This window comes from Phocoena phocoena, chromosome 13 (assembly GCF_963924675.1).
Source record: "Phocoena phocoena chromosome 13, mPhoPho1.1, whole genome shotgun sequence".
NCBI lineage: Eukaryota > Metazoa > Chordata > Mammalia > Artiodactyla > Phocoenidae > Phocoena > Phocoena phocoena.
In genome coordinates this window covers 43,789,648-43,933,826 of record NC_089231.1, presented here as the reverse complement: position 1 = coordinate 43,933,826, position 144,179 = coordinate 43,789,648, and the positions used below count along the sequence as shown (strand labels likewise).

The following is a 144,179-nucleotide window of genomic DNA, read 5'->3' as shown; positions in this document are numbered from 1 at the left end:
TCAAAGTAAATTATAGCCATAAGTACACTTCCCCCTAAACTTCTCAGCATGCGTATCTTTAGAGTTCAAGATTTGTTTACATTTTGTTCCCTCTGAGTTAAAATTACAGACAATGTAATGTACCAATTTTAAGTGTGCATTTGCTAAGTTTTGACAAATGCCTACACCTGTGCAACTCAAACCCCTTTCAAGATGTAGAAATTATCACAACGAAAATACTAATGCCTCTTCCTCCCGAGGCCCCACTCCCAACCCAGAGGCAACAACTTTTTTTATTATTTTTAAAATTTTTTTAGTTTTGCCTCTTTATAACTTCATGTAAATTGGAGTCGTATATTTTGTACTTTGGGGGTAAGTCTTTTTTCATTCAGAATAATGTTTTTGAGATTCACCTGTGTTGTGTGTATCAGTAATACATTTCTTTTTGTCGGCAGTAGTGGTCTATCATATAATCATGTCAAAGTTGGTTATCCATTCTCATTTTGATGGACACCTGGGCTGTTTTCCAATTTTGTGTTATCAGGAATAAAGTTACTATGAACATTCTTGTTCAGGTGTTTGCAGCCGTATGTTTTCATTTCTCTGGGGCAAATAACTAGGATTGCAATTGCCGGTCACGGGGTAAATGTTTAGATATTTTCAGGAGCTCCTTTTTACAAAATGCTTGGCAATTCTCCCCCCTGGTTTGACAACCTAAGAGAAACCTTGAGTAAGAGCACCCATACAAGCTCACTGAATGCTATACACCTCACTCAAAACTCCAGAACATCAGAGGGGTCTTTCCACTCCATGTGATACACACCAGCTATAGACCAAATGTTTGTGTCCTCCCAAAATTCAAACTAACTCCCAATGTAATGGTTTTAGGAGGTGGGGGCTTTGGGCGGTGATTAGGTCATGAGGACGAAGCCCTCATGTATGGGATTATTGCCCTTGAGACCCCAGAGAGCTCCCTCAACCCTTCCACCATGTGAAGACTCAGTCTGTGAACCAGCATATTCACCAGACACTGAATATGCTGGCACCTTGATCTTGGACTTCCAAGCCTCCAGATCTGTGAGAAATTAATTTGTTCTTATAATTTGTTTATAAGCCTCCCAGTCTATGGTGTTCTGTTATAGCAGCTCAAATAGACTGTCAATACACACACACACACACACACACACACACACACACAGAACTGAAAGCTGATTCGATGATAGAGGGATGCTTAGCCCGAGAGTAGCCATCTATAGGGTGTCTAGAAGCAGAAAAGATAAGATGGATTCAAAGATCTGCTCACAAAGCCATGATGGTGAGTAACTGGTCCAGTTAATTCCTTTCTCTGCGAATTTGAAATGGAGACACTGGAAAGAAGCATTTAGTTAAAAGTGGACACAGAAGGAAAAAGAGACAAACAAAGCACTCTTCCAATTCTTTGAAAGCAGCTAAATCGGTGGTTAAAGAGATAAATGGGGATTCTTGCTTTTCTAAGATATGAGCTTTTTCATCCGGGAGTTTCCCTTGCAAATGAGCAGGAATAATCTAGAGAATTCTCAGAAAGGGTAGTATTGATATAGTCCACCTCATTATTGCTAAAGCAGGATTTAAATTCTTAAAAATTAGGAAAACTGGCTTAGGGATCCACCTACCCTAGCCACAGACAATAGCTCAGTTGGAAAGGAAATAAAGGCAATGATCAAGAGGAATATTCTCTCTCTCTCACTTCTGTCTCTCTGTCTCTGTCTTTTTTTCTTTCTCTCTCTCTCTCTCTCTCTCTCTCTCTCTCTCTCTCTCTCTCTCTCTCTGTGTCTCCAGTAATGTTTGGTCATAAGTACAAATCAGGGGGTTAGAAAAAAGCAGCAGAGAAATATAAAAGAAGGAACGCAGAGAGAAACAAATTCTCCAGGTCTTCCCCCCTCCATCTCTAACACCCTGGTAACGGGGATGAGCAACCTCTGCTACCAGGCGCTTCCTGTGACACTGCCAGTGACCCATCAAAAGATAATCGGATTCAGCAGCTAAGTTTCTGAGATTTCACCTCAGGAGATAATCTTACAATGAGGCCCAGATGTGTGTAGAAGGATGTTCATCACAGTGTTGTTTATCATGCAAACATTATAAATTAAAAGTCAGCTCTGTGCAGTGCCACCTGTAGATCAATGACATACTTTAAAGTTACAAAATGATGATATTTCTAAATTACTTTCAGTAATTGCAAGAATACAAGGGAACATGGAATCGGTATTTCCACGGCTCCATCCAAACTTCGTGACAGTGTGTGTCAGCTACAGCAGGCTTAATGGCCCACTTTTCATATGAGCAAACCAAAGGGTGTGGCCCCGTGTACAGGCTGCTGGGCAAAGCTTTCACATGCGGTGACATTCGCCCCCGGGTTGGTGACCTTCGCCCCTGGGTGGTCCTCACTCCATCAAAACTTGTAACTGCAGTCAGTCTTTAAGAGAAGAAAATAAATGCGCATTTCACTTTGGAATAATAGTACTCTGAAGCCACAGAGAGACACTGATACATGACAATGGCGGTGGTAGTAATAACAGTATCCAGTATTTACTGGGTACTTTCTTTGGGCAGACACGATGTTAATTAAGCATTTCTCATACTAATCTATTTTTATCCTCTCAACAATCCTAGAGATACATCCTATTCTCCCATTTTATGGATGAGTAAGCTGATGGTTAGTGCAGTTACACAATATGTAAAGCTAGATGGTCCGTCTCCTGCTTTCTGCATCATCAGAGGTTTAGCCCAAGCTAAAGAAATGATGACAGGAAGAAGAGAAAGTCAAGTGTAAGGGGCACTTCAGGACTGCAGAAATCTGTTTATTGCACCTTCCCATCTTTGGGTTTTTTGGGACAGAGAGGGGCTCTTTAAAAACAATTCAAGAGCCAAAGACGCAGGAAAGGGTTTTTTTTCCTCAAATACTCTATTTTTCATCATTGCAAACAAAAGCACAAGGCAGAAATTTCCATGCATCTGTGATCTATGAGGGTTAATCCTCTTTAGCTATCACTTAGCAACAGGGTAACAAATGGAGGTTGGCATCCCCAGGCTGATCAGCATTTTTTTTTTTAAGTCAAAAAAGATCAGAGTTATTACAAAATACAGCCAACAACCCTGAGGCTTACAGGGGTTTTAAAGGTCAGGCAAAATTGTTGTCGGTTTGCTTTGAGTTTTTTTCCTTCACTGCAAAATAAGTTTTCTTTGTTTGTTTGGCTTATAAAATGCATATAGTCTTTGAAAGAGACCAGAGTCTGGGCTGTGGGGAGAGTCCCCAGCTCGCTTAGTCACTGAACCGCTGGGAGGTCTTGTGCCCATTACTCAGCCTCTGCAACGTCTCAGCTTTCTACATCCACAGAAATCCCCACCAGCCCACGATAGTTAAGATCAGGGGTGAAATGCTCTGAAGCCTCCAAAAAAACTGTCAAGACTCGATTTCAGCAATGAAGAAAAGAGCAATGATTTGCAATAAGTGAGGAAAACACATTCACAGTCTCAGGGCTGAAATGAGCTTGGAAGGTCAGCTAGACCTAGCCTCCCATTCAGAGGCACCTCCTGACCAATGAAAGTAGGAAAGTGGGTGTGGGTGGGCTCCATTGTTCTTTGTTATCCACTCCCATTCACAGCTTCTGTGTCAGGAAGTTCTTCCCTGAGTCTCACTGGAATCCCTCATGGAACTGTTTCAAGCTAATCCCTTCTTATACTCTTTATAATGGAAGGATCTATTTTTCTTCTGATTTTCCTTAGTCTTTTATTAATTTGACAGGCATCATGAATTCACATGGACCTGTCTCTTCTCCAGGTTCAATTTTTCAATCATTCATTAGAAAGACATTTACCGGGCCTGGCACTAGACTAAGTCCTGGATATACAAAGATCCTTACAACACGGTCCTCGCTGGCGAGGAGCTTATGGTCTCCTGCGGTGACGCGGATACTTAATGAAATAATGGCAGCAGACTCTGCTGTGTGAACTTCGGGAGTGTTCTGTTTTTGAAACTTTGCATTTTAATGAGCGACCATTCAAAACCACCTTAACTTTTCCATGTCAAAGTTTCAGCTCTACTCTTTTTTTGGCGGTACGCGGGCCTCTCACCGTCGTGGCCTCTCCCGTTGCGGAGCACAGGCTCCGGACGCGCAGGCTCAGAGGCCATGGCTCACGGGCCCAGCCGGTCCGCGGCACGTGAGATCTTCCCGGACTGGGGCACGGACCCGTGTCTCCTGCATCGGCAGGCGGACTCTCAACCACTGCGCCACCAGGGAAGCCCCCCATTTCTATTTTTATCACTAAAATCCAATTATTTCTTAATTTCCACTGGGAGAGGGAGGGGCGGGGCCGCCATAGCAGATGGGCACGCCCTCTAGGGGCAAAATGAGATAAAAGGAACGTCAAACTGTGTCCAGTTCCGTCGTAAGTGCATGGAGTGGCAGTAAATTAATCTCTCTCCTGGATTTAAGGTACCATAAATTATAAGATGGACTCTTTGCTTTAATAAGAGAACAAAGAGTCCAGAAATGGGAATGAGTACGACAACATATACACCCTCTGGATTCTAGAAACCCAGGGGGAGTGCAAGGAGATACAGTGGTGCATTTTCACTGTTTTCCTTTCTGGCTGTTGCCGGTTAATGATGCGTCATGAATGTAGCTAATGATGGATTGCAGAGCACCAAGTACCTGCTATTTCACAAGTCCTCCTGCGGAAGGGACGTCATGGCCCCCATTTAACACCTGGGGAAAGAGAGGCTCAAAGAAAGAATCTACCTCGATCTTAGACCCAGGATTTAAACTCAGGAGGTTAACTTACAAAGTCCACGATTGTTCCACTCTCCTGAGCTTCTTTCTGCTCTCCCCCAAAATCCTGGGGCTTCCTGCCTGCTCTCCTTGAAGCCTCTCCCCAGCATGAGCACGAGTTAAGTTTCCTGTGGGCTCCGTTTCAGGGTCATTTCACTCCATCCCCACTCCTGGGGAATGTCCTCGAGTCTGTCAGCTCCAGGAACCTACCTCAGAAACCTGTGTCTCAAGTCCCCGCTTTCCCAGGCATGTCTCCATCCCCACTGCATGTCTCCACTGCATGTCTCCATCCCCACTCTTCAACATTCTGGAGACTGGAAACCTCCTCCCTGCTAGTGGATTCTCCCTAAACTTCTAGACACTCCCTAAATGACAGTGCCCTGATTCCCGCACAGCCTGGGCATGGAATTCAGGAAACCAGGAGTGTCCAAGTGGGGGCATGTGGAGATGCTAAGAGCATGGATGAGCCAGTGGAGAGCTGGGGTCAGAGAGGCCAGGAGACAAGGACAGAGAGGCCAGGCAAATGTCAGGGGCCTTGGGGGACTTCCCTGGCAGTCCAGTGGTTAAGACTCCACGCTTCCAATGCAGGGGGCGTGGGTTCAATCCCTGGCTGGGGAACTAGCATCCCACAGGCTACATGTTGCAGCCAAAAAAAAACAAAAAACAGCCACAATGTCAGGGGCCTTGGAATCCAGCAGAAGATTCCAGCACATTGGCCCGAAGGACCATATGGAATTAGCCACATCTCAAGGGAGAGCAGTACAGGCCCTCCAGGGACAGCCTGGCTATACCACCGTGGAGATCAACATGCCGGGAGAGGGCCGTCCCACCAGGAGTATGGGTGTTTTCCCTCGTGCCCAGGGACAGGGCACCCAGGAGAAAGAGGAGGGAAGGAGATGCAAAACAGTTTAAGTTAACCCAGAAAATGAGTGTTTTAAACTATAAGAGACAGGATTTCCTTAATTTGGCAAGTTTAAGTAGTATCCCACATCCTCTTATCCTGGGGAGAGATGGGGGCACCAAACATGGCTTAGAGAAAAATAAATGAAGGCCAGCTTTGTGCACATTTGAGTAGCATGTGTCTCATCCAGGCTGTGTTATGAGAGGAGAGTTGCCATGGGTGCTGCGGGATAAGATTTAGTCTAGGGAGTGGACCTGACCCTACTGTGGGAGGAGCTCAGAAACCAAGAAACTGGAAGGAAAAGTGAGACAATCAGAGAAAACGCCCTGTCCAGGCCTCGTGAAGCGCTGGCTGGGTGGGCTGACCAGAGCTGGCCAAGTGCTGGTCAGTCAGTGAGGAGAACAGCAGTAGGGTTGCTTGTGTGGTGAAGCGGGGCACTGCAGATCCCCAGCCACGTGGCTGGTGCTAGACTGTCGTTCAGCTGGGCCAACAATCAGGAAAAAGAGCTGCACACCGGAGGGATGCAGCAAGGACAGGCTGAAGCCACTGGACACCACCCATCCGTCTGCCACCATATCAGCCTGCAAAGAGCCTCAGAGCAAACCAGCCACTACTCCCCGGCTGCATCTCAAATCTCATGCAGGTGTCTCTGTTGACGAACTCTCACTCAGACCATAGAGGGAAGGGGACGCTGGAACACATAGGGGATTCTGTTCCTCAAGCAAAAATGTGGCCATTGAACAATCCAGTACACTGTGTCTACATTTCCATCCTGCTACGGAATAGCTTGAAGCTTACTAGACACATGCGCACAGAGCAGTTGTCAAATGAAATCGGTGGAATTCAGAGAAAGCCAGGACAAAAGCTGACACTGAGGGCGGATCTGATACTAAAAATCATGTTGTAGATGGAATATCTGTCACGTGGTAGCTGGCGTGTGACAGATTCTCTGACGAGCAATATAGTTCATGACCCACACGTGTTCCATTCCTGATACCAACACTTCCGCAAAAACCTTCACTCTTCCTTAGCAGAGAGTTCTCGACCTGGTCCTGCTGTCTCCAATTACTCCACAAACAGCAGCAGGATATGGGAAACAAGAGGATAGGAAACACTGGCTTCCTGTATGGCTCACATTTAGGCTTCTCAAGAATAATTTGGGTGCATCTATAACTCCTCTCTCAACCAGGATGGAGCACAATCAAATGGGTTGGCTGAGATGTGAATTAGCCATGTGGTTGAACTTTATATCTTCTGAACGAGACCTAAAAGACCCCAGGGCGTGAAAACGCTGCAGCCGGCACTGTCTGCAGAATTACAATTGCCACTCGTTGGACCGTCTTCTTTCCTGGCTGATAAAAGCCGAAAATGCCAGACACCAGCTTTACTGCCCTGCCTTGTGGCCAGGTCCTGAGCGTGTGGCTCCATCCTGGCCAACAGGCTCAGAGGGAAAGTCATGGGAAGGCTTTTCCTCCCAATCAGCAGAAATGCCCTTCTTCTGCTCAGGTTTCTGTTATCTGAAGACACAATGGGGACAGCCAGTGGGTGGGTGACAGCCCTCAGGGAAAGCCAAGCAAGTGGCAGAGAAGCTGGGCCCAGAGCGGTGTTGAGACAACCTGCATTCACCTACGTCTGACCCCTTGTAGGTGAGCAGAGAAGCATGTGTGCTCCGGCCACCCTTGCTCAGGTGTCCCATTCCACACAGATTCACCCTCAAGCTTGATACCATCTGAACATGCCCAGTTTTGCAAGGAATCCACTGCCCTTCACAGACTGAACTAGGACATCTGAACAAGCCTACGAGGGGCCGCACACAAAGACCCCAGTGGCCTGCTCTGGGCCTCCAGGCTTTCCTCTCATTCTTCTGGTCAGATTCTGCTGACTCCTGGCTTTGCTGCTTTCTCTTGCCAAAGATTTGCTGGCCAGCTAGTCTTTTACATCGGTCATAGGCCTTAGGGGTGTTAACACATGTTGACCTTTGTTCTCCTTCTGAATACTTCCAGCTCTTGCCCAGAGAATCCTTGCCCCCCAGGTAACCTCATGCCCCGGGCCTGATACTTCCAGGCTGGGCCACCCCACGCCCACTGAACCTGTCTCACTCCTCCATCCACAGGCAGCAAAAGGGTAAATGGAGACCATGGGGTTTGGCCCAGAGGATTGTGTGTGGGAAAGCCTTGTGGGATTTTTCTAGATTTACAATATACTTTCCCCTATGTGATTCCTTAGAGTTGAATGTATGTCCACCAGAAAAGAAGGAACTTTGAAGATCAGGTATAGTACCAAGAAGAAATCAATGCCCCGAGAGGAATAATATCAAATTCATTAGAGTCTTAGACATTCTTCTGTATCAACTCTAATCAAGTATTTGTTTGCATGGCGGTCTTCTGCAGTAATGCAGCAATACTGATACCTATCAATGGATACTGCATTCAATAAATAATTCTTATCCTACTTTGTGCTAGAGGCTGTCGTTATCGATATAGAGAATGTAATCAAATTTTCACTGTAGGCACAGGTGAGAATTTCACTGCCACCTATTGCAAAGCTAAACACTAATTTCAGCCATTATTTATAAATTATAAGTAAGGCATCCAATTGGCCTTGAGTTTGCGCATACATGTACTTGACAATACAAAGTAAACAGGATCTTGAGGCATGAATTTTGTTAATCACCCTTCTTGGTTGAGGACCTCAGTCTTGGCTTCAGCTCTGACATTAAATACATTTGGACACTCACTATTCTGACGTCCTTATCTATGCAGAGAACAGGCCCAGGCCATCAAGCATTTTCCCGTCACCTGTATTGAACCTGTTCCTGACATAGGGTGGCAGCTTGGGCAGGTAGGTTTGCCAAGGGTTATATGTGGCCTCTCGGCCCCAGGAATCAGTATCAGGCCATTCTGAGTGCTGCCCCTTCACCTGGGCCCACTTCCCACTGGCCACAACCCCATCCTCTCCCTCTACTCCACCTCTAAGTGGGGTCCTTTATGTATTTATTTCCAAGTGTTAAGCTGTACCTGGACACCCAGGCTTATAAATGTGGACACATATATGAGTGCACTTTCACATGTGGTTTATTAGAAAATATGTATGTCCCCAGGGCTCTTTTATCAGTAACACTAGAAAGAGTCTGCCTCGGTGCTGTTTACAACAGCCAAGACACGGAAGAAACCTAAATGTCCATCGACAGAGGAATGGATAAAGAAGATGTGATACATATATACAATGGAATATTACTCAGCCATGAAAAAGCATGAGATAATGCCATTTGCAACAACAGGGATGGACCTAGAGATTATCCTACTAAGTGAAGTAAGTCAGACAGAGAAAGACAAATATCATATTATATCACTTATATGTGGAATCTTTAAAAAAAATGATACAAATGAACTTATTTATGAAACAGAAACAGTCTCACGGATCTCAAAATCAAACTTACGGTTACCAAAGGAGAAACGTGGGGGGAAGTGATAAATTACGAGATTGAGATTAACATGTACACACTACTATAAATAAAATAGATTACTAGACCTACTGTAGAGCACAGGGAACGTTACTCAATATTCTGTAATAACCTATATGGGAAAAGAATCTGAAAAAGAATGGATATATATATGTATAACTGATTCACTCTGCTGTACGCCTGAAACTAACACAACATTGTAAGTCAACTAAATGCCAATAAAAATTAAAAAAAGAAAAATAAGGCATCTTTGATATGAAAAAACAGGGTCTACCTCATTTTATTTTTCCCTCCTCTCACCTCAATCCCTTCCTTATTTCCAACGTTAGCAACTAAAGAAAGGGGTATTTTAATTCCATCACCCAAAAAATTCATTCCCAAATGACTGCAGGAACATATTTTTATTTTCATTTAAAGTTTTGACTAAGGTTACCAAAAAGAATGGAAAGTAATAATAAAATGAAAAGCCTAATGGCTTGAAACAAAACGCAGTGCCGTCATCACTAGCATGGCTATCCAGAGGATTTTCTACAGGGCTCTTTCTTACGGAAGCAAATAAAGGTGAGAGGGAAAGAAATGGGTGTGTAAAAATAGAAGCAAACAGAACATGAGAATTTTGCAAGTCTCAGTCCACAAGTAAAAGGAAGGGACGGGGCTGAGTCAGCAGGGTGATTGGGAAACGTGTGACAGTCTCCACAGCCCCTTTGCCTAAATAGTAACAGGACAACATTAAAATTCGGGTATTTCCCCCTTGGTCTACGTGTGGTCTAATGGTTCTCACATCTGCTCTCCTAAACCTGAGTTATACTCTGGAGAGCATTAGCTGTTGAGAAACTGTTCTTTCCTGAGCCAACTTTAGAAGAAGGAACAATAGGATTGTTAAGTCCCGAAGAATCATGCCTGTGACCAAGCTTAGACCCCAGTTTAGTCATGAATTGACTGCAACATTCCAGAATCCTCTATGTGAACCTTGTATTGGTTAAGACTCCATGGTTGCTGATTGCTTCTGAGAGTGATAAGTTCCCGTAAGTCTAATCAAATCTGGGGGCCCCGGGGACATTGTGTGAACTTAGGGTGTGAGAGGTTCCCAGGCTTCAGAGTTCTGTTAGTTATATGATATGAATTGTTCCTCTTTAAATAAGAAAACATGTGCTTGGGGAACTGAGGAATCCCTGCGTGTATTAGATGAAATAAACCAGATTAAAATAAATAAGTGTAATTGGAGAAGTTGAGATTATTCTTAAAGCTCAGCCAATCATTCTAGCTGCCAATCAGAAGCCATTTCTACCACACAAAATCCTGCACACGGATGTGTATAGCAGCTTTATTCATAATTGCCAAAATGCGGAAGCAACCAGGATGTCCTCCAGTAGGTGAATGGATAAACCAACTGTGGTACATCCAGACAAAGGAACGTCATTCAGCCATAAAGCGAAATGAACTATCAAGTCGTGAAAAGACATGGAGGAAATTTAAACACATATTACTAAGTGAAAGAAGCCAATCTGAAAAGCTATGTATCGTATGGTTCCCGCTATATGGCATTCAGGAGAACGCAAAACTATGGAGACAGTTAAAAGATCAGGGGTTACTCAGGCCTGGGGGAAGAGGGATGAATAGGCAGAGCACAGAGGAGTTTTAGAGCAGTGAAACTATTCTGTGTGACACTACAGTGGTGGATACATGTCGCTGCATTTGTCCAAACCATAGAATGTACAACACAAAGAGTGACTCCTAATGTAAACAATTAGTTCATAATAATGTATCAGATTTTACCCATCAATTGTAACAAATGTGCCCTGCTAATGCAAGATGTTATTAATAGGGGAAATTGTGGGGTGGGGAGTTTGAGGGGCATGTGTGGGATTCTCTGTACTCTGTACTCATTCTCTGTACTCATTTTTTTGTAAACCTAAAACTGCTCTAAAAATACTCTATTTTTTTAAAAAAACATTTAAAAAACATTCCTAGGTGTTTCCCTATAGATAATGCTCTTGTGGATTTAGTTAAAAGCCTTTCTTGATCTCAGAGAACACATCGTAACCTTGAGGTAGACCGTCCCATTCAGGGTGTTGGAAAGGCATCCTTGCGCAGGAAAAAGGTGGAGCCTATTTTAGTATCAGCTCTAGTTTCCTCACTGAAGATTTGTGTGGCCTTGAGTGATCTGGTATAGGTCAACTGCCCCAATTTTTCTCCATTTCTCATCTATAAAATGTAGATTAAAAAAAGTAACTCTCGGGCTTCCCTGGTGGCGCAGTGGTTGAGAGTCCGCCTGCCGATGCAGGGGATTCAGGTTCGTGCCCCGGTCTGGGAAGATCCCACATGCCGCAGAGCGGCTGGGCCCGTGAGCCATGGCCGCTGAGCCTTCGCGTCCAGAGCCTGTGCTGCCCGCATACTGCAAAAAAAAAAAAAAAAAAAAAAAAAAAGTAACTCTCTCACAAGGCTGTCATAAGGATTTGCCGCGCATTGCCTAGCTCACCACAAGCCCTCCATAGATGCCTGCTGGATGTTACTCTATGCACCCTGCCACAAGCATCTCATTGAACCTCCATTGTTTAATCTGTAAAGTGGGAATTTTTACTGGGGACTACAAAGGTGCCTTCCAGGCCAGGAAGTCTAGGTTTCTACAATTAAGGTCTGGCTGAAGGAAGACAATACAGTGAAACTAGGTGTTACTAGAAGCTGTTCAAGAGGAGAAAAGGAAAACAACAGACATGTACTGAGAGCAGGTTCTTGGTTAAGCCAGTGCTTTCCATACCTAGTTTCCTTCGATCCTCCCCAAGCCCCCTCAATCCCCTCCATTCACCCAGAGGGTGGTAACGGCAGGATTTGAACACAGGTCTGTCTGACCCACAGCCCATGTTCTTTCCTCGACTCCATGCTACCCTTATGTAAACACTTCCCCACCTCATCTTCTACTTGGGACAGAAGGAGACATCAAAATGCTGGGAACAACTTAACAATACAGTGTGATTGCCTAAGGAGATTTTCTCTGCAAGAACAAAGCATAATGACTCCTGCTAACAAATGAGAGAAATCCCAGAGCGAAGTAGAGATGCGAATACCTAAGAAGGTTCACAGCCACAATGTCACCCCAGCAAGACAGCACTGAATGAGAGTCTGTCCTGTCTTTTTTGAGAAAAGGTGTATGTTCTGAGTGCCTCTCAGCCCTGCTTTCCTGCTGATCCAGCGGCTCCAGCCCTAGAGCTAAGAGGAAACAGCGATGAGAAGACCAATTTTCCTGAGTCCTAATGGCGAGACGTGTCTCCCTTGTGTAGACATCATTTCCCTCGTAGTTACTGGCTTTCACTGGCCCAATTTGGCCCCCGCAGCCTGTGTAAGCCCTGAAATTGCAACCCTTATACATTCAAGTCCAGATTATCCTTCTTAAAGGGAATCAACCATTGTTGAAATCCCCAGGTAATCTCCCAACCTCATTTGCACCATTTTTTTATACTGCTTTCCCAGAAAGCCCAAGTTCTAAATTGAAAGAACAAGCAAAGAGAGGTTGATGGCTTTGAATGTCATCTAAGCCAAGAAGCCAACCAAACATGGTACCAGGGTCCCAAGGAGTTCCCATATTCCCCAAGAGCTCCCAACTCTCAAGCCCATTCCTCTTCAGAAAGTCACAGACCTGTGCTTACAGCCCCAGAAGAAGCAAGGAGGCCAAGCTGGAGGAAGCAGGTGCAGTGCAGCCCCCTCCCATGAGTCCAGGTCAGAGCACAGGCTGGCTGCCTCCGAAGTTTGGATCTTAAGCTCTGATTTAAAAGCACCCAGTGCAATAACTGTAGGGCAAAACCAGGAAATAACTAATAAGAAAGAGCCAGAGTGGTTTCCAGAGCAATTATGCCTGAGGGTCCTAAACACTGAGCAGACAGCCTGGGGACTTTGGGCCAGGATGGTCCCCCATGTCCCTCTCCCCAGGATCCCACCTTAATCTGGTCCCCAGCTAAAGCCGGAAGCACATGGTGGCTGACTCAATATACCCTTGTGTGGGAGAGTTACCTGCCCTGACTCTCTGCTAGAGGTAGTAGCCAGCCACAAAACAGACACTGAGCTAGCAGGATGGACAAGAGGTGGGTGTGAGAGAGGAGGGGGAAAGTGAGGAGGGAGAGGAAGGAAAGCTGGGATAGTGAAGATGGGGTCTAGATCGCCAAAGATTCATGGAAACATCAGGATCGAAAGCCTGTCTTTCTTCTCTTCCCCCCCCAAAAAAACCTCCCCTCCACAGTCTTCGTCACAGCCACAACCCCACAATGGCACCTGTCTTTCCCCCAAGCTTATGGGCAATTTCAGTCAGCATTGCCAACCAAGCCCTTGATTACATGATTTCAAGCGTATAAATCTGTTTCCTCTCTCTCCTAGCAAGAGGTTTCAGTTGCTTGAGGACAAGATTATGCTTGAAACGTCCCTTGCAGCTAAGAGCTAGTACTGCAGGTAAAGACCCTCTCCGCAAGACGTGTGTAGACTCACTAATTGCACTGGCTCCTGCCAGCACCTGTCCTAGATGAAGGCTTTGGCAGAAGGATGCTCGAGAGCTCCCCCTGCAGGACCATCTGCAGATTCAGGGGCCTCATAGGTAATGACAATAGATAGGGCCTGCCAGCCCAACCATTAAAGGGGATTGACGTTGATATTTCATCCAGAAATAGATGGCTATTTTTCAAACACACACACACACACACACACACACACACATACTTGATTTATAAAATACAAAGTCATTTCAAGGCACTGCTGACCTCTTATTAACTTTATGTCATAGGGTTTTTTTCCTAAATAGGTAGATATTAGAAGTTCAAGTCCAAGACATTTTTTTTACCTTAGAAAAAGAATTTCTACATCATATCAGAAGGGGTTGGAACACCTGAGCCACACACCAAACGCTGAAGCCTCCGCCAGTTCAGTCAGGCAACATGCTGCTTACCGGAGCCCAGGGTCCCGAGTCCCCACTTATGATCTCAACCTGCTGCAGCTAGTGCCTCTGAATGAGTATTTTTTGAACCTGCCAAAGAAGCACTTCTGAATGCACAGAAGCCCAAAGCTCAGGGCAAAATTTAAATATTACTGATGCAGTTGTCACCCTTGACCTGTTTGCAGGGAGCTGCAATCATACACGATCTAGAAACGTGATTGAAACGCTTCTATTTTAGCTGACAATCAACGACAAGGTCCAGCTCCAACCCATCCCCCCTCCCCAGGGCAGATTATTTAGAGCCCCATCCTGGAGTTCCCTGGCGGTCCAGCGGTTAGGACTCCGTGTTTCCACTGCAGAGGGCACAGGTTCAATCCCTGATTGGGGAACTAAGACGCTACATGCCACTCGGCCAAAAAATTAAAAGTTTAAAAATTAAAAAAAAAATAGGGCTTCCCTGGTGGCGCAGTGGTTGAGAGTCCGCCTGCCGATGCAGGGGACACGGGTTCGTGCCCCGGTCCGGGAGGATCCCACGTGCCGCGGAGCGGCTGGGCCCGGGAGCCATGGCCGCTGAGCCTGCGCGTCCGGAGCCTGTGCTCCGCAACGGGAGAGGCCACAGCAGTGAGAGGCCCGCGTACCGCAAAAAAAAAAAAAAAAAAAAAAAAAAGATTAAAATAAATAAATAAAAAAGAACAGAGCCCCATCTTTGCATGGCCAGGAGGAGGGGACCACAAAACTTCCTCATATTTCCCAGCAACCACAGAGGCAGCAGAGCTCCTCCCGTTCCTTTGACCTAATTTATGACCTTGATTTTTACAAACTGTCTGGCGTGATATCCATGTCGCATAGTGAAGCCCACTGAAATAAATGGACATCACTCGAATGTCATGATTATTACTCACATTTCTACATGATTCATAATCCAAGAGGCAACTACTAAGGTAATAAATATCCAAGTTCTGACAGGACTTCCATATTTTATGATGTCAACGCTTGCATTTGGGCAAAAAGGCAACAGGTCTTCAGTTGAGGTATGATATAGTGATTCGTAGCCTTAAAGAGGGGAACTGGAAACGGACAGCCATGGACTTGCAACAAACAGAGCCAAAGTTTAAATTGCTTAAACAAAATCAAGGCAGGCCAGCCAACCCCAGACCCCATCCACCTCTACCTACTAGACCAGCATTTATGAATTACTATGTGTCAGTCACCATGCTGTGCTTCTTACCCATTATTGCATTCAACCCTCCCTAACAGGCAGATTATGCTATTCTTATCACTGTTTAGCAGATAAAGACATTAAGCTTCAAGGGTAAGAAAACCCGGGTAAATCACCTCGTACGCAGCAAAGTCGGACTCAAACCAAGATTTTCGGACTCCAAAGCTCATGCATTGTCTACTATGCTACGTTGCCTCTCAAATAAAATAGTATTTCTTTGCCGAGCAGCCCTCACAGCCAGGGTCGGCGTGGGCAGATTTGGAGATGGCTCCAGTATAAGAAAGTGGGGAGATGCGTAGAAGGCTTTAAAAAAGCGGTGGCACAAAAATTCAAACCGTCTCCTTCACACATGCCCCAGCCAGGTTTTTAAATCCGTATGCCCTCAACTGGCCCTGATAACAAAGAGATTTCAAAAACCAAATATGAGCAGATGTGTCCCACTTACTCAAATCTGTGACCTTCTTAAAAAATGGACAGAGTCCTCAGTTTGGGGTTCTAAGTGCAGGTGCCATGTCTATAGCCCTTGAGGTCTCTAGGTGGAGGCCAAGTCAGAGAAGGACTCTGGGGATGGATGGCCATGGAGCCAGGCAGGGCGCTTACCTGTCTCGGGAGCTGCCTCGAGCCCCACAAGGCCCCCAAGAATGGGGATAAGAGATTGGGAACGCTGTGAGCTGACTGCCACCGTGCAACTAGGAACACTGCTCTATTCAAATCTGCCAGCAGCAGCCCTTGTCTTCATGATGACTTTGGAGCTGTTCTCAGAACTAAGCAGTGGGGAGAAGGCTAAGTGGGGTTAAACATGACTCAGATAAAGCTATGCATAAATGTACTTTGTCTTTTATGAGAACATTTGTCCCAACTGAAGAATTACAGTGTTGGCATGAATATGCATTAAAAGAATAGAAGCTGAGTGTGTTCCAAGGGAGTTGCATTGACTATACAGGCAGCTGATGACATGGTTTTCTTCTCTAGAAGAATCAGCTCATTTCCAGAGTGACCTTGTAGTTTAAACTCTTGAAATGGAGAACACGGTGAGCAACCTCCTCCACTGAAGTCATAAGTAAATAACACACGGCAGCACTGAACCACTATCTGGGTAACCCTTTTTGCCTGTCGAAATCTGGGTTGATCACTGTTCATGTATCAGCCCTCCCAAGCTACTAATATCTGCAAACAATTCTTTCTTTACAGGTTAAAGACTCCCTAATTCAATAGTGGCCACATGTCATAGATCATTTGCTTAGCCACTCTCAAAAGAGAACTTGGGTATGGAGGCAAAGAAGTTCTTATTTGCTTCATAGACACCTGGTCAAATGGATTTGTTTCTGAGCAAGGTTAGGGGAAGGTAGCCATGTACCTGGTCACTAGCCAGCCTAGCCCTTTTAACGTGTCTAACCAGCCCTGAACTCTGGTTAACTGAACCCATTGAGGATTTGTATTGTCTCTGTAGGTGTTCACAGAGCCCGAGAATACTAAGACTCAGATTTGTGACCAACTGACCCCCAAATTTGACTCTTATTAAAAATAAAACTAAGGGGCTTCCCTGGTGGCGCAGTGGTTGAGAATCTGCCTGCTAATGCAGGGGACACGGGTTCGAGCCCTGGTCTGGGAAGATCCCACATGTCGCGGAGCAACTAGGCCCGTGAGCCAAAACTACTGAGCGTGCGTGTCTGGAGCCTGTGCTCCGCAAAAAGAGAGGCCGCGATAGTGAAGAGGCCCGCGCACCATGATGAAGAGTGGCCCCTGCTTGCCGCAACTAGAGAAAGCCCTCGCACAGAAATGAAGACCCGACACGGACAAAAATAAATATAAAAATAAATAAATAAAAGATTACTATTTTATAAATAAAATAAAACTAAGCATCCAGGAGGTTAAGTAACTTGGCCAAGGTTATCCATCTAGGAGGTGGTGAAGCTGTTAAAGAAACCGGACTCTGGACTCCATGGCCCAACCTCACTCCTGTGCATGAGTTGATCCAAGACAATGGTTTTCAGACTCTCGGGCACATCAGAATCCCCTGGAGGCGTTGTTAAAACACAGATCGTTGGGCCCCACCCCCAGAGTTTCAGATTCAGTATTTCTGGGGTGGAACTCTAGAATTTACACTTCCTACTAAGTTCTTAGTGAATGCTGATACTGTTGGTCTGGAGCCAACACTTTAAGAACCACTGATCTAAGATGTGTGATAAGGAAGGAGAAATTGCTCCTTGGACCCCAAAGACACAACAGATTCATTCAAAAACTCAGAATAAAGCGTTTGTTCCAGTTTCCAGATCTGTTCTGGGCTAAGTAAGTTAGGTGAAATTGTCTTCTAGAATGCACATTTAGGAAGCAATGAAATGTCAGGGCAAAAGGCTTCTGCCCATCCTGCTGAACCATAGTAAAGAAGTTTGGGATTTGAGTCTGGAATCAATGAATGAAGAAATGAATCCTCAGACAAATGCAGAAGACAGATAGAGGCCCGTGGAAAATAATCAGGGTGAAGACGGCAGGTGAGCACAGGTGAGTGGGCAGGAAAACCAAGGTATTGGTCAGGGGCTAAAACGAGGAGCACTGGAGCTCAGACTCAGTCTGGCTCCATCTGGCACGTACAATCAAGAACATGGAACAATGCTGGTGCAGCCCCTGTGGAAAACAGTATGGAGGTTTCTCCAAAAACTGAAAAGAGAACTACCATATGACCCAGCAATTCCACTCCTGGGTATTTATCTGAAAAAAAAACAAAAACATTAATTCAAAAAGATACATGCACCCCAATGTTCACAGCAGCATTATTTACAATCACCAAGATATAGAAGTAACCTAAGTGTCCATCAACAGATGAAGAAGATGTAATACATACATACAATGGAATATTACTCAGTCTTAAGAAGGAACGAAATTTTGCCATTTGCAGCAACATGGATGGACTTGGAAGGTATTATGCTAAGTGAAATAAGTCAGACAGAGAAAGACAATTACTGTATGATACCATTTATATGTGGAATCTAAAAAATACAACAAACTAATGAATATAACAAAAAAGAAGCAGACTCACAGATACAGAGAACAAACTAGTGGTTACCAGTGGGAAGAGGGAAGGGGAGAGGGGCAATACAGGGGAACGGGATTATGAGGTATAAAATAGGCTACAAGGATATATTGTACAATATGGGGAATATAGCCAATATTTTACAATAACTATAAATGGAGTCTAACCTTTAAAAATCGTGAATTCACCTGTAACATATTATACAGCTGTAACATATAATATTGTACAGCAAGTATACTTCAATTTAAAACATGTTTTTAAAAAAGAACATAGGAAAATGACAGTTAGATTGTTGATCTGCCATCAGAAATGCCAAAAGTTGGGTGTGAAGGGCAATGCACGTTTTGGTTCACTGAGAGAGAACGCAAAACCTACCTGCAACTGGAGGTGACTCTTCCTTCATTTACTGAATTATTTGGTCAGCATTTTTGGGGTGTTTCCTGTGTACCAGGCCCTACCATAACTAAAGACTAGGACACACAAAAAAATCAGAAGGCATTGCCTCTGTTCTCAAGGCACTAACGCTCCAGGAAAGAGAAGTTGTGAATACACAGCTCTGACAAATGGCATACATGTTTGAGGGAGTAACAGAAAGAAGAGAGGTAACATCTGCCTCGGAAAAATCTAGGTTTCAGGCTTCTCTTGTTCTTATCATCAACTAAATGTTACTTTACCCCAGAGTTCTATCCTCAGACTTCTTACTGTTAAAGTCTATCGGTGACTTCCAAATGCTGGATCCACCCCACAGGCTCGTGACCCTGAATCTCCATCTCCAACCTGATTTCTCCCAAGCTCCATCTCCCAGGCTATCATTTCCAAACTGTTATCAGGGCTTGTATGCCTGGATATCAACCCTTCAACCTCAACATGTCCAAAGCTAGATTCACTTTCTTTCATATTTCTAAATGAATAAGCCAATGAGTTTATCTTCTAAACAGCCTCCCAAGCTAAAGTACTTGAGTAGACCTTGGCTCTTCCCTCTCACTCATTTTCCGTTCGTGATGTCAGCAGAATCTCTTATTTCTACCTCCATCACTATTGCTCACCTGACCTTTTCTCTCCATTACCATTATCTTCATCATCACTTCCCTGGGTTACTGAGACCACCTCCTCTCTGAAACCTCTGCCTCAAGTCTCACCTCTCCCTAGCGGGTTGCCTTTCACACACTAAGAAGCCTCTGGGCAGCTCTGTTTGCTCCTTTGGGCAGTTAACAGGATGAGAAAGGGGTGAGGGCCCAGGGGTAGAATGTCACAGGATCTGTCCAAGGTCCAGCTAGTGTTTGAAGGACAATTGCTGTCAACAGAGATAGAGTAGAACCGAGTCTTGGCCATCTCTGAATGTCAGGCAAAGGACATTCGACTTTATTTAGCTGGCCATGGGGAGTGAGAGAAAGCTTTTGAAGAGAGATGTGATGTAATCAGAGGTATGCATTAAGAAGATTAATTTGGCAGTAGCTTATAGAAAAGATTATATGGAAAATAGATTAGCAGGAAGGAGACTAATTAAGACATACTTGCAAAAGACTATGTGATGAGCAATGAAGGTCTGAATTCAGTTGGCAGCTGTGGAAACAGAAAGTAAGAAATGGAGGAAATATTTTGGACATAGAAGTGCTATTACTTTTTGAAGTTTGGTGTCAAAGAGGGGGAGAATTCAAAAGTAACTCCTGAGGTTTTAGCCCTAACCAACCGAGCAGAGTAATGTCACTTGGAGAAAGAGTGATGGGGGAGGGGAGAAGGAGGGAGGTGATAGGCGATATGGGGCTCACATTTAGTCATGTTGTTGGAGGCCTTATTGGGATGCCCAGAGAGGCAGGGGACAGATGAGTCAGGCCAGAAAATGGAGTTGGATGTTCTTACTCAGAGGATATAGAGCAGCTGTGGAGGAAAGGATCAAGATGAAAGGCTGCTAGGACACCTCTGGGTTTAGAGATGACAAGAAACTTTGGAGTAAAAACTATCTTGTAAGAGGGAAGTAGCAGGGAAACCAGACTGTCATCACTGCCGCGCGTGATAAGAAGGGAGAAGTGACTACTCTTTAGTGGTGATGGGAACAGAAGGATGGGAGGGAGGTGTCACATTGGGTGACGTGAGTTAGTTTTCAGGCATAAAGGAAGGAAAGAGGTGGGGAGAAGAGGAGGTAATGGATAATCTTAGAAGAAGACAAATTGATAAGATCAAGGTCAAAGTTGGGAACGTTAGTCTAGAAAGGTGAAAAATGGGGGGGGTGATTTAGAAAAAATCATGAACTCTCTCCTGAATGGGGGGATGAAAGCATGAGGGTCACGGAATAGCTCATAGTAGAAATGAAGGTTAAAAGTTTAACACTAAATTAAAAATACCTAGAAATGGAAACAAGGAATCAGTAAGATTTGGATATGGATATAAGAATAATACAGCTGAAATGAGGGTTACACAAGAATTAAATGAATTTTTTGAGGACATGATCAAGATAATTCTGTCGCTTTTCCCTGAAGCAAGCTTAGCACATTGCCACCTTCCATAGGTGTCCTCCAATAAGATGGTGAGGGGACACTCGAATGGGGAAATGGCAGAAGATTAAGGAGAAGAGGTATCTAGGGTGCCTGGTGAGAGAGACACTGAAGACTGACCATGGGACACAGGCTGGGAGGGAAGAAAACACATCCCCAATGGGAGTGATGAGGGCTCCAGGGTTTCTTGGTAGATGGGAAATTGGTACCACTAAAGAAAGCTCAAGGGAAATGCAGTCACTGGAGAGACCAGATTTCAGTTAAGATGAAGAGGTAGACAGAGCACTTGGGACACCAGCTAAGGGGAGTTTGGGCACAGAAGGATTGAAGTTTTCTGGAACTCAGTGGAAGGAATGGGCAGGGGTGTGATGTAAGTGGCAGTGAGCACGAGTGAACAGAAAAGCTGAAAAGGAAGAGAAGAGAGAGGAATTTGCACCTGTGGGGATGCAGGAAAGCAAGACGATTTGTATGTTAACCCCTTTTGCTCATGTAGTAGGTCTCGAGGTCAAGAGACCTCTTGAAAAATCAATCATACTTCTGCATCTTTAAGTGATGAAGCAGATCGACCTAAGAATTTCCCCATTGTTACATTCTCATGGCCCAGTGGTCCAGGATGGCCTCTTCCAGGACACTAAGGACCTTGTTTTGGGAAAACATGGCTGCTGCTAGGACATCTGACTTGTGTTAAACTTGCATTTCTCCCTGGCCTCTGCCTTTAAATATTCAAATGACTGCTCTTTCCATAAATGAGAACTTCGGTTTACTTGGCTGTTGTTTTAGTTCACTGCCTTCTGTCTTTCTGTTGAGGAGCACCTGTCTAATCTTCTCAGGTTCTAAATACTGGAGAATCATCGACCACTACATCTTCAACACCCTGTCCCTCTGGTCTCTGCCTGCTTAGCACTGTCTGTTGTATCCGTCCCTTCCTTCTAGGTGACACCACACCAGCCCGACTACTATTGTTGACATTGTAAGAGGGGCTTTTGCTCAGATCGGTGTCTCCTGGTGGACCCCAGCTGGCCATCTCCCTAGGGGGCATTTCCTGGGTGAATTTGCCAATTCACATGGGCTGACCAATGTCCAAAGTCAACTGTGCAGGCTCAGAACCACCGTTTCATCTGAAATCTCAGAGATGGACTCTCGCGACCAAGCTCGCAAAGACTGAAATATAAATAAGAATTCAGTGTAGTGACATCCCATAAAAAACCTATCAGCCCCACAGGCCAGAATGACGGATAATTTCTGTACTTCTGTGGGAAGTCTTTGTGACACTCTTCCCTACACCAGGGAAAATCCTGTTTGTAAAACTATAAATCTTCATGCCAAACAACAAATATTACAACTTCCTTTTTTTTTTTTTTTTTTTTTTTTTGTGGTACGCGAGCCTCTGACTGTTGCGGCCTCTCCCTTTGCGGAGCACAGGCTCCGGAAGCGCAGGCTCAGCGGCCATGGCTCAGGGGCCCAGCCGCTCCGCGGCATGTGGGATCTTCCGAGACCAGGGCACGAACCCGTGTCCCCTGCATCGGCAGGCAGACTCTCAACCACTGCATCACCAGAGAAGCCCACAACTTCCTTTTTACTTCCTTCAACTGCTAACGAATCTCAGGGATAACTTCCATTTTCTCACTTTGTATACGCTAGTAGATTCCATTAGATTACAGCCATGCCATGCTGGCCTGGGGTCCATTCCATCTCTTTCCTCAGAGTTCTTAACCTCATTGTATGTAAAATTAAATACAGTACAAAGCAACTCAATAACACTTTAAAATATTTTTCAAATTGTGATATAATATGTGTGCATCTTTATTAATTACAAAATCTAGCACTGGGTCTAATAACTACCATAACTTCAAAGTAGTGATGAGCATAAAGACTATTTTAAAAGATATCCACCCAGTAGATGTATATGAAAATATCTGTGATTTCTATTGGTGACAAAGTCACAGGTACTGCTAATAACTACTTTTGGTTTGTTGTCTACATTTATAATTTAAGGAAATGCTGAATTTCAGTCACGGATTTGTATAAATAAAGATGTAATTTTTTCCCATCCAATATCACAGGTTTTCCGAATTTTACCCACAGACACCAATAGTTTGTGGACCCCAGGTTAAGAATCCCTATTAAGATGACTTGGCGTGTCTCTGCTTTTCTACATTACATGCTGATTTTATAATGTGTTTCTCACATCACAGTTTCTAAGTTCTTTAGGCAATTCATTCCAGTCTATATATACTACCTACAGTTCTCAGATACATTCTCCATCTTTTTAAGAACATTGTTTCTTACATGTAAAAAGTATGAGATAATCATCAAAAACTGGAAACAACTGAAGTATCCACCAAATGCTGAATGGATAAACACATTGTGGTATATCCATTCAAATGAGTACTACTCATAAATTAACAGGAAAATTAATGAAACATGCAGCAACATGGATGAAGAAAAAGAATTATATTAACACAAAGAAGGCTACAAAAGGCTAATCAAAAGGCTACATACTGTATGATTCCATTTATATGGTTGCCTGCATGGGCAATGAAAGAATGGGAAACAAAGGAAAAGGCTTTTTCCATATTTATTCAGCCATCCCCAGAGGAAAGACACACTAGATAAGACAGAAACAAGCATTCCGAGCACAAGAAAAGTGTAGTCTGTTGTGAAGTAAGGAAATTTTCTAGGCTCTCCCGTAGGCTGGATGAAATAGTCTCAAAAAATTAGTCAAGTCCCTTTGCTCTAATTCCTTGCTTACTCAGCAACCATCTGACTATTAATTAAATTGGTATTATGGTTTTAAAATGAAGCTTTTACGATTATCTTACTATTAATGGAATCCTCAGGGCTTAGTCACCTCAAGGGGAGCTGACGAAATTGAATTCTTCAGCCTGCAAAGATCCAGGGCCCCAAAACACCGTCTTCCCCCCCCCATCCCCCTCCTTCATGAGACCCAGTCCAAACTCCTGGTCAACCAACTCTCCACTCTAGCTAATCAGCTTACTCACAAGAATATTAGTGGGCATTTCAGGGTCAACAGATCACTGGCTAGCAGTTGACATGCATCCTCAGAAAATAAATGAAGAAGAAAGAATTTATCTATGATATTTTAAAAAATTAATAGATAAACCTGTCCATTAGAAGGGAGACGGCAGAAGAACCTTAAACAGAGAGCAGTCCTGAGCTGTTCATTAACTACCACATATTTCTGTAGTAAAAGGAGGAATAGCGTCATCAAGTTAGTCTTTTTTATTACCTCAGGTAAACATCTAGGCTTCAGCCCCGTGCTCAGAATGTGAAGAAAAACAGTACATGGCTAAGAAAAGACATACATTTACAGCAGAAATGTCTCACTACTGCACCTTTGTTTTCTGGCGCTTGATCCTACTGCTGTTGATATTCGCCCTACAGAACACTGTTTCTACAGCAACCACTTAAGGCTCCAGGAATGTGGTGACCCTTGACCTTAATTCATCCCTCTTGGTGGACCTCATGTAACCATCTTTCTAAAAGAGCTTTCACAAACTCAGATAAACACAGAAAGGCAGGCCCTCTTATCTTTGGGAGTTTATGTTTATTCTTATAACCCTCTTTCATCACGAATTTCCTGTCAGGTAAGAAACATTGGACTTTTCTTGTATTTGTCACTGCCATTTGTTCCATACCAGCATTCCTTTGACCAAGAATGCATTCCCACTCTCTTCATTTCTTCCTTCCTCCTCAGCTTTGCTCTTCTCTCACCTAAAACATCATAAGCCTCTTCTCCTGAGGCTCTCTTACTTTTCCTTCACATTTATCTACATTTGCTCTTTAGGTCTCTGGCAGAATTTTCTCTTCTTTTTATATTAAAAATCATCTCTATCTCTGTAAGTTATTGATGATCCCACAATCAGATTCGGGATGCTCCCTGTACTCTCACTTTCCCTCTACCTCCTTATCTTGTTCAAGTTCAAATTCTGCTAATGATTTCCAGGTCAATGATAGTTCAGAAGACAAGCAAGTCAAAGTGGCCAAGGGCATGAGGCTTGGAGGGTCTGCTACTCCAGTGAATAACGGAATCTACTATTAGGGGGTGTAAATGGATGGAGTGGGGGTGTAACTAACATGAGGAGATAGATCAGGCATAAATATAAGTTCCTGTATTTAGGTGAAAATTCATAAATGGTAACCACAGGAAGATATCACCTCACACCTGTTAGAATGGTTATCATAAAGAAGAAAAGAGATAATAAATGCTTGCAAGGATGTTAAGAAAAGGGAACCTTTGTGCACTGTCGCACTGCAGATGGAATGTAAATTGGTACAGCAACTATGGAAACAGTATGGAGTTTCCTCAAAAAATTTAAAATAGACCTAGCATACAATCCAGCAATCCCACTTCTGGCTATATATCCAAAGGACATGAGAAATGGATCTCGAAGAGATACCTGCACTCCCGTGTTCAGCATTATTCACAACAGCCTAGATATGGAAACAACCTCAGTCTCTGTCTAGGGGTGAATGGATAAAGAATCTGTGGTATGTATGTACACAATGGAATATTATTCAGCCATGAGAAAGAAGGGAATTCTGCCATTTACAACAACATGGATGGACCTCGAGGGCATGATGTTAAGTGAGATAAGCCAGACAGAGAAAGACAAATATTGTATGACCTCACTCATATGTAGAATATAAAAAAGTTAAACTCATAGAAACAGAGAATAAAAAGTGGTTGCCAGGGGCTGAGGGGTGGAAGAAATAGGAGAGTTTGGTAAAAGAGTACAAACTCACAGCTATAAGATAAATAAGGTCTGAAGACCTAACGTAAAACATGGTGACTATAGTTGATAACACTGTCTCATATAATTGAAGTCTGCTAAGAGAGAACTTAAATGTTCTCACTAAAAAAAAAAAAGATAAATATGTGAAGTGATGGGTGTGTTCATTAACTAGATGGTGGGAATCCTTTCACAATGTATACATATATCAAATCACCACTATGTACACTTTAAATATCTTAAAATTTCGTTTGTCAATTATACCTCAATAAAGTTGAAAATAAGATTCATAAATGAAAAAAGCAGAGATGATGGATAATATATGGTGATTTTTGATCACTGCGACCAAGAGGTCATGACGGGTAGTGTTATGTTGCGGGGAACGTGGTCGCAGCTATTACAGTTACAAATGCGTTCAGGATGCATCATTTGCAGTAGAGCATCTTCCAAAGAAGGTTACTGTCTCAAAGTCCTGTGTACTGGCCTGATTCTACCTGGAGCACGTATCCAGTTCAGAGCATCACATTTGAAAAGAAGCACTGACCACCGATGGGAGTGTATCAGAGGAGGAAGCTCTGGGTGATAAGGATTCTGGGAAACGTGTCTGAAAAGGAATCATTCAGAGAAGTCGGAATGTCTATTTGGCAAATAGAAAATAAGCTGTCGCTCATCACTCAAATGGCTGTCAGGAGACCAGCAATTTCAAACTCAAATTTCCAGGAGGCCAGGCAGGAACATAGATGAGAGAAACAAGACATGTGTAAGGAGAGAAAAGAGCTCAAGCGTGAGAGTGCCACTAGAGATGTTACCTAGCCTCAGAGTTGAAGGAGAGGCCTGGTTGTTGTGATGTCTGAGAATGACAGCCTGAAGATTATCATCGCATGTGAGAATAGGCCTAATGCTACATTCTTTTCTGATTTCTCAAGAGAAGCCAGAAATCCACATTTTCATGCAATATGTCTCAATTTTTAATTTTAACAACTATTTCAAAAAAACTTTAAAGACAGATTCCTCAGGCCAAACATAACATGTCTATGGGCTGGTGGCAGCCCAGGGTTGCCAGGTCATGATGTCTATGGGACACATTTCTTGGTTTTAACAGAAAGTAGCGCAAAGATGCATAGATGGAAGATTGACTTGTGACGTGAGAGCACATTCGAATGTTTAGAATTCACAGTCAGAAAACAGACTCTCTACCCAAGCTCTGAGCATTGGGAAATAGTCCAGAGAATAGTAGATGACAATATATGAAAGATATAAGAGAAAGGATTTTCTCCTTAGCAGAGATGTTGAACTAAATTATAATTATACTTTATACCAGAATAGTGGCTTACAGGTTATCAAGCGCTTTTGTTTTATCTCATGTAAAAAGTTATCAGAATAGTTCTTTGAAGTAGAAAAGTACGTATTTCTGTTTTACAAATGCATGAGCTGGGTATCTGAGATATTACGTAATTCACAGAAGGTCACCCTGGACACCGGGCAAGAGAATTAGGACTCAGGTCATCGAACTTCAAATTCAAAACTCTTTCCAGTGCTACTTCAGAGTCAGACTCTAAGGCTATGAGATACCATTCCTAGCTATGCTCTGAACTGGATTTGCTCCTTTGTTGTTTTTCTGTGGTCAGTTTCCTCCCCTGCACATTTCCGTATTCCTGGAATGTCTTCCTGTCCCTTCCACTACTCTCTGAAAGCCCTTACCCTTCACCACCTCTTGTCCAGTTTCTTCCAAGCTGTCACCTAAAGGAATGCTCCCCCAACTCTCTGTGCTCCAAACTGGACTCACCCTTGACATGTGATTGTCCAAAATTTTTGTCTATCTTCTTTGCATCTTCTACATATACGTCTTTATCAGGACAAGACCTGTCTTAACCCATAACAAAGCCACATGCACTTATGTGCACACACATACACACAAGAGCTGGTACTTGATCAATGAATCATCAAATGATTATAATTGCTGGACCTGTAAACTGGTCAGGAGAAAGAGAACCTTTTGTCAACCATGGCTTCTAATTCTCACAGCCACTTCTACTTCCTTCCAGAAACTTTGATTCTGACAAAAGCCAGCTGGGTAGCCTTGTTTCTGCACATTCAGTGCAGGAGAGGCCATAAAAAATATCTGGTTCTTTGTATTTCAGGCTCGTGGATGCCAGTTTGAAATGTGTCATTATTCCTTGGGTCGAGAACCTTGTCTCAGAAGAACACAAAAATCATGGAGAAATTGCTAAGTTAAGCTTCCAAATGACTTAGTTTGGCTGAAACATAGGTTTTTCAAATGTAAGCGCTGCCAAAGGTTTCTCCTCGTTGACTCATGGATATAGCTCGAGTGCAACGATGCTTTCTGGTGCACTATATTTAAGCCTGTGTAGTCAAATGTCATTCCATGTGAAATAAGTTATTACAGTTTGCATCTATCATTTAAAATGAATGATAAAGTGTATAGAAAATGGAAAACATGCATAGAAATAATAGGTAGGGAGGAATAACATCTCCAAGAACGTTGCTGCATCCAGCCACGCATGGAGAAGAGTATTTTTGTTTTGATTGTTCTGTTTTGGTGATCTAGCTGGTCACATGACCTGTTAAGAATATTTCATAGAGCTAATGTTCTGACGCTCTAATCTGTCTAGGCAAGTTTCATATTTGTGTGGCTTACTTATTCTCCCTTTGTTAACTAAGTCAGTAGTCAGAATCAGCAGGTTTGGAGTCAGGTTGGCAGGGCTCAGGAGGCTGGCTGGGGAGAAGTGAGAATAAAAGCCCGAAGCCGGGAGCAGCCCTTCTCAGAGACCCACCAGTCCTTGGCAGAATGGCTTCTTCCCGTCTGTTCCTCCTTTGCCTCGCTGGACTGGTATTTGTGTCTGAGGCTAGCCCTGTGGTGAGTGTTCGACTCTTTGAAGTCCTTTCATATGTCTCCTGTGGACGAAGTAGAAGGGACTCCTTCCTGCTTTGCCAACCAGCTTTTGTTAGCAGGGCCAGGGCACCCAGCATCTATTTTTAAACATCATTGATTCAAACTTCAAAAACAATGAAATTCTGCAGAGCTCACTGAACTGGGGCTTGGATCCTGGGCGCTCTCCTTTATGGCTTTGCAGTGGTGCCTCAATTTCCTCAGATAAATGGTAGAAATAAAGATCCGATATTCCAGAAGCTGTTACTATTGAGTTTTCAGAAGCTTGACATTTGGTAAAGTTGATTTCCCTTTAGCTAATCAAAAAGTATGTAGTGATTAACCTCTGAAAGGCTTGGCAGACAACGCTCTAGTCAGATATCTAACTCTTAAATCCTGAGAATTCCCTGGTGGCCCAGTGGTTAGGCCCCGGCCCTTTCACTGCTGCGGGCCCCGGGTTAACCCCTGGCTGGGGAACTAAGATCCTGCAAGCTATGCAGTACAGCCAAAAAGAAAAAGAAAAAAAATTCTTAAATCCCCTAGGAGAATTAACTAAAATTATAAAAAGGGTCATGAAATCATCTGACATTATTTTACAGCAACTAGTAAGAGGGAATCACTACAGCAACAACTGAGTAAAATGCTCTCAGGAAAAACTATTTAGTCCTATGGCACAGTACATCTTTGCAGTAATTCCACTCAAATGACGAGGCTTACTGAAGCAACTGTTCTCAGAGGGCCTATTTGCTCCCTTCAAGTTCATTATACACGCCCCCGCTGGAGCACAGCATGTCCAGAGGCAGAAACCATTCCTTCTTTGGAGACAATCACGTCTTTGCTACACTGAGGGAAGCTCATTAACTATCAACACTTCCGTAGCTGGAAATGGGATTCGCATGTCCTTTCTGCCTCGCTCCAAATCGAAGGCCACAAAGGACGCATCCTGTCACTCTGACCAACTTTGTTGACTTGTCACTTGTCTTCTCTCTGCCCAGGGCTCTGGTGAATCCAAGTGTCCTCTGATGGTCAAAGTCCTAGATGTGGTCCAGGGCATTCCTGCTGTGAACGTGGGCGTGAAAGTGTTCAGAAAGGCTGCTGACGAGACCTGGGAGCCGTTTGCCTCGGGGTGAGCTGCCCGGGGAACCCAGATGGAGGACTTGGTTATACCTTCCCGTTCCCCCGCCACTTGTTAGAGAGAGGGGCTCACATTGTTACCAGAAGGGGGGCCCCTTCCAGGGCCCGAGAGTGGGCTCTCATGTAACACTCGGAAATGAATTGTCCGAGGAGACACGTGTGCTGACAAAGCAAGAGACTTTACTGGGAACGGGCGCCCGGGTGGAGAGCAGCAGGGTAAGGGAACCCAGGAGGACTGCTCTGCCACGTGGCTCGCAGTCTCAGGGCTTATGGCGATGGGGGTTAGTTTCCGGCTGTCTCTGGCCAATCATCTTGCTTGTGCCCACATTTGGTCTGACTCAGGATCCTTCCTGGTGGCAGGCACATCTCTCTGCCAAGATGGATTCTAGCTCGAGGGTTTCTGGGAGGTCGGCAGGACCTATGGGCTGGCTTCTCCTCCCTCCTTTTGGCCCCTCTCGGGTTCTCCCGACTAGTTTTCTGAGGCAGTGCCGTGTTCCTTATCGGGACCTCCTGTTGTGAGACAACTCATGCAAGCAGTTATTGTCGTACCTGGCCAAGGTGGGTGGTTTCGGTCCAAGGGTCCCTAACAACATAATTCACTAAAGGTCCACCAAGTAAACTGAAAATGTGGGCAGAGGGAAGGTGGATTCTGAGAAGGATGCCCTCTTGCCTTGTTCAGCTGCGAGTGACCAGGAATCTGAACAGCATTCCGGGCAGCTTCCTACTTCCCCCTACACTTCACCATATTTTGGGGTCATGAACCACAGGAAAAGGGTGATGAAAACTATGAACTCCATGCCCAGAAAAATACACATATACACACATACAAAAATGTGTATATAATTTCAGGAATTCCAGATTCCTTGATGCCCTTGCATAACACTCCTTGTCTTGGAATGTTAGGAAAGATGTAGAATTTGTGTTGATTTATTAATGAAAGGAATGGAATTGAGGGGCTGCTTGGAGGAGGTGACTGTCTGTAGTATATCTGGATCATCCAGAGTCCAGGGCTGTTTTCTAGCAAACCCTGGTGGAGCATCTACTCTGTGAGGCTGGGGCTGTTGAGCTCCGTAAGAAAAGACACAGAAGAGAAAGACACATGATAGCAAGCACAGCCACAGATCAGCCCCACCATGCCCCACCGCTGGGAGCCCAAATGACTTCTCACATTCACCAGATGCTCTATAACTTTCACAGAGTTCTTCCACCTCCACTAGCAAGAGTTTCAAAGAAAATGCACATTAGTAAAATCTAAACCAACCAACTAAAAGATTGAACAACAAAGAAACATTCAGTACCAAGCGATACTGCTAAGTGTTTCTGTCCCCTGAGAAGAGAGTTTCTGTGGGTTTTCAATGAATCCCAAGAATCACATGAGGATTCTTGAAATAGAATTTTTTCTTTTCTTTTTTTTTTTTTTACACATGATGATTCTTCATCCATCATTGGGAAGGTCATTTTCTTTAGTGTGGTTTCCACTGAGTTTTTATTTGTTAGTTCACTTATGTTTCTATAAAATGCCAAGAACACTGTGGAAATGCCACGTTAAGAGAATATTCTAAGCACGAGACAGAATGGATGCCAAAAACATTCCGATGAAAATAAATAAATAAATAAATAAATAAAATAAAAAGGCAAAAAAAAAAAAAACATTCAGATGTTTGTGGGAATTTTTTTTCTGATGATAAGACAAAAAAGGGAAATCCAATATTTTCTTCCTGGCAAGGAAGGAAGGTGGGAGGCTAATGAACAGAGTCGATAAAGACAACTTCCATTTTTACCTGTCTTAGTTTTTGCTATCTAATGGAGAGTGATTTCTAACACCAGCCATTGAGCAGGTACTTACATGGAAACAGAAATTGCCTAGTTTAAAAACAAAAAGGAGTTGCCTAGTATTTGTTGATGGCAAAGAGTTACCAAGGAGCTTAATCATATAAACAATGAAAAAGTCAGATATGGGTTTCTCCTTGTATTTTGGGGTTCCCATTATGTGTACAAATGATACCGCCTCTGGAAGATACCCTCACACAACAGGGGAGAGAAGTGAGGCCCCCAGGTTCCCCAAGGGAACCGCAGTCAGAGAAGCTTATGGCCACTTCCAGGGGTAGTTACGAACCTTCGCCCAAACACCAACCCTGAATCGTAATGACTTTTTTTTTTTTTTTTAATGTTAACTGTCTGGCAATTAGTCTGCTAAAACCTAAATTGGAACATGTAGACACAGAAGTACGTTGAAAAGATTTTTAGCTTTCGGGAAAGGAAACCCATTGCAATAAAACGTCAAACAGTCTTTTCAACTGACAGCAAGAACTCCTCTCAGTTTTCTACGTATGAACAAAATCCCATCACATCAAATTATCCAACGAGTTAATAAAAACAAATTTTCCTGAAACTGCACATCATTTAAGTCCTCCAAATTAGCGGCAGTCAGCTCAATCTGCCCTTGGTGGTTCCCGGGGACTATGGTCAGGCTGGTTCTGCTGCAGGCTACCTGGGTGCCAGGTGGGCCCCAGGGAGGTCACAGCTTCAGTAACTGCCTTCCTGAGTGGCCTGGGCTGTCCCTCCTCCCCCACCATGATGGTTAGAGCTTCTTTGACCTTCCCACCTCACCCACAAGCCCCAAGTTAGCCCAGTTCAAATGCTTCCCTGAGTTTCTAGATGTTCCTCTACCTCCTGCCATTGGCCTGGAACCAGGATTTTCATCTACAATTTCCCCCTCGAAACATTGAGGGGAAAAGGCCCCTTGCTGGGGAAGCCGTTTACTTTCCTCCTTACTTTGTACTGTATGGGGAAGCGGCCAAAAATGTGTTTTTTGTTTATTAGTAATGGGTCCTGTTGGATTGAATGACTTAAGAATGTGTCTATTGCAATTAAAAGAGGTATTGTGTTTATATTAATGCTTTAAAGTTTGGTTACTCTGGAAGCATCAGTTTACAGGAGTGTAAATAGGTGATAGTGAATGCAATGAAGGATCCCACGTTAAAAGTGTACCTCTCTAGAAAACGTCAGTGTGGTTTTTTTTTTCTTTTCTTTTTCTTTACTGGAGTAAAATTGGTTTACAATGTGGTGTTAGTTTCTGCTGTACAATGAAGTGAATGAGCTATACATAAACATACATCCCCTCCCTCTTGGACCTCCCTCCCACCCCCCATCCCACCCACCTAGGTCGTCCCAGAGCATGGAGCTGAGCTCCCTGTGCTATACAGCAGGTTCCCACCAGCTACCTATTTTACATATGGTAGTGTATTTATGACACAAGGTAGTGTATTTATGCGTAATGACTTTCTTGAAGTGAAACCTCATAAGAGAAAAAATCTACAATGAGCGTTTTGAAATATTCCTGACAAATTTCCTGTCAGTTAATTTTAGACAGTTACTAGAATTTTCCCTGTCCTGAACTAGTTGAGGAAAAAAAAAAATATATATATATATACACACACATATATATAATCACATACACAAACTGCACTTATGTGTGTGCATGTGTGCGTGTGCGTGTGTGTGTGTGGTGTCACCTCAAAATGGCATTTATTCCCTCAATGCCTAACTTAACGTGGACTTTTGCACCTTCTAGGAAAACCAGTGAATTTGGGGAGCTCCATGGGCTCACAACAGATGAAAAACTTGTAGAAGGAATATACAAAGTAGAATTAGACACCAAATCCTACCGGAAGTCACTTGGCTTTTCCCCTTTCCATGAATATGCAGAGGTGAGTGGATGGATGCTTGTGTTGTTTTTTATTTTTTGTTTGTTTTCAATCCCAGAAAATGCACCGTTTGCACTTTGCACACCTTGGAAAAGTCGGAAGGAACATACTGTACTAGCACAGCTTCCCTTTCCCATTTCTACAATCAAAAATCCACAAAACTCTGAAAAGCAAACTTTTTCTCTCTTTGATGATAACTGATTTAGTAACATGACCTGAACTTACAAGATGCTCTTCAGAGATTTCATTCCTTCCACTGAATCCTATTGTTTGTCTGCTGAGGAAATATTAATATGTTGGATTATTAGGCAACCCTCCAGACCCCACTTAGGGTGTTATACAGCAAAAAATAAGTGCATCATTTTACTTCTCTAAAATCTGACAATTTTTTCATTCCAAAACACATCTGGCTTCCAGAGGTTTGGATAAGTGATTTCGGACAATGCATACAGGGACAGTAAATTCATAATAATAATAGCAACACAACAGATAACAGTTTTCAAGCATATACCACCACTGTTTCTATATTCAACCTATGTAATCTTTGTAAACAACCCATTGGAGCCATTCCTATTATTATCCTTATTTTACAGGTGAAGAAAGTAAGGCACAGGGAAGTTAAATAACTTGTCAAGGTCACGGGGCCAGTAAGGGGAAGAGCAGTAATATTTACCATCAGGGCCCAGGCTGGGTTTAGCCTCAAGGTGTACCTCAGCTTTCTTCCTGTGAGAAGTCACGCTAGAAAAAATAATAATAATAAAAATAAAGCCACATTTGTAACCCTTGTTTCACACTCTATTCCTCTGCCCATGAGGTAGTGGGAATCTCAGAGTTATCCATGGGCCCAATCTCCTTGCGTCTTCCTTGTCTGTAATAATTCCTTAAGTCGTGTTAAACAGATGGCTGCCGTGGAAATAGAATCCAGACATGTCGGTCAGCGTTAAAGATCAACTAATTATGTGAGCAATTAGGAGCTCTGTGATTTCCCTCGGTCAGGTTAGAGCCACCCTGATTTTTAGTGTGAATTTGCCAAAAAAAGAGAGAGACCTGATTATACAGGCGGGAGTAAAGAATCTGGTGGAAAGGGCTGCGCAAGGCTCCAGCGGCTTAGCTGGCCAGCATATTTGGAGTTTTGCCTTTTGCTCACACTGCTCCAGAAAACAAAATAAGAAAGTAAAACTAATTTCTTTGGACTTGGAGTGGTCTCTCTGTCTGTGACTCACATTTGGAGGCTCTGCTGAAAAGCAATCCGGTCTGTGTTCCCTCCTAGGTGGTGTTCACAGCCGAGTCTGGCCACGGCCACTATACCATCATGGCCCTGCTCAGCCCCTGCACCTACTCCACCACGGCCCTCATCAGCGGCCCCAAGGAGTGAGGGGCACCTGCTTCGGTGGACCTGCAGGATGAGGGACAGGACTTCGTGTAACCAACAGCATTCCGTTTTTATTAAAGCAGGGCTTTCACTTTATAGGCTATGTTAGAAACTCAGGCAGAGACAATGAAACATTCCTATTAAAGCACTTCCCATTTCACCATTTGAACTTGCTTTTTTTTATTCCCCTGTTGTCCTCTCGAATAAAAAAAAGAAACCAAATTTGACAGAAATGCAAAGGAACTCAAAGAACATCTCTGGCTGACCTCTGGGGGAAATCCAAATTTCCAATGTTTTCCAAGCTAAGCACATAGTCGACCTCGTCCGCAGCTATTAAAAACACACATTCTGAAAATGAGAGAGCTTTCTTTTCCTCTCACCTTTGGTGAATAGGAAAAGGCAAATTCTAAGGGTCCTCTTCTTTATTATGTGCATTTCCTCTAAGTGCTTCGCTGATTTCAAGAGTAGCCCAGCTCCACCGGGACAGACTTACAGTGACTCAAGCCCTCTAATCGGGTTCAGAATGACCACAGCCCACAGGCAGCTGACTGGGGGATGTGATCAGAGAACCCTCACACCCCCAACTCACTTGGACTAACCCGAAATTCATGTACTGAGAGATTGCTGTACGCCAAGCATTCCTTTAGATGCTTTGAACCTAAATAAGATCCAGTGCCTGCGTATAAAGCGCTCACATTCTTTTAAGAAGATAACTATGTCAACGTGATTTGACAAGGGCTATGGCCCAAGGCACCATACCTTGGCAGGAGGGTGGGAAAGAGGGAGTAGCAAACAGCCTGGAGAAGTCAGAGAGGGACTCAGAATAAGTTGCACTTGTTTGAAATTTGACTCTTAGCTATTTATCGGGTAGAAAAGGAGGAGGTATTCTAAGGAGAGCAGAGATTGCAAGAGCAGGCCAAGGGAAAGAGCTTGATAAATTGAGAGAACTGATGGGGGATTAGAATATTGGATCGTAGTGGGTATTGAGGTGCACTAGGTTGTGCTACCGTAACAAACAACCCCAAATCTCTGTGCCTGAACACAGTTTATTTCTCGTGAGTGCGAAGTCCAATGCAGAAGTTCATGTTCTGGTGACCCTCCACATGGAGGTGGCTTTCCTCCACATGGTGACTCAGGGCCCCAGTTTGATTTATTTTGTGGCTTCAAGGGACACCTAGTCAGCAGGCTGGAGGAAGAAATTATGGTATCAGCTGCCTCTGCACTGAAGTGTCACACATGATTCTCCCTGACATTTCACAGGCCAGAACTAGTCACACGGTCCCATTCAGATGCACTGAGCAATATGGTCCCCAGCTGAGAGTCATTTCCCAGAACAACTCTACAGTCTGGAAAAAAGCACTCATCTGTGTTGGTCAACAACCATCTCTGTCACAGTAGGGGTGGGAGTGGCGGGAAATGAGGCTGGAGTGGAGGCTGATGGCCCTGATGTCACCCTGATTTGGGGCTTCTACCCCTCCAGAACTGAGAGAACCATGTGTCTCTGCCTTCATACGGCTGCCTTCTTACTGGATTATAATCTCATCTTTTATTTTTTAAATATACATTTTATTGTGGTAAAAAAACACATACAATTTATCATCTTAACCATTTTTAAGTGTTCAGTTTGTAGTGCTAAGTATTTTCACATTATTGTGAAACAGATCTCCAGAACTTTTTCATCTTGCAAATCTGAAACTCTATACCCATTAAACAACAACTCCCCTTTGCCCCCTCCACATGGCCCCTGGGGACTACCGTTCTGTCTTCTGTGTCTATGAATTTGACTACTTTAGATCCTCATATAAGTAGAATCAAACAGTATTTGTCTTTTTGTGATGTGTGACCTCATTTTAACCAATTACATCTCCCATGACCCCATTTCAAAATAAAATCACATTCTGAGGCACTGGAGGTTAGGACTTAAACATATATTTTGAGGGGGACACAATTTAACTCATAACACTTGTCTTTCATGACATTGACACTTTTGAACAGTACTGATATCCGTTATTTTGGAGAACCACCCTCAGTCTGGACTCACCTGGCATTTTTCAGGATTGGACTGAAATTATTGTTTTTGGTAAGAATACCACAGAAGTGATATCAGTGTTCATCTGAGTGCGTTATAGTTAGGAGTTGATGTTGTCAATACGTCATATTCTATGCCCCGTTTTTGATCAACAGAAAGTCTCACGTATTGTGCTGGTGTGGGTGGGAAGGACATATCTCATAGCAGCAAGAAAGAGGAGACAGAGAGGAAGAACCCTGGAACCTGGAAACACAGCCATGACGTTGTTGTTGTAGCTTTATAGGCCGGTGATGAAAACAAGATGCAACAAATGGAGAGAAGACAGTGTGTCAGTACTCTCCAGCCCCAATCCACCAGGAACACGTGTGTAGCTGAACCAGTTGGACTTACTACTCATCCCGGCAAGAGAGAACACACAACACTCTCACTAAGACAGTATTAGACAGACCCTATCACAGGGTTTGGGCTTTGCTTGGGTGGCTTGGGGGAGAGTCTAAGAAAGTGGGACTCCACTCTCTAGACTGGACGCCATCAGAAAGTGGGGACAATTCTATGACTGAGATCTCAACAGTTCATCTGTAGGGAAGGCAGACCAGAGCAGACACAAAGCTGTGACTGGTAAAGCAGAAATAAGTTTCTCCTTTTAGTGAAAAGGGAGGTTTGGGATTTTGTGGGTTTCAGCGATTTCTCTTTTTTCTTGCTCTGTCGTGGTCTTAGACCGACATTGTTTGATGTTCTGTGAGACTGTCGTATCCAACAGAGCAACGATGGCCCAAACTAGCTTGTAATAAACTTGAGGCCAGTTCCCAAATGCCAGCAGCTGCTTTCCCACCCTCTTCCTCAATGTCTATAGAGCTGTTGAGAACAAAAAATCAGAAAATAGTGGTGATAGCTTTGCTGTGAAAGGGGAGAGAATTAGAGGAGTCCATGAAGTTTTAGGCATCAATCGGTCCTGGCCAGCAGATTAAACGGACCACCCAGTCACTGAGCTCGGGAATGTGGGCAGAGGGCAGATTTGTAGTCAGCGATGGGTGAGTTCAATTTTAGCCACAGTGAGCTTGAAGTCATCAAGCCAGTTTTCAATCTCATACCTTGGAAGTCAGCATTGTGTGCACACATACAGGCAGAGAACAAAACTCACTAATATTAAAATACCTCCTGAAACATTTGGATAGCACCTGCCAAACAAGGAAATTTAGGGTGTTTATGCCTTAACCTGTATTTTGTTCACAAAGGTGACACTTCTAAGAACTTTTATTTCTCACCCAAATCCTCAGTCTTATGACCATTCCTTCCTTTTACTTCTCATTTCAGAAAACACAACACTCCCGCCCCTGCTTCAGCCCCACGACTGCCTTTCAAAATGGAAATAAGCTCAGAATCAATTCCATTTTCCTAGCTTCCCATTCTCTGTGGGTTAGGACTGCCCCAGTTAATTTAAAGCCAAGGCAGATGGTAATTTATCTTTGGCAATCAGTGCAAATGCTGAAGCCCTGTTCCGGAATCACTGTCAGCCAGCAAGGAGAGAGGGGTTACCTGCAGCGGCTTAAACGAACACTGAGATGTGGAGCTTCCCCAGGGGCTCAGCAGTCACCCACCCACTGCCGCTGCCACTCATGTCACTCCCTGGGAGGCTGAAGGTTGGGAAACTGCGTATACGGCAGGAATGCAACGGTGGGCTTGGGAGAGAACACTGGGGCTGGAACAAGCCCTGGCAGCTGCCCAAATGAGGACCCACGCTGAGCTGAGTGGACGCGACTCGACAGCCTTCCTCAGGAGAGGGATTTGGAAAATACCCTGGAATATATTTCCAAGTATGTGGAGGACAGTCCCTAGCACATAGTCAGTGCTCAGTAAATATTTGCCAAAGGAATGAATGGAAAGGGTGGATCCGGGTAGGCAAATAGTTCTCATCTGAGCCCTTAAAAGTCCCTGGGGTTTTACCAGGGTGTTTTTCCCTCTCATATAGACGTGTGAGAAATGGCACCATGTTTGCTGGGAAACACTAAAAGACTACCAGCTCCTGGGAGTAACCTCGTTCAAATATTCAGTTTCAGGATCTGCATGCTTGGATTGATTTCAAGAACTCAGTTGATTTAAAATGTCCCATTGGGGGCCTGGCTAGCTCAGTAGGTATAGCGTGAGACTCTTAAAGTTGCCACTGCCTAGGCCCAGGGCCAAAAGAAAAAAGGGTTCCTTTACTCAAAACTACAACTAAAGCCTACTGAGTGGATTTTGCCTCATTGTCTTGAAAGGCAGAGAAGCTCTGCTATTCCAGGCCTCCCCACAGAGTAGCAGCATGGGATGGGGGTCCTGCCTGGGGCCGACACTGCAGGGGGGTCGGAGCCCTGCATGGAAGTTGGGGCCTTGACAGGAGTCGAGACCCTTCCTGTCTGGACTTCCTCTGTGCAGATGCAAGTACCAGAAGCCTACCAGAAGATTCCGAAAGGTGGGGTAAGGCAGACCAACTGCCCAAGGACACAGAGACTCGAGGAACAACCCAGCCATGAGTCCCGGGAGTTCTTTTCTTGCCTCTTTGATATCCCAGCCTGGGTGCTAGAGAGGTCAGCAACCAGAAATGTCCATAACTGACCCAAAGAGAAAAAGCCCCTCAAGAAATGCCTGCTCTCCACATCCTGAGAACCTAGAAGGGTGTAGACCAGCAGGCACCGTTCAACCATACTGTCTGTTCTCCAGAAGGGCACCCTAAGAATAGCCAGGGCCTTTCCCACCCCCACTGAGGAGCAGTGGTGGCCAAACCCTATCGCCCCACCCACTCCCCGCCCCCATCTCCTCTGTGGTGTTGAGCCTGTGGGTGGAACTCTGGGAACTCCCCTCGTTTATGTGGCCTGAGACTTTTGCCCCTTTTTCTGTTGGGTTTCCAAGTAGGTTATAAGATAGACAGAGGAAAAGAGGTGAGGTTGGCTCCCATGAGAAGCCCTGGGCGAGCATCTCCCTTACTTGGCTCTAGCCTCCTTGGGGGAAGGAACCGGGTCTTAAGTCACTCTCACGCCACCAGAACAGCCCAGTGCCTGAGACACAGCAGGTGCTTAATAAATGCCCTATAATATTGGGGTTGGAGAGACTAGAGACCAGCCTGCCAGAAGCTGCTAGACAGGCTGAAAGACCGCATAATTATCCTATACAAAATGACATTTATACAAGGTCAAGGGATAATGGAATAATGTGGGGCAAATCTGGTTACCCATAGTGACCCTGTTCTGCCTGAACGAAAGCACTCATGGGATTTCACTAAGACTCCAGGGAAACTAACAGCCACCATGACGTTTCCTGATTCTAACAATGGTGGTGGTAGAAGAAGAAAGGAGAAGAGCAGGTGAAGGAATGGAAGGGGAGGAAGGACTGTGTAAAAGAAGTTGAATCCTTGGAAATTAACTAAATATGCTTTAAAAACCACCTCAGATGGAAATGATGTCCCAGAGGTAAATGGACACCTTCTCCTTGATAAATCAAGCAGGTGTTTTCAGGATCTGCTCTCAAACTCTTTCATCACAGTATCTGTGCCTTGTGACAACATTTATTTTGTGGTATCATTCTTAAAATATGACGCAAGACAATTGGCATGAAAGAAAAACTTGTCACTCTAAAGCTGAAAACTGACTTAATATAAGCCAAGCTTCTGCTCAAGAGTCCAGCACTGTGCTAAGTGCTCTATTAGAATTAGCTGCTTTAACCATCCGAACAATCCTCAGGTAGTTCCTATCGTCCTCCACTGAGAGACCAAGAAATTGAGGAACACAGAGGTTTAAAATTTTGCTCTAATTTCACAGCCAATAATAGGGAATCTGTGAATTCAAACTCAGATCAGTCTGCTCCAGAGCCTTTGCTTATAACTACCACCTTCCACACAGTTCTACTAAGGATTAACCGCAAATACTCAAGGTCTGTTGCAGAAAAGCACTGATCTCAACTATCCTTCTGAAGTGTAGTGTTTCCAGCTGAGAAATATTCTGCACGGGGAGAAAAGCTGCTCCTTCAAGATGCTCTGTTGGCTCTTTAATATTGCATGAGTGAAATATAAACCTGAGTTTGCAGAGGGCACAAAAGAGCACCTCATTTGATAGGATGTGGGTTTTCAGGTGTTTCCACTCTCAGTTTTACACACAGAGGACAGTAAACTCCTTGAGGGTAGGTAATGTCTGATGCTTCTCGGAGATCCTCCAGAGCACAGACTTCAACTAATGGAGTTGGGAAGATTAAATTAACAATGGAATTCAGGCCCACCAAAATATGTTGTAGGAATGTGCTGAGAAAAATACAAGTTTTATTTTTCAACCCATATATTTTTCTTTTAATTGTAGTGTAATTTTGAGTGATATAGCACTATCTTTTCTGAAGTCACTTAAATCAATAGCAATAGAGTACTCCTTAATAAACGCCTTTTCTAAATAAAACAATTTTGGTCCAGGATATCTCCACAGCCTTAAATCCATACAAGGAAAAACTTTTTTTTTCTTTTGCATCTTTACGAAATGATGGGTGTTTAATCATATCATTATGCTGTACACCTTAAACTCAGACAGTGCTGTATGTCAATTATATCTCAATAAAACTGGAAGAAAAAAATAAAGACAACAAAAAAATTATAAAACCATTAAATTAAGTTGGCATGACTCATCAGAAGATACATTAATACCATAGGTAGGAACCTGGGGCAGACTAAGAACTCCATTTTATGGCTTTGCATGACTACAAGATTATGACTTAATGATTGGCTTTATTTGTGATATATAGTGGACAATATTCTGGTAGCTCGTACTACACATACAGATTAATAATACTGAGAATTCATCACACAAATAATTAAAGTTGATAAAAGTCATAATCTCACCATCTAGTCCCAAACGCAAATCTAGTCTTGAGGTATTTTTGAGATTTGACTGTTTGTCTTAAAGATATTCAGACTCCTAATACCTGAAAAACAAGAAGGGAATTGCCCACAACACACCAGCTTAGTTTACTGAAGTTGTGCAGGGAGAAGAAAGTTATGCTAAAAAATGACTTCTTAAATATTCATTTTGATACAGTAGATTACTAATTGCATTGATGAAAAATATTTAAATGTCACGGTGTCTCCTCTGAGGTCCAAGCTATGAGGTGATCTCTAAATGTATTTAACAGACACTGTTGCAAAGGCATATGTGATCACCTTATACTCATGGTGTAATCCTAGTGCAACCAAGGTATTCACCAGCAATTCACCTGGAATTCAGGAAGACAAACACAACAAAACCCCAGATAACCCAAAAAAAGTTCCCGAGAGAAAATAATTACATCATCACACCAGGTCTTTAGAACATTATATTTCATAAAAGACAATGATAAAAAAGTACAAACATTTCCATGAGAAGCAAAAAAAAAAAAAAAGAAAAAAAATGAGAGTACAAGAAATTACTAGCATTTATTTCAGTGCATTTATATAGAAGCCTTTCAGATCTTAATAAATAAAATAATCTTAAGTACACTTCCTTTTTCTGATAAACTCTATGACCATTTTAGTTCTCTCATTGGCATATTTGCAAATAAAAGATAATAAATCTAGAGTACCAGTATTTGTCTGAAAAGTATACAACGAAATACAACAGAGATAAGCAAAGGCCAAATAAAATGACACAAAGTCTGGTTTCACATGTACAGAGCTTCCAAAAGAAAGAGAATATTGTATTGGATATTTTCCCATTTTGTTTTAAAATGGATATCAACCTCTTGGCTGGGAAAGGAGAATAAGCAAACTTTAATACATACTTTTGTATTTACATAATATTGCAAATAAGGTTTTCTTACTGAACACCTTTTCACAAAATACAAACAGAAATTTATAATTAGACTTAAAAAAATATTCATTAAACCCCAGTTTTGGCAAAGACTTAAATGACCATCTCCACTGTGAATGAGACATAACGTTACAGCAAATGTGTACACTTTTTCCTTTTCTTTTCTACAAACAGGCCCATTAATCATTACTACTTTCTCTAGTTGAAAGGCACTATATAAGTTTCCCAGTAGGGCCATAAGGAGTTCATAACTATGTCCACATATATACGTTTCTTGACTTTGAGACTAAGAAATACAACACATAAGTTATCAGAGGATGTTTTCATAATTTTAGAAAGGTTTCAACTTGCTTGACTTGATTTGTTTAGAAATGAAATATTTTTTCTGTAGACATACCTAGCATTGCAACTGATAGAGTAGGTAATCAATACATGTTCACTAATAAATCAACCAAACTATAAAGACAGTTTGCATTTGCAATCTATTTGTTAATTTTTATGGAATACAGTTATTTTTATACAATGAAGATAACTGGGCAAAGCTATGTCACTTATATACAAACATATAAAAGTTACTATTTATAGGCAACAATCAATTTGAGGTCTGCACTTAAAAAGAAAATAAAAACAAACAAAAGACAAAAAGCAAACTACTGAGATGGCTTTCAAAGGATGACACACCGTATTCAAAACGGAAAATAGCGGAATATTCATGGCCCACTCCTAAAACAAAAATTACTACTAGACTTAATCCAAGAAAATAAGACAAATACTAGTAGAACGGAGTTCTCTTGAAACTATAAAAATGTGTATCAAAATGAGAAGATTCCAAAATGTGGGCAGCTCCATATTAAAGAGAAAAATATGTTTTCCTAATAAGACTCAGAAACAGCCCTAATTTCCCCCATGACTAAAATATTTAAGTATTATTGGGTTAATTATGCTCCTATGCCCCTAGTATCTTGTTAGTGATCAACAAATGTTAACTTTCCCAACCTACTTTCTTTCATTTCATCAAATTAAAAAATTACATTGGCTATGAGAGACAGAAAGTGAATAGATACACAATTTAAGAACAAATACCTTGCTTTTCAGAAGGTTTGATTTTTCATTATTCTGAGTTACCAGCAAAGAAATGAAAAACAAATATTTTGGAAATATTTCTAAGAAATAAATGCAGAAAAATTCTGCTTGGTATCATGACCGAGAGCTACCAGTCTTCTCAAAGTGTAAGAATTTCAGTTATTTTATGATTTGGTTTGTGGTCATTTGTGTTACTAATATTTGCCATAGAAAATGCCAATTTCAAAATTAAATTTACAACCTGAGAGATAAACAACCATATTTCTGTGTTAGATGAATAAGCCATTTCTATTGTTCCTCATGTTGTTGAAGATTCACTTTATAGATATTTAATTTTTTGTTTTAAATTTGTGAAAATATCTTAAGATATTTTAAAGAATCTTTGGTTAACCATAGTTGATAATTTTCAAAGTAAAGACACTGTTTGGTTTTGCTATGAAAATGTCATCCGAATTTAAGAGTAAGTAATATACTTGATGTCAGGTAGAGAAACCTGTTTTTAGAGAAGTGTCTTATTAACACCAATGCATTTAAATAACTGATAATGTATTTTAATATAATTCTATTAATTTATGCTTTTGTGAGGAAATTAACACCAGAGATGTGATATCTTAAAGGTGAAAAAAATACATGTAGTTCGAATGAAACTGGCCAACATTAAAAAGGATCCCTTCCAAACTTGAAATCCTATGAGTCTAATAATCAAACAAAATTTGTTTTTATCTACTAAGCATTTATCTTCATAAAAATAGAACAATTAATTTCTTACCTAATTCATTTGTATATTATAAATACTACTGGGTTTTCCATAACTCAATCTTTTACAAAACTGTTTTGCTTTTTTTAAATGAAGATTTTTTTTTTTTTGCTCTTCTGAACTAGAAATAAAAGCGCTGTTCACTATGAATTCAAAAAAAATACAGTGTACAACCACACGCAACCTTGGGAACATTTTTTGAGGCACAAAATCCCTGACACTTACACCAGAGGTACATGAGAGACGTTTAACATAAAGAGGTCCTTTATATCATGTCACATCATAACTTTTAAGATTTTCTTGGTAATACTCATGCAATATACACAAACAATATGGTTGTGGTTTAGCAAAATCCGATGAGATTGCAAGCAAGGGGAACAAAAGAGGTAATCCTCCGTAGGAAGAAAAGCTAAGTCCCTTCTTCTTACCCTTTAAAACCCTAAGGAAGCTGTGACTTCGTCCACACAAAAAGCTGACGGTATAAAGCTCAAAACTAGTATAACAGTGTACTGTATTAGCTGGCTGTCAATTATTGACAGTTCCTTCATTTCACACAAGGTTAACCTTTGTTTAGTGACATAAATTTACATTGTTTTATTCCATGCAAATAAAAAAATGTTTATAAAAGTCCCATAAAGGCATAACCCATTACATGCAAAACTGCCAACACATCTTGTTTCTCAACAATTTGAACACATTAATTTATATCACATATGTACAAAATATGTTTAAATGGAAATAAAGCATTCTCTTGAATTAAACTATAGATTTTAGTATAAAAATTTTCTCTTTGTAGGGAGCTCTCTTGACTGCCAGACTTAAGCAACAGCATCTGGTCTCTGCAGTGCTCGCCATGGGGTGTGTCTCAGGATAGAGGATGGGTGGGTGGAAGAAGGGTGACTGTATACAATCCCACAAGTAAACACTGAGAACACAGGCTCTTCTTCTCACCACCCAGGGCACTATGACACATCCATTCACTGACCTCCATTAAGAGTGCACTCCAAGTTCCCGATCCAGCATTGTGGTCTATCTTGCCATGAGAGCTACTTCTTTTAATAGTCTTCAATTGGAGCTAACTCTGGCATGAGGTTTACCGATATATTTGTATACAACCTATCAACCAGTATTTTTGGCGTATATACTAAATTGTTCAACCCATCGATGTACTGGCGCTCTTTTGAGTATCTTAGTAATTTATACCTATAGCATTAGAGAAAAAAATTAAAAGTAACAGAAACATGTTTGAAAAGAAAAATTGATGAGGAATACGCTCAAGGTCATTCTTATCATTAAAGCACTTAAAGCTCTTTACAATTTTTGGTTCTTATGCATAATTAAAAATCTTTCTAGACCATTATTCTAAATTAACATTTTTACTAGTCTTAAAATGCTACCTGAAAAAAAGTTACTTTGCACTCTTACACATTAGATATCCTTAAGAAATAAAATGCATTACGCTTTATGTTAAGGAAACATTTTTACATAAATAATTAACTGGGCTCTTTAATATTACATGAATACATATATGTGTGTGTGTGTATGTAGGTATATGTATATGTATATCTCTTCAAAACAAGCACAAAATGCTCTACTTTTATAAACAAAAATGATATCGACAGAAAATCCCCTTCAGAAGTTTTTTGTGGGGAGTGCAATGCATTTTTTATAAATCTTTCATAATTAAATAATTTTGAAACCTTGATATCTAAAGATGATATTAAACTTACCGTCCTAAGAACTGGACTTCACCTCGATGGTGATGAGGAATAGACTTGTATTTTCCCAGGTCCCCCTCTGGTCTTGTTACATTATATCCAGCATAGTGAACCCTACAACACAACATACAGAAATGAAAATACATTAAGAAATAAAATCTAACATAAAAATAGATTATGTGAGTTCAATTTAAAATGCAAAAGAATGCTCTAATGTACACGCTGTCAGTAATTTCAAAAGGGTACTACTCTCAATAAAAAAGGGAGAAACACAACGCAGGATTTAGGAACCTCAAAAATTTTCCACCCCAAAGAATCCTTTCCTGGAATAGAAAAGTATAGTTTACTTAATAGAAAGGAAATTTATAGAAATTCCATTATTAAGCAATTTGTACCTCAACATACCTATTCCAGAGGTCATCGTCTTCTCCTCCCCATCCCCAGAAGGCATTAGGAAAACCATTGATCTTTCTGAACTGTTCCACTGTCAGTCCACTTACACCGCCAAAAAACTCTTTATAAGGAAGACTAAAAAAGAAAGCAGAATATAGCATTCTAAAAATGAAATCAAAACTGTTTGCCATATGAAATCAAGTTTTCAGTCTTTTACATGCTTTGCAAAATACACCCCTACTTCCATATAAACAATTATGTTGATTAAATCATATTCTGGGAAAAGTAAAGTACATCAAGAAACAAAACATCTTTACACTCTAGTGAAACAAGTACATCTAACTGTGTTATGCAAAACACTTGTGGTAACTGAAATTTAATATTGACTATTGTTACTTTATAAGACTCAAAACCTAGTGTTCAAAAATGGTCTACTTTCACACCAAAAGTAGACTTGATCAATAGCTGCTAAGGCAATGTTAGATGTTACCAAGCTAATTTCCTAAATTAATTGATCTTAATTTATTAAATACATTATTTATCATATAGACTAGGATAAATATAAATTAGTAAAAACAAGTCTTGCATTTAATTTTGAAAAAACTAGCTGCCTATTCCTGTAATGATCTTCTCTATTTGGACTACACTCCCAAAATATTCATGGATATTTACAAATATATTTCTTTTTAATGCACTGTTAGAAGAATGACAATTTTTTGAGATGTAATTGACCCTGTATTAGTTTCAACATAATGATTTGATATATGTATATATTGCAAAACGATTACCACAATATGTCTGGTTAACATCCATCACCATGCATAGCTACTTTTTTCTCATGATGAGAGCTTTCAAGAGCTATTCTCTTAGCAACTCTCAAGTATACAGTACAGTATTTGTTACCTAGAGTCACCTCGTTATACATTACATCCCAGGACTTGTCTTATAACTAGAATTTTGTACCTGTTGATTCCCTTCATCCACCCCCAACCCCTGCCTCTGGCAACCAAAATCTGTTCTCTTTATCTACAAGTTCGGGTTTTTTTTTTTTTCGATTCTGCATATAAGTGAGATCATACAGTACTTGCCTTTCTCTGAGAAATGACTATATTTTTAAATCTGGATTTTATTTTCCTTACCTTTCTCTAACTCATCCTCCATGGAATTTGTCAAAGTTGTTTGTTTAGAAACAGACAGGTTTTCTGATGTTGAGGCAGCATCCCTAGACTTGCAGTCCTGAATAAATTCCTGTGGCCCTAAATGTGCTACTGGGGAGCCACGTGCCAGAGCCCCTGAATGGACGAGGCCAATGTGGAAGAACAGCAGAGAAAACACGACCACACGCAGCCTCTGAAAATCACGCTGAGGGAAGTCTGGCCAGGACTAAAGCAAAGCTGCCTCAGAGGAAGAGAGGGGGCAGATTTCACTTTTTTGTTGGACGGACTCTGGATTCACTCTCTGCAGGGAGGAAGTGCTGTGTGCCAGCGGGGACCTTGTGTGGCCACAGAAGATGAGAGAGGCAGCTCCCACAGAGAACTCCAGGCTGCAGGACAAAGCAATCCTGGTCCCACACTGGGCCAAAGGCACCCCAAGACAGTAACAGCAATACTGACCCCAAAGTCTACCACGGTGTCCCAGGGTACCTCACGAGGCTTGCACTGGGGAAGTTAGATTCTAGTTATGATACCAGTTGGGGTCCAATAGGGCCAATAAGCGCTCACGGCACCACTGTGTTTCCCACGTCAGTTGCATTATGCTTGCCCAGGCTAGTGGTTTGGGAGAAACCTGAAATCAGTAGATAGGTAAAGATGGATAAGTGTGTGTGTGTGTGTGTGTGTGTGTGTGTGTGTGTGTGTGTGTTCACTGACATGTATAAATTGCCAAGAACGTTAATTCCATTTAGTGTTCTGCTTAAAAGCAGAAACAATCAACTGCACTATACCCAGAATAGGAAAAGATTAGATAAAATGAAAGTGTAATAGATAAAGAACAGAAAACGGAAGCCTGACAAACACAAATCTAGTGGCGTTTACCTGACACTGTCCAAAGGGAGAGAGACACTGCTCTGGGGACCTGAGCTTTCTGGTCAGCAGCCTTCACGGCGTGGGCACCACTGTGGGCAGCGACACCTCATCACACTTCAGCCCATGCACTGTCCGGCCCGTTCCCTGCTCTGCTGCCATTCTCTCTAATTTCTATTCCAACTTCCAAGACACCCTATGCACCCTGGGATTAGTCTAGGTAGATATGAGTATTTTACTGATTAGAAATTAATATTTTCAAATAAAAAATTAATTTAGAATCCCTAGTTTATATGACATTTATGATATCTTTTAGTAAAAATCAATTATGCTAAATTTAATTTGACTCTAGTGGGCTGACTAAAATTGAGTTTCTAGAAGTGCTAAGAATCAGATCCTGAACCTGGATGACCTTCCCAAGGTAACGCCAGACTTGGCTTTCAGATACTATGGTAATAAGGAAAAGGTTTTCTAATGATAACAACCAGTCTAAAAAAAGACAAAAAACCAAAAAAAGGCACTCTTCCTGTTTCAGTGCTAATTCACCTGGTCTCATCACTGAGACTTCTTGCTTCTCTAACTCGACAGGTGAGGCAGCAGGCAAAACAGTGATGAAGGCAACACCTCCCCGCTCCAGGCTATTTTCTCTCCTCTCCACTTCCATGAGTCAATGAAAACTGTGATCTCTTTCCCAAATTAGACCTTTAATGTCAATTTAAGTCACTGTCACAGCTCCGATGACAGTATCATTTCAAGGCATCTCCAGTCAGAGAACGAAAAAATGTTTCTTCTTATTAAAGGCAGGTCAAGAATCCATAGCTTAGGAAGAAGAAAATATACTGCAGAAGAGCGGGCCTTCACTGCACAGGAACTACCCTGCGGGAGGGAAGAGAGGGGAGCCAACCTGTGCTGTGCTCCTACCTGGGGCAGCCCAGCGCCTGGGATCTGGCAGAACCCGTGGATGGGCTCTAGTGCTCCCTGAACAAGGAAACCAATGTTCAGACATCCAAGTCCTAAGATGCAAATCCAAGCCCTCTAACTGCTAAGCGTGAAAATCAGAAGTTAGGTCCACATTTCCTTGACCGTAGAAACCGGGCTCTATTTCCCACCACCCCACGCTGAAACCTGTGTGTGAGGAAGCGACTGGATGGACCACAAGCGACCCTACACCCCGGCTCCCTGCGAGGAAGGGCTGGAGTTAAAGATACTCTCTAGGCTCTTGAGCCCTCTCAGATCCAGGCACATAACGCTGCTACCATTTCAGTGATATGATTTTGCAGGTGTGCTGCAAAAGAAGAGTGTACATTACTTACATATACATGTATTTATCCAGCTTGGCTGCAAAGTGACGTGGCATTTCTCCACATCCGTAATAGTTTCGGTCATTTTCAGGTAGATGATCCACATCGTGGAAGATTACACAGTCCCAGACACTGTCTTTCATGGCCTCTTTGAAGCCCACATTGAAGAGCATTGCACGGTTAAAAGGCTGTGTGCCAGTCTTCACAAAGAGAAAAACAGAAATGTACTCAGGCTTTGCCATGACTTCCTTCTATACCTTTATAACTTGTTGAATCATGGTCAAATGCTAATAATAAATACACACAAACCAAACGGATAAAATAATAAACATGTTTCAGGATTTTCAAATATACTATTTAAATTATTACATAATTTTATACTTTGGTAACACACAAGAAAACACTATTATTATAAGGGCCACTGGTAGACCATCAACTTTATATAATGATATAATTCATGTTTCTGTTTTACTTCAAATGTATCAGGATATAGATTATTTATGACCAGGAAAAAAAATAAAGCCATTGAAAATAACAGAGGTGGTATTTTTTAGCAAAGCTTTCCATATGGTGCCCAGACTAAAAGAAGCAGGAAACAAAGTGACTCAAGAAGCAGTAACCCTTCTCTTACTTAACAAGGCCAGGGAGGGCTAACTTTGCATTACTAATGCTTGTAATAGAGACAAAGGCATTCTCAGAGCCAAAAACAATTGGAACTTATTACACAAAACCCAATTTCCTTTATTATAACCATTTTCCTTTATTACTAGGGAAAATAAAGTGTCCAGACAACAATTTCTATTCTTATTATGCTTGTTTATGATAAAGACCAAGAGCATCTGAAGGGACAAAAAAAAGTGGGAACTTATTACACAGAACCCAGCTTCGTATATAATGACCACTTCCCTTTACTTACGAGGAAAATTATATTAAGGTGCATTGGCAATAAAAGGTTTCATGCTACAGCTAAAGAAAATTAAAGAGCAATTTACCTATGCCTTGGCAATATTTCTCAAAATCATTTCCAAAACATAAAACAAAAAGTGATTATGAAAGAAGTGAATGAGATGCACAATGCAGTCATCACCAGAGTGAGCCCTCAAAAGGGAAAAATAACTAATTTTTAGTCCTGGGTCCTGCACTAACTTGAGGTAATAGAAATCACTTTACTTTTTACAGCTTTTCCTCACCAATGAAATGGAAAGAATAAAAAGGAAAGGCAGTTAAATTATAATAATTACTGGTACAGCACCAGTTTGAACAAATGACTTTCCTTTAAGATTTAAAAAACTGTTTTCATTAAATGTGGACATAATACTTAATGGCTTATAATAAAAATAAGAAGTTTTATGTCTAACCCACCTTCATCTTCCAAAAGCAATACTTTTACACACCTCTAGTAGTTTATTCTGGTACTTATCTCCTCATTTCAAGGTAATGAAAGTTTTGATATCCCCTTGCCTCATTAACTTTTTAGACACTACTGATTTCTTACCATGGTCATTGAGGATTTATACCCCCCCATTCACTGCCCCTCTATCCATTCTCCCAACAGAGTTATGTCATAATTTTTTGTTAAGTCAATGGTATTTGCATTATTATGACTGTATATATATGACTGTTGAGTAAATTATGATTCTGTTTTCTTTCTCAAACTGAGATTCATAACTGTCTTCTGTTTTCTTACTTTTCTATATAACTAGTATTACTTTGTACAAAAGCCCCAGCAGGCATGCCCTGTATTTTTTAATAACTGATGCAATCATTGAAACACATCAAACCATTTATCGATTCCTCCTCCACCCGCCCCCCAAGCCCAACTCCAGCTGCCACGGCCCTCGCGTCTTGCTCCAGTCTTGACTGGTCTGACCATGTGCAACTATCGTCCTGGGCCTCCTCTTCATTCCCTACATCGTCGGTGTCCTTCAGCAGCTTCCTATCTCAGGATCCACGGGAGAAAAAAAAAAAAAAAAATATATATATATATATATATATCTACATATATACACACACACATGGATATTTTATATATATATATATATATATTTTTTTTTTTTAGCCAATGAATGACTGAAAATGCCATCAATCTACCCTCACACTTGATTGATATTCCGACTGGGTAAAAAATTCTACGTAAGAATTACTTTCCCCGGGGCTTCCCTGATGGCGCAGTGGTTGGGAGTCCACCTGCCAATGCGGGTTTGTGCCCCAGTCCGGGAGGATCCCACATGCCGCGGAGCGTCTGGGCCCGTGAGCCATGGCCGCTGGGCCTGCGCGTCTGGAGCCTGTGCTCCGCGGCGGGAGAGGCCACAACAGTGAAAGGCCCGCATACCGGGAAAAAAAAAAAAAGAATTACTTTCCCCTAGAATTTTAACGGCATGTGGCTCCACGATCTTCTAGGTATCAGCACTGCTGAGAAGGTTCATATGATTCTGATACATAATCACTGGTAATTTTTCCTACAGAACCTTTTTGATACCTTCCCTTTTTAATTTGCATTCTAAAGTTTCAAAATAATATGCTTTAAAGCTCTATATTTTATTCATGTGTACATGTGGACCCCTTTAATCTGAAGACTCATGTCTTTGCTTCTGGAAAATATTCTTATATTATTTCTTTGGTCATTTTACTCCACCCCAACCCCGTTTTTTTCCTGCTATATTTTTTCAGAACTCTGATTAGCAAGTATATTTGTTATCTACTGATATGTAACAAATCACAGCAAAACTAGTGGCTAATAAAACCACAGTCATTTATTATGCTCAAAGCACCTGTGATAGGAAATTCTGCTAGCACAGCAAAGATCCCTGATCACTGCTCCATGATGTCTGGGCGTCAGCTGGCAGATCCACTTCCAAGAGGACTCAGTCACACAGCCAGCAAGATGACGCTGGCAAGTCAGTTCTTTTCCACAGGGTTGCTTGAGTGTCCTCATGACATGGCAGCTGGCTTCCCCAAGAGCAAGTGATCCAACAGACCAAAGCAGAAGCGGCAATGTCTTTTATGACCTAGCTTCAAAAATCACACACTGTCACTCTGCAGTGTGGTTGTCCACACAAGTCAGCCCTTATTCGTTGTGGCAGGAGACCATACAAAGAGGCAAGGATCCTTGGGGACCACCTTGGAGGTGGTTACCCCTGTGAGGCATTGATACTTCTTAATTTCTCCTGCTTTGGTTCTAGTTTAAGAGTTATCTTCTTAAGTTTATCTTCCAGCCATTCTATTGAAAGTTTTGTTTTACTTATCACATTTTCTTTTATGATAACTTTCTTATTCTGATTGTTCTTTATGGTGTTTTCATTTCACAGATGCATTCTCTTTCCTTCACTCTCTGTGGATAGTGATTATGAGTTTTTATTACTGTTCATTTCATTTTTAAAAAAAATGTTCTCTGTTCCCTCCACTGTCTATATTTTCTATAATCCCTTTTGTTGGATTGGCTTTGTCTCCTTTTGTGGGAACCCTTCGCCACCCATTCACAGTTGAGAGCAAGGCACTAGAAAGCTGAGGGGAACCCCCACATACGTATGTGAGGTTGTGGCACAGCACTCTTGGCTCCACACACACCGCACACGCATGTGCACGAGCAAATCCCTAAGCCAAACTGAAACAGAAACAGAAGCCCCAACCCTCCTCGCCAGCGCTCTGTGTGCCATAGCTCAGAAAACGGCAACACCCTCCTTCAAAACAAAAACCCTGCATCCTGGTTGACCATTCTCCATTGCTCACAACGTACGTCGGCTTCAACAGCAAATAATCTGACTTCTAAACCCAATGTAGCCCAAACCCAGCCACTGCTCACCTCCCTCCAACACCACCGCAGCCCAAGTCAGCGGCAGAAGCTCCCGCTCAGTCTACTCTCCGCACCGTCATCTTCCCCAAAGACCATTAGATCACGCCATTCCTCTACTCAGAAGTCTCCAGCACCTTCTCACCTTCCGCGGGACAACCCAAGTCCACCCCAGGTTCTTTTTTTTTTTTTTTTGCGGTACGCGGGCCTCTCACTGTTGTGGTGGAGCACGGGGTCCGGACGCGCAGGCTCAGCAGCCATGGCTCATGGGCCTAGCCGCCCCGCGGCACATGGGACCTTCCCAGACCGGGACACGAGCCCGTGTCCCCTGCATCGGCAGGCGGACTCTCAAACACTGCGCCACCAGGGAAGCCCCTCCCCCAGGTTCTTCATTACCTGCGTCTATCCCGCCTATGATTTCCTGCCTTACGTCTTTCTTCACTTGTCGCTCCAGCAACACTGACCACTTTGCACAAACACACCATGCGCTCTCCTGCCCTGCCTGGAACACACATCCCCGACCGTCAGCATGGGCTGCTCCTTTGTTCAGGGCCGCTCCCACCTCACCTCGTCCGAGAGCCTTCCGTAAAGACTCTGAAGGAAAGAGCACATCTCCCTGCCCCTACCGCTCTCTCTGCCCCAACTCTTAGCTCCGGGCACCACCTGACATACCACATGATTATTTACTGCCCTCCTTCCCTCACAAGAACAAGAGGCCTCACCTGGCTTGTCCCCTGCTGTCTCCCCTTTGTTGAATGAATGAAAGCGGGCTTCATGGAGGTGATAAAGTGAGGAACTGGCCTCTTCCTCTGGAGACTTCCCAACATTAGACCAGGCATCGTCTCCCTGGGGCTAAGCTACTTCTCTAGTGAAGAGGCCACTCACGCCCTGCCTCAGTTGAAGGGGTTGGGGGGATTCACACCGAACAACTGGCTTCAAACAGTCAGACAAAGAGAAGGACAGAGGGCGCTTGGGGTCCGCAGGCAACCCGACTCAAGGCCTCTGCTCTGAGGTGCCAGAGTTCGGCTGCATCAGCACTGGCAGGACCCGCGCTGGTTTCTCCAAGGAGAAACTTTTCATTTTCTACAAGATACAACAGAGTAATCACCTGGCAGCACAAGCCAACTTAAGAAACTAGGGATCTGACTGTTCTGCAATCAAACTTTTAAACAATCCCTTCGTTTAGCCCAGTGCTTCAGTTGGTCTTTCAAGGGCTGAGATGTGCAGGGGGGCTTTGTCCAGCAGACTGACTCAATCCTTGTCACCATCCCCCTTGACAGCACGTGGGTCTGAGCCCCCTGTGCTGGGCTAAGGGAGGGCGTGTCCGTGCTCCACCTGCCTCTTGACTCCCTGAAGTGGGCTGAAATCGCTCAACTACTTCCAACTCTTAGTCTTTATAGTTTAATAACTCATTAAAAATGTTTTTCTTTCATTCATTTTAGGAGTCTGGAAAGGAAAAGAGGGAACTAGGTTGTACCCCCTTCTATATTTAACTGGGAGTTCTGAGCTGCTCGTGAAAGGCTTAGCCCTTCTGGCACCAGTCCAGCAGGAAAATGACTCTCTATTTCATATGTGGTAAAGATGTTACTAGCTCAAAACCACAACACACTATCAAACATACAGGCCTGAATTAATATTGATCAAGGCTAAGATTCAGACTTAAGACGTTTATAAAATATGGACCTTAGCTGCTCTGCAGACTTCTTAATCACATACACAAAATAATTCAATGGTGTGGACTCGCAGGAGAAAATGGCTTTAAAAACAGAGGCAGGGCTTCCCTGGTGGCGGAGTGGATGAGAGTCCGCCTGCCGATGCAGGGGACACGGGTTCGTGCCCCGGTCCGGGAAGATCCCACGTGCCGCGGAGTGGCTGGGTCCGTGAGCCATGGCCACTGAGCCTGCACGTCCGGAGCCTGTGCTCCGCAACAGGAGAGGCCACAACAGTGAGAGGCCCGTGTACCACAAAAAAAAAAAAAAAATCACAGAGGCAGATATCTCATCCCCCAACACATTATGAAGACTGAAGTTTCAAACAAGGAAACTAGCAGTTGGTAAAACGGATCTAGAAGTTTATAACTATGGCTATCATGAAAGTAGCTAAAATTTTTAATTTACTATCAGGTTAAAAAAAGTTAATTTTCATAATATAGGTGATTGCATTAAAAAGCACATATGCCCTATGTACATCATTATACGAACAGGAAACAGACCTTAAAAGGGTGATTTACACACAGAGAACTATAAGTTACATTAAATATCCAGTACTTCCGGGGGAAAAATAGAGGCAAAAAAGCTAAGAGTGAGAAAATAAAATTTAAAAAAAAAAAAAAGGTAGAATCAGCCACAAAGGACGTGGGAAAACACACTAACTGTAACAATCTTAGGAAGAGAATTTGAATATTTTCTAATATTTCAAAAACAAACAAAAAAAATCCCAGAGGCATCTAATATAAGCTAGGTCACTTTCTGTCTACTGATAAATAAAGAAATACATTTTTAGTCAGATTTAGTAAAAAGAAGGACTGATCAGGATAAAATGAGGTCATCAATGTCAAAACCGAAAGTATCCAAATTACGATGTATTCTAAACATGAACAAAATGCACTTTAGAAATACTATATAGCGGGCTTTCCTAGTGGCGCAGTGGTTGAGAGTCCGCCTGCCGATGCAGGGGACACGGGTTCGTGCCCCGGTCCGGGAAGATCCCACGTGCCGCGGAGCAGCTGGGCCCGTGAGCCATGGCCGCTGGGCCTGCGCGTCCGGGGCCTGTGCTCTGCAACGGGAGAGGCCACAGCAGTGAGAGGCCCGCGTACCGCCAAAAAAAAAAAAAAAAAAGAAATACTATATAGCCATCAGTGACAAAATTCAGCAAGGACCCTAGTACTTGGGAAGTGGGGTTGGGGACAGACCAAGGAAGAAATCCAAGATGACACCTTAAGTACAAAAGCAGGTGATGACAGAAGTAGAAAAACATAGAAGTACATAAAATATCTCCAAAGGGTTTAAGTAAGTCTGAAAGAAACTGTACACACGGAATACTGCTATTAAAATATTTACAGAGAAAAAAATAACTGATAATATGAATAATTATATATATATTTCGGTTTAATAGGTAAGACATTAGATGATTTAAAATGATAGGAACACATAAACTGATAAAAGGATTAACAAAATGTGGTATACACAATTAACAGGCTCAATCCAAAATGGAATTTTACCCAAATATAAAACCAAGGATTAACCTTAAACTACACACTTTTAATCACACAGTATCTAAGAGTTTACTACGTTCTAGTATACCTAGTTACCATTTTGAAAAATATTCTCACCTGTTCAATGACATAAAAGGCAAATTCCAGCCGCTGTTTTTGGAGCATTGGAACCAGATGCAAGAAAAAAATTGGAAGATGTTCATGGCGATTACGGAAAGGAATGAGAACTGCCACCTTTAAAACAAAAGAGTGACATATGTAAATAAATACAACAGCAAGCCCTAGAGGTAAAAGATAAAAACTGACCCTTGAGATTCTCTTAACTCATGAATTTTCTCACCAGAGATCCAACAATGGGCAAAAACAGACAAGGCCCTTGCCTTTGTGCCATTTAAGCTCTTGTGAACCTGGAGAGGTATAAATGGGCTCTGAAGGCCGTTCTAGGGACTGTGGTCCTTATCCTATGGAAACCATGAAAGTCGTGGAAAGATTTTAAAAGAGTGATAAAATCAGCTTTGGTGATGGCAAACACTACTATGAAGAGCAGTGTAAAGCAGATTGGAGAAAACCAAAAGTGGGCTCAGGGAGCTGGTTAGAGATTAATGCAAAGTCAAGACAAGAGGTAATGGTAGCTTGAACAGAGGCCGGGTAGAGGACAAGAAGAGAAGCGCATGAATTTTTGAAACATTGAAGAGGTAAACGAACAGGATTTGTTCCTGGAATGGATATAAGAAGTGAGGGAGAGGGATGTGTCCAGACTGATTTCTAGGTTTTAAAGTAGATCATAAATAATAAGTTTATGGGTTTTAAATTGAATTTAAAAGAGATTCCACCTGAATATCTAGTATCGAACATGGCTCACCTGGTCTAGAGATATTTTTGAAAAATGTAACAGATATATCATGGAATATAAATGAAGTTTGATAATTATATTAATATAATATTTTTCATCTAATCAAAATGCACAATTAAATTTTTGATACACTGCATGTTTATTTCAGTGGTAGGATAATACTCAGTTTAAAAATGATAATAAAATTATGTTAAAATGTTAAGCTCAACAAAAAAGATAAGGTAAACAAGCACGAGCATCAGAGAAATTCATCCTTTAAATAAACCAAAGAAATGTGTATCTTATGTAATCAAAAAAAAAAAAAAACACGTTTACGGGAATTAAAATGGTTTCTCAGTAGACCAATCCTTCTTCTAATAAGAAAAAAAACGATCAAGACTCTCAAAATCAAGACTAAAAATCACTGTTTACAAAGTGTGCTACTATAATATGGGAATAAATGAATAATGATCAATCATCACTTACTCAAGTCCTCTTTCCTGGATCCAAACTTCATCATACAAGTCAAGTGACCCTACAATTCAGATTTTGCCCTTGAAAAACCTAAAATGTTTTCTAACCATTGCTTTTCTTAGCAATTTCTGAGCTAAGTTAGCCTTATTATAATTGTGAATTTTCTAAAAACTGAAATTAAAACAAATAAGTTTTCTACAGATTATAAATTCTAAAATCAGAAGACCTAAATAGGCATTTCTCTAAAGAAGACATACAGATGGCCACCAGGCACATAAAAAGATGCTCAACATCACTAATTATTAGAGAAATGCAAATCAAAACTACAGTGAGGTATCACCTCACACCAGTCAGAAGAGCCATGATCAAGAAGTTTACAAATAACAGATGCTTGAGAGGGTGTGGAGAAAAGGGACTCCTCCTACACTGTTGGTGGGAATGGAAATTGGTGCAGCCACTACGGAAAACAGTATGGAGGTTCCTTAAAACACTAAAAATGAGCTCCCACACGATCCTGCAATCCCATTCCTGGGTATGTAGCTGGAAAAGATGAAAACTCTAATTCAAAAAGATACATGCACCCCAATGTTCATAGCAGCACTATTTACAATAACCAAGACATGGAAGCAACCTAAGTGTCCGTCAACAGATGAATGGATAAAGAAGATGTGGCATATATACACAATTGAATATTAGCCATAGAAAAGAATGAAATATTTGCCATTTGCAGCAACATGGATGGACCTAGAGATTATCATACTAAGTGAAGTAAATCATACAGACAAAAACAGATATTATATGATATTATTTATATGTGGAATCTAAAAAATGATATAAATGAATCTATATACAAAATAGAAACAGGCTCACAGATGTAGAAAAGAAACTTATGGTTACCAAAGGGGAAAGGGGAAGAGAGGGATAAATTAGGAGTATGGGATTAACAGATTCACACTACTATATATAAAATAGACAAGAAACAAGGATTTACTGTATAGCGCAGGGCACTATATTCAGCATCTTTTAATAACCTACAATGGAAAAGAATCTGAAAAGGAATATATATATATATTCACTTTGCTGTACACCTGAATGAATCACTTTGCTGTATACCTGAAACTAACATAATGCTGTAAATCAACTATAGTCCAATTAAAAAATGCTAAAAGAATTATAAATTCCAAAATCATTAGATTTTCAAAGAACATAAGAATCAAAATATGTCTAATAACAATGTCTATGTGTCATTCTATATTTTGGATTTTTAAATACAGCCTAATAAACTGGTTAAACAGAAAATTATGTAACAACATTAAACATGGGACTTATTAAAATTTCAACTATACCAAATAAATTTTACTGATGAATGAATAAATGTAAATAATTGACAATGCATAGCTTTAGGATCTGATCCTACCTGTAAAATCAGGACATGACATTAGATGTAGTCAATAGAAAATAGTAACATTTACCTGTGTATTTTACATTACCAGGATCATACATGAGAGAAAATTTTAAATTATTAAAATAGTTTTATTTTAAAAGAGAACAATACATGGTTTCATAAAATTGAAGACATCTAAACTAAAAACTCCACCACTAATTTTCCCTTAATGATGATGAGATAGTGGACAAGAGAAAGAGACAATGGCTGTTCTGAGGCTGATATTTTCATGTCTACATTGATTCACATTTGGTAAGTGGTAGGAACCAAAGGGGCTCTGGTGCCTCTGCCAGCCCCACGCTGGGTCCCATTCTTCTTTGGTTTGCTCCATAAGGTGGCTCTTGGCTTATGAGCCTGAGGACCACGACGCTACAGAACAATACGGAACCCACATCTAAGAGTCCCTCCTGGGCTTCCCTGGTGGCGCAGTGGTTGGGGGTCCGCCTGCCGATGCAGGGGACACGGGTTCGAGCCCTGGTCTGGGAAGATCCCACATGCCGCGGAGCGGCTGGGCCCGTGAGCCATGGCCGCTGAGCCTGCGCATCTGGACCCTGTGCTCCGCAATGGGAGAGGCCACAACAGTGACAGGCCCACGTACTGCAAAAAAAAAAAAAAAGAGTCCCTCCTGTACCCCACACAATGGCCACAGTTGGTGCTGAGCACTCCCTTATGACTGAGGAGACTTGCTGACAGGCCTCAGTATCCATTGTTGGCATCTCCACAGAATTCCCAAATCTATGCAACTCCCAAAGCAGTTCAGGAACCCCTAAGTTTACTCTTAGGATAGGAAACTGCTATGAAAGTGAAAGGAGAAAAAGGAGTTAGATGGCAAGTACAAATCCCTACCACTGACCTTATCTGAAATATATCAGTGTGATAACTTCTAGCAAAATTAGGGTCGAGCTTGCTCTTCTTGGTTTTGAATTTGGCCACAAGTTGGCTGCCTATGATGTAAATGGGCTATAAAAGCAGTTAAGACGCATTATAGATATTTAAGGAAAGACGCTATTAAAAAGCTGCAGAGTCCATGTTAAAGACAGCCCATATTAAATACAATGAGGCTGAGTAATCAGTTGAACATCTAAGAATAAACAAAGGTTGTCATGGCCCCTAATACAGTAATTTCTTCAATAAAACATTTAAAATATTGAGTTGATTTTTCCTTAATATTGTATGGAAACTGAGAGTATTATAAGAGAAAGAAAATGACCAGTGTCACGGCAAGTTCAAAGAAGCTAAACTGTCGTTTTTACAACAAATGCATGTCCACATATTAATGAGACAGTTATCAAAGGTTTTGAATATGCCTAAAGTATTTATTAAAACAAAGCTAAATAGCATCTAAAAATTCATTTGGCACGTCCCTTCCTTTGGCTGTGGAATGTCACTGTCAACAGTTTACAATTTATTGTCTAGGAAGAGAAGATCTCGGTAATCTGTGGTAATTTATCTCAAGGTTATTAAACTTAATAGCCTTTGTTTCAGGACATTCTTTCTTACAGGTGTCCTAATCTGCTGTTGGAGCCACTCTCCTGTTGAAGCATCTCCACTGGAGATAGAACTAAACATCTGGTCATTACCTTCGGAAAAACAAGAGTCATCTTCATGAATCTCTCCTCACCACCTCTTGTTCAAGCAGAATTATCCACACGCACTTTGCTCCCACTTTAAAACCACTAATCTTACTGAATTTATGCACCTATTTTTCATCCTTGCTCATTTTCTCCTACACTCACCACGAAGCGATTAGCAAGAAAAATGTTGACTACATAAATTTTCCCCACCAAGATTTTGTCCTAGTTTCAAACTTCAAGCACACTACCGCTACAATGTCCCTAAATGACATGGCTTCTGACTTGCCTACCTTTCAGGGTGCACTAGCTGTCTGCCACTGACTAAGACAGAACAGAGTAGAAGCTGCCAAGCCTTCATTCTCCTGCAGTGTTTCAGGTCCCTCCTCCCCTCCCCCTCACTTCCAGTGCCTACAGGAGCTTCTTAAACAGGAGGCACTCGATAAAAATTGCAGGTTCGCGTCCCTTTCCACCAACAGAATCAGAATGTCTGAGGACTGAGTTCAAGAATCTTCTTTTTTACCAAACACCCCAGGTAGCTCTGAAACACGTGGCTAAGACCCATCTTTGAGGAACCTTGGACGAGAAACACAACTCCAGGCCTCCAAGCAGATAACCCCATCAAGCAGTTGCCTGATTCTTTAAAGCCTTAGGTTTTAGACCAAAGTGGTTCAGGCCTCCACCTGAACCCTGAATGGAACACGGGCAACATCACAGGTAAACACTTCACTTTAATGACCTGAAAAGCATCACCTTGCTCCTCTGCCAACCTCCCTTTTAGAAATAATCTTGCCTCTACAAGGCACCTGACCTGTGCTCAATCTTCCACTGCGACCTGCGATGTTCAAAATACCTAGGAATTGGTGAAATTTAGAAGATTAATTCCACTTAATTGGTCTTTGATGAACTTAGTTGGTATTTCTTTTAAAAGGAAAAGATCCTCAAATATTAAGAATCAAGTTGATAGCAGATGTTTCACATAAATCTAGTTACTTCTTGTTTCCTTCTCTCTCAACTCAGTTCCAAGATTAGAATGGAGCATTATTAGAATGTAAACAGGTAGCAGGGGTGAGGTGGGGGGGGGAAATTATTTGATTAATTTAGATAGGTCACCTCTGAACGACCTCCAAATTCCCTCTCATACCTTGAGCTGTGTAGCTGTGTAGCTCAGAACTAGAGACTATATTCTGAGAAGGGTTTGTGCATAACTGAAATAAGAGCAACAGTACCATAGAGTTCCTAAATAAAATAAGCCAATTTTTAGATCCTGAATTAGCTGGCTCCTGAAACTTCACTTTCAATACTGTTACCTACGGATTCTCTGGAGTTTACAGTCTACTAGAATCTGTAAGTAGAAACTACTTATGTGTGATATACCTCTCCTCTAGAAAATGCGACGAAAACAAACGCTAAAATTTAAAATCCAACATCTGATGTAGACCACTGAAGAAAGGACAAGAAGACTTAATTTTCCTGATCCCAACGTATCCTACTGCTATACCACACAGTGCACACGTGAGAGGTATACATCACATGTATTAATATACATCTGAGAACCAATCTCCATTCTACCCCACAGCCTTTGTGATTGAGTATGCTTTTTCTTCTGTTAGCATGCAACGTACATACTCATCATCCAAGTAAGAAAAAGAATTTATTTTGCCCAGGACATTTTTTAAAGTAACATTATGTAAATTGGGCCATATTTTATATACAAATGTGAGGAAACTCAATCATGAAATAGGAAAAAATTCATTTATTATCCGAATCTGATCTGGGAAATAGTATAAAACAACTGTAATATAGAATGTGTTGCCAAAATCTGTACTGGAATCCATTTCAGCAGCTTTACAACTTGTTTGAGGGAAAAAAACCCAAACATTTAGTTAATAATTTGTAACAAGACATGTATCTGTCTCATAAACTCAACTCAACGAAACTGGGTTTAGCACTTCCCCTTTATACAAGAGAGGGTAAGCTCTACGTTAGGGATGCAGACGTAAATAATACACATCCCCAACATCCCCAAACACAAAGAGTTCAAGGCCATTTAAGTCAGAGGGCTTTTATCATAAGCTTAACAGCATACAATTTTCCTTCCCAGGAGTGACTTTTTTTGGTACCACAAGACAAAACATTTTAGCAAAACACTGATATTTAAAAGAGGAACTGAAAATTGTTTCCAGATTCAAGCTACAGCACAATCCTTCAGGATGTAATATCTGATTTAACCATATGTAGTTTTCACTTGAATTACATAAATGCTGTTTCCTATTCAAACATAACATTACATGAACATGCGCTTATTAACCAAATTCACAGTACTGAGAACAACTCTAATTTAAACCATGGTTTTCAATTTTTTTTAAGCAGCAGGGGCAGGCCCACTTCCTTATAGTTTTTCAAACAAAACATTAAAAGTAGGATTCTGATATATCAAAAAGATTAAAAGCCTGTGCTCTGTCTTCTGAAACAGAGGCAAAGAAGAGCCCAAAGTTGTTCTTTTTGTGTCCTGCAGTGACCGCCGAGCAGCGTCTTTAGAATGCTGGGACTCAGGAACCCCAATGCTGGGCCCAACTGGAAACCACTGTTTCCGGGCCTTGGTGGGGCTATGCCTGTAGGTGTCAGTAACCACTAGGGACAGTAGCGGGAAGCACAGAAATCACAGCCTCTCTTCCAAACAGAACAGGAAAAAATCATCTGTTTTCCAAGCCAATCTCAAGCAAGGTACTTATCACCAGGATCTCCAAGAGACTGAACACAGGAGCATGTATCTGTATACGCACAGGTGCCATTCAGCTTCACAGGTAACACGATTAACTCACATTTGGACTGTGAATACTTACACATTAAACACAAACATTTTGATGTCTTAAATTTATCAAGACAAAGGGATTTGACTGTATATTCTGAATCAAACACACTTTTCCTCAAACGCATAGTAACAGTCACACTACTTATGAAAAAATGGACCTCACCTTCCACCTGGGTTTACAGTCTTTAGGCCTCCAGTGACCTCCTGGCTCAATATCTAAATCCTTGGAGAAGAGGTGATGAATTTCATCAAAACTGACTTCACTTACATTGACATTGAGGAATCCCCCTAAAAGGTCAAAAATGTGAAGAATTGTTTTAATACGAAGTCAGACAAACAACAATCAGTAGGGTGATGGCATAATGCAGTTGCTGGGACGGTACCTCTTATTCCTGTTATCACCATATAATTGTTACTATCACCTTTCAGTTTTAGTTTGGATGATAAATTATATGGTCATCCTACTATCTTTGGTAAATCAGCCAAAGAAAATCAAAGCACTTAAACTTTTTGCTTTTGGGTAATATGGTGAATATTATAATATTCTTTGGGAAATGTTTGCATGTCATTACAATGTAGCTTATCATTCCAATTTATTCAAGTATTTAAAAACTAGTTTTTAATTTCAACATAATCAACACAGGAGACAATGAACACACAGTACGTAAGAGTTAATTAAGCAGTTAAGTTTGACGGGGAGCTCAATCTTAGCTTCTATGTACTGGGGAAATTATCTAACTTCTCTGTGCCTCAGTTTCCTTATCTGTAAAAAGAGATGGTAATACCTGCCTCCCGCTGTGGTTGTATCCATTAGATGAAACAATGCCGGGCACAAAGGTACACACACATTCAGTAAATTTAGCTACTACTACTGTCGTCTACTTTACTGACATTTCTTCAGAGAGAGAATTCACAAACACAATTCAACAAATTTATTTTGAGCACCTACCATGCATCCCCTTGACATGCAAAACTGAAGAACTATAAACTTCTAAGATGCTCCTGGTCTACTAAGCACTCACTCTCCAAATTAACAAATATATGATATTCCTAGAAATGTTTTTACTAATAGTTTTTCTAACATATACCATGGTAACAGGAATGACTCTTGGATGGAAAACCATTTCCATTACCTCAATCAAAACCAACTAAGGGGGCTTCCCTGGTGGCACAGTGGTTGAGAGTCTGCCTGCCAATGCAGGGGACACGGGTTCATGCCCCGGTCCGGGAAGATCCCACATGCTGCAGAGCAGCTGGGTCCGTGAGCCATGGCCGCTGAGCATGCACGTCCAGAGCCTGTGCTCGGCAACGGGAGAGGCCACAACAGTGAGAGGCCCGCGTACCGCAAAAACAAAAACAAAAAAACCAACTAAGAATTAAGAGAACTTAGGACTAACAAAACTAAGTTCTTTCACCTCCTTGTCTCATGAAATACAAACCAGCAACTATTGAGGTTTCCCATTTCTAGTCTTCTGAGTTCAGTGGCCATGATTCTACACATATAGTCAGCCCTCCATATCCACAAGGTTGGTTGAAATCTGTGGATGCAGAGCCCACACATGGAGGGCTGACTGAAAGGGATTTGAGCATCCTCAGATTTTGGTACCCTGCGGGTCCCTGAACCAATCCCCCTTGGATACTGAGGGATGACTGTAAAGCACTCAGTTCCTCTTCAAGGGAGCCTCTTTCCTTTCCTCTCTTCCTGCTATTCTATAAGGTTTCACAGCCACTCGTCTTCCCATCCCCACTCTTCATCCTAAGTAGGAAGGAACATCCGTCAGTGGCTTCCACTAAGCACTTGGGCATACTAGAGAGAAGTATTTCAAAACGTAAATGCCTAGGTTCCACAGAGTAAGCGAGGAAAAAATCTGCGATCTGCTAATGTCTGCCTGTTCTCCTGACAATGTTTGCTGTCTTTAATAACGAAATACCCATCCTTTAGTGTGACAAGATATGCAAAGTCGCTAATCTTAGAAAGGTCAGATTTACCTAAAGAGTAACCTAGGAACTTACACAGAAAGGATAGATCAAATATAAGATCCATCGGTCAATGTGAGTACAGACTACCATGACTCAGCTGACACAACAGACTCTAGCACTGTAATAAGACAAAATTCACACAAAGAAATCTGATGCATTTAATGGTATGCATAATTCCTAAAATGATAGTAATTAGGCTAAATAATAAGCCGCTCATATAAGGAACTGAAGTTGGTATTCCTTATGCACTTTTAAACCAATTTTTTTGCCTTTTTCCAGCTTTATAGCTTCAACAGCTGTAACCAACATTATTGTCAGCAGTTTTCTCCAGTATCATTTGCAGTTTAATTTTCATCTTGAACACACATGTGCCAGCAAATTAAGAGGCAGGCCTTATATCTTTCTCCTCAGTAGACAGGGCCTCTGGTGTCCATCACTTACAATCCCCGATGCCCAAGGCACCCAAAGTTCACCTCCCTCTCCATCGGCCCCCCCCATTCACATTCCTCAGAGACCCTTAGCAGCTTTTCTATGTGCTTTATTGCTCTTTGATCTGAAATCTTAATATCTTACTGGCTGAAGGCCAAAGATGACCCAGCGGCATGAGGCCGTCATGCCAGGAGTAATAGCAACATCACTATTGGGGGTGGGTACGAAGGGATGGGGGACAGGCTCCAGGACAGCCAGCACCACCGCTGGAAACAGCAAGTGTGTGATCAGAAAGAGAGGGAAAGAAAAATAAACACTAATTAGTGGAGGTGGGGTGGGGGGGCAGCAGGGTGTGATGAGAAAAACAACTTTTGTTTCTCTGAAAAAACAACCACTTATTTCTGAGTTGCTGCCTGTGCGTTTCACAGTGGGATACCCCTGCTCACACCCAGGGTCTGGATATTTAGATAAGAACGTGAGTTTAGGGACTTCCCTGGTGGCACAGTGGTTGGGAGTCTGCCTGCCAATGCAGGGGACGCAGGTTCGAGCCCTGGTCTGGGAAGATCCCACATGCTGCGGAGCAACTAAGCCTGTGCGCCACAAGTACTGAGCCTGCGCTCTAGAGCCTGTGAGCCATAAATACTGAGCCTGCGCTCTAGAGCCCGCAAGCCACAGCTACTGAAGCCTGCGCACCTAGAGCCTGTGCTCCGCAGCAGGAGAGGCTGCCGCAGTGAGAGGCTCAGGCACCTCAGTGAGGAGCAGCCCCTGCTCACCACAACTAGAGAAAGCCCGCACACAGCAACAAAGACCCAACGCAGCCAAAAATAAATAAATAAATAAATAAATTTATTTATTAAAAAAGAAAGAACTTGAGTTTAGGATTCCCACCATTTAAGTGCCTGCTCTGCTTCTCCCAGGGAACCTTTTAAAATAAACACTCAGAGTTAAGCCCGCAAAAAGTTAGTGACCTCTACCCCGGCAACCTTGTAAGTCCTAGGTGCTTGCTGTCCTGCTCTCCATCTCCTGCTGGCTGGTGACCTGGGATGGAGGACAGCACTCCCCCGCCTCACTGTGCCCTGGCCCCCTCTGGGATCCGTGAGTAAATCCTGAGACTCTACTTCCTTTGTGTGGGTGTACTGAACCTGCACCTTGCATCAGAATGACCCCCTGGGCTCCACTTCCCCAAAGTGGGAGCTCGGATGCCCAGGGAGCTACCTGCCAACCAGTAAGGGTGGCTGGTGCCCCTCACACGGCAGGTCATAATCCGCATGTTCTTAATTCAGTACAGCAGCTCCAGCTGCTGAATACAGTTGAAGAGGAGGACGGGATCGTGGGCACAGTCTGTACGCCCATCCAGTGCCTTGGAGCTGCGGGTGGCTCTCTTTCCCCTCCAGACCGCTCAGTCTCCCTGGGAGGATCCACTGCTGGCCGGCAGTCAGTGCCGCTGCGCTGCCCTGTTGTGTGTTGTGCCACCAGGCTCTGCTGAGAATCCCCACCCTAAACTGTCGGTGCTGTAAAAGGTCAGACTCGCTGCAGAGACGAGCCAGCAGGCCCCAGTCTGAAGCAGCTCTGTCTCCCATTATCCTCCAAAGGAGACCCCACTCGGGGTCAGGTGTGGAGGTGACTGGCGACCATCACATATGCAAGTCTGGGCACTGGGCCAAGGCGAGCTCACCTGGACGGTCAGGCTCTGCCTCTTTCCCCCACGCAGGGACAGGGCTGGGGGACAGGCTATGATGTACTGGGAGCCAAGGAGAGCTCCCCAGGGCCCTGGAGCCGGAGGGGCAGGCCGGCTGCTGGGCCCACTGTGTCGTGTCAGGACCGGGTGCTGAGCCTGGGGAGCCGGCCTAACCCCTGAGGAGGCAGCGCTATCAGGGCCATCGTGGCACCCGGGAGGCAAAACGCTGCAAGGCAAGCGCATCACGTGCTGCTAAAAGTGGGGCCCCAAGCGCTTGGTACCGGCTCCTCCCACGTCCCCAGAGGATGTTAAAAAACTACTAGAAGCCTGTGAGACCCCCATGGCTTGGGCGTTATGGAGCACAGTGGCATATCTACATGCCAAGTCGTGAAGGCTACTATGTTCTCGGGGCCTGGAGCTTGCCCCAATACATCTGCTAATGTTGCACAGGTGGAGGTGGAGGTGGACCCTGACCCTCAGCAGTTGACTGGGACCCCCTAGAATGGGAGGTGGCAGCAGAGGAGTTAGGGAAGAGGCGACCTCTGTCCCAGGCATTCCCTGTTACAATCCATCATACCAAAACATCCAACGATGGCCAGTGTGAATGAGGAACAGAGACACCTAACTATACCATGACAGAAATGCAAGACTTTTTAGAAAAATTCGTTCAAAAGAAGAGGGAGAAGGGCACTGATTGGCTCTTAGGGGTCTTTGGAGCTGGTTCCGAGCTTTGTTTACAGAGAAAGAGGCCCCTCCAAGCCTCCGAGCCCACAGAGACAGAAGGAAGAAGCTCGGCCTCCCTCACAAGATGAGCAACAAGCTTTCCATACTGGCAGCTGCAGAGATCAGGGTCCCTGATGACTTAATCTCGGGACAGCTGAATGCAAATTAGAAGCCTTTGTTCAGGTGCTGCCGGCTCTTCAGGAGACTGTGGTCCCATCCCAAAGGATGATGCTGTCACCTCTCAGAATGTTCCCGCCCCAGCAGCAGAACCCAGGATCCCACACCCTGATCTGTGAGAGTGACAGCCACCAAGGCCCCTGTCCTAGGGACCCTGCAGTTCCCCGAGCTTGTCCCTCCTCTTGGGGACAATCACCTGTTCACTTCTCTAATTATCCACTGGGATGCTCTCATTGACACTGAAGCCCAAATTACGTTGCTTCCCCGAACCCTCCAAACATAAATGAAGGGCACCCTGTAAATTACAAGGCACAGCAAGTAGGATAGAAGAAGTCACTACTGGAACAACCTTTCTTAAAAATCTTTTAGTGGTGGCCCCTTAACCCTACCTTTTCCTGACATGGGTATGGATGCCCTGACCACATACATGGAGGAACAGGACCCACACCTGGTCCCAAGGAGTATAATCCCCACCACCTTGGGCCTTGCAGCTCTGCCACCCGGGGGGGAACCCTGACTCCTCTGGCTTCCCTGATCCCGCAGCCTGTGCCCACTGTGGGTCCCAGGCCCCGGTGTCGTCACACACGTGGTTCTCCACGCGTTTCTCCTTCCCTCCACCTCCCCGCACCCCGGAGTCCTGTCTGCTCACTCCAGGGCACTTCAGTCTCTCTAACACTCACATCACTGAACAGACACCCCCAATTCAGCTCTCTGCCCCCTCATGTCAAAGCCTGCCACATTCACCCCCATTACACTGGGAGTAGGTCTGCTACTACCCTCAACAGGACTGAGGCGCCTCAAGGTGACCCTGCACTGAGCATAAAACAACACGTCATTACAGCAAACCCCAACCTGGGAGCCAAGCCGGCCGAGCACTCCGGGCTGTTAGACCAAAGGCCAGCCTTAGCTCAGCAGCAGCAGTGTGATTCTTTAGCACAGACAGCTTGGGTAACCGTTTAGCTCTAGATTACTCACTGGCCCAGGAAGGAGGTGTATGTGCTGTAAGGGGCACCACCTGCTGTGTGTATATTAATCATTCTGGACAAACTCAGACAAATTTACAAAAGATGGCCCGAGCTGTGGTACTAGTATTCCACAATCTCACCTAAGTTTTACATCAAATACCTATCTTAACCTTATCCAAGGGCTTTGATTTATCTTCTTGGCTAGACCCCAGCTAATGGGGGGAGAGTGGTTACAGACAGGATTTCAAATTGTCATTTGTCTAGTGATATTGCTGATGGCATTTTTGCTTTGCTCAAATGTTTCATGTGCTGAGAGATCAAAACCCTGCCAGGGGCTTTTACTATCTCCACCGTCCAGAGACTGCCTCTGATCTTCCCTAAAGATTAATGATGAGGCATCACGGGATCAACTGTGACGAGAAAAACAACTTTTGTTTTTCTGAGTTGCTGCCTAGGCATTTCACAGTGCGATAACCCTGCTCACATCCAGTGTCTGGACATTTAGATAAGGGCTTGAGTTTAGGATTCCCGCCGTAAGTTCCCACTTTGCTTTCCCAGAGGCACCTTTTAAAACAACCACTTAGGGGCTTCCCTGGTGGCGCAGTGGTTGAGAGTCCGCCTGCCGATGCGGAGGGCGCAGGATGGTGCCCCGATCCGGGAGGATCCCACGTGCCGCGGAGCGGCTGGGCCCATGGGCCATGGCTGTTGAGCCTGCGTGTCCGGAGCCTGTGCTCCGCAGCGGGAGGGGCTGCGGCAGTGAGGGGCCCGCGTACCGCAAACAAACAAACAAACAAACAAAAAACAACCACTTAGAATTAAGGCCAAGAGAACTTTGTGACCTCTGCCCCAACCACCTTATAAGAAACAGGTGCTTGGTACCCTGCTCTCATCTCCTGGGACGGAAGACTGTCCTTCCCACCAGCCCTTTGCACCCTCCTCCGCAGCTCCCAGGATCCTTAAGTAAGAAAGCTTATGACTCTACTTCCTTGGTGTGGGTGTATTGAAACTGCACCTTCCATCAAAACAACCCTGTGGGTTCCACTTCCCCACAGCGGGAGCTCAGATGCTGAGGGAGCTACCTGCCAACCACGTGTGGTGGGCTCACGCCCCTTTATTCAAACAGGTCATAATCTGCAAATTCTTAATTTAATATACCAGCTCCAGCTAGTCAACACATGGTATTAGAATACTTACTTCCTGTGCAGAGAAAGTGAAGGGAAAGGGGCATATTATAGAGAGTGGCCAGGAAGAGGCACGGAGAACATGAGCTAGTGGTGACACGGTTTCCAAACTACCCTCGGTGGAAAGAACCTCTCGAGGTGAGCCTGTGGTCAGGACCTCAAGTCCTTCCTCCCTACTGCACCCACTAAGGCTACTCTCATCTCCTTTACCTACCAGGTGTCCCCTCCAGGTTTCACTCAAGAAAGTGTTTCCCCTTCCCACACTGTTGGTGGGAATGTAAACAACCATTATGGAGGACAGCATGGAGGTTCCTTAAAAAACTAAACATAGAGCTATCATATGATCCAGCAATCCCACTCCTGGGCATGTATCCAGAGAAAAGATACTTATGCACCCCAATGTTTATTGCAGTACTATTTACAACAGCCAAGACATGGAAACCATCTTATTGCCCATTGATAGAGGAATAGATAAAGACGTGCAATGATGCCTCCTGCTTTGGGAAGTGGGACCTGAGTGACCTGGGATCCGTCTGGAACAGCACAGGCCCCAATCAAAAGTTTATGGTTGTGTAGATTACAACATATCACATGACATGGTTTAGGATATTAGTTTTTCTATTAAAGTATAATTCTTAAAATAGCAAATATTCAATACATATGAATTACCTGCATTTAAATTTTACTTGAAATGTAAGAAAAAAATGTAAGGCATATCATCTCTAGCCAAAGAGCTGTTTTCTCCATAAATCAACAGGTTTCAGTGACTACTTCACTCAGTTTGGGGCCTACCTGTATTTTTTGGTATCTAAATTCTGGATACTCTGGCTCTTGTCAGTATTTTACCCTCAGGGTTCCCAGTGTGCACTGCCCAAAGACCTGATGACGTTGTCAGAGAAACCCCTGAATTTCCTCTAGAAATATCCCTTCAGGTGAATTCTTTTCCGAAGTCAGAAACGATTTTTACGATAAGGTGGCACATCCCTTCTCCCACCCTCTGGGCGGCTGACCGAGGGCAGCTCAGAGGCTGAAAGGTTCCATGAGTCATCTTGCCCCCAGTCACACACAGCCGCCTTTGAAGCCACCACTAGAAACTGCCCACGTCCAATGCTTTCCTTTGGCTTCTCAACTTCTGCAATTGTATAACGTCTACCTACACAAACAACTTCTTACTCAATTATTCTTGAAGTGACCAAATCCTAGTATTCTAAACAGGGTGGTTTTTTAGTCACACATCTCCAATATCAAGGGCAATGCCTGGACACAGGATGGGTGACTGAATAAATGGATGGATGGATGAACGAACGAATGGGTGCATGAACAGATGATTAGGAATGACAGAGCTGGCCACGTCGAATCCCGTCTCCCCTCCCTCTGCTTCCTTCCTCCCTGCATTTCCAAACCTTGGCTCCATCAGGTGCTAAAATATGCCTTTAAGACATTCGTACAAAAGATGTCCCACAGGGGCTTCCCTGGTGGCGCAGTGGTTGAGAGTCCGTCCACCTGCTGATGCAGGGGACACAGGTTCGTACCCCGGTCCGGGAGGATCCCACATGCCGCGGAGCGGCTGGGCCCGTGAGCCATGGCCACTGAGCCTGCGCGTCCGGAGCCTGTGCTCCGCAACGGGAGAGGCCACAACAGTGAGAGCCCCGCGTACCGCAAAAAAAAATTAATGATGTGGTTTGTCAAGAAAATATGGTATATCACACACCGCTCTGGCCTTTTCCAATGTGTTTTCTTGAACCATTCAGTTGCCAAGAAGCTTCCATACACTGCATCTCAATGTCTTTTCTAGAATAGCACCTCCACTCCTCATCTTAAGTGAAACACTGTTCTTCCTTTCAAACTGTGCTCAGTGCTTACTTCCTGAGGTCCACAATCTTGGGGGTGAGGCATATATGAAGGTACTCTGCAGATTATACCTACACCTCACAAAAATTAATTACTTCCTTCTTTCATAAATTTACCTCCTTTGAAGTTTACGACTTTCAGCCGAACCACCTTCCAATATGCAGCCACATTCACCGAGAGGTGCCCTCCTCTCCCTGGACATCCTGCATGTAACACCCAGCTCCACATTCACACCCTGAGCACCACTGTCACCTAGAATGACTGGCAGTGTCAGAGTTGAAAGCCAGTCAGTTCTGGCTTCAGCTTCTCTCTGCTGTCTCCACATTTTTCCTGTCTCTATGGTCTCCTAATAAAGCAGCTGATTAATTTTGGTGGAGTGGCTAAGAATCACCGGGCCTGCCTGTTGAGAATGGAAGTCCCGGGGCCATTCTCAAAGCCCCTGTGTCGGTAGACATGCGTGGGTCATGTTTGTGGACACCCAGCTTTACCTGAACACATTTCAGGGGCCTGAACTGCCCGCCACTGAGTCCTGCCTCCCAGAGGAAGAAGCTACCTCTCCACTCTCCCAACCTCTCCAGCAAAGAGAAGCAGTCAAGTGACAAGATGCACCCGAAGGTGACTCTGAAACAGAAGTGAACATGAGGACGTGGGCACTCTGCAAAACTGTCTTTCAGTAAAAGTGCTGGCAGAAGCTTCTGGCATTAAGGACCCCAGGAGTGGCACCTCTGGGCACGTCTGATCGGAGCTGTGATCTCTGCCAAGTGGCAACAGGAGATGCTGCCCAGAGTGGTCTGGGCCTTGCTCTGGCGGCTCAGCCTCTGAACCGACCTCTGTGGCCACCCAGGTTTCTTTTAACCAGCATCCCCATGGCTTCTGGTGTAGATCATCTCTGGACCACACGTAGAGAAACCCAGCTCCATGAGTTTCACCCAATCACAGCAATGGACTGAATGTTTGTTCTCCCCACCCCCCAAATTCATATTTTGAAATCCTAACCCCAAATGTGATGGTTTTAGGAGGTGGGCCCTTTGGGGACTGATTACATCATGAGGATGAAGCCCTCATGAATGGCATTAGTGCCATTATAAAACAGACCCCAGAGAGCTCCCTCACCCCTTCCACCATGTGAGGATACAGCAAGAAGACAGCCATCTATGAAGCAGGAATCAGGCCCTCACCAAATACCGAATCTGCTGACACCTTAACCTTAGACGTCCATCCACCAGAACCGTGAGAAATAAATATTTGCTGTTTAAGCCATCCAGTCTATGGTATTTTTGCTATAGCAGCCCGAACAGACTAAGACACACCCATATACTCACAAACACTGTTATTTTCCCTCCCTTCCTGACCTGATCAACAATTTTCCATGCTCAAATTCTGCACCCAAGAAATACCACTGAAGAAAATCACGTAAGCACATAATCCCACCACTGAGGTGACAGTACCTAATTTACTGCCTTAAACATAGTAAGCTTTCAGCAGAAACAAGCGTTATATTCTTTGTACATTTTGACCCCCACGGGGTAGGGAGGGCTCTCTTGGCTAACCTGTTAGTGAGCACCTTTTCCTTTATGATTGCTTGACTCCACTTTGCATGCCCTACAACGTTCAAAATATCTACTCATCCTTTACAAGCTGCTCCATCCTTCGTGGCCGCCCCCTCACACGTATGTGGCCTCCCCTACTTTATTAGGAACACAGAAGCAACAGGTCTGAACCCCCTTTACTTTCCCCCCCTCATCTCCAAATGAACGTCACTCCCGCCTCAGGGCGGGAGGTGTCCCCCTACTACTTTCCAAGGCCAGTTCTTCAACCTGAGCACATTCTGTGTCCTGTCACTTTCTCCAAGATCCAGGCTCCCTGGATGCTTCCCTTCTCCTCCCTTTACTCCCCATCTGTCCAGAGTCTTCCCCTCCACGCCCGCAGCGCTTAAGGTTCACTTAAGTCCATCTCTTCCTAAAACGTTGTCCCCTTGACCCCACCTCCTCCACAAATTCCTTCCCCCCAGTCTCCTTCCCTTTCCCACCAAACTTCTTTGTTTTATTCATTTATTATTATTATTTGGCCACGCCATGCAGCTTGCAGGGATCTTAGTTCCCCGACCAGGGATGGAACCTGGGCCCCCTGCAGTGGAAGGTGGAGTCCTAACCACTGGACAACCAGGGAAGTCCCAAACGTCCTTGTTTTAAACCAACTAGTTTTTACAGACTTCTGAGTCACTTCTCAGGACAGTGTATCTTGCTTCTCACGCTGCCGCCCCACTGGAATTGTGCCGACTGTGGTTCCGTGAGTGTTCTTCGTGCCCAATTCAATGGCCTTTCACAGTCCCTCATTCTACCTGCTCTGAGGTATGTGACAAGGTGGAGCCCTCTCCTTGCTGTCCTCTGGAACACCATCCCCTGACTCCCCTATGTCCCTGGCTGCCTTCCCTTCTTTGCTGACCTCCCCTTGCCCCTCAGACATGGATGTTCTCCAGGGGTCCACTCGTAGAACCTCACCTCCTCTCATCTGCAGCCCAGATCCCTCTGAAGAAATTCAGACCCCAAAAGAACTCTCCTGAGCTTTAAACAGAACAGGCCCAACACCGAACTCATTCACTTCCCCGTTCTCCAAATGGGAGGTTTATCCCGCATTATATGTTTCAGTTAACGGCCACCGAGACAGAAACCTGGAAAGCAACCGTGATCCCTCAGCTGGCCACCACGTCTCTTCTCTTCAGCGCCACAGCCCCGGCACGTGCCCGTTGTTCCTCTGGGGCCCTCGCAGGAAGCTCCTCACGGCCCCTCCAGGTCCCGGCACTTCCCCATGCTCATCCATTTTCAACTTCTCATCAGGATCATCTTTCCAAACTACCGCCCTAGTCACACCATGTACCTACCTAAAGCAGATGAAGGTTACATTCCCTAAAGCAGTGTTTTCTGGGGTTTCCCTGGTGGCGCAGCGGTTAAGAATCCGCCAGCCAATGCAGGGGACATGGGTTCGAGCCCTGGTCCGGGAAGATCCCACATGCCGCGGAGCAACTAAGCCCGTGCGCCACAACTACTGAGCCTGCGCTCTAGAGCCCGCGAGCCACAACTACTGAGCCCATATGCCACAACTACTGAGCCCGCGTGCCACAACTACTGAAGCCCACGTACCTAGAGCCCGTGCTCCACAACAAAAGAAGCAACCGCAATGAGAAGCACGAGCACCGCAACGAAGAGCAGCCCCCGCTCGCAACTAGAGAAAGCCCGTGCACAGCAACGAAGACCCAATGCAGCCCAAAATAAATAAATAAAATTTTTTAAAAAAGCAGTGTTTTCTGTTTTTACCCTATTTTGTCCCTAGACCCTTGGAAAACCATGTGCCCTTATCTTAGAGAGATACACACCAGGCTGTAAATCAACCCTCTGCACACACTCTCAGGGGCTCCGTTCCCTCTGATGCCCACCTCACAGATGCCGACAGCTTCATGGAACCCAGGCAGCCCTTGGACTGGTGAGTCCTTTACACAGGGCCCTTCACCTCCCTATGCAGCACACATCCCACTACACACCCACCCCGGTCCCAGCGGACCACTCCCCATTCTCAGAACACAGGGCCTCCTGTGCTCGGACACTGCCCCCTCAGCTACCTGCTGAACCATCCTGCAAGACCCACTTCCAATGTCCCCTCTCTCTGAAGTCTCTCTTTCCTTCCAGAAGGAAACTGCTGTCTCCCTTTCATCACATAACAACCCTTCCTCCGAATGTGTAACCCGCTCCAGCCGGCAGGCACGTACTCGGCTGTGTTTCTCCCCGCCTGCCCCTGCGAACAACACAGGGGCGGCTGCAGGCGGGTCATGACTGCTCCGTTCCTCTGCAGTGGCCCCCATCACTCTTTTCTACAATAAACGTGGGCATGATGGTTTGTTACATTAAGCATTACCTGAGCTTCTCTGAAGTTTATAAATTCATCTCAAAAAGTCCTTGTAGCTTTTGTTATGCTCCTAAGGCTAGCAACGATAGAAACTATCAGGGTTAAACCACAAAGGCAACTACTCCAAAAATGCTAAGGACAAAATATATAAAAGTCATTACAAATGCACTCTATTTGAATAGGAATTAAAAGACAGGAAATCTACAGGTAAGTCCATCTTCATTTTAATGCAAAGTGCACAACTGACATTTTCCATCTCTAACCTCATCCAGAAAATCAAAACATCCATGCTAAGCACTTATTATTTTTCAGCTCTAGATAAAGTGAATTGTTAGCACGGAGAGTGTCACATAAATATAGTAAAACTGAAAGTGGATTCACCCTCTGGAGAATCTATAAATACTAACAATAACAAAGAAGTATTCACTCATATTGTACAAATAACATTTAAAATAGATTTTACACTGTAATTGATTGTGAAATAATGCTGAAATCCATGAAATCAACTTTATGTGAATTCCAACTGGAGAAGTTCAAACTTCATCTTTATGGTAATCTCCAGTGCCAGCAAAAATCAAAAAGAAGTTACAGCTAGATAATCAAACAACAATTTTAAGCCTTAATTTCCCTTCTGGTGATTATAGGAATTCAGTATCATACATACTTGAATGGTTTTCATCTAAGTAGATCACCTTCTTACACAGACTCTCCTTGACTATTATTTGGGGAGGTATGGTATTCAATTATTTTGTGTGATATGACAATAAGATTTTTATACATAGGTATTTTATTATGCTGTTCTCTTTCATCAATGGGAAACAATTCTGTTAATTAAAAACAAATTAAGGATGCGTAGCTAAGTAAAAAATGCCTTAACTCCACACAATTCTCCTAGGTTTCTCACTCCCTTGATCATCGTAAAATCTGGCTCCATCATTCAAAGAAATGAGGAAAAGGAAAGGGAACAGCAAATTAACGTCTACCAAGCTTCAAGCACTGTGCTTCTCTTTATCCTCACAACACTGTGAAGTGGGCATATAATCCCAGATTTTACAGATAGGCAAACTGAGGCTCTACTTTGCAGTGGTCACAGGACTAGTGAGGGGGCTCTCCAGGATGGCTCGTGCCAGGCCCCTTCCTAAGGAGTTATCTGTATGAGGGCATATTTTCTACTAAACCATCCCATCAGGCTGGCCACAGCTAATTGGACAAGGGATTGGTGCTGGACCCAAAGCCAGCAGAGCCATGAGGAGGCCTTCTGTGAAAAGGTAGCTGGCCCAACGGGTGAGATCCTCTCTTGCAGAAGAATGCAAGACTGATGGGAGCAGAGGGGAGCAGGTCACCAAGAGAGTCAGCGAAAGGCAGTGAGAACAGCTGCAACACAATCTTTCAAGCACGTGACAGGAGCATTTATGAGTTACGGGGCCAGGGGAGAGGAGGGCAAGCAGGAAGGCCTGGCAGGAAGACGCTCTGAAACAGACTTCAATTAGTACCCAGAAAGCACTAATTAAGAAAATGGCAACTAAACCAAGAACAGAAAGATTTCCTAAAACTATAAATCCTTGAATATGCAAATTATGAAAATGAAATTACTGTAATCAATATTTCAATAGAACATTACACCCAGTGGTCTCAGTACTACACAGAAAAAAACATTCATTTTTAGAAAGCCAAGGCTGCAGTGACAAAGTAACGACAAATACATAGCCACAAAAACCATAGCTTCATTCTCTATTACGGGACAGCAAGGAGATAACAATATTAGAAGCAGCTGAAAATTTTTTTTTTTTTAATACTCAGGCTCTGCATCCAATTAATAAAATCAGAAACTTAGGGGTTGGGTCCAAGAATTATGAAAGCTATGGTGCAGCCAGGATCAATTCTAGATCAGTGGGTCTGTGGCCCAAGGATCACCAACATCAGCATGACCTGGGAACTTGTCAGAAATGAAAATTCTCAGACCCCACTCCACATCTACTGACTCGGAAACTCTGAAGGTGTGCCCTGCAATGTGTGTTTTATAAGGCTGTCCAGTGATTCCGATGTACCCTAAAGCGTGAGAACCATGGCCTTAGATGATAATGAAAGGTGAATCATACTTTTTATTACAGATATATCTATCAACAACATACTGAAAAAAATCCTACAAACATGACAGGCAAGGACTAACTTCCTCAATAAAGTCACATAAAGACATAAAAAACACACCTTAGATACTGAGGACATTAAGACACGTGGATAAATAAGCAATTCAAAATAACGTTTATTTGTATTTTAATTACATAAAAATCAAGATACTAACTTATATGTACGAAGTATGCTTAAAATCAGAGGAGGGAGACACAAACAATAAAAAACTGCAAAATAACAGCCGTGTGGCTTCTGACTGATTATAGAGGTTTTTTTAAACGATAATGTATTATCTTCATAATTTTGAAAAAAATGTTTAAAATACAGTTATCTTGATCCCTACCTCATATTATACACAAAAATTCAAAACAAAATTGTAAAATTATTGGAAGGAAATAAAAGAGTATTTGTATGTCTTTCGGGTAATAAGGAAAGCTTTCTTAAGACCAAAACAAGCAAAAACCTTAAATAATGATATAGTGATTCAATAGTGATTGATACACTTAGAAACATAATTTTAAATGTCTATAAAATAAAAGACTCCATAAACAAAATGAAAAGACAAGCCAATTGCAACACATATAGCAGACAATAGGTCACTGCTGGAATATATATAAAGAACTCCCACTGATCCAATACAAAAATCTAATTAACCAATAAGGAACCGATAAAATGGTAACTGAGTCACAGGAAACTCAAAACTACTCACAAACACAGCAAAAGTCACTCAATCCCACCAGTAATGAAGAAAGTAAGAATTGAAACAAGATACCTTTTTTGATTTGTCATAATAGCAAAAAGTGTTTTATCTATAAGAATAGCAAAATTTTTAAAGTCCATCAATATCAAAGTGGTGCATTCACGCTTTGCCCCTGGGGATACAAACTGGTACCGCGGCTGTGGAGTGCAACCACACCAGCCTACCTAGCAATTCCACTTTTAGGCATGAACCCTCAAGCACACACGCACAGGGAAATCTGTATGATGTTGTTCCTTACAGCACTGCTTTGTGGTAGCAAAACAGTGGAAACAACCTAAATTCCCATCAACAGAGAAAAAGGTAAATGAAATGTGGTACATTTATTCAATTATTCAAAGATACACTATAGAACAGTTAAGGGAAATAAACTGATCTCTATGTATCAGCATGGACAGTTCTCAAAAAATAATTAAGAAAGCAAGTTACAGAAGGAAATGTAATTTTAAAACCATTTATATAATTTCTTAAAACCTTTGAAACGTTCTAATTTCCTATCTATGTAAAAGATAGTGTTAAAACCATTTTAAGGATAATTTTAAGAACACACATCAAACTCACAACAGAGGTGAGGTTACTTCTGGGTAAGGCATAAGCTTTTTCTTTAGCTTTTCAATCCTCCTCCCCCTCCCAAAAAATTGCTTTGCACCCCTCTCAAAAGAAAGTCAAATAACATGCTACGTGATATGAATACGAGCACCCCCAATAATGGCCTGAGGGTGGTGTGCTCAAACCATGCGATTTTATTTTATTATAATACAAGCAAATAGTTAAGTCAAAAGTAGATGAAACTTACGCATGTAAGGCAGCTTTTCCGGGCAGGGGAGGTATGGCGAATATGTGAAGTTTCCCGGAAGATACGTTGTTGCTTGAACAAGATAATCACTTGAATTATTGCCTTCAGGATAATCTTAGAGAGAGAGAGAAAAGTTACAACCAAAAAATTGTCTTTTGCTTTGCTCCTAGTATGAAATGTGTCACCGTCACTGTGTAAAGACTACAATCTGCAATCTGCAACAGTACTTAAAAGCAATTATCTATAAAGAACTAGAGAAAAGCAAAATACAGCTGCCGTGACTACTCTCCCATTCACCCTTCACCGCTGCCAGATGGGACCTCTCAGCACGATTTCCCCGGGGGAACCTGGGACAAGTCTGGGGAGCAGCAAGGCCTGATCCATGCTTACACACAGAGCAGGCCCATTTGCGACCGTAAGAGAACAGGTGTTTCCACCCTTCCCCCAGCTGAGCCACTTCGAAAGAGGGAGTGACAAAGTGAGAGAGTGGCATAGACATATATACACTACCAAACGTAAAATAGCTAGCTAGTGGGAAGCAGCCGCAGAGCACAGGGAGATCAGCTCGGTGCTTTGTGTCCACCTAGAGGGGTGGGATAGGGAGGATGGGAGGGAGGGAGACGCAAGAGGGAAGAGATATGGGAACATATGTATATGTATAACTGATTCACTTAGTTATAAAGCAGAAACTAACACACCATTGTAAAGCAATTATACTCCAATAAAGATGTTAAAAAAAAAAAGAGGGAGTGAAAGTACAGCAGGGGATCCTCTCCAGTATCAAACAGCCCAGGGTGTTCTGGACAGCCACACAGCCACAGCACACTGCTTCCACATCCACAGAGCAGAGGGTGGGAGTAATGTTTTCTCATCGCCTCACACTTGAGAAACTGCGATTTACCCACTCAACTGACTTTTGTAATACAGCCCATTTAAAGTCCTTAAATTAGTCATTCCCAACCCGTGGGCTGCAGTTTCTAGAGAGCCCTGGAGCTGTTATTACATTAGGTCCATTATCTTTAGAGTCAGCAAATTATGGAACACCGAGGGTACGGTTTAGAGCACCAAAGTCAAGTGCTGAGTTCAAATCCGCCCCAACACGCACTAGCTTTGTGGTACAAAGCAAGAGAACAGAGTTTCTCATCTGCACCTACCTCATGCTGTCGTTTTCAGATTTCAGAAAGATAAGTGTACAAAGTGCTCAGAACAATCCCTAGCCCATATGCATATTCAGGAACTTCAGCTAGGAGTGACTGCTTTAGAAATGAGCCCCTGACTCAACCTGGAACAGTCAGAGCCTTGGGAATTTTAAACTTGGAACCAAGGAGCTCCCATTTCAGTCCCTTTCTGGAACAAAGTTCTGAGATGCAAATCTGGCAACCATGACCTGCCAGCTTCCTGCTATGTAAGAGGAAGTTGGTCTGAGAGAATGAGACCAACATGTGGTGAGTAAGAGATGAGAAATGGAAACCGCTGATTAAACTACCATCTGTCTTCTGGATCACAAACCCTGTACCCACAGGAAATGAAGTTCTAGCAGACACTTTAGGAAAATGTGAAGACTTTCAGCCTTCAGTAATCTGCTCTGATAAGAGAGGTATTCCTATCAGAACTGGCTTGCATGCAGAGTGAGAAAGGGGGAGAACGGGCATATGACTTAGAAGAGAGGCCTGTCAGCCAGAGACCAGCAAGCAAAAGGCTGAAGGTCAAAATCACACCCTTACTGGACTGTAAAAGCTAAACCCTCTCACCGCAGAATCCTGGAAATTGAATATGAAACATGTGAGAAGAGTCAAAGAAAACTAAACACCTCCCGTCCATGGCTTGGCCTAACATAAATATTCACTCATCATCAGAATACAGTAGATGACAGGAATTCCCTAGCAGTCCAGTGGTTAGGTATTCACACTTTCACTGCCAAGGGCCTGGGTTCAGTCCCTGGTCAGGGAACTAAGATCCTGCAAGCCACGTGGTATGACAAATAAATAAATAAATAATAAAGTAAACTGAAGAAATTCTTTAAAAAAATTATATACCGTAGATTGGGATGCAGCCTGGGAGTCAGGATGGCACTTTGGAGCAAAGAGACACACCCCACCTTCAGGCCCACCTTCTGGAAGGGGCCTTGCAGAGTGGAACCCCTTATGAATAAGTGGAAACACCTTACGAACTTGGAAAGGCATCAGTAAGGAGGCTTTAAGGTAAGTGTTACCAGAAAACCCCAACATGATAAATAGGGACCAATGATGGTACAATGGCTAAGGCCTATTCCACCAGGAAGTGAGAAAGCCCCAGTAACAGAATCCTCCCCAATGCCTTTCTCCAGAGGAGCCCTGGAAAGCATTTGATAAGGAAAATCCTCTAAGACAAAGGAGGGGGAGGGATTCAGTGGACATTAGCTGTTTTGTACGCCAAGACACACAGGGACGGACTAACACCACGGAAACCCCTCTAGGAGCCCATACTCTGTATCTCACCCATAGATATCTGAAAGATTTAAAGATACTAAACATAAAATAAGTGTAAGGAAGTCCAATAAAGTTCTGGTTCTTTTTTTTAAATCCCTTTAAAAATATATATCTAGATATATATCAAATTTCAAGTTATAGTAACAAAAAATAAAAGTTCTGCTTTTATGGGGACTCCCACTATGTTAGCTAAGCATCTATTCTACACAATGCACTTGTAGAAGCTGAAAACAGAAGATAGATAAGCTTGTCCCTGGGAGTGCACTGCCTTTATGTGTTCCAAAGGCAGTGTGTGTGCTCATTTTCATATAATCCTGAAGAAGATAAACATTAACACTCACGCATTCCTAATTTCTTAATGTCATGTAGTTAAATTTAAATAAGGGTATTTTCTTACTGTAAATAATTTATTAATTCTTGTCATTAAAGCTTGGGCCCCTTTTCTTAGCCACACATAATTTATAGACTCTATTAATCCACACCTAACTCACAGAGATTTTAAGCTCTCCAGACATCTCTGCAACACCAACTGTTAACAGCAGCTCCCTTTGGGGAGTCTCATGGCAACAGGAGGGCTGGAGGACTGTTTCACTTTTTTATTCTCATGCTAAAAGGATTGAATTTTTTTTTACAAAAGAACCCATGGATCACTTTCATCAGTTTTCAAAGAACTAATGTTAAAAAAAAAAAAAAAACCTTAAAGACATGCAGTATCAGTATATTCATGTCCTTTAAATACGAAGTTTTGGAGCTAAACATGTTATTCTTGGCTACATCATTACAAATGATCATAAGGATATCAACTTATTGCTAGACTAATAAAAACATCTGTATCCCTTAAGTACTATGTCCAGTGGTAGTTACGTCATCCCAAAGTATTTTGTATATAAGGCTATCCACCCCCTTGCCATTAGTCTATAAACCTCTTTTAACTGAAATCAAATTGCCTTTGATTTCTAGCATCTAATAAAGGACCTACAACATAGTAGAAACTTACTGCAAATAAACACTTCACAACTGATAATATAGCCAACAATGATTTAAACTTTTGGAGACTCTGATGTAATAAACCCATGAAATCGTTATTCCTACAAAAGTGGTGAGGCCCATGGAGTATAACCCACTGCTTTCAAACTCAGGAGAGTTTTTTTTTTTTTCGGTATGCGGGCCTCTCACTGTTGTGGCCTCTCCCGTTGCTGAGCACAGGCTCCGGACGCGCAGGCTCAGCGGCCATGGCTCACGGGCCCAGCCGCTCCGCAGCATGTGGGATCTTCCCGGACAGGGGCACGAACCCGTGTCCCCTGCATCGGCAGGCGGACTCTCAACCACTGCGCCACCAGGGAAGCCCCGAAATCAGGAGTTTTAAAAGGTGATGCATGACAGATGCACTGAAGGCTGATCCACCGCAACTGCTGTAAAATGTAGACATTATTTCATCTAATGAATGGATGAAACCACAGTGAGACCTGGCCCCTGCCTTCTTCCTTCCAGAGCCACACCAAACGAAAAGGAAACACAGAATGAAAACTGCTGGACAAGTCCCCTCTTCAGCTCTCACTGGACCTTAGGAGAACAGGACCAAAGGAGACCTCTCCAGGGCTTTGGTTTCCCTGCAAAAGGCAGCTTAAAGCAGGTAACAGAAACTCAATGAGCATTCCAGTCTATTTACTGCTAGCCTGTCATGTCAGTCTGGCGATGTCTGTGGGCCTCCGACCATGCATCCACCAAATGAGGAAGTGTGCTGGGTTATTTCTAACAAACCTACCAGCTCTAACACTGCGCGACCCTTGTCATCTGTTTTGATAACTGCTCACTGAATACATTTTGTTTTCTTAATTTGACTGACTCCGTGGGCTACAAGGCAAGGCACCATTTGATTATAAAAGAACATGGTTTCTTTACAAAAATTTTACATACATCTCTTTACACTTGGTGCTTCAGAAGGTTCAGGCACAGGGTTAAAAACTCCTTTCTGGAATCAATTGTACTTAGAAATATCACAATTTGCCACTAAGTGTTAAATATTATGTTTTTTGCAAACTATTTTCATCGGCATATAACACTGTGTTAGTTTAAGGTGTACAACATAATGATTTGATACATGTATATATTGTGAAATGATTACCACAAGGCTAGTTAACATCCATCACTTCACACGGTTACAGTTTTTTTTTCTTGTGATGAGAGTTTTTAAGATCTAATCTAAGTGATAGTTTTCTTTTTTATTGGCCATGCCGAGGGGCATCTGGGATCCTAGCTCCCCGACAAGGGATCGAACCCATGCCCCCTGCACTGGAAGTACAGAGTCTCAACCACTGGACCGCCAGGGAAGTCCAAGTGATAAATTTTAAATGAGTCAATACATGTTCATCAACTCTCCCCCGGAGCTCAATTAGCTCTTTGTAAACCTTAGTGTCCATTATCTCCTTTTTGGCAGATTTCATCTGTACAAGTCTGTGCAGAAATAAATCACTGCATTATAAGTAGCTATTTCCATTTCCATCTCTCTCAGAAACCTAGAGATCTTCATGTAAAGGGAGGATTTTTTTTTTCTTTTGGTAGGAATCCTTTATTTTTGAATAGTACTATTTGCCTTTTACAATGAATGCTAAAAATGCCAGATCTTCATTTTATTCTAATAGTTCTATGAAACAGGATAGATGAAAAAGCTGGGCATAAAGAGCTTGCTGAATCTTTTAAATATACAATAGCTAGTTGGTATAAGAACAAGTACTAGATCCAGAGTCTTCTGATCCCTAAACCAGAGAACATAAGAAGTCTGAAAGACAAGCTCTAGTCCTGGTTGACTAGTTACTAGCTGTGCAGCCGTGGGTCAATCACTTCGTCTGGGGCCTCAGTTTTCCCAGCCGTATAATAATGGGGTTGAAGTAGGTGATCTCTAATGGTCCTTCTAGTTCTAAAGTTCCAAGATTATTTTCCCCAAAAAAGGTAATGTGACAACGTGGAAGAAAGACTTTATGCTGTTTAAAGGCACAGCACATTCAGGAGGATGTCTTTCTTCATCTTGTATCTCTAATATCTAGGTTAAGTATACCTACATTAACTACTCAAGATAAATGAACACGGCAGAACCTCACAGTTGCCTATTCAAACTCCATTTTCCCGTTCTTCCTTGGTAACAGAACCCCAATTTCATTCAGGGCAGCAGGGAGCCCAGCTCAAAGATTATCATTCCCAGGTGTCCTTACAACTAAGTTCTGGCTAGTGAGACGTAAGCGGAACTACTACATGGGACTTCCGGGAAGGGTCCTTACAAAGGGGGCACTCTATTTCTTCTTCTTCCCTCCCTTCCATCGCTCCTTCTAATGACCCAAGGGCAAACATAGAGACTGGAGACCCACAGCCATCTTAGCCTGTGAAGCTACATGACAGCAGAAGTGGGAAAGTGTGTGAAGACTTTCTCCACAACAGAAACAGTCCTCCATCCAGACTTCTTTTGTACAAGAAGCCTCATGGGTTTAAACCACTGCAGGCAGGTTTCTCTTACAATCAAACCTAATTCCTAACTGATGCAATAACTGACGGTCTCCTGAGAAGAGTTGCACCATCAGTAAAGGAACCATGTGAAAATTTTCCAAAGGTTCATAAAAAGCACACTTTCATCAAAGGATGCACTGGTTGTTCGGTCTTCACTGCAACTGCGACTTGGTGAGGGGAAGAGAGGATTTCCTTTTTTTCAGCTGTGGGATGCTGCAGTGGGGTTGAGGGCAGGGTTGTCTTGCCCAAGTAACCAGTTCTCCTAATCAAAAATGCAACATTCACGCATATAACTTATTCATACTCCAGGAAAAGAACCTGATTAGGCACAGATTTTATTAGCACTCACTTGTACAAATACAGTAACTTAAAGATGCTTAATACTTCAGCTGAATGAACTTTTAGCGAATACCTTCACATCAACTTATTCAACCAGGACAAGTCTTAGCGAAGCTTTTCAAATGTTTAAACTTCTCCTAAAATTGACCTACTGTTCAGAAGACCAATTAATGCAGAAGACCAGTTCATGAGACTTTTACCGTACTATTAAAATATCAGCTCAGATGAGACAGTCTTTCTAAAGGAAATTTCTTTAAAGTTAAAAGGAAGAAGAAAATTAACAGTGTTTGATCGGCGGCATCATGATATAAATCAGGCAAATGACTAGGACAGATTTTGCAGAAGCATGTGTGACATTAAATTAAGAATCAATGTCACAGTCTTGAATTTTTAGAAGGGTCTAAAAGTATTGCCCATCTTAACGCCCATTTTAAGAAAATATACCTATGGTTGGGAGATAGGGACTTCCTATTAGGGTGTGGGGATATGTGTGTGTGATTTACAGTGGCACAATGAACGAAGAACTGTTGACATAAGTCTTTCACTTTAACTGTTTAAAATGAGAATACAGTGGATGCAACAACTGATAATCAGCCACTGAACCCTTGAAAATAACAGCCAATTCTACTTCAGGAAGACAATGTGGAAACACTGCCAGAGAAGAGCACAAGCATCCTCCCACAGCAGTTGAATCTATTTACATCATTAAATCACTAATTTGGCCTATTACACAGGTTTTAACCTCATGTGATTCTGATGGAGATTCTTCTTCCAGATTATATTTTAAAAAAACAAGAGCAGCTACTGATTTCCAATTTTATATGATTTCTCCCATTAGCCCCTAAAAAGGCCATACAATTATTAAGACTCTTCTATAACTAAAAACAAGTACTTTCTAGACATAGCTGGGAAAGCATCTTAGGAATTAGAATGGGCATAATGAAGATGGCAGTATGGCTAAGATGAATAAATTACTCTCTTTGTGGGTAATTTCTTTTCAACACAGCAGGCAAACTGAAAAAGTACAAGCTGTTTTTCATATTTTAAGTTATGTTTGCAAGAATTAACTTAAGTATCTTTATACAAAACCCTCATCACCTTGGTGATCATACCCTTATATATCCTAGAATACATGACAGTCCCAACTCAAGCAGTGAAAGACCCTCCCAGTGCACTTAGTAGGAGACCTTCATTTTTAACAGGGAGGTACTTGGAGGCAGAACCAGAGCTGAAGAGATTTGGTTTACTGATTTATGACTCTAAGGGTAAGAAGTGGAAGCAAAGCAAAATTAAACAGGAAGCAGTCTTACCTGTACCATTGAGTGTAGTGTTTTTATTTGTGTACAGCCTGATCATATGTCCTATTGTTTTTACATTCTCTCTCAACATTATTCCTCGAGCTTGTACCATAAAGAGATATGTGTTGGCTATAAAGGAAAAAAAAAAGAGAGAATGTCATGACTCAATAAACTTTTAAAATTTTTAAAAATAATATTCAGAATTGAGGAACTGCCCAATAGACCCAAACTGACTCAATTAGTACATCCAAAGGGAAAAGAGAAATATAAAATGACTATTTCCCATTATCAAAAACTTACAAAAACAAACTCTTTTAAAAAAACAATAAAATGAAAAAATTAAAGTAGTAACATCCATCCATCAAACAGAATGAGACTAAATGAACAAACTGAAATATCGTAATTCCTTTATCCATAGATGATTTTCTACTATGAAATTTCAAAGAGGCATTTTTTTGTAAGTATTCAACCATATACTCCTAAAATTCACTTTCTCTAATTCTATATTAATTCCCTCAAACCAAAGACTCCACAAAGGTGAGGATTCCATCTTGAATCATAAATATATCATAAATCAATATCTCTAGTAGGGGTATGGATCTGGCAAATTCTCAAGGCGTTGGAGGGGCATAGTGTAGAATGATCTAGAATCAGTATCACTTTTTGTAATTTTTCTTAAATACTTGAACTTTTACACTCCCTTTCAATCACAAATCTACCTACCAGGACTGTAAAAGCAGATAAAATCAAAATCAATGTGGCATTTTCAAGCTGTTAATCTAATTCTCCAGAGTAAGTGCTTCAAAAATAATTTCTAATCTCCTCCTTTGGGAGAAACTGGTAATTTGACAAAAATTACAAAAATCCCTGACTTTTGAGATGGCAAGCCTCCTCAGACAGGCACAGAAGTCAAGTCAAAAGACCTTTTCTTTTTTGGTCCTTATTCTGCTACCATGGGCAGCTCACTGGATCTCAGTTTCCTCAACTAAAACTGGCAGTACTGCACTAGGTTTCTCTAAAGCCCCTTCTACTCTAACTTCTCCAAGCATGAAGCTAAAAATCATAAACTCCGTTCAGACAAGAGGAGGAAGCTCATTTTCATGGCAAAACCAAGAAACTGCAAGGCTCGGTTAATGGCTCTTTCAATTTTAAGATAAGCTGTCTCCCAACACAGTAATGACACTCTCGAAAAATGAATGCTGAATGAAAAAATCAAAAATGCCGACTCATTTTCTGGGCCCAGCTCTGCTTCTTCGACATGGTACAGAGAAATGAGCAAAACGTTTGCTACCTCCTTTCCCATTTTTTTGAAATTTGAACTTGCTCAAAGTACAAATGAACAGAAAATAGATAACAAGAGTAGAGAAGCAGAGTGTATTAACACTCTTTCTCTCACCTTCAAGCCATAAAAGAGAGAGAAACAGAAATCCAGGTTCCACATAAGCTTTATCTCAATCATTTTTAATAGACTGTCCACATCCTCTCTAGAAAGCAGTCCTATAATTAGATTTAACTTGTTTAGGCTTGAATTTATTATACCAGGGTTACAAGCCCCACAAGTTTTTATTACATTTTTGCTTTCTAATGGACTTTAAAAGACAAACGAGACAAAGTGAAGAATGAAAACAAAGAGAACAGCCAACCAAAAATGTGGGAAAATGTTCAAGAAAAGCAAAAGTAACATTAGCAGCTCTACCTAAACCAAGATCTCAAGTTCAACTGAAATGATGCAGGAAAAAAAAATGAATGCCAATTGATTTACAATCTCTTGGATCATTTAATCCTAAAGTTATACACGAAATCTGTTATCAGTGGTGTAAATATCCTAAATATTTGTTATGCACCAAACTGAAAAAAAAAAAAAAAAAAAGACCTGTCATGGAGAAGCAGGACTGAGCCAAGGGTTATTAAGCCAAGACCAGTACTGATTCCCAGACTTGGAAGAAACAGTACTGGCCTAAGCAAGGATATACTAGGTGAGAACACATGTGCCTCATTGTCAGTCCTGGAAACAGAACTTTTAAAAAGTATATAGCTTTTACTTTTAATTAACATACCTACTCTTATAAAGAAAATGGTTTGAATCTTGAAACCAAGTCAAATTTAAGAAACAAGGAAAACATCCAGTATAGAAAAGGATAATCAAAGTCAAATTTTCCTAAAAACTTTCAAAATATCAGGTAACAAAACCGTTAAGAAAATTTATCACTGATGGCACCTGTGACAAAGGTGACTCATTTACCAAAAGACTGCATTTACTATTCATTAGATGGATGGAGAAAAAATAAAGTGAGACACCAAGCTCTCCAAATGGAAATCTATTAGTTTATTTTAAATCATTCACAGCTAACTGAGTTACATTCCTTAGGTTAATAGTCCTCACGGGTTTAATCCCTAAAGATCAAAACCCATTAAGGAATGAAGCTGTGTTAAAACAGAGGCATTGTTAACAGGAGCAAGGCCATGTGTCAGAGTTTCAAGGCCCAAGAAACCAGCACTGAATGGTCCAGACTGTCTGATTACCAAACATCATGAAAGTCCAGTAATCCACACTCAAATAACTATACTTGCCTGCTAATTATCATTACTATAAAATATAATATCTTATTGGCAAGCCTGGAAATCCTGGTCTAAAATTTCTATTCCAACTTACAAAAGACTACATTTCAGAAAACAAAGAGGGAAATCTTTCCCATCCTTGCCCTTTGGTCTCCAGACAACTCAGAAACACACTAAAAACTACCACTGGTTAATTAAAATGATGCCATGTTCTCTAATTTAGTTCATTTGCTATTTGCCTCTGCATTGTGAGACATAAATTTAACTTCTTTACCTAGTCTGTTTTCCAGGGGGGAACAACTACAACTTAAAGGAAAAAAACTTTCAAAAATCAACAGTTTACAACAGCTTCTAGGCATCCTACCCTGGGTTTGTGTGGAAAGATTTATGAGCATGCCTCATTCTCAACTTAATAAAACTAAGGAGTACATTTGCCATAAAGCTGTGTCTCTCTACCTCTTTCCACACGCAGCTTTGCTCATTGAAAGCACGCTGTGTGTTCAAGCCAAGGAGACTGTGCCGTCTGCAGTGATCTGGAAAGGCTTCCTGAGCACTGAAGGACTCAAATACAACATCCCTCTGATCCCGACATCCATGTTTCTAATCGTCACAATCTCCAGGTCCTTTAACAAAACCAGAAGTCAACTACAGAGCTGACTGTGAGGGAGACTGTGTTCGTTAGGCATGCTCACACACAGCTATAAACGCAGTGCTGGAGCTAAGACAGACAAGGTACAAATACAATCTGGGGAGACACTCACACAAAAGTAAAAGTAGGAACCATGGTGGTGAATTACCACAGGAAAAATTATCTAGAAAGGAGATAAGAAGGTGAAGTTCAGACCACAAATAGGAGACACAAAGATAAAAGACCCCGAGATGTATTAATCTGAGCTTGAACATGGTGAAGAAGTCACTGGACAAAAGAAAAGGGAACGGTCAACCATGTCAAATGTCACCACACAGGCTAACAAGAAAGACTAAAACACAATAGCTTAGAAAATAAAAAAAAAACTAATACCTAGTGCATACTCTACTGGGCAACCTTAGAAGTTCTTTACATATACTAATCTATGTAACCCTTACAAGCAACCCTATAAACTAGGTACTAATATTCCCATTTTACAGATAAGGAAATTGAAGCATGCAGTTAAGGGACTTGCTCAAGGTCACACAGTTATTGGCAAGTAGTGGAGCTAGAATTCACCGCCTGCAGTCAGCTCCAGCAACCCAGCTCTTTACCACCATCCCATTTAGCCTTGAAAAAAGGCTATTAGATCACGGTCAACCTTCAAGAGAGCAGTTTCACCCAAATAATGGAAACAAAATGGAAACAACTCCTTACTAGTTAGTAAGGAGTTGAGTGGATAAAGTGGAAGCAGTCCAGTTTTAGAACAGGTAAGTGAGAGCAAGGTCAAGGGAAGTTTTCTTGTAACAGGAGGGACCTGAGCATGACTATGGCCTGAGTGGAAGGAGGAAAGATGAATTTTAAAGCGAAGGCACTAAGAGAAGTAAGAGGAAGGAGGGAGAAGCACATTTCCGTCGATAGGACAGTATAAGCAGAGGCTGTGAGGTGCACAGCTGCAAAGGATATACAGGGATAAGCGATCCAACTTGAATAGTGTTGGCAGCAATGGAAAATAAGTTGTAAAGGTCCAAATGGATGAATGGGGTGAAAAAACAGAAAGAAGAAGAGGGGACTAAAGCTCATTGTGAAGATGAGAAGTAACGTTAATGAAGCTGAGAAAGTGCCAGACGTGGAAGGTTAGATAGATCGGGGTCAGGAGAGAGAGCACACCACAGACATGGGGACACCCAGGCATGGCCAAGCAAGGAAAGATGGAAGACGAGAAGCAGACTACCTGATGGTCACCACAGGACGCCTGCAGGGGCAAAGCGGAGCAGAAACGCTCTGAATTGAGCATAACCGCCGAAAGCATCCCAGGGGGGCAGAATGTTGGAGAGCACAGATTTCTGAAGGGAAGGGAAAGGAATTAACATTGAGTAACTACATTCGTCAGGTACTGAGCTAAATGCCATATATAAATATACTTAAACACACATATAATTACATTTCACTTAATTCTTATGTAGCAGGTTGAATGGAGGCCCCCAAAGATGTGTGCACATCCTAATTCCCAGAACCTGTCAATGTTATCTTATTTGGAAAAGGAGTCTTTGCAGAGGTAATTAAGTTAAGGATCTCGAGATGAGGAGATCACCCTGGATTATCTGGGTTAGCCCTAAATCCAACGGCAAGTGCACATACAAGAGAAAGGCAGAGGGAGGTTTTTACACACACACACACACACACACACACACACACACACACACATACGAGAAAGCAATGTGAGGATGGAGGCAGAGATTGGAGTGATCTGGCCACCAGCCTAGGAAGCCAAGGAATGCCAACAGGCACCCAAAGCTGGAGACAAGGAAGGATTCTCCCCTAGAGCCTCCAGAGGGTGCACAGCCCTGCCAACTCCTTGATTTCAAATTTCTGGCCAACTGGAATAGAGTGTGGTAACGTGTACGGCAGCCCTAGGAAACGAATACACCACCCCAGGATACAGGTACAGCTTCCCCCATTATGAGATCAGAAAACAAACTCAGAAGTTACACAGCTGGAATTTTTAAAAATCAAGATTCAAGCACTGGTCTGAATGACCCTGAGGGGCAGCTGTTTGGAAGAAGCAATGGCTTCTTCTAGAGGAGAGAGAGGGGCTAAGAAAAAGAAAAATCTTCAACGTAAAAAGTTATGAGGGAAGTGACAATAGGAGGGATAAACAGATTTCAACTAATGTGAGGAGGAAGTCAGAAGGGGCACTTCAAAGTCACAGGAGAGAAAACAGTTTCCCATATAATCCACAGAACACGTAAGGAAATAAACAATATGGAAAAAGGCAAAACACTGCATGTAGACATCCCTTGACAGTAACCACAGATATCTGAATGAGGTATTCTCTGAACTTCTAAGAACTCACAATAATCTATTTCACATGCTTGTAAGTTTTCTTCTTTCCACATCTAGCCCCTTGTGCAACAAGTTTCCAGACATTACTCATGCAAGTTTGTACAAGCTAAATATATTATCTCTAATAATAATGCTGTAGACCCCAGGATGAGGCCACATGACATGTGAAATATAGTTCATACTTTGCCTAGGACCAAAGTATTGCTTGAGTTAAAAACAAATAGTAACAGACTTCTAGGCTGTGCCAGGCTGTAAAACAAATGATTCCCTTTATGTCAAAGCACTATTTAAACAGATCTCACTATTTAAACACTATCTTACCATGGTGATAATAATTCAAAGTCAGGTATGGGCTCAAGAAAATCTGCAGAGCAAATAATTACTAGCCTATAATATCCTCCTCCTTACCTTTCCAGTAAGTCACAGGCTGACTAATAAACAGAATGAAATAATTCTGTGGTCAGGATCTCGTTTTATCAAGCAATAATGAATACAGTGATCACATACAGTACAGATCTATTTCAGATCTTAGCCAACAGCTCAAGCTTTGCTGATGTAGACACCAAAAATTAACAAAAAATTCTTTCCAACAGGTACTTTTACCACTTCCACTCTGCATTTCAACAGTTTTAAGTTATTTGAGGGTATTACTTGTGTTTGAATACTGATCAAAGTTAAATATTTTTGAATAAAATTTGACTTTTCCAACAGTCTTATTAAAGACGTTCAGGGTAGAGACGTGTTTATTCAATAAATATTTGTTGAATAACTACCAACTGCCAAGCAGTACCAGAAACTAAGAAGCCATGGGGGTTCCTCTGTAAAAACCAAAATCCTGAAAAAGAATAAACTGCCTAAAACATCGGAATTACTTCTACAACAACCAGACCATCAGTTCAGCCTAGTTTAAACTCAGCTGTCTAACACACGATAGCTCTCAGCACTGTCATTTGTTAATTCACTGTTATTCACTTAAACACATAGCCTCTTTAAAGCATGACAGAAACCTGAAGAGTTGAGCTATAAACCACATTAGAGAAAAGTAGAATCAGGAGGAAATGAGGGAATCAGGGAAGGAAAAATGCAGACAATTACACTTTTAATCTAATCAGTAAGGAAACTTACCTAATGAAATTACAGACTAAAAGATGAAACCATAAATAAACACATCCAGGAAACATTATAAATCTGCTGAAAATGAATGATTTCAGAAGACATTTAAAGTGAATGCGAAATGAACCTCTACCTGCTTAAGAATGCTATCTTGAGAAAAAATAAAAGGGAGACCTATTTGAACTATGTTTTACAACCATCCCCAATTTCCCTGTGTTGTCACAATTAAAATATCTTTCATAATTTCAACTTACTTAATCATGAAAGTAAGTATAACAGGCAGGAGAAAGGGGACACAGCATGGGAAATGAATTTCAAAGATTTCCAAAGCTAGAGCATATTTTCAAATCAAAAAACAAGGCATCTTCTCATTCTCTACCATTGATCTCTTTTCAAAGATTTATTTTTATTTATTTATTTTATTTTATTTTTTGGCTGCGCCGGGTCTTAGCTGCAGCACGCGGGATCTTTTAGTCACTGCATGCAGACTTCTTAGTTGTGGCATTCAGGATCTAGCTCCCCGACCGGGGATCAAACACAGTCCCCCTGCGCTGGGAGTGCAGAGTCTTACCCACTGGACTGCCAGGAAAGTCCCTACCATTGGTCTCTTGATTCAAATGAAAATAAAGTCCGAGTTCTCTTCCTCCAAGTCAAACTGGAAATTGCACTATAATCAGAAGCCATAATATCTGAGCGATTAACTTAATTACCAACAAGGCAATATATATAAATGATTTCAGTAAAGAATTATTAACGCTAGCAAGCTCCAAATATTTAAAAATAAAGAAAGAGATAATATTTCAATTAAGATATCATGGTATAGTAACAAACCTCATAGACCTGTTTAGCTATGAAAATATTATAAAGACTTTTATAAGTCTTTTGTTTTGAAATTACTTCCACTGGCTAACATGTAAGGCCACATGCTTTAATAACTTTTACTGACCTTGTTAAGTGAATTACAGTATATCTTTCTAATAATTAAAAATACTAAATAACAAATTTAGGATCAACCTATAACTCAATCACATAGTCAGTGCAGACTCATAAAGAAACAAATGATCCTGGTTGTCTTAAACAACCTGTCTGTCCATTCTGCCCATTTCCATTCTGGAGGAAAAAAATTCTTCACCGTGATAGCCATTTCTGTCTCCAGTAAAACATGATGCTATAAACAAATTAATCCGTTTTTTAACAGGTGAGATCAGTGCTATGAAAGATCAAATGATATGAGATAACCAGTCTAAAAAGTAAAACTATTTAGCACTAAATTATTTCCCAACCATTTGGGGTGTTTGTCAGAAATAAGTTCCCAGGAGCTTCCCTGGTGGTGCAGTGGTTGAGAATTCGCCTGCCAATGCAGGGGACACGGCTTCGAGCCCTGGTCCAGGAAGATCCCACATGCTGTGGAGCAACTAAGCCCGTGCACCACAACTACTGATCCTGTGCTCTAGAGCCTGCGAGCCACAACTACTGAGCCCATGTGCCACAACTACTGAAGCCCACGTGCCTAGAGCCCGTGCTCCACAACAAGAGAAGCCACTGCAACGAGAAGCCCGTGCACCGCAAGGAAGAGTAGCCCCTGCTCACTGCAACTAGAGAAAGCCCGTGTGCAGCAATGAAGACCCAATGCAGCCAAAAATAAAATAAATAAGATAAATTTAAAAAGAAAAGAAAGAAAAGAAATAAGTTCCCAGGGTCCAGAATTACCTGAAGTATTCATTAAAAATCAACCAGGATCACAATCAGAATATCTGGTGATAAGACCTGGGTTGCCTTAGGTAAGGCTTAAGCACCTTCATGTTTGAAAATTGAAAAACCATTCTCTAAACATCATTAACATTTGTTAACAAGCAAAAAAGTAGAAGCTTTCATAATCAGTTTAACTTATACCAAATACATCCTCTTTTATACAGCTTTCTAATTTACGAACAATTCATTCAGACAACGAAGAATCTATGTTTCATCCCTAACGAACATACAACACAAAGACCTCATAGAGCCAAAGACTTTCACTAACTCGAGAAAATTAATCATGAAAACAAAGATACGAACAGGAAGTCATACTTATTATGCCTCTGGAGAAAAAAGTTAATTACAAATTTGAGATTTATGTTTTCCTAAACATTTTGCCGTGCCACATAGCCAAAAATAAAACTGACAAACATCCTTTAAGCTATCTTTCCTATTTTAACTGAGGAGGGTTTTTGCTGTGGTTTAAACTGAACTCTGTCAAGTTCTGCCATGACAGAAAACAAGTATGCCCATGAAACAGAACAAATTAAGTCGGCCCAGTATAGGACATACATGCTAGAGAGAAATAAAATTGGGGTGCTACCTGAAACTCTCCAGTGGGCCCAAGACATGAGTAAAAATACCTAGTAATAACTAGAGTAAACCATTTTCCATGGCATTGTAGGTATCCTCAGAAAACCTTTTAACCTTCAATGGACCCAATCTTCAACTCGAATCACAATATTACTCGTATATTATTCTCTTTGTTATCATCCTGACAACAGGCAGAAGTGGAAAGAAAAGACTATAAATATTCAATCACCGGAGCCTCTGGGAATCAAAAAAAGAAAAAGAAAGAGATTCACATGGAAAAGGAGAAAAAAGAGAAGACAAGGGAGAAAGAGCTGGGGGCAGGCTGCTCTGATTAAACTGGTAAAAAAAAAAAAAGTGCAGTCCAAGCAGTGGTGACAAGAGCTAGCATGGTCTAAGGCGGCCAGGAAAATGGACCAGAAGGAGAAAACTGTAAACACACAAAGCCGGAGGGGCTCTCCATTCTCCAGAACCCAAATAGGACCTAGGAAATCCAAGTTCTAGAAAAATCTCTCCACAACGCACCTCCTTCTCACCACCTCCACATTTTCACTCAGGTTAAGACAAACATGAGGGGCAGGCTGGAAAGGGAAAAGGAGTCACAAAGGCAGGTGGGTAGAAGTGGGCACAGGTGGAAGAGGGAGAGGGCTGCAGAGATGAACACAGCGCCGAGGAAACAAGGGCAAGGGGCTGAGAAGCCTGTCCGGTCCCCCAAGCAAAGCACCTCCTCCAGCCTTAACCTGTGGTCATCTACTCTCGGCTGGAGAACAGGTTACGAAAGGAACGCTTAGCAGGCCACTTATTTTGTTGTTTACAGCTCAGTTAGAATGGTCTGGTTTGGCTTCTTTACAAAGAGCGGAAAACCTGCCCGTAATTACGCTCACTGCTCTCACACTATCCAGAAGAGTCTCCTCTCTTCTCCGTGGGGTATTCCTTAAAGCTGAAGAAGACACAGGTCATATGTCCCCCAAATCTTCAATGTTCCAGGGCAACTCAGGCACAGAAATCCCAAGGGGCACAGTTCAGCTTTTCCAAAAATCATCCACTTCAGTTCTTCCAACAACAACGCGTGAGACTCTGGGCAAGTGGTGATCTTTAGGGGCCTTTCCTTCTCTTCCTTTACAACAAGGCCATTCTCCTAGCACGGGGCAGGGGGTGCGGAGCTCCAACAGCAGACCTCTGGAATCTTGCTCCTGGGGCTTCTCTGCACACAGCTCTGGCTCCAGAGCCAAGGCCTCTGTGTCCAAAGTTCCCATGGCCCGGGGCCCTCAGACAGAGGGGCTCCGGTGGGGAGAGGCTTAGCCACAGCTGCAACCACCAGAGCCTAACGCCATGCGCACAAGCGTATGTGTCCTGAGAAGCTTCGCAGTACATCCTGTGATAAACAGGCTGGTCACAAGATGGGTACGGAAATTACTCACCCTCTATACATGTAACACTGCCCCGAGAGGAAAATGCATTCTGTTCCCAACAAAATTCCAAATAGTATTTGGAATACCTACCAATACAGAGACGACAAACCTAGATTTGGCGTTTCTCTTTTTAAGGTATCCACAGACACGGCTATTTTTACCTTTAATAAACATTAAAAAGTAGTAATGATAAACACTGCTGCAGAATAAATGCGTCACTACCTCATTCTGCCACGCTGTTTAATAGACGTCAAATTTACTTATAAAATGGTAACAAGGAGAATGGTATTTAGCATTGTCAGATTTCAATCAATCAATATCCCCTTCAAAAATACCTAATTTCCCACAAGGTCATAGGATTTAGATTCACTCATGCTGAAACAATATAGCTGAGTTAACAGATACACTCAAGAATGGCAACCAGAGAATAAAATAATAAAAATAAAAGAATGGCAACCTGACGGCAGTAAGCAGCCTCTGAGAAGGCTCCCCTGCCCCTTGAGTGTGCACTGGACCTAGAGACTCTTTTCTGACAAAGAAAATATGGCGAAAGCAATGGGGCTGGGAGCTGCCCAATGGAGAGGTGCCAGGGCAAGGAACTGAGTGAGGCCTCCAGCCGATAACCCGCGAAGAAGCAAAGTCCTCAGTCCAACAACCCTCAGGGAACAGAATCCTGCCCAGATGCACGTGGGTGAACTTGGAAGCGGATCCTCCCCCAGTGGAGCCTCCAACCACAGCCCTGAGCTACACTCTGTAGCCGAGTAAGATACCTTGAACCAGAGGCATCCAGCCAAACCGTGTCCAGATTCCTGGCCACAGAAACAATGAGATAATACATGTTTGTTGGTTTAAGACCCTCAATTTGGAGGTAATTTGTTAGAAAGTAATAGATAACTAATACACTGACCAATCCTGGCATTTTCTCCACTGTTCCTCATCCCCTGACAGCCCCTCCATATTCTTCCAAGGTGTCTAACATCCAACACTAGAATGGTATTGATGAGTGGGCAGGGAAGAGAATGAACTGGAGCTGCCATACCAAAAGCAGTGATTTAATCGGAAACAGTCACTCAACAACCCTTCACTAAGCCTCTAGTATGTGCCAAGGTAGAAACCAAATCTCTTAACCTAGTCTAGGAAACAGTTTATACTAACATTTGTTCACGTAAACAGAGCCGCTCACTCTAAGAGCTCAGTCACCCACCTTATTAGGTATGCATGTCCTCAACCTCCCTCTCCATATGCATCTAATTTTTGCTATCATGAACGTCTTTATCTCCTCTCCCATCTCCAAAATTAATCTACCCATATACTTGATCCCACTCCCTCTGCCTGGTCTCCCTGATTCCAGAATTGCTGACTTTAATCCATCCACACCAGTACAGCCTAAGTACTTCTACAATGCAAACCTGATCATGTCACTCTCCTACTTAAAATTTAAGCTCAGTGGTCTGACATTGTCCTCAGGCTGAAGTCCAAGTTCTCAAACCCAGCTTACAAGGTCCTCTATGGTTGGACCCGTATTTCTCTCTCTGGCTTCAGCCCATACTCCTCTCTGATTTCTATTCTTTAGCCCCCTACCCTTTTTCTTTTTTAAAAAAACTTCCCATTTCTCTCTCATCTCTTAGCCTTCAAATATCCCACTCCTACCTGAAGCACTTCTCCCCAGGCCCACCCTTTAATCACCTAACTTAAGCTTCTGGCCTCAGCTTAACCTCCCTCTTCTCCCTGACGCCAAGTCTAGTGCCCCCATCCACCCATCCGGTGCCCCATAGCAAACTGCGCTCCACACTCTCTTCCAGCATAGTTGCTCTGCAACTATGCAAATTTCCCACTGGCTACGAGCTCTATGAAGGCAGGGACCGTGTGGATTCTGCTCAGTGCAGAACCACAGACAAACATGTATGAATAAGTAAATAAATTAAGTCTTCCTAGATCATACGTTGTAATTTGTTCCCTTCCTCAAATCTTCAAACCATGCCCTCACTCCCCAAGCATCCACATAAGCTCAGGTCTTCCCATCTTATAAGGCTCCTTTGATCCACTTTCATCTGACCTCTGATTTACAATCCAACCCAAGGCAATCCAATCCAAGGCTAGGCAATCTGGCTGGTGCCCTATGACACCACAAAAACAGCTCTTGTAGTGGCTGCCACAGAGCTCCTACTTACCAAATCCATGATTCTCCTTCCAGACTTTACCCCACTGAACTATATATCCCACTTCAATGCTTGTTTTTCCGATCATCATTTTTATTTATTTACTTATTTTTGCGAAGGTCTCTCTTCACTTTCATGATCTCTCTCTCGTCCTTCATTTTCCTATTCCTATTTCTCCACGTGCCCTAGGCTGATGGATTTCATCTGTCATTACCTTGCCTTCGGCCTCCACCAGCTGTCCTTGGGTAGCCATCTAAACTTTCCACAGTGTCAATCACACTGCTTCCCATTTAGGGCTGGGGAGTGAAAAAGGTAAAAGAGCCTCATGGGAAACCCTTCAGACTGCACTTGGGCTTCCTTCATATTCCAATTTAACCCCTATCATTCCACATTTAAGAGTAACTAACTTAGTGAGTCACTTCTGCTTGCACAAGTTAGTTTTATTAATTCAGGTGTGTCAGGGGAAAAATAGATATGTATCATTCACCTATATGCCGAAGACACCCAAATCTCTCTCCAGTTAGACATTTCTCCTGGGCTCTAAGCCCTTATGTCCATCTGCCTACCTACTGACAAGTTCTTCCTGGCTATCCTATAAGCGTCCCAACTCTATATCTCTAAAACCAAAATCGCCCCCTCAAGGCACTTGCCTTTCTATAGTCCCTACGACCCACAGCCTGGCTGTCTAAGCCAGAACACAAGCATTGTCTTCAAGCTTCTCCCTTTCCTTCAATCCCACTATTCACATCCTCTCCACTCTGCCCTGACCCAACTACAACCTTGATCAGGTTCGAATCTTCTATCACCTGAGCTACTGAAAAAACTTCCCACCTGGTCTCCCAGCCACTGGCTCTGCCCTCTGTAACCCACACTCCATGCAGAAGAACTGCTCTACAACAAAGGATTCCAGCATCCCCCTTTTCAGAACTTCTGATGTTTCCTGCTACTCACAAGACAAAAATATTAGCATGGGAAGCCTGACCAGTAAGAGAGGCCCAGAAAAAAGAAATACCCAACACGGTGGCCCAAACCAAAAGAACCCCCCAAAAGAGCCATGGTGACCAGAGAACTTGGTGAGGAAAGAAACCAGAAGGACCTTTGAAACACAAAGCAAACTGTAACAGCTCAGAAGTGCACAACCAGACTCACCCAGCCAGGAGGCTAAAGGGCTGCCATAAGAAAGCTACAGGCAACTAACAAGCTACTCTCTGAGCAAACTGAGAGAAACCCAGCCAGAACGTCGGGGGGACTCTGAGCAAGGACCTACTAAGCCACCCGCTCCCACAACACACCCCCACGCCCTGCCCACCCATCCCCAGCTCCACCTGACCCAGCAGGGCACCAACCTCCTTGAGACCCAAAAAAGCAAAGCACATGGCCAGGTGATTCCTCAACGGGCCCACAGGAATTCACACCAAAGTGGCCCAACCGGACTCCACCTCTACGCAAAGAATAAAACAGCCTGAAAGCAAGTCTGACAAAGGTCAGGACCGTCAATTGGACAGTGAAATCTCCCACCCCCAGGGGAGCTGTGCAATCTCCCCCACAATACTGCCCTGCTGATTAAAGGCTCATCAACTTCTTTCTTAACCACAGACAGCTTTAATAAATCTGTGTGAACCAAGGCCAGTTTCTCTCGGCCAGGAAGTTCAGGGACCCCAAGTGCCAGAACACGAGGCTGGGCAGGGGAGACCCGAGACTCTTCCCAATCTGGCCCATCTACCAACCCACGCTCTGGATGGTAGCCAGATGGAAATACTCCTATTTTCTGGAACCGACCTTTGCTCATGCTGTTCCCTCTGACTAGAGTCCCTTTGCTCAGTCCAGATAAATCCTATCCATCACCTCCTCTGGAAATCCTTAACCAGACCTCACTGCCCACGGCATGCTTTCTGAGGACCTGATGCAGCCCTTTCACGGCGCTCATCCTACTGTATGAGGGAAGGAACTCCGTCTTGGTCATCTTTTTTCCTCAAACAATGTCTAGCCTATCTGAGGTGCTCTATTCGCGTTTGCTGAATGGATCTATAAGTCAGTTCACCTACTCCTTTGATACAATAGCAGGTAAATGACTATGTTGTGTTATATTGAAAACAGTTTCACACTAAATGGAACTCCATTTTCAATTCAGCCAAGGCAAGACCTTAGGGGAAGACTGCACTCACCTTTTTGCAATCATGCACAAAAGTAGAAAGAGAATGAGAAAAAATTCAGGGCACCAGCCTCTACTGGGTGGGCTAGAGCCATGTGTCCATGGATTTCCAGGGTGGAGGGTGGTCTGCAGACCAATTTCCCTTAGTACTAAAGTTCCTAATATAAAGAAAGTTCCTGTGTTTCTTGCATGAATTAGAAATTTCAAGGAAAGTGTTTCAAATTATTCTTAAAATAATGAGCTTTGAGTTTGCTGGAATTCATTGCAGATTAAAATCCAAAGAGTCAAAAAGTTGTTGAGCCACATGAGAAAACATTGGAAACTAAACATATTCTGGTACCTACAACTGTGTGGTACTATCTTCTCAGAAGGAAGAGAGGGAGAGGAGAACACTGAGGAAGGAGACTAATAAGAGTAACTAAAATGATAGGACTGACTGCCTGGGGGAAGACACACGACAAAAACAGGTCTCTGGGCAAAAAACATAGGAAAATACAATTGATGTCTACTAAAAAGGTTGATGTGGATAGGATCAACATGGATTTTTTAACATAAGAGATTTGAAACATTTATTTAAGATCAATTAAAAAATGCTCTCTTACATAACATGTATTTTAGTCACAAGAAAATTCTGCCCCAAGATGCAATTCAGGCTAAAATATGAATTATTTCAAAAAGATTCTATGTATCTCTAATGTAAACTAGTTATAAGAACCTAATTAGTTTCGGGTATGTCTCATTAATAAGAAATCTGTGATGCAGAGGTAGAAAATAAAACTTATGGTTACCAAGCGGGAAGCAGGGAGAGGGATAAACTGGGAGACTGGGATGGACACATACACACTACTATATATAAAACAAATAACAAGAGCCTACTGTACAGCACAGGGAACTCTACTCAATACTCTGTAATGACCTATATGGGAAAAGAATCTAAAAAAGAGTGGATAAATGCATATGTATAACTGAGAAGTAAAACAACATTGTAAATCGACTATACTCCAATAAAAATTAATTTAAAAAAGAAAAGAGAAAAAAGAAATCTGTGATGAAACAAGAAGTATGCATAAGGCATTTCTGCAGCATACCAAAGTACTGTGGTTGTCTTGAAAATCAAATTGTGCAATAGATCATTGCATTGTGAGCTGAACTAGCCACATTTTTTTCACGGAACATCATTTTTACTTAAAGGTACAACTGAAAAACTATGCTCATTTAGACTTCTGTATTTGACCTACATTCCCCCCAAAAAGAGCAAAATGAGCCTGACGCTTCAAGAAAAACTGACAGTATGTGTTACCAGTGATAAAATTCAAGCTTTCAAGCAAAAATTTGAGTTTTGGAAAACTGCTTCTCAATAATTAAAAGTAAGGAGGGTTTTTTGCTGCTAAATAATGCTAGTTTGAGAAACATTCAGTTTAACAAACTGTTAACACTTCACAAGTTTTGGTTTTCATTCTTCTTACTGGCTTCAATCAATTTTTTAAGTTATAAATTAGAAGACCCAAAAGAACAGAATAGTTTAAATCATGTCAACCTAATTGCCTAGAAGACAACTGCCAAAATTTTTATGCCATGTCAGTGATTGTTCTATGGCAAACATTTAGTATAGAAATAAGAAAGATATATTACTACCTCACATCAACTGAATTTTAAGAATCTACAGATAATATATTAATGCAATAACAAAAAAATGGCTATCAAGTGAAAGCTGGAATTCTGATTTCCTTTGGTTAGCTTTTGGAGTAATTTTAATATGTTACTCAAAATACCAAGAAAGTAAGAAAATTGTTATCTAAGTGCAAAAAAAAAATTCTCCAGACTCTCTCAAAGTTAAAATATCTCATAAAATAACATCCCCCAAAGATGTCCACCTTTATAGAGCTACATAAGAAAGTAAAAATTGCTGCAGAATGAGAAGTTAATTGATAAGACTTCCAAAATGGCAGAGAATTTTAAGAAAAAGCTTGCTGGATATTTTGGCTAACTACTCTCAAAGCCACTGAGCTATCACTGTCATTTCTACTACAGGCTTCAAGATGTATCCAATTTAGCCTAAAGGAAAAAAACTGCATTAAAAGCAAATAATATGTTGAAATATTCATATTTTTTTCAAACTTTAACCCCAAACTTCTATTTCAGGATATCAAGGTTTCGACAATTTATGCCTTCTCAAGCATCATTCTGAGCTTATACGTTTTACTTGAACCTGAAAATTTAATCAAGAAAAGTCACATAATTTTTAGGAAACACAACAGTCTTGATGAGGTTTGGTTAGGTCTGTTTCTTCCCTCCCCCCTGCAATCCACTGAAATAATCTACTACCATGTGAGACAATGCCCTGATAATAATTCCATCTTAAAATTCTGCAGGTGTTTTCACTCTGTAAGAGGCCATACATACATTTTTAGCTCACTCAGGGGAGAAATGGTACTGGTTCAAAAAACTACTAATGTCTAAAAAGAAATGATAGGAGATGCACAATGTTACTACTTCATTTAACATTAAATACATAATAACCCGGAAGAACTCAGAAAAGTTCTGGAAATACAGTGTTTTAATATCCATATGAAGTTCAGATGTTTCGGTCATGAGAATGCCACACTGGCACCTTTTCAACCAGAGGGGCTGAGAAACCAGGATGTTTACTAAAGAGGCTAATTCAAGCAGATTATACAAAAGTGTATTTTGGACTAGAAACCAAAAGAAAAACTGGTAAATAGGTTCAAATTGTAAACTATCTTGCATAATTGTTAATTTAATCATCTTATCTCAGAATTCATCCTAACAGGTAGCAGAGGCTACCTACCCTTGCAAAGCAGACCCAAGCACACTGAACAATTGGAGCATTGTTTTTACTAGACAACTCATCGCCTAAAAATTCCTGAAGTGTGGCACAAATGTTCACTGACCCCATTCTAAAAAAGCGACCTAGAACAGTACATTCTTGAACTCAATCACATTCCCTACTGTGGGTTTCTCCATCGTATTTTTACAACTAGTTAATATAGCTGAGAGTGTTTGAATAAAATTACGATTACTAAGTTTAAACTTAAAAACTTAATATTAAATGGATAAAGCTGTCACGAATACTCAAGAAAGCGACGAGGACATCTCGGGCCATCACACCTTATTTTGCTCTGTCCACGTAACGCAGTCTTTAAGTTGTTTAAACGTGCATTGACAAAACTCACATGCCAAAGCCATGCCCCGAAGCAGTTTATGTGACAGGTCTGAAATCGCATTTCAAATAAAATGCTTTCTGCCGGGCCCCTGTTTATACAGCTTCCAAATCCCGTAAGTAACATGCTGCGTTTCCTTCACTGTGACCGTGGGAAGTGAGGGTGTGTCTCGGTGCTTACCGATGCCCGGAGCCACATAGATGAAGTAGAGGCAAGACGAGGAGAGGGAGAAGAAGAAGATGAAGGCGAGGAGGGAGCGATTGGAGACCCGCATCATTCGCCTGAGCACAGACATCTTCCTCTTCCCGGCCGGCAGCTCGGGCTGCGCTCTCAACGCGGACTTGGGGGCACCGTCCAGGCCCTAAACTTCCATGAATGTGCTAAAAACCCCAGGACTGCAGCGGGGTCCGCGCGGGGAGGATCTGGGATAGAGGGGCCAGAGCGGGAAGGAGGAGCGAGGAGGGAGCCGACGGAATGAATGAGAGGCGGGGGAGCCGGGGGAGGGAAAGAGTGGGAGGACGCGCGGGAAGGGGGGAGGGGACGCAGGGCAGGGAGCCCCGGGGACCAAATAACCCGAGGAGGCCGTGAAAGGGCGAGGACCCGCGTTCGATACGTCAGGTAGCGGCGGGAGGAGGGGCTTTAAGTGGGGAGGGGTGCGGGCTGCGCGCCACGGCGACCCTGCGGAGAGGGCCGGCCGACTGCAGCAAGCCGGGCTCCCCCGCGGCTCCGGCTGCCCGCGCCCGCCGGGGTCCAGGTCGCGAAGCCCCTGCGCTCAGGGTCCGGGCAGCCCGCGCTTGGCAGGCCTGCGCCGCCTCCTCCTCGGGGCCGCGGCGTCTCGTGCCTGCGCGGGGCTAGCGTGGGCGCCGGGGCCGCAGCCGGCGCGCGCAACGCGCCGGGGCCCGCGGGGGCCCTAGGGGCAGAGGAGCTGGGCGCTCGCCAGCGCGCAGCCTCCTCCTCATGCCTCGCCGGGCCCCGGCGTCCCGCGGCGGCCGCGGGAGCCGAGCGCAGGCGAGGGCGGCGTCCCGGCCAGCGGCGAGGGCGCTCCGGTTCCGGCTCCTGCCTCCGCCAGCTGTCCGCCCGGCCGCAAGGGCGGCAACGGCAGCAGCATTACCGCCGCCGGCCCGGGGTGAGGCGCCCCCGCCGGCGCCGCCCCCGCACGGCCCGCGGACACCAGGCGAAGAGCCCCGGAGTGACTCGCGCGGCTGGCAGAGCCTAGGAGTCCGAAGAGGGGGAGGCCAGACGCCGTCGGAGCCGCGTCTGAGTCGCAGAAGAGGCGGGCCTGCGAGGGCGGGGGAGCCGCAGAGGAACACCGGGCACGCGGGAGGGACCGGAGACCCCCGGCGGCCCCACGCGCTAGCTCGGAACTGCAGGCGGCGCTGCGGCCGCACTGAGGAAACCTGGAGGCTCCCGCCCACCCTTCCCCTCCCCTCGTCCGAAACACCGCGCCTCCTGATTGGCCTGCGCCGCACCGCGCCGAACAACCTGCCCCCTCCACCCCGCGCCGGGACCGGCGCCCCGGCCGCCTCCTGCGTCACCGCCGTCCCCGCCCGCGCGGGGACCCCGGCGCTCCCAGTGCTGCAGGGGGCTGAGGGACGCGTCTTGAGCCTTGGATACGTTCCACTCTGGGGATCGATAATGAAAGATGCTGTGTCTTTATCTCGAGGAGGAAGCTTCTGTGGTGTAGTGTGCGTTCCTCCCAAAATACGCACTCCGGGAACAAGGTGTTTTCCAGTACTAGATTAATGGAACCTCCCATCCCGCACTTTCTATAGAAACATACTGTCAGGATGTGATACGGATCTATGTATATCTCTTATAATAGGACTTGCCTTCCCATCTGAAGGTGAGCACTGAATAGCCCTACTTTAGCTGTATCCGTTCAGACAGGGAGGAAAAGACTTCTGTGCAGCCAATAGGCCCTTGAGCGCTGCAGCACCAACCAGCTTCAATGGGCAAATTGCTTTAATGCACCTCCTAGATCGTGGTCTACCCTTTGTTCAAAAGCTACTTTTTCCTACTAGCTGGTCCTTAGCTATATCGCATTTTTCCAACGTGTGTTTGTAATTGTTTCTTTTGCAGCTAATCATGTAGAAAGTGGCTGGATGCCCCCTACTGCCATTATTTGCTATTTCCAGATGCAGCGGTATTGAGCACCACTTGACTGCCAGCAAATATGGTACCTTCTTAGCAAGAGACCCATGCCTTCCATCGTCTCTGAGATAGTACTATGCTTTGTGGAGCCTGTAACACCTGAGTTTATAATTCCACCAAGGGCTTTTATTAACTGAAACTCACACCAAGCCACTACCCTCTGCAAGCCTCTCTTCTCAGCCTTCAAATGGTAGGTGTGATACCAGCTTTCAAGTCTATGGGATTAAACCGGGTTACTGTGTAAAAAGCTAAACATGATGTCTGGCACCTAAGAGGTTTCCTTACCTCCCTTTAGACCGTTGACTGGATGGAATCACCAGTTCAACTTCATTTCTTAATATTTTGCTTTTTGGAGTACTTACAAGTTACTGAACTTCTCTGGCTAATTTGATATTTAATGTGAAAGGAAATGACACTGTTTTGTAACATTTTTAGATGCTTGAGGGAAATCTGAAATACAAAATGGAGCAACATATTAAATAAGAGATAAAACTCACTTGTAAAAAAATACGTATGCAAGAGAAAGAAATCCATGAGTGGTGAGGAAGCAAAGTTGTAGTACTTCCCCCTCTGACCCTGCTGACTTTTATCTCTCTTTATTTGCACCAGTTCAACTGTTGTTTATAATGCTAATACCACTGTGCTGTCTTGGCAATGGATAATTCTTCTAAGGAAAAATTGGCTTTTTGAGAAGAAAGTTTACTATGAAACTAAGTGGGAAGTATTAACATCTTAGAAATTGATGATTAATCTTATTTTAAGATATATGAAGTCTGTGTACAGATGTGCTTGGCTAGCATAGATGACTGCCATTGGTATCTCTTAACATGGTACTTGTTAAAAATGATTAGCTCTCCCCTGGAGTTAAGCAAGTACCAGAAAACCAGGTTAGTCGGTGCACCCTTTAGCATTGTTGTTCACCAGCCACAGAAAGAGGTAGCCAGGCCTCTAGAGCCAGGCAGCCTACGGTTGGATCCCAGTTACTCAGGTCAAGTGACCTCAAAAGTTACTTAAAGCTCCCTGTGCCTCCACTTTCTCATCAGCTAAAGAAGATAACCATAGTGCCTATTAGGGTTGTTGTGAGGATTAAACTGAATTCTTCTAAAAAGCTTGGGAGAGCCTGGTACCTAGTAAGCACTATTTGAATATTTGTTAATTTTTTTTTTAATCTCTCCTTTAGATTACTCTCTGCCAACTAACAAGTTATGCTGGTCTCTTCCTATTTAAAAACCAAATTTCCTACTGATTCAGCCATGAAGTCTCAGTCTCTAATGGTCTGAAGGATGCCTCAGGGTCTCAGTTCAGTTGTAAAGCAAAGGTCAATGAAATACTCAGAGCCAAACCTTTTCAAGCCCAGATTATCAACTGATACTTCCTTAGGAGCCAGGTAAGGCCCCCAGCAGAGGAGTGACCTTACAAAAATCTACTAAGTTTCATTTTATAACAAAGAGACCTTAAACATAAAATCATAAGACATACTACTTACAGTAGCAAGACACAGTAAATTTCACGTACCTGCTTTGTTCTACGTTTAGTACCACCAACTATTCCTTTTGCTATTTTCTGTCCACTAGAGACCCTGTGCTCTTAAATATTTGGGTATCAAACTGAATAAATTACAACTAATGGTTTTCTATTTATGTTAATCAGAAATATATTATTGAGGAACTTCCCTGGTGGCACAGTGGTTAAGAATCCACCTGCCAATACAGGGGACACATGTTTGAGCCCTGTTCCAGGAAGATCCCACATGCCGCGGAGCATCTAAGCCCGTGCGCCACAACTATTGAAACCCACGCACCTAGAGCCCGTGCTCTGCAACAAGATAAGCCACTGCAATGAGAAGCCCCGCGCCCGGCAATGAAGAGTAGCCCCCGCTCGCCGCAACTAGAGAAAGCCCGCGTGCAGCAACGAAGACCCAATGCAGCAAAAAATTTTTAAAATAGATAGATAATAGTTTTAAAAAAGAAATACATTGGGCTTCCCTGGTGGCGCAGTGGTTGAGAGACCGCCTGCCGATGCAAGGGACACGGGTTCGTGCCCCGGCCGGGGAGATCCCACATGCCGCGGAGCGGCTGGGCCCGTGAGCCTATGGCCGCTGAGCCTGCGCGTCCGGAGCCTGTGCTCCGCAGCGGGAGAGGCCCAAACAGTGAGAGGCCCGCATACCGCAAACAAAAAACAAACAAAAAAAAGAAATACATTACTGAGATTGTAATTACCACAAAAAAGAGAAATGTACTTGTTTAATGAGATGGATGACATTTTACTTGGTCAGGGCTAGGATAAACAATATCCATTAAGTGTTTTGGACTTGCTCGTAACCTTGGTAAAATAAAAATCAGTAAGTTTGTTTTTCTTGTGAATTGGAGAAAAAAGAGAGTGAAAGAGCACGTAGATCTCAGTTTTATGATTGCTTAGGGCTCCGACCTCCATATTATAATCACTGATTAAATATAGTAATTTTATATTTTTAAATACATGGTCTCAGCATCTGAGCTTCAGTTAAAGAAAATTGTTAGGTTGATAGATTGTGCTTAGACAGTTGAATTTTTTTACTTACATAATTGGAACATAGATTGTATGAGTTAGACATTGGCATGATTCATAAAATGGAATATGTATTCCAAAATATTGTTGTGGTACGGAAACTTCCCTTAAATAAAGCCCATTTTCCCACTGATTTCCACTATAAATATAGAGTTCTGCTGAGAGAAAAATAATAGTCCCTATCTCTTATTTAAGTTATATTAAAGAAATCTTAAATTTCTTACATTTGAGATCAAACATAATCACCTTAAAGCTAGATTTTAATAATCTTACATATATGAAATAATCCAGAACTTAATAATACTCTATTATAGTTAAATTTGAAAAAGAAAACCACCATAGTGCCAGCAATCCTCAGTTCAGCAGTTGACCCAAATTTCATACTCATCTTAAATTGCCTTAATCCTTTCATCCTGAATCCAAGATCATTCTTCCACATCACAAGAATGCCCTGTAGCATTTTCAAGTATTCAAACCACTTTTCCTATCGTTTCATAACATCCCTTTGGGGGAGATATGGCAAGTATTATTATATCATTTGGGCATGAGGAAACTAAAGCACAGTGAGGTACAATATCTGGCCTCAGGTCACATGGTGATCAGTAACAGAGCTGAGGAGAAAGCCAAGATGTTATCAGCTTCACTCAGTGCCCTTTCCACAAACAGCACCAGCTCTCATTTTCACACGAATTCCTTTGCCTATCAGGGCAAATATTTGATTTAGTGTATATTTTAAATATTTCCAGAAGTAAATGTATGCAATCCATTTTTCAAACTTTCTCTACCAATTTTGTCTCAGACATCTGTATCAGGAACCAAATAAATTGTACTACATGGTACATAAAGTTAGGACCCAACTGTCTTCATTCTTGCTTGTCATCAGTTGTTAAGTTAAAATGAGAAAATGAATAGATTGTGTTTAATGAGAAAATGAATAGATTGTGTTTGCTTCATCCATTCTTTTGCTCCGCTTAATGCTAGGTATATTCAACAGATTGCCAGTTTCCCCTTCAAGGGAATCTGAGCTGCGGGGCACTAGCCACTGATTTGCCCCCTGGAAAAAGAAGCCTGCCCTATGGCGATGGAATGAGAATCTGTTCAGAAAACTATGAGGTTGGAAGGTAGAGGAAAAGACAATAAAAAGGAGAGATAGGAGATTGAAAGAGAGTTGACTCACATACCAGGCAGTGCCCTGTGTCTTACATGGAGAGGATGCTATTCAGGCTCTCTCCAGGGTAAACATAGAGGCTGCCTCTCGACTTGCTTGAGGTTTCCTCTGTATCCAGCCTGCCTGAAAGCTGAGGGAAATCAAAGTCTCTGCACATATGTAACCCAGATACACAGGCACCTCGGGTGTTGTGCACACCAGCTGGACCATTCAGCCCTAGAGGGAAGGCCCCTAAACTTGGCTACTGAACAGACAAAACAAATATCCACATTCCTAGAGCAGCCTTGAATTCTAAACAGCAGTTAGTCCTAGGTAACTCTGAGAGAGATCTTCCTTATTAATACACATATCCATAATAAAAAGAAGGGGAAAAAAACTCCTGTTACTTGATGCAGTTAAAAGAATCTGCTTGTTATAGTCAAAATAGCCTACCCTCGGTCACTGGATTTTTTAAGAAGTCATTTCCTGAACACGATTCTATTTTGATGATATATAGTAGTTTCCCAGAACTTAGTACAAAAGCAGGGCAGTACAAAAGCAGGGCAGTACAAAAGCAGGGCAGTAAATAATTATTGAATGAATTAATGAACACAGTTTTAACTTTTACACTATTATGTATATTCTTTTGGGTTTAGTATAGTGATGAGTACAAGTTAGTTCACCTTATCTCATCCAGAGCATTTTATCAAAAGAGCCATCTCCATAGGTGAATGACTCATAAAAGTAGAGGATAAAATATGTAGGTGAAAGGAGTATCCTATGACAGTGTTCTTCTATCACATTAAGAATCCTATAGCTGTGGCAGACAAAAGCATTTTAAGAAATTGAATTATGATATAGAATAGCTTTTAGTGAAGGACATTGGTAGGCCATTTTCTATCCATTTATTTTCATATTTAACATAAGTCTCATAGGATTTTCTCAGTCTGTGACTAAATCACTCTGGGAAAAATACTGGTTTCAGAGCTTAAATGGGTAAATGTTGAAGTGAGAAATGGTTTCAGGTAAATTTGACAAAGGATTTCAGTGTTTCTGTGTCTGGAAAGGGAATTTTGGAATACTAAGGTCCTGACTTGCTAAAATCCACAAGTTCGTAGTAACAAGCTTGATGTAAGTTATTGTAGCAAGATGTGAAAACATAAGAACTTTAGATACCTCAGAGCTAACTAAAAGAAAGAAAGAAACCAAAATATTTTCAGCCTGAAAAGTATGAATAATACCAATTCACCATGACCAGTAAGGAATGCCCCAGAAATGCAAGAACCTGGCAACATTAGGCAAATTATTAGCATAACGCATTAGGTCAAAGAAAAAAAACAAATGTCTTTTTTTAAGTAGGTAAATGTATAAATATAGGACAATTTATTTACCTATCTTATTATTTATTAAAGGACATGGCTTTTCAGTTTGACTCAATTATGAATAAAAATATTATAAACTTATTATGCATTTCATTTTGGTTATATACCTAGTAGTCAAAATTCTCGGTTTTATATGTGCATGATCAGATTTCAGAGATAATGGCAGACAATTTCCCAAAGTGATTATACCAATTCACAACCTCATCAGCAGCGAGAGTTCAGGCTGCTCACCTCACCAACACTTAGTATAGTCAACCTTATTAATATTAGCATTTCAGGTAGAATATAATGGTGTCTCATTTTGGTTTTAATTTGCACTTTCCTGAGGGCTAGTGGGATTGAGCAGTTTTTCATAAATTTATTGGCATACAGTATCTCCTATAGAGGCTGGAAAAGCATTTAGTACAATTAAAAAATTTCTGATGTTGAAACTCTTCATAAAATAGGGTTGAGGATATGTTCTATTTTGTAAAGAGCTATCTCAAGCAAATTGCACCGGTATGATTAATGTAGAATCATACGCATTAGAATCATGAAAAAGATATGGATTGGAAGGAATTAGCCAATGCACGTGGAAAATAAAATTAAAGGGTAAAAATAGTGGAAAGAAAGTGATAAAAAATTATTATTTATAAGTTTATGATTACCATAAAGAGCATTAACTGGAAAACACATTAGATCTAATAGGAGAGATTAATAAAGAGCCACTCAAATATATATATATATATACACACATAGCTCCATGGGGATACATTCCTAGAAATTAGAGCTCTAACTGGACTTAATTATACAGAGTCCTATAGTTCCTATGGAGAAGTATTTTAAGCATTGTACTTAAGCAATTGCCCAATCATCTCAGCTTCTAACAATGTTTAGGATGTCCTTCAAAATGTCAAAAGATTTCTACCAACCTCCTAATCTTCTTTATCCTCTGCTTCGTAAAGCATTTCCTTAAAAACATCACAAGTTGCCAGAAAATTTTTATGCTAACCTAGTGCCTGGTCCTTCACCCTATTCCTTTGTAGTAGGTAGAGTGCTATGGTACCATACCTTTGGAAGTCAATTCGTGTCAGAATTATTTACCAGAACTCAAAATAAATCCCAGGATGGACTTCCCTGGTGGCGCAGTGGTTAAGAATCCACCTGCCAGGGCTTCCCTGGTGGCGCAGTGGTTGAGAGTCCACCTGCCAATGCAGGGGACACGGGTTCGTGCCCTGGTCTGGGAAGATCCCACATGCCGCGGAGCAGCTGGGCCCGTGAGCCATGGCCGCTGGGCCTGCGCGACTGGAGCCTGTGCTCCGCAATGGGAGAGGCCACAACAGTGAGAGGCCCACGTACCGCAAAAAAAAAAAAAAAAAAGAATCCACCTACCAATGCAGGGGACACGGGTTTGAGCCCTGGTCTGGGAAGATCCCACATGCTGCAGAGCAACTAAGCCCATGAGCCACAACTACTGAGCCCGCATGCCACAACTACTGAAGCCTGCACACCTAGAGCCCGTGCTCTACAACAAGAGAAGCCACCACAATGAGAAACCTGTGCACCACAATGAAGAGTAGCCCCGACTCGACGCAACTAGAGAAAGCCCGTGCACAGCAACGAAGACCCAACACAGCCAAAAATAAATAAATAAATTTATAAAATAAATAAATCCCAGGAGAAGCTAGAGCAGAGAAAACAACACACATTATAGAATTACTCATCTCAGGATGGCTAGGACATTACTCACTGTTTATGTTTGGTAGCAGTGTATTCCACTGGTACCTCATGGGTCGAACATATGATGGCACTCAGAGCATAGAGAAAAACTCTAGTAATAGGGCAATACGATAGAATATTCAATATATAAATTCATTGTTATACATATAGCATAAGCTTTCTTTTAAAATATAAAGATAGGGAATTCCTTGGCTATCCAGTGGTTAGAACTTGGCACTTTCACTGCCAGGGCCCTGGTTCAATCCCTGGTCAGGGAACTAAGATCTCGCAAGCCGTGTGGTGCAGCCAAAAAAATTAATTAATTAATATAAAATAAAATATAAGATATATAGCAAATGGAAGATATAAATTACCTGATTATATTACAAAATTGATAAAATTTGATAAAGTTACCTGGCACAAACATTAACCTGTGAGATTATACAATAAACAACCACAACAAAAAGATCACAAGAACAGCAGCAAATATATGTAAATAATACCCATGAATAAACTGAAAAGGAAATGCACAAAACCAATATGAAAGAAAAACAAAACCAAAAAATCAGAGACAGGACTTCTGGTTTCCACATAAGGAGCTTAGAAATTGCTACTCTGTCCGAAAGACAAGTAAAACATTGAACAGACTGAAAAAGTCAACAACTCTTATTGGATCCTTAAAAGAGATGAAGACACAGGACAAGCTGCTGTCCCCAAGTTTGGAGAAACAGCCACAGCTTCCCAGAGCAGAAAGTGGTGAACAGAAACCACCAAGGGAATCAGTGCTGGAGTAGGAAAACCTGAACCATAACTGACAAATTGCTGCAGGCTCAGTATGAACAAGTCTGAGAGTTAAAAACTTCAGGGTACCCAGTCATGGAGGACCCCACACTTCTGTGAATTTCATCTCCAGGAGCTCAAACATGTTCTCATAATAAATATCAGAGGAAAATCTCCTCATGATTCCAGGAGAGCATTCTGTTCTTAACAAGGCCTGCCCTCAGGAGAAACTAGTTAACCAGAGCCTAACTGGTTGGGACATTATCAGAGCCTAACTGACCTGGGGAAAGGAACTATCCAACTCCAGTCAGCTCTAGTCATCCGGTCCCACCTAAGGAGGAGGAAAAAACCTGAGAAACACTTGTGAAGTTCACAGCCCAGAGGCACAGGCTCACTAAAAGACTGAGAGCTAATCATAGGACTATAGAACACTTCTCCTTCCCCCACACCTCACCACCACATTGCTACAGACCTACTTATAGCAGTTCCTTTTATGCAGTACATCATGTCCAGCTATCAAGAAAAAATTCGTAGGCATATTAAAAGGTACGAAACACAATTTGAAGAGACAGAGCAAGCGTCAGAGCCAAACATGGCAGGGATGTTGGAATGATCAGACAGGGAATTTAAAACAACTATGATTAATATGCTAAGGGCTCTATTGAATAAAGTAGATGGCATGCAGGAACAGATGGGCAATGTCAGCAGAGAGATGGAAATCCTAAGAAAGAAGCAAAAGGAAATGCTAGAGATAAAAAACACTTTGACAGAAATGAAGAATGCCTTTAATGGGCTTATTAGTAGGATGGCCACAGCTGAGGAAAGAATCTCTAGGCTTGAAGATATGTCAATAGAAACCCCCCAAACTGAAAAGCAAAGAAAACTAAGACTGAAAAAAAAAACAGAATATCCAAGGACCGTGGGATAACATACACATAATGAGAATACCAGAAGGGAAAGTAAAAGAGAAAGGAGAAGAAGAAATATTTGAAACAATAATGACTGAGAATATCTCCCAAATTAATGTCAGACACCAAACCACAGATCCAGGAAGCTCAGAGAACACCAAGCAAGATAAATGCCAAAAAAAACTACACCTAGGCATATGATTTTCAAACTACAGAAAATCAAAGATAAAGAAAAAAATCCTGAAAGGAGCCAGAGGAAAAAAATACCTTTCCTATAGAGGAACAAAGTCAAGAATCACATTTGATTTCTGCTCAGAAACCATGCAAGCAAGAAGAGAGTGAAGTGATATATTTAAAATGTTGAGGAAAAAAAAAAACAAAAAAACACCAACTTAGAATTCTCTACCCTGTGAAATTATCTTTCCAAAGTGAAGAAAAAATAGACTTTCTCAGACAAACAAAAATTGAGGGAATTAGTTTCCAGTAGACCCACCTTGCAAGAAATGTTAAAAGGAGTTCTTCAGAAAGAAGAAAAATAATAAAGGTCAGAAACCCATACATATGTAAAGAAAGGAAGAGCACCAAAGAAGGAATAAGTAAAGGTAAAATAAAAACTTTTATTTTTCTTATTCTTAATTGATCTAACACATAAACATTTGTTCAAAATAATAATAGCAACAATGTATTTGGTTACATTGCTTATATATAAGTGAAATGAATGACAACAATGATACAAGGGACAGGAGGGAGAAATTAGGATTATTTTATTATTGTAAGGTACTCACACAACCTGTGAAGTGGTATATTGTTATTTGAAAGTGAACTTGGATTAGTTGTAAATGTATATGGTAAATTCTAAGGTAACCATTAAAAAACATTAACACAAATTACTAATATCAGAAATGACATGGACATTAAAAGGATAATAAAAGAATACTATGAATAACTTTATGCCCACAAATTTGATTACCTAGATGAAAGGGATCATTTTCTTGAAAGACACTTGCTACCAAACAAACACAAGAAGAAATAGACAATCTGAATAAGCTTATACCTATTAAATAAATTGAATTAATAATTAATAACCTTCCAAAACAAAAAGCACCAGGCCCAGATATGTTCACTGGTGCATTCCACCAAACTTTCAAGGGAGAAATGACACCAATTTTGTATAATTTCTTCCAAGGGTTAGAAGCAGAGGAAATACTTCTTAACTTGTACAATGAGGCCAGCATTATACTAATACCAAAACCAAAGACATTGCAAAACAAGAAAATTACAGACCAATATCTTTCACATACAAAGATGCAAAAATTCTCAACAAAGTATTAGCAAATCAAATCCAACAATGTCTAAAGAGAATTATACACCATGACCAAGAGGGATTTATCCCAGGTATGCAAGGCTGGTTCAATATTTAAAACAAATTAATGTAATCCATCACATCAACAGACTAAAAAATAAAAATTACTGATGATATCAATAGATACAGAAAAAGCGTTTGACAAAATCCAACACCCATTGATGATAAAAATAAAAAACCTCATAGTAAACTAAGAATAGAGGAAAACTTCCTCAACTTCATAAAGACTATCTACAAAAAAACCTACATCTAGCATCATACTTAGTGGTGAGAAACTTGAAGCTTTCCCACTAAGATGAGGAACAAGGCAAAGGTGTTGCCTCTCACCACACATTTTCAGCATCATACTGGAAGTTCTACCTAGCACAACAAGGCATAAAAAGGAAACAAGGGCTTCCCTGGTGGTGCAGTGGTTGAGAGTCCGCCTGCCGATGCAGGGGACACGGGTTCGTGCCCTGGTCCGGGAAGATCCCACATGCCGTGGAGCGGCTGGGCCCGTGAGCCATGGCTGCTGAGCCTGCGCGTCAAGAGCCTGTGCTCCGCGACAGGAGAGGCCACAACAGTGAGAGGCCCGCATACCGAAAAAAAAAAAAAAGAATCATCATTCTCTACACATAATATGTGTGTGCTTTACAATATGTATAAAACTCAATAATATTTTTAATTTAGAGAAGTTATGTTTAAAAAATTATTTTACTGAATCACTTTGCTGTACAGCAGAAGTTAACACAACATTGTAAATCAACGATACTTCAATTTAAAAGTACTGAAAAAAAATTATTCAGCCAAAACTAAAGAAATAAGAAAAATTGAAGAGAAGAAAAATACTTTAATTTGCTCTTCTAAGCCTAAGATAGTCATGTAGGCATGAATAGAAATATAGAGGAACAAAATGATATACTTAATGATATAGGTTTAACTAAAGTATATATATGAAACTCCATACTCTGTAATAAAGAATATGGTTTTGCTTCAAGTGCTTGTGGGACATTTATAAAATTGATCATATTTTAGACTCCAGAGATTATCTCTGGTGTCATAAGATGGTGGTGCATCCATCAGCCTTGATCTCTGAGTCACCATGTGGAGCAAAGTCCCACCCCACACCTATCTGAACCTACTGAACCACACTGACATGAAGTCTGAGCAAGAAATGAACCTTTATTTTATTAATCAACTGATATTTCAAGAATAATTTATATTACAACATAACATAAACTATTACAACTAATAACTTAGGCTAACAAAACAAGGGAACAAAATAGAAATTTGGAATTAGACTCAAATGAAAGTGGAAATTCAATATCTATAAAAGTAGCATTTTTCAAGTCATGAAAAATGGACAAGATTAGTCATTAAATGGAGAAGGAACAATGCTAACATCTGGAAGACACTAGACCCATTAATGTTTTACACTAAAAATGTCCAGAGTTTAAAGTTTTAAATATAAAAAGTGAAATGGTAAAAAATACTAGAAGAAAAAAAGGTGAATTTTTGATTGTCACAGAATGAGGAAGGTCTTTCTAACTAAGACATTAAAAGAAATGATTGAGAAATGTTGCTAAACAAAATTTCAATTTTGTTCATTGGAATGTTCCGTAAGCAAAGTTAAAAATCAAGGACAATCTGAAAACAAATATTTGAAATGCACAAAAGAAACAAAGGATTAATTCTATTAGTATATAAAAAAGCACTTACATATCAATAAGAGATATAGGGAAAGGAAGTTCTCATGGCAAAAAATAGTTTTAAATAGAAAGTTTTTATCTTTTACTCAAAAATTTAAAAATGTGAATTAAAATGGCAATGAGATACCATATTCCACTTACTGGTTTGGCAAAGAATAAACTGTATTGGCAAGATAGTATCAGTGGCAGTATAAACTTGTACAAACCTCTAAAGGGGCAATTGTCAGCATTTTATTAATGTTTTAAATGCATATAGTTTTTGGTACAGCAATTACTAAGTTAAAAAATTATCCTGCAGTCCTACTTGTACATATGTGCAAAGATATAAACACAAGGCTATATGTTTGCAGCAACATTATAAACATAGGGAGACTGGAAACAACCTAACTGCCAACAGTAAGTGATTGGGTAGATAAATCAAATCAGCACAATTGAAAATTATGCTTGCAAAGGCCTAAGATAAGTTTCGTATGCGTTGATACAGCCTGACATCTAAAGCTCCAGAAAATTGTGCATTTGGTGCTCCCATTTACATCTTTAGGATTCTAGGAGGCAACACTCAAACTGAATATCTAAGGAGTTTTCAAAGGAAACTGTTTTTAAGTTCTGGGTGGGGTGTGGAGAAACCTCTAGAGATAGTACTACAAGGCACAGTAACCACAAATAGGCCTGAAGAGGTGAAGGAAAGGCCCAGTTACCAGAACTGGAAAGAGAGAGTAGTTGGAGAGAGACACCAGGGGGACCTTAGGAAGCCAGGCCAAGGCCCACCTCTCTCTTCTCCCACTTAGATCTTCCAACCTGAAGCCAGAAGTGAGGGAGTCCAAGGATAAATCCATTACGGAGCTCTGATCAGGGAGCGAAAGTAGAGAGTAGATCTGGAGGGGAAAATGGAAGATACACAGTGCTCTATTTTTTGAAAAGTGGGGTTATACACATACTTAAGCACCCAAAAATCTGCCATGAGGGGCCTTTGGGAAAGAGAATCATGTAAGAATAGGGGTCTTTGCAGTATGGGATAAAAGGAAATCATACTTTCTCTGCATTCTTTTTATTTATTTTATTTTTATGTATTTTAATTTTTATTTATTTATTCTTTTATTTTTATAAACTTACAAATAAATTTATAAATTTATTTATAAATTTTTAGATTTATTTATTGTTGAAATTTTTGTAACTATATGTGTGTATTTTTTTTTTCTTTTTTAATTATTTAAAAACTAGCTGGTGGCAGAATTTAGGCAGAAAACTCTTGTTTAGCAAAGCCTCTTGGTAGGTCATCCTGGCTGAAGAAAAGGGGGTTGGAAAAGAAAAAAGAAAGAAAAATGATTTAAAGCAAAAGAAAAAATTGTTTTCATAACAAACTAAGAATAATGGAGAGGGCGAGGGAACCCAGGAATGGGTAGAAAGTGGGAAGAAGTGAAGAATTTGAGGAGAGATACAGGGGCCCAGAAAAGGCTGGGTAGCTGAGCCTTGAGGAGAAAAAAGACGAGGACGACGCAGAATTGAAGAACGGGCTCTGTACACGCAATTCTGTGTTACCCCAATCCTTCAGAAAAACTTGTGCTTATGCTACTGGATAGAGTGGGTGGGAGAGATTAAAGGAGGGGGACCTCTGCTTCCTGCTTCCTGTTAGGCCTGAGAGTAAAGAAGAGTTACAGTTGGACAGACATAAAAAACAAATTTCATCCTAAACCACAAATTGGGACAGAACCTGACTTTGAAAAGCATAAGCCCTGACTTTGAAAAGCATAAGCCCCTAGAAAGTCTTCAGCGGTGTAGGAGGAATGCTGATTTTCGCCATGTTTGAGGTCAGAGATCGCGCCAGTATTAAGAAAAGAGGGAGTCTAAATAGCTAGAGCTCTGAGGACACCTGGGGAAACAGTGTTATATAAATAGAATTAGACAAGAGCCAAATAAATGTATTTGAGGACAGACCTGACTCAGGTATGTTCCGCAAATGTCTAAGAATCCATATGGAGAAATATGTAAAGCTCTGAGCAACTAATTTGCACTGGCTTTTTTGCGTATCAGCAGGGTTAAGAGATTTAAATACTATTCTGAGAGTTGAGAATTAGTGCTCTATGATTCAGGACAACTAACCATCAAACTTTTCTGTCATAATAAATCATGTACCCAGGCCTGGGACTTTAAGCCTTCTTTGATTTCTGTATTTTCAACAAAAACAACATTAAAGACAACAAAAACTGAATGTGAAAATCTAGTCCTACAAGTTTTGCAGTAAATGGTAAATCAGAACATCAAATACAAATAATAGTCATCATCAATAATAATTTTATAATTAATAATCTGAAGAACCTTGAGGTCTTTAAGATAATATAGGAATCATAGAAGTGGGTAAGCATAACTAAGATCTTTTATAAAGGGATGTAAGAGAGCTTTTTCATATCAGAAAAGGCCTGTATCCATCCTTAGTACAGTTTTTGACATGCCTTATCCCAAATACATAAAATCTGATAAAGTCAGGTATCTGGATTTGTTTTTCTAAGAGTGATGATGGGTTGCATCTTTAGAAAACATTATATGTAGGCTTTTACTTTCTTCTCACCACTAACACATATTTGTGAATTAACCCATCGGTTTAGGGATGCAGGCAGTGGTCACTGAAGAGTTTGTTCGTGTTAAAGTCAAGCAATCCATATCGACCTCATTTATACAATACATTAAATAATCAACTGGGCTAAGTGACCCAGGGTTTTGGCGAAGTGAAAAGAGCCACATGATTTGTGATTAATTTGCAATTTGAAAGAGATATTTAGAGAAATGTACATAGGCATACAAAGTTAAATCTTTATAGATATAACTCTATATTAATATTCTGTTTACCCACCAAAAGAATTTGGCATGGCCTGTCATTTAAAACTCACAGATAGGGACTTCCCTGGCAGTCCAGTGGTTAAAACTCTGGGCTTCTGCTGCAGGGAGCACGGGTTCCATCCCTGGTCAGGGAACTAAGATCCCGCATGCTGTGCGGTGTGGCAAATAAATGAATGAATGAATAAATAAATAAATGACATTGTTTAAGCAATTCTGTTAAAAAAATTACAGGTATAACAATGCAAAATCAGTCAAACAAGACAAAAGCTAAGTAATAAATATGAAACTCTATGGCTATAGCTATTCTCAATTTATTGACGGGAATATAGAATAGAGCGGACCTGCTCAGACTCAGATTGTGGGCTTCCCTGGTGGCACAGTGGTTAAGATGCCGCCTGCCAATGCAGGGGACACGGGTTTGAACCCTGGTCCAGGAAGATCCCACATGCTGCAGAGCAACTAAGCTCACGTGCCACAACTACTGAGCCCACGCGCTACAACTACTGAAACCCGCACCTAGAGCCCATGCTCTGCAGCAAAAGAAGCCACTGCAAGAAGAAGCCTGCGCACTGCAACAAAGAGTAGCCCCCACTCGCTGCAACTAGAGAAAGCCCGCGTGCAGCAGCGAAGACCCAACGCAGTCAAAAAACCCCCAAAAAACAGATTGTTTTACTGCCTTATAAAATAGATGCGATTTAGCATATTTGAATCTGACTTATCTTCTTAACTCTACCAAATTAATGAGGATAATAAAAGTATTTACACAACGGGGTGTGTTAAAAGATATTATCTAAAACTTGTCTATAAGGCAAAGAGTTCAGCACGTGCTTTCAGTGTCATACTGGGGCACTGTTTAATCAGCCCACTCACAGATTATTTCGTTATCTGTGGTAACATTCCTTTGTTTGACTTTTGCACAGCCCTTTTTGCATGATTTGTACATGAATTAAGATCTTAGACTCCTTGTGAAATGGAAAACTTTGTTTTTTCAATCCCTATTGTAGTATATGGTAATGCATTAATTTTGTTTTAGTTGGGCTCTGTCTTCAAGGTCTCTTGTAAAATATTTTCTGTTAATTTCTTTACTTGAGTCCTTATGCCTCAGTTTTTGTTGAATAATAAATTATCTGTCATTGTAAACAAACAAACAAAAAAAATATCTTAGACACTTTGGAGATAAGTGCTAACTTGAAGGTAGGTACAGCGGAACCACAAGTAATTTCTGTTGGGTAGAAAAGATGGCCCCAAAGGGTTTTTTGGTTTTTAAATTGCCCTATTGATCAATCTTATTCTAACATTCCTCTTAAATGCCTATAAATATCCAGTTCTTCAATATACTCCTTGAACAGCTTTATTATCTTGCTGACTCTCTCATTAATGATTTAATAAATCTTTTAGCATGTGTTCGTACTATACTGGAATGATAATCATGTCTTTAGCTTCTTGAAAATTATATTTAGACATTTATGATGGTTAAATGAGACAACATACCTAGAACACAGTAAGTGCTCAATAAATATTAGATATTTTAAGTTTCATACCCTGTAAAAGAAAAATGTAACACTATTCACAGAGGGAATAAATATACATACGTATGGTGTGTATAAATGTGTTGTATGTGTATATATACATCCATACTATACGTCTATTATATTATTATATATATATCATATACATAAAACATTTACTATCAGGAACCTTATATAACTTTTAAGAAACCTTCATATTCCTATAATTGACTTTAATGTTTTTAGAAAATATTAATATTAATAACCAATAACAATATACTCAAGCCTGTCTTTGGCTTAATATCCCTGAGTGCTTAAACAGAACAAATCAGAAACAATAGCAGTACCATAAAGATAACTCTGAGAACTGTACTAACTCAGTAAGAGGTGCTCACTGACTGCTCCGTGAGAAATACTAACCATGTAACATGAGTAAATCGCTAGAGTCGCTTATTTATGAACTTCCATCTTGAACAGACATTGATTCATGTGGCCCTGGTGTGTGTAGGGGAGATGGATAAAAGGCAGGAGGAAACAGCACAGAGAAACATAAATAGGCACTACTAGTCCATACTTTTTCTCTCTTCATAGGAGTGGCAACACAGAAAAGTGTCTGGGAAGCTATTTACTTCGCAAATAAAAATATGTAAGTCAACTTTTCCTAAACTTTTTACTCAGGCACCCAAAATGATTAACTATACCTCTATCTATGAGATTTATTAAAAAAATTTTTTTAAACATTCAGTGGGGCTTCCCTGATGGCGCAGTGGTTGACAGTCCGCCTGCCGATGCAGGGGATACGGATTCATGCCCCAGTCCGGGAAGATCCCACATGCCGCGGGGCGACTGGGCCTGTAAGCCATGGCCGCTGAGCCTGCGCGTCCGGGGCCTGTGCTCCGCAACGGGAGAGGCCACAACAGTGAGAGGCCCGCGTATCGCAAAAAAAAAAAAAAAAAAAAAAAAAAAAAAATTCAATGCCACCTAGGAAAACAGAATCTATTTCTCCCTCTTCAATAAAATATTCACTAATGTTCCAAGATACTATAGTGTTAGTACATGGTAAAATACTTCACTAGTGCCTGTGACCCAGTGTATCTGCCTTGAAAGATGACCATTTTATTGTTTACTCACTCATAGAAGCTGATCGACTGACCGCATTAAGAGTTTTTGCTTTTCCCACAATGAGTAAGATGGGCAGAGAATTTTGTATTCTTCCCTGTTCTAGATGAAAGGGTTAATTTACAGTATAAGTTAAACATGTGCTCTCTGTGATTTAGAATATTTGAAAAGAGTAAGCCGGAAAAGAGATGAATAAAACATTTTTCACAGTAGCAAATTATTTAAATGGTATTAATTAACCCTTTGCAGAAGCCTCCCTGACGTTGTCATTTAAGGACGGGAGCTTCTAGGCAGTTTCTTATTTTGATATTCTCCCCCAGTTATCCATGGATCATAATAGACTCATTATAAAAATTGGAAAACAGAAATATATTGAACAAAGAGTAGAAGTCTCTTAACACCACCATAGAACACTGGCTCTATATTTGTTTAGATATTATACTTATATACATACATATTATGTAATATACTATATATTGCAAATATTACACATAGGATATATATTACAAAAATAAATGAAATCATCTTAAATGTATTATTCTTTAACCTGACCTTTTCACTCCCATATTATGGACACTTATCACTGTCAATTCATATAGATTCTACATTATCTTTTTTGATGGCTGCATAGTATTCTTCCACATGACTGTATCATGACGTAATTTAATGTATTAATTAACAAATTGCAGTTTACATTAGGATCACCTGTGAAGTTTGGTGATTGTCCTGCTGCCAGTGTACAAGCCTATACATATTTAGATTCAGAAGATCTAGTGTTTGGCTCAAACACCCATATTTTTAAGAGTGTTCAGAGGAGATTCTAATACAGACCAAAATTTGAGAACCACTTAGTTAACAACTTTCTTGTTGGTGAACATTTAGCTTCATTTTTTTAATTCATAACATTGTAAGAATATTGACATCTGAAAACAGAAGAAGCAGAAAGTTAGGAAGAATCTTATTTCTCTCTCCCTCCCTTTATTCCCTTCCATCTTTCCTCCGTGTTTCCCCCTACCCCTGGCCTCTGACCTTCCCATTTATTCCATGGAAGGAAAAATAGTAAAAGATTAGGTAGATTTTAGGAGAAAATAGAGAGCTGAAGGAAGCTAGGACAAATAAAGGGGAGTTCAACAGAAGATGCTGGAAGATACTGTCAGAAGGAAAGAAAATAATGTCAAGAAAGCAAAGCATTCATTAATTCAACTGATATATTTAATTAGAAAGATGCTAAATAGTGATGTAATATAGGAGAGAGAACATCTTCAGGTTTTGGAATTAAGTGACTGAAAAAACATGAGACCAGGTGGGTTATTCTAGATGCATCCTTATGAAATAGAAATGCCTGTTTCAAATTAGTTTTCATTTCATTAGAGCATCTACATATGCATTCAATTTTCACAACTGTTACAAATGTAAGCAGTAACAGTAAATGGGTTCTCTTTCACCCTCTGGCTGTGTTATTTTTGACAAGCCAAGCTCTCTTGCATCAGTTTCTTTGTCTGTAAAATGTGTGAGCTAGATTAGATTAATCTATAAGCACCTTTTGCCTCTAACATTCTTTAATTCCATGAGAGAGGAATTTATTTTGTTTTGCAATTAAACCCATTTCAGAAAAAGAACCTTTTCTTTATTCCAATTTTAAAACCCATGGGCCTCTGTGTTTCAGAATGCTCATGTGACCACGAGTATTCTGAAACACAGAGGGCCGAAGAGAATTCATCAATTGTGGGAAAGTTTTAACACTTCAATGGAAATCAATCCACAAAGACTAATAAGTAGGGAAATGATGTCTCTAGGATACCAACAATTTAAAACAAGATCTAGGCAAATAGAAAATTCAGGCTTAAACTCAAAGACTACCCAGCAACAACTCAGAGACTTTTCCTCTTTCAGTAATAAGAAATGCATAAATGTGGGCTTCCCTGGTGGCGCAGTGGTTGAGAGTCCGCCTGCCGATGCAGGGGACATGGGTTCGTGCCCCGGTCCGGGAAGATCCCACATGCCGCGGCAGCGGCTGGGCTCGTGAGCCATGGCCGCTGGGCCTGCGCGTCCGGAGCCTGTGCTCCGCGGTGGGAGAGGCCGCAGCAGTGAGAGGCCCGAGTATCGCAAAAAAAAAAAAAAAAAAAAGAAATGCATAAATGTAAACTATGTTTTTCTGATTGAAACAATTGCCTTGTCAGGGTAAAACCAAGCCACACAGTATAAAATGAAGAAAGACTGCCTAGGCCGAAATAAACATCAAGTAAGTGACAAATATTTTAATATCAGTGAGACATAAGCTGATACAGTAAGTCCCCTACATATGAACCTTCTAGTTGAGAACTTCAAAGATGCAAACGTGCCCCTGTATGCCAGCTGTTGTATTGTACTACTGTACTCTTCAAGTTACTGGACTGTAAGATTTTAAATGTTTTCTTTATTTTTTGTGTTTGTTTTTATGTATTATTTGTGTGAAAAGTATTATAAACCTATTACAGACAGTACTACATAGCTGATTGTGTTAGCTGGGTACCTAGGCTAACTTTGCTGGACTTAACGAACAGATTGGACTTAACGAACGTGCTCTCGGAAAGGTACCCGTTCATATGTAGGGGACTTACTGTATAAATAAGCAATGCGATGATCACACAATATCAGATGGGAGATTCCTGCCTGTTTGCTGGCCTAATGGCTTCCCATGACTCCCCTTGTAGTATGTTGAATGGTGGCCCCCAAAAGATATGTCCACTCAGGACTTGTGATTGTGACCTAATGTGCTAAAAGGTCTTTGGAAATGTAATAGGCATAGCCCTAAATCCAATGATAAGTGTCCTTATAACAGAGGAACAGACAATGTGAAGACAGAGGCACAGATTGAATGGCGTCTATAAACTGAGGATTGCCAAGGATTGCCCGTAGCCACCAGAGCCAGGAGAGAGACATGGAATGAAAACTCCCTTAGAGCCACCAGGGAAATCAACCCTGCTGATACCTTGATTTCAGACTTCTGGATTTCTGGCCTCCAGAACTGTGACAGAATTAATTTTTGTTGTTTTAAACCATCCAGGTTTGGTAACGTGTCACGGCAGCCCCAAGAAACAAATACAGTCCTTTAAAAACATAGTTTCCAAAAATACTAATCTGCTCAGAGTTCCCTGAACAAACTGTACACATGCACGTGTGATATAATCTCCAAATCCTTTAGGGATTAGGTGATCTTGGCCTAAACCCCACTTCCATGACCTGTGACGGTCAAAAACCCTCCCCCATGCATACTTTCTCATGATGGGGCTTGCCACATAGGGTTGAGCAGGCTGTGCACTGCAGAAGAGTCTGCAACCAGGGAGATGAGTGGGAGCTGCAAAACACTGACAATTTGCCCTCAAAGCTGTGCACCTGCTGTGGGGCTGCAAATGCCTTGTTTTTGCACAAAGCCACCACCCAGTCCCAAATAGGTGTCTTCGTAAAATTTGTACAAGAATGACATAACGTCAGCAGTGGTCTTGGTGGTTCTTTGTGTCTGTCCTCTTGCCCCTGGTCCCATGACCTTGGCTCTTTCCCAAGACTGGTGTCCACAAATAATTCCCAAACATCAAGCATCTCTTAAGCCTACTAGGATTACTAGATTGGGGGTAGCACAGAGGAAAAACTACATCACATACCACACAATTTCAACATCATGCTCAGTTTTCCCTTCACGGTCCCCTCTCCTTTCCAAAATCCCAAAATCCTTACACACGATTTTGCTAGTAATGTAAGCCATCCCACCAACCTTCTCTGTGCACCATATTATGGAGAATAAAATTTTCTCCATCTTTTATTCAGTATTTTAAGTCTCTGAGCCTTTGAACATGCTGGTCTCTATGCTTGGAATCACTTTCTCAGATTGTCCACCTGGTAAACTCTTATTCATCTATTCATCTTGCAAACCCCATTTCAAAATGAAAGACATGAGATTATTAGAAAGTAAAGACTATGCAATGCCCCTCTGAATTCACCAGTCATCATCTATCTCCCATATACTAGCCTCTGTCCTCTCCTACCTCTCCCAACTTGATGATAACTCTTTGAGAGCAGAGCCCTGACTGGTTGTTCCCACCGCCCTGCATTCAGCTCATGCTCAAATGTTTGTTTCCTAAGTAATTTTTAATAGCCAAATATCCTAAGAGGATTATAGTCACTTAAGTTTAGATTCCTGCCATTTCCCAAACATCAGTAACCTTAAAAGTCTGACAAGTTCTGCTGGCCATCGCTTCTCCTGATGGTGTAGACACTAGTCTAAAACATACAGTCTTTTTCTTATTTACCACTGGATTTCTGCAAAAGTTTGCGGTTGTCATTGTTTTTTGCTCCTCTACTGATACGTGTTCTTTCCTTTTGCTTTCTTCACATAGTACCTTTCAGGAAGACCATTTTCACTTCTTCCTTCCTAAATTCCTTTGATGTGCTCACATTTATATTCATTGTCCCATGTTTAAGGGCTTTTGGTGATGTTGAATTCCACCTGAATTTGATTTCTTTTTCTATTTTTTGGTTCCTTTCAAATTCCAAATTAACAATGCCACTAAGCAAGGAAAAGCATGTTAATAAGCCAATTTTATCTTGACAGGCTCAAAATGCAGTTATTTTCTTGTGGGATATATTAGATTATGACAATGAGTTTAACCCAGGAAACGTATGAAAAGAATATTTTATTTCCCCTGTGTAGGCTGCAGCACTGTGTTTTTTCATTTATTAACAAAAAAGTGCATTTTTTTCCAAGCACTGTTTAGTTCTCACCAGTTTCTTCCAAAATTGATGTTATCTAAGTATAAAAATTATAACTCAAATGAAAATGTTACTTTCTAAATTTTAAGCTTATTACTGATCATGGATATTAAGTGCTTTATACACCTCACTGCAGAAAAACCTCATAAGAATGGTAGCTACCATTATTGGCTTCATGTCATAGAGGGAGAAACTGAGTTTCTGAGAGGCAAAAGGACTGTCGCAAAGTTGTCCACTTAAAAAATGATGAATCCAGTTTGCAATTCTGCTCTGACGGAGCTTGAAGCTACTGCTTTCCTGTACGTGGACCTCTTTTTTAGTCAGTCTGAGAGAGGCAGCTTCTAGTTGATATTTGTAAAAGGCACCTCAAAATTAGGCGTTTAATTAACTCGTTTTCATAAAAGTGAAACTGAAATGTTGTTTCTCAAACAGGGACCCCCAAATCAAATTCTTGTGGCAGCCAGGCAGATAAAACAAAAGAAGAAAACAGGTGGGGTGTAAAATAAAACAAAGCAAAACAAAATAACGCTGATAAGCTCAAGTTAATTGGTGCCTTAAAGGACTGTTGGCTTGGTGTTTTCAGATATCCTGATATTTTCCAAAGAAGCCAGAAATTAAGTTTTTCATCGGAAATGTTCTAATTATTAAATGTTGGCAACTAAATCAGGTTAGTTTGTTTTTCTAACTGTGCAAACTGTGTCTACACAGCCCACAAGTTGCCGGCCAAGGAGTGACTCTAGTGTAGACTGATATTGGCCCATAAACCACATGTCCAATATGGTTGCTAGTAGCCACCTACAACTATTTTAATTTTAATTAAATAAAATTTAAAATCCAGTTCTTTGGTGACACTAGCAACATTTCCAGTGTTCAGGAGTGACCTGTGGCTTGTGCCTACAGTAATGGACAGTGCAGAACATTCTCCTCATTGCAGAAAGTTCTATTGGACAACACTGAACTAGAGCAAGAAGCAAACCTCAGCTGTTTTGCTGTCCGCTGTCAGGATCTTCCCACTGGCACTACAATGCTTAAGTTACTGCTCCCCCAAGGCCATTCCTGCCACTTCCCTTCCACCTGAACAGAGAGAGGTCACACAGGCCACCTACGAGGCTGGGCTTCACTGTAACTGAGAACAAGTCAGATCCAGGGCAGGCCTGGGGATTAGGCAATGTGTGTCTTTAGTCTTTCCTACATCCTGGCTCTGGGACTAAAATCAGGCCACCATCCTCCCCTCTCCAGAGAGATTCAGGGCCTCATATTCTTCGCTTACTCTCAAAAATTATTTTTAGGTCGTTCAACTACGGTAAAATGTAAATAATGGATACTTACCTGAAGTTTCTCCCCTTCCCTCAGACATTTGCAATGTACACAATTCTAAGAATAAAATGTCAAGCCTAGAGGAGGTGGTGAGGCAGGATTTTTTATTCTCATGAGAAAAGACCATGATCTTCTCCTGGGAGCATCTGAAATCCTCCATAGAGGCAGTCAGCTCATTTCCCTCGCTTTCAATCAAGCCCTACGCAGGATGTGGGTCAGTAGTTTCAAAAGCAGCTCGCTCGTGAGAATTACCCATGTAGGATCACCAGCTTTAGCAAGTAAAATACAAGATTCCCAGTTAAATTGAGATTCAGATAAACAATGACCAACCTTTTAGTATAAGGATGTCCCATGTGCCATGCGTTGTGTGTTTTACCTGGAAATCCTATGGCGCTCTTATAAAAATACTGTTTTTCTGACCCCACTAATTCTAAGTCACTCAGATATAGGAACCATTGATCATAGGCAATTCACTTGACTCTCAGTAGTGTTTCATTTCTTAGCCAAATCTCTGTCATGTTTAGGACTGTCTTTTTAATGGAATCACAGCCTCCTACGGCGAAATATCAAACTACACGACTGTGGCCTTCATTATGCTAATCTGACCTCACAACAACCCTGTAAAATAAGAAAGGCAAAAGTTTCTCCATTTTGTCAATGAGAAAACTGAGGCTCAGAGACTTAAAGAAATTTCCCAGGCACAACTGCTAGTAAATGGCAAACCTAGGACCCAACCTCAAGTCTTCTGGTTCCAATTTCAATGCTCAACTCAACAGTGCCGTGAGTGAAAGGTGGTGGGAATCACACAAGACACAGAGAGAGAGAGAGGAATTCAGACAGAAGCTTCTGAAAATGTTTCATCAAAAGTATGGCTAACTAACCAGTTACCACTCTTAACTCACAGCTCTCTTAACCACCAGTCAACTAGGAGGCTGAAGGGGCTGACCTGTGACCCAGAGTTCAAAAAGTCCCAAGTCTCCAGGAATCTAGGGGTCTCAGAGAGAACTCAGAACTGGGTAAAACAATCAAAATGGTCTAGAAATTGGCTTTGGGACTAGTAATGAGAGTGATGACAGGGAATGCCTGAAAGAATGTTTTATGCTCAGTACTGTTGTTGAACTGAGTAATGAGATACTCAGCCTGTAATTAACCTCAGCCACCTAGTTCATACCCTAAAATTTCCTCACAGTAACATAATGATTAGCTCTGCACCTGATCTGACTCTATGGGCTGCACTGCCATAAACAGGGTCAGAGAGGGGTTACCACTGGGGAAGGAGAGGAAGTAGAGAGACACCATGAACCTAGGCTCTTAGGCAACATAGGAGAGATAACTGCCCCATCCCAAATGAATGCCCGGAGGGGATGGCGGAAACTGAGCTGCCTCCAGAGCATCTGCTTGAGCTCTCTGCCGTTGAGAGAGATTCCTTGGAGGACCGCAAGTCATCACACATCCACAATGACATCCAACATATACCATCCACGTGGTCTCAACAGCACCTTCCTCTCTCACATTTGTGCCCTCGGAACAGCTACCTCTGTGGGAACGGTGGGCTGAACACTCATTCCAAACATGGGGGGGCGGAGGGGCCTCTGATTGCCCAGGTCCAGTTTGCCGGTCAACGAAGGTCATGTCCTCTCAATGACCTCCTCCAAAAATAGGGAAAACAACCTAAATCTTATTTTCTCTGTTTTGACTGAGGCTTAAAACATCATGCTCTTGCTTTTAATAAGCCATCAGAGTTGGTAAAAATAGGTCCATGAGCTTATGTGCTAGTTGATTTAACAGTAGTCTTCCATGGAAATCAAAGGGTTAGAGGTCAGATAGCTTCAGAAGTTATTTCCAGACTCATTTCCAGATCCATATTACATGAGCAAATGTACACTTACCAAAATAAAACACTTAAACAACAAATATGTGTTTCTACCCCTAAATCAGCATAAACGGGAGATGAAAGAAAATAACGAATGTGTTATCTCTTTTGAGGAAAATTTCCCTCTAGGTCCATTGTGATATCGTGCCAAGAATAATAATGATGCTGACGACTGGTCACCAGCTAGTCTCAGGGGTGGCAGTCGAAGCTGCCAGGTAACAGATCGTGTGCTCAGGCAGGCGAGAGTTCAGACCTACAGTACTGACAGAGGACATAGCCCACCATGGGAGGTAGGCATCAGGAACTGAGGCAGAAGGGCAAGGAGGAAGGGCTTCTAAGAAACCTCTGGGCATAGAGGCCCCAATATTTGCTGGAGATAAATGCTAGTCTTCAGGTTGGCACAACTCATGCTTACTTATTTTCCCCCAAGCTTTAATACTTACTTCTCTCTTTATAACAATCACTGCCCAGTGTGATTTTGTCTACTGTCATGATGCCAACTCTACGCTAATGAAGAAGAAAATACGTGTTGGGATTGGCTGTAATAGTCTTCTCGCCAACTGTTATTTCTTCTAGAAGCATGAACCTTGTCTTAGTCAGGTGACATACTTCAAATGAAATGCAAATGCCTTATTGTTTAGAACAAGGATGGCAAACAGATTTTGTGTCACATATGAAGTCCCATCAGGCTCAGCAGGAACGAGTGCCATGATGGATGAGTGCCTCTATCATGGGTGTGGAGGAGAGAGAGCTGGAACACAGAATAAGGTCAAACATGAAGCTAACAAAGCATCTAATACGTAACATGCACTTAATGGTGAAATCCCAAGGCATTCTTTTTATAGTGAGGAATAAGAAAAAGAAGGAAATGATCACCAATAGTGCTCAATATTTTCCAAAATGTTTTGGCCAAACAACAGACCAAGGTAAAGAATTAAGTGCTATAAACATTGAAGAGGCAGTGACAAAAATTATCTGCAGTACAGCAGAAACTAACACAACATTGTAAAGCAACTATACTCCAAAGAAAAGGCTCTGATTAAAAAAAAAATTATCTTTATTTGCAGATGACATACTGCTTCCTCCAAAATCTGGAAGTAGTACTAGCAACTACTGGACTGAATAACAGCTTTTCAAAATTGCCAGAAACTAAAAGCAGGACTTCCAGGATAAACATGGCTACCTAAGCTAGGATTTTTCCCTGTTCACTTTGTGGAAGTCACATAAAAGCAAAAAGGAGAATGACTAAAATTCCACAAACTCCATTTTCAGCAAAACCAGGAGTCCGATGAACTATGCAGACTCGAAAACATGTAAGCTCTGCCAAAATCAGCAGAGATCAGCCAGGACTCATGCCTGTGTGGGGAAGAGAGCATGGAGAATGCTACGGGGCGTAGCAAAAACACATTTCTTGGAAATGGGGAGCCCCTCTTAGAGGCAAAACCTATGTCCCTTGTTTGCATCAACAAGCGGAGGAGATGGGTTGAGAAGGGGGGAGGATGAGGTAAGGGGGCAGCTGAGTCTCCCTGAACCATGTCTCATCCAAAGAAGGAAAGGGGGTAGGGCTGGCTGCACAGCAAATGGGGGCACACAGGCCCCCTCTACAGGAGGTGGACTCTCTCTGAGGCTGCAAAGAAGTCCTTCAACTAGCCTGATCTTTCTGCCCAATCTCTACCCCCCAGGAACTTCTCTTCTAGGAAAACTCAAATCATTTACTGATGAGTCATAAAATAACCCTTTTTTATTGTTGTTTTGTAATAAATTTTATTTATTTATTTTTGGCTGCGTTGGGTCTTCGGTGCTGTGCGCGGGCTTTCTCTAGCTGCAGCAAACGGAGGCTACTCTTCCTTGCGGTGCAAGGGCTTCTCATTGCAGTGGCTTCTCCCGTTGTGGAGCACGGGCTCTAGGCGCGCGGGCTTCGGTAGTTGTGGCTTATGGGCTCTAGAGCACAGGCTCAGTAGTTGTGGCGCACAGGCTCAGTTGCTCCGCGGCATGTGGCATCCTCCCGGACCAGGTCTCAAACGCATGTCCCCTGCATTGGCAGGCAATTCTTAACCACTGCGCCACCAGGCAAGCCCTAAAATAGCCCATTTTTATTGGGTGAAGGATGGGCACAGCATTGACACAAAGCTAATACAGGAAAAAATTTGTGAAAAACAACAACAAAACTTAATAATAGCTGAGTGCACTTGTCAGAAAACTATGACGATGAAGCACTTGAAATTTGTGAGCAAACATTTAACATGAATTTTTAAACTTAGAGAAGTGCCTCTATGAAGAAACACTACAAAGCAGAAACTGCAAAAGCTCAGAGATGTAAAATAATTTAATAAATAAGTTAATTACCTTAATTTAATAAAAAATGATCTAGAAGAAGCAGAAGACAAAAAATTTACAGAAATGAAGAAAAATTTAAAGGAGAACAAAATAATAATCAAAAAATTTAAACAAACTAAAATGGAGATAGAGGAAAATATAGGTGAATATTTTTATAATCTTGGGATCAGAAAGGTTTTCCTAAACATGACCCCCAAAAAGTTAAAACAATAAGGAAAATATCGATGAATTTGATTATATTAAAATTAAAATTTCTGTATATGAGAAAAACATTAAATTCTGGGAAACATTTGAAACATACATAACAAGCAAAACTTGATATTCTTTAGCCACACACACATATATTTTACAAGTTAAGAAGAAAAATATAACACCTCAACATAAAAAAGTCAAAGGATATGAACAGACAAGTCAAAAATAAGAAACACAAGTATTACTAAATAAAAAAGAAAAATTCAAAACAGAATGGCAAATGACATTTTTATAAAGAAAACTATTTAAACATTTGTATGGCTACAAATGGGGGGGGAAAGCCATGCATGGATGAAACTGTCAAAATGTTAAAACTTATGTGGAAAATATTTTATGATGAGTTTTACTACTTCAGGAATCAGAAGTAAGTAAAATATTCCTATATTTTTTAAAAGCACACAATTAAAACATCGCAACGACATCAAAATAAGACCAAGGTTTAAATTAGTGTTTCTCAACAGGGCTGCTTTGCTTCCCCAGGGCACATTCAGCAATGTCTGCAGACATTTCTGGTCTTCACAACTGGCAAGAACTGATATTGGCAAAGAGTGGATGGATGTCAGAGATGCTGCTTAATATCTTACAACACACAGGACAGCCCCTCACAGAAAAGAACCATATGACCTAAAATGTTAATAGTGCTGAGACTGAGAAACTCTGACCTAGATGGAAATAAGACAGGACCTATTTGTAAGAAGGAAGTAATGAGAAGATGCTGTGTTGACTTAATGTCTTATGATTAGCCGACATCAGAAATCTCAAGGAATTATTTCAAACTGTTCGGAAGTTACCTCACATTCACATCTCCATATATCCCTGTGGGAACCAGCATCGTACTGTACCTAACCCCGTGGCCTCCGCAGAGCTGGAAGGGTGGTGCTTGTAGAATCAGCCTTGCAAAACCACTGAGAGGCAGCCCTAACTTCCAAGTCAGGAGAACACAGCTGTACAGGCAGAATCCTCCTAGATAGAGGTGAATGGCCAAGAGGGTGGGTGTGACCTTCCACTCTGCTCCTCTCCATTCCTGCCTGTGGGGAGGCACTGCTTATGGGGGAAATCAGTTCTAACCTCCCTGTGGACCCTCATAATCAACGGCTTCCCAGAAGATAGAGCTATATGTTGGGCTTTTGATGACCAAAGTACCTTTTTTTGAGTCCCTAGCAAGAGATTACTAAGATGAGGTTTATTGGAAGAGAAATTGTTTTCTAAATTCTTTAAGCTTCAGTTAGTACATCAAGATTCAGACTTTGCCCACTTTACCATTAAGCCAGGGATAGGGAGAAGCAAGGCTATGCTGTAAGGGGGATCCCTGCCATGCGAAAAGGAAGATTAAAGACTATACTTTTCATTCCCAGAGAAGGTGGAAAGGGAAAGGAGAAAAGGGGAGCAAAAGATGTATGTGTTCTGGCAACTTGCTCCAGACCAAATTCCAGAGGGAACAAAGAAGTAGATGTATCTAGACAAATATGAGGGAAACTTGGAGCTAGTTGCTTGCTTCACCATATAGAACCTGGGAAATCTGAGAGCCTCCAAGAAGAGGTTGTATCACAGGAAGAGAACAGGTAGATGAACCTGAAATACCACGCCCAGTTGCCCATGCCTGAGTGGAGGGTGCAGTGCACCCAGACACTAGTGTGTGCCCTAGGAAGTCGCAAATAAACGCTGAGATGACCAGTGGAGTTTCTGAGGCCCAGGATAGAGAAATGTCAAGCATTTCAAAACTGATGGGCAAATGGTGGAGTTTGGCTGTGGACACCATCACAATACCAAACACCGCCAGGTATTACCAGTCACTAATGCTTCAGAGGACACCAAACCCCAGAGCAGGAACCAGAGAGGGCTCAGAAGGACTGCTCCTCTCCTATGTGGATAAGAAGTCCCTCAATTTCTTGTCACCATGAGAACCCTTAAATCTCCCCCAACCCAACCCCATAGATGCCATCTTGGAGATGGGGAGAGAAGAAGAAATTTGAAGATGGAGTTGAAAGATACTATTTGAATTGAAAAGGATTGAAATCAGTGAACTGACATGCATGTGTCCCCCTGCCCACTTTCCGTTAAGTTCATGATTGAATATTTGAGAAGCCTACATTTGCTTCCATATCTGAGCAGTGGTTTGTAAATGTGTTGCACCTTTTCGGGGTTTCCTCAGAAACTGAATCAGAGTGAGATGTCCCCACTTGTGTCTGGGCTTTGTCGGAAGGAGTAACTCTGACTTTAGCCAGAAGCCAGAGGAGGGAGCTGGTAGCGCTCATCCCCCGTGTCTTTTCTTTCTTTTGTTTTATACACTCACACTCATGTACACACACACACACACACACACACACACACACAATTAAAGCTTTTGTTTTAAAATGGTTAGTTTGAAAGGAATAAAACAACTCTAGAAAATGCTTTAATTAAAAAAAAACAAACACAAAATCTTACCAACCAAAAATTCTTGTCCGAAGATGGACCAATACAGAAATATCTGCTGATCTTTGGAGTGTTAGTCTCAGTCCTTATCCAAGAAATGTGCCATATTGCATACTATAAACCTTTTTCTTTTAAAGCCCGTGTGGGCTTGAAGAGTATAAACCCAGGGGAGACGGCACCCTCTATGTGATTAATAGCTTATGTTTCTGGTTTGGGCTTTGGAATCATGAGTGGCGTATTTTCCTTTGTAAATACCCTGTCTGACTCTTTGGGGCCGGGCACCGTGGGCATTCATGGAGACCCTCCCCAGTGCTTCCTAAATTCAGCTTTCATGACACTGGTGATCATACTGCTGCATGTGTTCTGGGGCACTGTGCGTTTGGACGCCTGTGAGAAGAAAAAGTGGTACACCCTTCTTGTAGTTCTTCTCCCCCATCTGCTGGTGTCAGCCCTGAGCTTCATAAATCCTCGTTATGGATTAAAGCTGGTGTCGGCATACATCATCCTGGTGCTCACGGGCGTCTGGACATTCTTCGTTTCTGCCGCAGCCTGAAACTCTGCCTCCTCTGCCAAGACTAGGACTCGGTCCTCTTCAAGCAGCGCTCCAGATAACCTCCAAGGACCAGCGCTTCTGAAACAGGAAGCTGCGCCTTTAGAAGAAGCGCAGCTGTGTCTTCTAAAAGTCCATTTTCCTGGTGAAATTTAGAATAAACAGTACTATCTAGATACGATATGGCTTTCATGCAACGGCTTTCTGAAAGGGATACATCAGTGGTGTGCAGCCTGGCTGCAAGTTGGAATCACCTGAGAAAACATAAAGACTAATGTTCTGGGCTCTACCCTCCAGATTTAATTGGTCTGGGCATTTGGTAATTTTTTAAAGCTTCTTAGATAAAACTCCGATGTGCTGCCAGGTTGAGAACTGTCCACGTCCAAATAGGAACTTTCTGAGAACACCATAAGTAAATAAGAATGAGATGTTTAGCTATCTCCTAACTCAGTTAGTGTTGAGCAAGTAACCATCTGAATGTCAAATAAAAGTCCTAGTTGGCCTTTGTCTTTTTAAGTTCTGAAGTCACAAAAGACTAAAGGGCTATCATCTCTGTGAACTGTTTTCTCGTACTTCACTGGTACTCTGTTCTATGAGAACATGGTAGGCTGTGCTTTTAACTACAATAATAAATTACACTGACTTACTATGGTAAAAAAAAAAAAAAATTCTTATCCTGTATTTCTTTTCTTTTTTCCTGTTCTTAACCTTGGTTTCCTTACTTTTTTAACTTTATGATCTCACAGGCTGTGCTTTCATCTTAAAATTTATCTTTCTGGGGCTTCCCTGGTGGCGCAGTGGTTGAGAGTCCGCCTGCCGATGCAGGGTACATGGGTTCGTGCCCCAGTCCAGGAAGATCCCACATGCCGCGGAGTGGCTGGGCCCGTGAGCCATGGCCGCTGAGCCTGCGCTCCGCAATGGGAGAGGCCACAACAGAGAGAGGCCCGTGACCAAAAAAAAATTTACCTTTCTAGCTCTACCTTTTATCTTTTACCTGTTAGGCTTTCAGTTTTTAAATCTATTTTAAATTTTCATTTATTGTCATAATATCTATTAGACTTATTTATTTAAATTCTTAATTTTTATACTCTTCCCCCAAATCTTTTTTTCCATCTTTATATGGCCAAGTTGAATAAACAGGGGCATGCAGCAGCAGAAAGGGTCAAAGTGCTAAAAGGAGAGAATGGAAATTTTCTTCTCAGCCTCCTACATTATTTTTGGGCCACAAGACAATTTTCTAGAAAGCCTTATCCATTATTCACACTTTATTATAGTATGGAATTTCTACCATGCCACAGGCCTCGTGGTGACATTAACTTCTCAATAGTTCTCAATAGATACCAGGTTTCTGGTGCCCTTTCACAGTAGCCTGGTGCTACTTCCCACCCATTTATATACCAGGAGGTTGACCACCCTTTCAGGCAGTTCTCAGGCTTCCCAGGGACCCAGAAGAAAAGAGGCAAACACTGGCTAGAGTGAAGGATATATTATATAGGGCTTTTTTTCATTTTGTGCTTCTGTTTTTGTTTTTGTTTTAATAGTACAACTTGGACCTCCGTTGGATCTTGGGAATCCAGGCGTGTCTAGAAGGGCAGAGAGTAAATAAGCTAAGGATCTCCCCTTTGCATTCTCTTACCGACCAAGGATCCCAGGAAGGTCCTATAGGAACATGGTAGAAGCTTACGTGTTTTGAATTTTCCTCGTCCTAGGGTAGAACAATTGCAACATTTGGGAGTCTCAGGTCTTGACAGTGCCTCAGGGCTCTAGCCTCACTGCTTCTTTTCAAACTGTTAAAAATATATTTGTTGTGGGCTTCCCTGGTGGTGCAGTGGTTGAGGGTCCGCCTGCTGATGCAGGGGACGCGGGTTCGTGTCCCGGACCGGGAGGATACCACATGCCGCGGAGCGGCTGGGCCCGTGTGCCATGGCCGCTGAGCCTGTGCGTCCGGAGCTTGTGCTCCGCAACGGGAGAGGCCATGGCAGTGAGAGGCCCACGTATCACAAATATATATATATATATATATATATATATATATATATATATATATGTATATTTTTTTTATTGTGAGCTAGAGTAAAAATACATTTTACATGATGATCCGGTACACACACACACAACACACATATTGACACAAATAAATATTTTATCAAGTAATACCCTTACTCCATATGATAAAGTTAAAAAGCAACAAAGTTAGTATAAATGTGATTTTATGATTATTTAATTGCAACATTATATTCTATATGTCTCTAACCTACTAACGTTATTCCTTTACTCCTGCTTTGCAAACGGGAGTTTGAAACACTAAATAAAGGACTTTTCCCAAAGAGTTAGCTTGCTACAAAGTAATATAAACAAATACAACAATAGCTAACATTTATTAAGATTTAGTATGTGCTAGGCACTGCCCTGTGTGTACTTTGGATGATAACTCTGTGTGGCAAAGGTACTATTTTTATTCTCATTGCTACATTTTATGTAAGGGAAAGGGCATTTAGGGATTAAGTGGCCGCTGTAGATCACATAGCCAATTGCAAAACAGACCTTAGGTTCGAACCCAGACTTCCTGGGTTCCAGACTCCAGATTACACACTTATCCACTAAATTACATTTTTCTACTCCCATCCATCTTCAGAGAACTTAAAGTAAAATCCCCGCACCTTGTCCTACTCAGTTTAAAGGACAGGACCAATAAGGCTATGGTATCCCAAGTACCTAACTTCTTTTGGGTACCCTGGAGATATTTCACCAGTGAGAACAACTCTAGCCTGGGTGATGGGGTGACATTGCCAATCAGGATATATTTACCTTGGCCTCTGAAATCCAGGATGTGGCACAATGAACAAAAATATCATCTAAGAAATAATATGACACCAAGAGACACACCTCTTTAGCCTGGTAGAATCCCTAGCAACAATTCTCTCCAACTGATCTTCTACATTACAATCAAAGTTATCTTTACATACACAAATTTTAGCCTGTTACTCCTACAATGAAAATATTCATGACTTTTATCATATACTCATAGAGTCTAAATAAATGATTTTGCAATGTATACAAATGTCAAATCGTTATGTTGTACACCCCAAACTAACATAATGTATGTCGATTATACTTCAGTTGAAAGGAAGGAAGGAAGAAAGGAAGGGAGGGAGGGAGGGAGGAAAGAAAGAAAATTATATATGGCTGGGATCTTGCCCCAACTTAATTTGAATCTCACTCTGTAGTTCCCTATTCACAAAACCTGAATTTTAGCCCTTTCGCACCTTGTTTGCCTAGATCTTTACTCACCCTTAAAAATCCAGTTCAACCAGAGCAGAATGTGAAAGCTTCACCTGTGTAGATACTCAAATAGCCAATCACTGGAACAGAAATACAGTTGAAGAGAATAACAGTGATCCAGGAACTAAAAAAAAAAAAAAACAGAGAGAGAGAAATGAGGGAATGTGATCTGGGAGTTGGTGGAGAACACTAGCAATGTGGAGAAGTGGTTGAAAAGCCTGGTGACTTGAGATTCAAGAGTGGGTGCTTTGGGGAGGAGAAGAAATGACCTGGAAGAGACAAACAAGAGCAAGGATGATTCTCAGCACTCTTCTTGAGAAGCCTGCAGAGGAAGCAGTGTCCTCGGCGGGGAGAGAGATTTTCTTCGGAAAGACTTTGTTTACAGAGGGAATTTAAAGTTTTAAGGAGAATTTTTTTTAAATCCAGTTCAATATCATTTTCCCCACCTTCCCCAGCAAAAGTAAGAACAGCCTCCAAAACATTGTAAGAGATAATTCAAGTGGAGTTATTGCTATTACTAGTGTAATAGTATAAGATGGTTTACAGAGGCAAACAAGAACCTCTTTCAAAATGCTTTGATAACTGTCCTCTAATGCTACCTTGGGCATGCCCCTCTCAAACGTTCTAGGTAAGAGAGTAAATCGGTACAGCCTCTGTGGATAGTAACTAGATATGACGGTTAAATTTTTTGTGTTAACTTGGCTAGGCTATGGTGCCCATTTGTCTGATCAAACACTAGTCTAGATGTTGCTGTGAAGGATTTTATAGACACGATTAACATCTACAATCAGTTGACTTTAAAGGAGTAAAGGGGGTGACCCTCAGTGATGTGGGTGCAGCCCATCCAATCAGTTGAAGACCTTAAGAGCAAAAAAAAAAAAAAAAAAAAGAGAGAGAGAAAGAATAAAAGGAGTTCTACTCCAAGATGGTGAAATAGAAATCCATTCTGGAAGGTGACGTCATGAAGATGGCACCGTAGGTCATTCCTGACTTCAGCCCCTTCAAAGGAAGACCAGCTAGCAACTATCCATAGACGAGACACCATTGTGAAAATCCCAGAACCTGGGGTGGAGACAGGAGGTGAGGCTTCAGCCTCACCCTGGACCACAGAGATGGAGAAGGACCAAATTTGAAGGGTAAGAGAAGTTTCACTTGGAGCTTGTTGCCCCTCCCTTAGGCCAGCACAGCACTGCACCAAGAGGTCCCTCCACCTTGGTCTATGGTTTCCCCAAGGGGAAAAAGAGAGCCCAAGGTGGACCTCCAGCTTCCCCAGCATTTCAGACACTTCCCAGGAGGCCCACTTGGGTCTCTCCTCATGGAGATCACAGGGGAAAATCTGTGGTCCTCGACCACTGGGTATCAGATAGAGATGGAGAAGAAGTGCACTTACAGCAAGCTCAGATCTACTCAGACTGTGCTCCTGCTTGCAGAAGAGCCTGGGCAGAGATTCTGGCCAGCAGCTCTGCCCATCTATGAAAGTGTGTGTGTGTGTGTGTGTGTGTGTGTGTGTGTGTGTGTTTTGGGGGTGGAGGGGGACAGATACACCTAAGCCACTCAAAACAGGTTGGCAGGCAGGAGCAGGGCAGTGGGAAACAATTTGGGGGAGGATGAAGAGAGAGGAAGAAATTGTCTCCTTGGTTCCGGCAGGGAAAAATATGGCAGCTGCCAGAAATGTGACAGATTTGTCACAAGCATGTGAAAACACCTCAAGAATGGTGTTTGCTTACATTATGTACCCTATGCCTAGTGCAGAGCATGGAACATATTAAATATTCGTTGGCTGAATTCAAAGCGAAGGTATGAATGAATTAACCGTACAAATTAAAAAAAAAAAATCCTTTCTGAGTTCCCAGCCTGCTGGCCTGCTGTACGAAGCTCAGACTCAAGACTACAACATGACTTGTTGCCTGAGTTTCCAGCCTGCTAGCCTATCTTACAGATACCAGACTCGCCAGCCCCCGTAACTGTGTGGAGCAATTCCCTGTTTTTAAGCTACAGATGTACTCAATGTGTAAATGAAATTATGCATGTCCAAGGCTCAGTAGTACTGCAGAAACAACTAAATGCCCTTCACTGAACTATTAGTTGGAAAATTATGGCACACCCATAGCTAGAATTTGCAGCCATAAACAAGAAAACTCTCTATATCCTTGCATTGAATTTTACCCAAGGCAATATTAAGTGAAAAAAGCAAGACATGGAATAAGGTGTATGGCTGCTACCATTTGTATAAAAATAAGGGAGAAGATAGGGTGATGCACACCCCCCCACCGCTGTCTCTGAAAAGATACATAAGGAATTGGTGATGTTGGGTAGTATTGGTTGTTTCT

At 41.9% G+C, this 144,179-nt stretch overlaps 2 protein-coding genes and 1 pseudogene across 3 annotated transcripts; 2 read left to right on the top strand and 1 right to left on the bottom strand.

The window, feature by feature from the left end:
• The first annotated feature begins 28,354 nt into the window (after positions 1 to 28,354).
• On the top strand, positions 28,355 to 34,816 carry TTR (transthyretin). Its single transcript, XM_065889792.1, has 4 exons — positions 28,355 to 28,443; positions 29,451 to 29,581; positions 33,164 to 33,299; positions 34,567 to 34,816. The coding sequence occupies exons 1-4, from the start codon at positions 28,375 to 28,377 to the stop codon at positions 34,669 to 34,671; spliced, it is 441 nt and encodes a 146-aa protein (XP_065745864.1). The 5' UTR covers positions 28,355 to 28,374; the 3' UTR covers positions 34,672 to 34,816.
• A 9,711-nt stretch (positions 34,817 to 44,527) lies between these two features.
• On the bottom strand, positions 44,528 to 106,579 carry B4GALT6 (beta-1,4-galactosyltransferase 6). Of its 2 annotated transcripts, XM_065889730.1 has the most exons (9): positions 106,132 to 106,579; positions 88,088 to 88,204; positions 80,473 to 80,586; positions 64,069 to 64,193; positions 56,887 to 57,003; positions 49,778 to 49,965; positions 46,456 to 46,578; positions 46,063 to 46,164; positions 44,528 to 45,535 (listed from the first exon to the last, which is right to left on the bottom strand). In XM_065889730.1, the coding sequence occupies exons 1-9, from the start codon at positions 106,244 to 106,246 to the stop codon at positions 45,388 to 45,390; spliced, it is 1,149 nt and encodes a 382-aa protein (XP_065745802.1). In that variant the 5' UTR covers positions 106,247 to 106,579; the 3' UTR covers positions 44,528 to 45,387. The 2 variants fall into 2 exon arrangements, with proteins under 2 accessions (XP_065745802.1, XP_065745803.1); XM_065889731.1 differs by lacking the exon at positions 88,088 to 88,204 and having other exon boundaries at positions 45,388 to 45,535; positions 106,132 to 106,246.
• Positions 106,580 to 133,818: 27,239 nt separating this feature from the next.
• LOC136132554 (gamma-secretase subunit APH-1B pseudogene) lies at positions 133,819 to 138,629 on the top strand (annotated as a pseudogene).
• Positions 138,630 to 144,179: the final 5,550 nt, after the last annotated feature.

Excerpts from the sequence above, each read along its gene's own strand:
- TTR (XM_065889792.1), top strand. The coding sequence starts at position 28,375 with ATGGCTTCTTCCCGTCTGTTCCTCCTTTGCCTCGCTGGACTGGTATTT. Across the intron at positions 28,444-29,450 it reads TGTCTGAGGCTAGCCCTGTG|GGCTCTGGTGAATCCAAGTG; the intron begins GTGAGTGTTCGA and ends CTCTCTGCCCAG. Across the intron at positions 29,582-33,163 it reads TGGGAGCCGTTTGCCTCGGG|GAAAACCAGTGAATTTGGGG; the intron begins GTGAGCTGCCCG and ends TGCACCTTCTAG.
- B4GALT6 (XM_065889730.1), bottom strand. The coding sequence starts at position 106,246 with ATGTCTGTGCTCAGGCGAATGATGCGGGTCTCCAATCGCTCCCTCCTC. Across the intron at positions 49,966-56,886 it reads CCTTTTATGTCATTGAACAG|ACTGGCACACAGCCTTTTAA; the intron begins GTGAGAATATTT and ends CTCTTTGTGAAG. Across the intron at positions 45,536-46,062 it reads GAAGTCCAGTTCTTAGGACG|GTATAAATTACTAAGATACT; the intron begins GTAAGTTTAATA and ends CTAATGCTATAG.